Consider the following 136,272-nt stretch of genomic DNA (forward strand, 5'->3'; position numbering starts at 1 on the left):
TTTCAGCTTCTTTTGGGTAACTCACTTAAAATCATCTTAGCATTCATCTGTGCCCCATAAAGTAACGAGTAGGAAGTGTAATGAGTTAAGAAGAAATAATTAGCCACATCTTAGGTTTTGGCTGGATTTCAGCATAGTTATCAGTTAAGCTGTCTGACTAGATGTTCCACTTGTCTTTCATCAAAGTTTGTCTAATGAAGACTTACACACCCAATCGATGGAAACAAAAACAAAGACATCAAAAACTATTATCTGCATACCACACTGTTGTTGTTGCATGGCATTTGAGACTGCCCCCCTCACTAAGAACCCTATAAAATACCCTGCTGTGTCTTGCAGGATCACACCTCGGAGACATTCCTTCTGTGCTCACCATCAGCCTCGCATCACGACAACCTCCTGTCACCATGGCAGCCTCTTTGACCCAGCAGAGCAGCTACAGCGTTAAGCAGAGAACCTACAGTTCCAGCAGCCTGGGCGGATGGAAGCAGAATAGCACGTCCTCTGTTGGCTACACACCCAGTGTGCATGGCGGAGCTGGAGGTTATGGGACCCGCATCTCAAGATCCAACTCTGTCTTCTCTTTAGGGTCCGTGGGCTCATATGGAGAGACTTCTGTAGTCGGAGATGGGAAGGCAACCATGCAGGACCTCAACGACCGCCTGGCTGATTACTTGGCAAAAGTAGGTTTTACTGATGAGCGCTAGTTGCAAGAATTACTCCCCCCCTTTATTTACTTTTAACAATTTGCATTTGTAATCACTAGTTAATAAATAATAAGATTAATTTCCATATAGTAAAATAACAGTTTCTAACAGTACATATTGACCTAACCCTAACCCCCTTTATTCTATTATCTTATCCTATTCTATTGCTTTTTTCCCCTTAATGTTTTACTGCTCTTAAACTTGTACTTTCTGTTTTAAACTTGTACTTGACCAAAAAAAAAAAAAAAAAAAAAATCCCACATGTGGGACTAATTAAGGTTTCTCTTATCTTATTGAATTTTTTCATGCAGCACTTATAATGGGGTGTCTTTATATTGTTGTAGTGAGTAAAGGATCAACATACTCACATACAATAATGAACACACACACAAAAAAAAACCAAACCCCAAAACAAACTAACAAAAAAAAAACATATGAAATTTTACCAAATGGAAAAATGTAGAACAGTTGCTTTCAGACAAATAATGATAGCCTGCTTGTATGAACCAGTATTTCCTCGTGATGTGCAGGTGCGTTCTCTGGAGGCCAAAAATAGGCAGCTGGAACTGAACATCGCTGAGTTCTGTCAACAAAAGTCAACTGTTGTTACCAAGAACTACGGTGGCTATTTTTCCACCATCAGTGACCTGAGAGCCGAGGTACCTCTCACACTTTACATAACACAACACACTGAAAAGCAAACCATTTTACAATGCACACACACGAAACCTCGAACATTGCCAAACACCCGAAGTAAACATCTATGCAGGCGACTGAAACATCTTTCCATTGTTTTACTATCACAAAAATTATTGACACCAATTAATGCTGAAGTGTGGATTTGAAGGGTTAGAACCCGTTGTACGCTATGTGACTGATAGATGGCATCCAAAGAAAGCTGAACTGCTGCGGAATGCAAAATAATTTGCTCAATATCAATAAATGAAGAGTATAGCCTATACGCGGTCAGAATTTCAGACAGTTTATTCATTTTCTCCAATTAGATTGCAAGAAGATTTGCAGAGAACCAGGCCATCCACGTGCAGCTTGACAATGCTCAATTGGCAGCGGAAGACTTTAAAATGAAGTAGGTTTACATTCCTTTGTTGCTCCGTGGTATTTCTTTCTACCCCATATTACTTTATACCAAATATGAAAAGAAATCCCACTACATTTGGGAGTTTTTGTTTTATTATTTATTTTTTTCTTTTGAGACCATACAATCGTTACCCCCATCAAAATCGTGAAAATAATGGCATCTGAAAGGGCTGCTTTTCTTCTGTAGATATGACATGGAGATGAACTTGCATTTGACCGTGGAGGCTGACGTATCCCGTCTCCGAGCAGTCCGCGACAGCTTGACTCTTGGCATCAGTGACTTGGAGCTAAGCATAGAGGATCTGAAAGCAGAGCTGGCGCAAATGAAGGCGAATCACAAGGAGGTAAAAGGCGTATAATAGAAAAACAAACCTATTAAACACTGCTAAAGAGATTGCGTGAGTCAATGCTTTCCATGGTGCAGTGTCGCCATCTGCTGGTGGTGGAAGCGCTTACACTTCTGGATGGATTGGAGATTTAAACACTTTTTTTTGTTGTTGTGTTTTTTGTTTGTTTGTTTTGCATGTTGCAGGAGATGAGCCAGTTGAGCATCCAATGCAGTGGCTCTGTAAATGTAGAGGTGGACAGTGCACACTCTACAGATTTGACAAAGGTCCTGGAGGAAATGAGGGAGCAGTATGAAACTGTGGTGAGCAAGAACAAGCTGGAAGTCGAGAAATGGTTCCAGTCGAAGGTGAGGTTCCTAAAATGTTCAAAACGACTCCGGTAGATCCTTAAAAAAAAAAAAAAAGTTCAAATTTTCTTATTGAATTTTGAATGCTTTCTTTTAAAAAGGTGGAAATTCTCCAGAAGGAAATCATTGTTTCCCAAACAGATGTGAAAACGTTTCACAAAGAGTTGTCCACTCTGAAGAAGACCTACCAAAGTTTGATGATAAGCCGGCAAAGCGCACACACAGAGGTATGGAATAACAACCCAAAAGTACTGGATATGAAGGTTTTGTAACTGAAGCCAAATGCACATCGCAGTGTTAGGTCTAATAATCTCAGCTTGCTGAAGCTAAGAAGTAGCAGACCCGCTCTTTTTTTCTCATATTGTACCTATCTCTGGTATCTTGGTGACACAGCTGCAAGCAGAGGAGGCAGGAAAGAGAAACAAGGAGAGGAGAGACAACAAACAAACATTGCCTTGGAGGCTCATTTAAAAAATATAATCAGTATTCAACACTACGACATAACATAACTGCCGTATTTTATGAACTCACATGTGATCATGACCTTTCAATATTTTTTAACTAAAATCATTGTGACATTTTGCAATGTGGCAAGAAACTCAAGACGGTTGAAGTGAGAGAAGGAAAACAGGATAAAGACATGCTGTGGAAGAGAGACAGAGATTAATAACAAGTGTGGTTCAGCACAGAGAGGTCTATTAACACATAGTGACTGAGCAAGCAAATGAAAAAAAAAAATAGAATCCTAGAATATAAAATGCATCATCTGAAACAATAACAGAACACTAATCACCCCTTAAATGTTTAAGGAATTAAGAGTTATCTGCTATTTTAATTCCCCCTGTTTATAACAGTCATGAAAAACCATATTCATGAACTTATGAATTTCAAAATAATGTTGGTGGTGTATTTCTGCTCAAAAGCTGAGTTAAATGAGAAAATAGCCAAAAAGTATGTTGCAAAAAATCAAACAAACACATGAAAAAAACATTAATAAAACAAATAAAGGACAAATATACATATAGCTTCCCTACATTTGATTGGGAAATGCTTCATACTGGTTGACATCAGCAGATGTCGAGCCTGGTTAAAATTACTTTTGCTATTTGAAGCACATTAGGTTCGTAATGTTTTAATTGTTAGCGCAAGGGGAATGATTAAAAAATTAAATCAGTTTTTTCCAAACATATCAGGACATATATTAATTTGCTGTAACAGAGAGGAAATGATTCTTCCCACTGACTGTACTCACATGGAGCTGTTGTAACCTCTCTGTCCTGCAGATTACATGCCTACAGGAAAATTTGGAGGAAGTGAAAAGTCGCTATAGTCTTCAGCTTCAACAACTGCAGGTCACCATCTCCACCCTGGAGACTGAGCTGCAGGAGCTGAAGGCCTCTCTTCTGCGGGTGCAAACAGAATATAATGAGCTACTGGACATCAAGATGAGGCTGGAAATGGAGATTGCTGAATATAGGAGGCTGCTAGAAGGAGAGCACTATGAAAAAAAGGAGTAAGAAATTAAAAATGTATCTGTTTTTAATCGATTATCAATTAAAGCAAACAAAAATGTTTTTAAAAAAATGTTTACGCTCTTCTTAGGGTGGTGGTCATCAGCAAGGTCGTAGAAGTGGAAGGTAAGAATCTCCATCACTCACTGAACCAGAACTTCAGATCTTGTCGCAGTAAAACTGAAATAAGCTCTTTACACTATAGTGATGCGATGCATTGTCTTTGCAGAGCGTAAACCCCACATTGAAAAACGAGTGAAGACAATCATCGAGGAAATTGTTGATGGACAGGTGGTCGCCTCCTCTGAGGCCACCCAAGTGGAAACAGTTCAGTAACCTGTGCTCCCCTCACCCGAGCTTCTAAGTTGTTAAAGTTGTGGAGCAGGGAAATTATTTTACTGCTATTGTTAAATAATCATCATTATTACCATTGCATTAATAATATAATCTGCAGTATGATCATTGCTTTAACAATGTAACAGATAGCTTTAAGATGGCCTTAAGATGTTTATGATGATGTTAATTTTGTATTTCAGATGCAGTTATAACTATTGTGTACACAATGCATATCTGTGCTTATTTGAGTTGATGTTCAGGTTCTTTAAAGGTCTTAAGCTTCACTGACGTGACTGTTCAGGTGATACATGCTGAGGGAAAACTAGAACATAGAAGGAATTGCAATACATGCTTACAAAACACTTATATCAGGTCATTTTATATTAAGGTTTTAGTAGAGGTTCTTGGTTAAAACATTTATTTAGTAGAGGACATATACATAGTCTCCGTTAGGTTGTAACACATAAGGATGAGCCTCTGTTCTGGTAAAAGGTCAGAAGTGCAACAGGTGAATTGAGAAAGAGCATTTGAGGACGAGACACAGACAGTTAGTAGGTGAAGAGGTGACACAAAGAGCATGTGAGGTCAACACACACACACATGAGTTAGATTTATTTAGAGGAGAGATTAGTCATGTCTCGGTGAAAGAGGAACCGTCCTTGTTGTCTCGGCAAGAAAGAGGAACAATTCACTTTAAGACAAGAACGGAAAGTACCAGCCATGAAAATAGAAGATGATCTTCTGGGTTAAAAGTCATTGTGGTGTTGATCTGATCTATGTATAAAATGTATCTGTGACGCATGAAGGGGCGTCAGTAAATCAAACCCTGATGCTATAAAATATCTGTTCATGCTTTGATTAAGTTGAAGATCAATTGCTGTCTGCATACAGAGTTGTCTTCCCACACGTGTGTATTCATTAAAAATCATCGTTTGACCAAGAGCTTCTGGACCAAGGGTGGTTTGTACTCTCCCTCCTCAATTTTGAACCTTAACAAAAAGATATCCTTTGGGGAAAATTAGTGAGGGTTGAAGGAGGAGAACAGGTTTGATTTCTTTTGATTTCTAGAAGTAGTGGTTATAATGTAGGCTTACACAGACAGATATTACACAGAAACACACATGACAGTATTGATTCCAGGCAAAAGGCCTCAAATTCATTTAGCTTTTAACTGAACTTAAAGAAGGACCAAAGAGGAAGGAAAGCATATATTTTGGTTATGTCTGATAAACTAGAATTAGAAGGTATTGTTACATTAAAAGGAGCAAAATGAAATAAAGAGGCTATGTTAAAAACAGGTTATAACATAGGAAATGTGAGGGTTAAAATGAAGTTAGTGTTAACACACAGGAGTTGTTTTTAGGCAGCATTTAGCTATGTTGAAATGTATGCAGGAGTAATTGCTTATATGCTTAAACTTAATTGATTAAAGTGGTTGTTTTCTTTTGGATCTTTTAGTAGAATAGGCGCTTACGATGATTTTCTTGTTAAAAAGGTGACTTAAGATTAGAGTAGAGGAACTTGCAGCAGCGACAATTTGTGCACAGGATGTTGATGATCAGATAAGGGAAAAATAGAGCGAGCAACCGGACGTGAAACCAGCGCTTAAAGAATTTTAAAGTGATGAGGAACGTTGAAGAATATATATAAATACAAGTCAATAAGTTAAGAGCATAATTAGGATCATGCTTTTGATTAAAGAGTCCCAGATAGGATAAGTTAGGGAGGTGCAGGAAAAGGTGTTTTGTTTCCTTTGCAGAAGATCTCGACGATCGCGAGAGAGGGACCGAGAAAACCTAAGCTTACACATGGAGTGTTCTCGAAGGGGAGCTGGTGTCTATGACTGGACCAATTGGATGACATGAGGTTGTCTGATTTGCTGAGCGAGGACACAATGTATTGCGACCTCTGGTGTTCCAGAGGTCGAGAGAGGGAGTGTGGAGCAGGGAAATTATTTTACTGCTATTGTTAAATAATCATCATTATTACCATTGCATTAATAATATAATCTGCAGTATGATCATTGCTTTAACAATGTAACAGATAGCTTTAAGATGGCCTTAAGATGTTTATGATGATGTTAATTTTGTATTTCAGATGCAGTTATAACTATTGTGTACACAATGCATATCTGTGCTTATTTGAGTTGATGTTCAGGTTCTTTAAAGGTCTTAAGCTTCACTGACGTGACTGTTCAGGTGATACATGCTGAGGGAAAACTAGAACATAGAAGGAATTGCAATACATGCTTACAAAACACTTATATATCAGGTCATTTTATATTAAGGTTTTAGTAGAGGTTCTTGGTTAAAACATTTATTTAGTAGAGGACATATACATAGTCTCCGTTAGGTTGTAACACATAAAGATGAGCCTCTGTTCTGGTAAAAGGTCAGAAGTGCAACAGGTGACTTGAGAAAGAGCATTTGAGGACGAGACACAGACAGTTAGTAGGTGAAGAGGTGACACAAAGAGCATGTGAGGTCAACACACACACACACATGAGTTAGATTTATTTAGAGGAGAGATTAGTCATGTCTCGGTGAAAGAGGAACCGTCCTTGTTGTCTCAGCAAGAAAGAGGAACAATTCACTTTAAGACAAGAACGGAAAGTACCAGCCATGAAAATAGAAGATGATCTTCTGGGTTAAAAGTCATTGTGGTGTTGATCTGATCTATGTATAAAATGTATCTGTGACGCATGAAGGGGCGTCAGTAAATCAAACCCTGATGCTATAAAATATCTGTTCATGCTTTGATTAAGTTGAAGATCAATTGCTGTCTGCATACAGAGTTGTCTTCCCACACGTGTGTATTCATTAAAAATCATCGTTTGACCAAGAGCTTCTGGACCAAGGGTGGTTTGTACTCTCCCTCCTCAATTTTGAACCTTAACAAAGTGCACGCTAGTTTCTTCTGGGGAGTTCTCTTTGTTTTCATCTCATTATAAATCGAAACATTGCAAAATGCAGAAAATGCTCATCTTTACACAGTGCACGAGCCTTTGGATAAGTATGAAACCAAACTATGAATAAAAGGCTGAAAAAAATAATGATGATTGACTGATTGATTGTATTTCATTCCAATATATACCGCAAATGAAAAAAAATATCACTATCATTATTTTTTATTCTGAGTTATAAATGTGTTTTCACATCCAGAAGAGGAGTATATTTTGAATACTGACCTTGCTTTGGGATCATTTAATCACAGAGCTAACAGAATCAACTTAAAATATAAAGCCACTGTCTCCTGTACTTTTCTCGTTTGACTACTGAGGTAAAAATCACAAGAGTATGTGAAAACAAATGATGTATTTAGCTTGTAATTTCATATTTAACCACCAGGTGTCGCCTTTGGTTTTCTTTTTAAAAGTGGTCCTGGCCCAACTTCAGTGGATTGATTGTATAAGCTTATTTTGCTAAAGTGGAAACAGATTGTTGCTACACAAGAGACTTCTAGAAGCATGATCAGTTTCCCTTACAGAACAATAGACAAAGATCTGCAAAGAGCATAAAAATGAAGGCGCATTACAGATGCTATTTCCGAACTGTTGGAAAAATGGGTGACACTGGATCACAGGCATGGAAACACACAAAAGAAAGGAAAGAAATAAAATATCACAGAATACCTGTGTTATGCAAGCTTGTGCTCTAAGTATGAGTGAAGATGATGTTTGATTCATCACAGGCATCTTTATTTGGGTGGAGCTGAATCAAGTGGAGGCTTGAGATCTACAAAAAGCTTCTCAGTGCTTTGATGAGTTAATCTGCTGGTTAAAATGACTCAACCCAAAACTGCCTTCTTTTCGGTGCTTTTGTATTCCAGTACTTTGCCACACTGATCAATCCTAAGTGCTATTAAACGTAATTATCGCCCTTAATTGTAAAAGTGAACCTTGCTGTTTCAGCTGTTTTCTACACAAAGAAATATCAAGTTAAGGCGAAGCAGTCATTCATACAACTCATCATCTAAAACTAAACCTGAGCATAAGTAGTTCATACAAAATTGTACAATTGTTGGACCGTATGCAACTTAGGTTCCTAATTTATGTGCATAAGGTCATGTTTTAAAGTGAAATTCAAATGTTACATTTACCTCAGGGGTTCAAACTTATGCATAATTTCAAAAGCAAAATGCAGTCACATATGGTGGGCAGATTCTCAGTGCACGTGTGTTTTTCTGTTGCACTCAGTCTGTGTATGTTTGATAAAAAGAAACAGAAATTGTGTATTTTACTTGCTTGCCTGCATTACAGAGGGAATATTAGTACGGCATAGCATAGATATTGTGGGGTTTGACTGTGTGCACATGGTCTCTTTATCTATATCCCCAAATTTTTTAATGGTAAAAAAAAGCAAATCTGTCTCAGTGAACATTGTTATGCTGTCTCTGCTGTAAATTTCCAGACCTATTGAATGAGATGTTCCTTGCTATAGAGGGTGTGACCAGTCATTGCAGGGCACTGGAAGAGGCAACAGAGACCAGTTTGGGCCTGAATCATAATAACTCAAAACATTCTCAGAAAAAAGTACCTTATTGCACCTTTAGACATATCACAGCGTGGGCTGGTACTGTCTGTGGTACTGTCATTTTAACCTTGACATTGTCTATTTTGTACCTTTGTGGTTTGTACGTTACAAATGTTTCCTGCTCATATACAAGCCACATATATGCAGTGATAAAAAAGCATACAGCATGACTCATTAGCTTGTAGAAGCCTCTTTAGCAGCAGTAACTTGAAGTCACCTGTAACTTTATCTGTTTTTTAGATCTTTGTGGAGGAATTTTGGCACACTCATTTGTACATTGTTGGTTCAGTTCTTTGAAGTTTGTGGGTGTTCATTTCATGCACAGCTCTCAAGAGCCTGCCACACTATTTCAATCAAGTTGGGGTTTGGATTTTGGGCCATTGCAACTCCTTGACTCTTTTCTTTTTCAGTCATTCTGTTGTAGATTTGCAAGTGTGCTTGGGATCATTGTCTTTTTGCATGACACAATTTAGGCCAAGCTTTAGATGTTAGTATCACATTCAATTCTAGAATACTTTGGTATATGGTCGACTTAGTGACTGCAAGGTGCCAAGATCCTGTGAGTGGAAAACAATCCTGCATCATTACCCCTCCTTGACCATGCTGACAGTTTCTATGAAGTGCTTGTGCTGATATGCTGTGTTTGGTTTGCCTAAAACTGTTCTGTGCATTCTGAAAAAACATCTCTTTTTTGGTCTTACCTCTTCACAAGACATTGTTCCAGAAGTCTCGTGGTTTGTTCAATTGCAACTTTGCAAACCTAAGCATTGGAGCCATATTATTCTTTCTCCTGAAAACCCTTTCAAACAAGCCACATTAGTTTAGTGTATTGAATTGTTATGATCTTAACATGCTGAGGCCTGAAGAGGTTTTCAGACTTTAGGCTGTATTTGCTGTCCACTCCTGGAAAGATTGTGACTTTGTGCTAAAATACACCTGAATGCACCTGAAAATGAACCACAAAAATGTATACACGACTGGTCGCAATAGTTATATTTGTGTAGACTATACCTGTAGAGAATGAAATGGACTTTCGCTGTACCTGTAAATCTGAGAGTGCACACATGGAGAAAGGCAGATGAGCAAAAAAACCCCCAAATGATTCTGTAATGAATCATCAGAACTCTCGCTTTCTTGCCTAAAGGGGGGAGATATTGTTTTATACTGGCTCATATGTAACATACTCACACCCAGGAAAAAGCTCTCTAAGCTATTTGATCATGTCACAGCACATTTTAAACATGGTGTTCCTGTTCTCACCCCAAGCTGCATTTATTTCTGTCAATGAGGCACTTTATACTCAGGCTTGAACACGCCTTTGACATTCCAAGAAACTGGATACGTGACACTGTAAATCTGTCACAAGAGTTATGGACACGGTTTTTGGCAAAAGTCCAGTAAGTTTAACTGCAAGTACATTTCTCCTTCACGCTATATACAATAGTCTTCCACAATGGCATAAATGTAGTGAATATTGTTTTTAGTCTTATCTTCTTAAGATCTGATTATGGCTTTAAGTGATTGGCATCAGCACTGGTTCTCAGGAATATCTCAATTACAACCATTCATACTTCATTCATAATTTCATACTTCACACAACAGCTCACCTTGCCCTACACATACAATTACGCTAATCAACAGAACTGATGTAAAACCACAGCACGGTTTTTACTGTCAAAGAAAACAAGTGTGCAAATTGTTTCGCAATCAACAAGAGCGTAGTAGGCCCACACCCGAAGGCAACCGGTGACTTTTTAACAAGCGAACATTTGACACTTTTTAAAATATATATTTAGTACAAGACCTTGAACAAGACCTTTGTGAAAATTCATTTTTTATTTTGATTCCCCCCCCCCCCCCCCCCCCCCCATTCAACATATTTACAAATGCAATTCCAAAAAAGTTGGGACCCTGTGTAGAATGTAAATAGACACAGAATGACAAGATTTAGAAAATCTCCTAAACCTATATTTTACTCACAATAGAACACAGAAGGGCAATGTTTTTCACTATGTAGCATCGGCTGTCTTCTTTTAACAGCAGTCCATGAACACCTGGCAACTGAGGAGAGCAGTTGTTGGAGTTTTGAGACAGGATTGTTGTCCCATTCTTGTTTGATATAGCTGCCCAAAGTCCTGGCTCTTCTGTGTTGTGCTTTTTGTTTCATGATGCACCTGATGTTTTGAATTGGTGAAAGGATTGGAATGAATGTGGTTTAGCTTACTATACTAAAACACATACTTTACCAAAATATGAAAAATCTTTGCCTGAAAAAGATATCAGCATTGGTGGTGCCTTTCCAGAGGCAAGCTCGCAGTTTCATGGCAACTAATCCTCCCCAGTGCAGAGATGCAGTCTTTCAAACTAAGCATTGATGACAAGCTGGACGGACCCTTTCTGCTTCAGTCCAGAGAATGGAGTGTTAATATTGTCCAAACAGAATGTCAACTTTCCATTTGTCTGACCATGGAACAGTTTTTCACTTTGCCTCAGTCCATTTTAGAATGAGCTTTGGTGGTTCAGAGAAGACAGTGGCTTTTCTGGATCATGCTCATATATTGCTTCTTTGTGGCACGATCCAGCTTTAACCTGTATTTGTGGCTGGCACAGCGAATTGACAGGATCATGCCTGCTTTTAACGCAGCACCACCTGAGGGTGATCGCAAGCATCTAAGTACTGATTTTCAGTTCCCTGTGCACAGAGATTTCTCCAGATTGTCTTTTTGATGATATTATGTGCTTTAGATGAAGAAATATTCAGTCTTAAGTTATACGTTGAGTTACATTAAATGTTTTTTTTTTTCAGGAGATTGGTGAACCTACACTGATCTGTACCTTTGAAAAACGCCTCTCTAAGATCCTCTTTTTAAACCTAATCATGTTACTAAACTGTCGCCAGTTAACCTAATTAGTTGTATTTTCCTCTACCTGTTTCTTTTTAATTCCACTTACTTTTCCAGCCTTTTCCTGCCCCCATCACAACTTTTTAGAGAAGTGTTGCAGCAGTCCAATTCAAAATGGACTCATATTTTCCTTAAAATAATACATTTCCTCAGTTTAAATGTATGACTTGAATTCTATGTTCTATTGTGAATAAAATAAGTGTTTGTGCTACTTTTCTATACATTTGGATTTGCATCAATAGATCATCTTTTATGAAAAAGGGAAGTGCACTCTTGGGTGTAGAAGTTAGTGGTTATATTGGAGAATTAAAATCTTGGCTAATTGCTAACATAATGCTGACGGCAGGGGTGGCAAGTTTTAAAACACCTCCAAACTAACCAAACTAACTCTAATACTTCTTCATGCAATGTTTCATTCTAGCACAAGTAAGTAAAAATATTTAAGTGAATGCACTTTGTCATGTTGTGTAGCTTTCCATTGATTTCGTGATCTACAGATCAGTGAGTATGAGATTCCTGTCTGTGCAGGTTTTGCCTAATGCCTAAGGAAACATGAGCTGTTCATCATTTTGACAGGATTCTTGACAGCAGCCAATTAGCCACATTATTAAAATGTTCATACCTAGAAGTTAATAAATGTTCCTTTGTACTCTCACAGTAACAAATTTATTTTCATTCAAGTAATTTATTTATTTTTAAATCAATTGTGCTGGTAGTAATATAGTAACTCAGCGTTACTGAATCACTTTCATGACACTGACGCTTGTTGCTAAAAATGTTCTGTCATTTACGACACATTATTATTTCTTTAACATTTGTTTTTCTGACCAATCTTTTTGCATGTTATACACTCTAAAATGTTAATCAGCAGAAAATCCAAAAATATATATTTAGCAAATGACATGAAGGGATGAACTTCATCTAAGTGATTCAAGTGCACTATTTGTTATGCTCTGTGCACATAAATTATCCTCTGTTATGAATAACCAGTCAGCATCTCAGATATAATTTACAGCTGTTTAGCACATGCAAGAGACAGCTTTGCAACTTGCAAATGATTAGCAGCATCTGGTTTTGCTAAGTAGTAATTGCTAAATCTACTGTGTATGTGCAAGTTCTGCAGCAGTCATTTCTGTGAGGCAAAGGGAAACTTTTTACTGGCTAGAAACAAAATAAAAGCATTGTTAGAATCATTTTCTACATTAAAAATGAAAAAAAGAAGAAAAGAATATAAAGACACTATAGAGTAAAGAGAAAAGGTAAATGCTTTGCAATTTTTCAAATAGATAGGTAAATGGTAGGTAAATGGTAAATCTAACATTTGCACCAGACTGATGTGGAACTGTTGAGCAAAATCCCCCAGGGTATTGTAAATGACTTAAAATTGGTGTGGAGAGATGGAAAGAAGCAAACAAGCAAGAGCTTGTTCAGGCATGATGCACACGTCAAAGTACAATGCCAAGAAAAGTCAATAACAAGCAAGCACATTTCTGGTGAGCTTTCCAGCAGTGCAGTGCCAAATCTTGAATAAGGCTAAGTCTTCTTTGACATCTATAATACTCTGCTAGGCAAACCTGCAGGCTATTGCAGGGCAAAATGAACAAACACATAAAAGATGATATTTTAAGGTAACATTGAGGGAAAAAAAGATGTGTGAGAATAAGTGTGCTGCTGGCTGAGAGTCAAGTAAAAAAAACAACTTGTGTTTGCAGTGCTTATTACCTTGGGAACAAAACAGGTGTGGCTTGCCTGGTTTGGCTCTTTTTTTCAAAAATTATGCTACAAAATTAATGAGGTCCCATCACCTGACAGAACAGTTTTAACTGTATAACTAACTTGAGGCACATGTTGATGGGTGTGGCTGTTTTACAATTTACACAACGTTCTGCAATAATAAAGATACTGGTGTCCTTATGCACAATAATATCGAACAACGGAATACAGAATAATATTGAATGAAATAATGACAATATTCAGCATGAATTGAAGCCAGTTGTAAAATTTGGATACCTTACAAATGCAGTAAATACTTAATCCTACTTTCTCCTTTTTATGATTGCACAAAATGCATATCTGTGTGAACACTTGGGCTGAACACCCATTTTAGGTAATGCTCCTCCCTTTGTGCCTGCATGACACCACCCACACTGAAGGCAGCAGCAGCTTTTTGCAGCATAAAAAGGGTCCAGCAGCAGAGCTGTGCATCTCAGCCATCTCCGTCTGTTCAAGGCAGTCAGACCACCTGAGCAACCTTCACAATGCTGTCTTTGTCAACATCCAATAGCAGTTATTCTGGGCGCTTTGGAGGTTCAGGCATAGGTGGAGGTGGAGGCAGTGTCCAAAGGATGTATGCTAGAAGCGTGCACGGTGGTGCAGGTGGACACGGAGCAAGAATTTCGGTTTCTGGTGGTGGTGGTGGTTTTGGTTTTTCCAGTGGAGGTGGTGGTGGAGGTTTTGGTAGCGGTGCAGCCTTTGGCGGCGGTTCAGGCTTTGGTGGTGGTGCAGCCTTTGGTGGTGGTGCAGGTTTTGGCGGCGGGGATATCAATGTTGGTGCCAATGAAAAGGCCACCATGCAGAACCTGAATGACCGCCTGGCCTCCTACTTGGAGAAAGTGCGCAAGCTTGAGAAGGCCAACGGTGAACTTGAGCTCAAGATCAGGCAGTTCTTGGAAAATAAGACCTCCCCTTCAGCCCGTGACTACTCAGCTTATGAGGCCACTATTGCTGACCTGCGAGATAAGGTATGTCACATGAGTAGTGAATCTGAATGCTACACCACGTTTTAATTTATTATGAAATGCATGAACTTTAAGAAGTTGCTTTCAAAATATAAGTCAGAATCAGTTGTTTTTAATGTTTGCACAAATATAAAGACATGTAGTAGTTATTTAAAAAATGGTATTTCATCATCACACAGATCCGGGATGCCATTTCTGTCAATGGAGGCATCTTTCTGGCCTGTGAGAATGCAAAACTGGCAGCAGATGACTTCAGAACCAAGTAAGGGATAGTAGTGGTTAAATGCTGTTGAACCTTGTGAATTTTTAATTTACACTAAACAAACACAGAACTGTTGAGATGAAATATCTCATCACTTGTGGCCTTGCAGGTATGAGAACGAGCTTTCTATGCGTACATCAGTAGAGGCAGATATTGCTGAGCTGAAGAGACTATTGGATCAGCTGACACTATGCAGATCTGACCTGGAGATGCAGATAGAAGGCCTCAAGGAGGAGCTCATTTTCCTTAAGAAAAACCACGAGGAGGTCAGTAGAAAACAGTGAACAGTCATTCAAGCAAATTAAAAATGGAACAAATTTATTCAACTGTACAATACAACCAACTCAATTAAAATACTGAACCATTTGTCCACCAGGAAATGGCAGCAATGAGAACCCAGATGAGTGGTCAGATCAATGTGGAGGTGGATGCAGCACCACAACAAGACCTGAACAGTGTTTTGGCTGAGATCCGTGACCAATATGAATCTATAACTGCCAAAAAAAAGAAAGAACTTCAAGCTTGGTTTGATCAAAAGGTAAGACTGAAGAAGATCTGATTTTCAATGCATAGATTGTTGTTCGAAGTTATTTAGTGATATATGAACTTTGCATTGAGTCTCATATCTGTTGCAGTCAGATGAGCTGAGCAAAGAGATGACTGCGAACACAGAAATTCTGCAAACATCCAAAACAGAAATCACTAACCTCCGTCGCACATTGCAAGGCCTGGAGATTGAATTACAGTCACAGTTAAGCATGGTAAATAAAATCATTTGGCTTTATTCGAACTCATTCACTAATCCCAGCTTCAGATTTTTGACAGATTTTCTTTACCCCTTCCTTTCTTCAATAGAAAGCAGGTTTGGAAAACTCTCTGGCTGAAACAGAGGCACGGTATTCTATGAAGCTTCAAGGCCTCCAGATGCAAGTGACAGGCATGGAGGAACAGTTGATGCAGCTCCGTGCTGATATTGATCGCCAGAGCCAAGAATACAAGATGCTCCTCGACATCAAAACTCGCCTGGAAATGGAGATTGCAGAGTATAGGAGGCTGTTGGATGGAGAGGGCAGGTAAGAAAAATGAAGAATTCAGCCCTTTCACCATAAGCTAGTTCTGCAAATTTAAATCTTAAACTGATTTTAACACCAACTCTGTACTTTTCACAGCATCCAAAGCTCTGGATCTTCCAGCATCACCAATAAAAAAGTGGTCGTGATCACTGAGGAAGTAAGCGATGGCAAGGTGGTGTCCTCAAGTACCCACACCACCCGTACCTAAACTGTCTCAAACAGCAAACACAGCACAACTTCTGGAGTACACAAATTCCACATCTAAGTCGCTACTACATCCTTCAAATACTAACGTGATGCAATAAAAGGCTCTCAGTTTGCTGACTTGAATTTTGTCTTATTTGTGTTTACTTAATTTCAAATGTCATGATAGTGACAGTTCCACAGTTTTTCATCAACCAAGAAGGTATTTTTAAAAGGTATATTTATATTTCATAAGGTATTTCATGACATTGGTGAATACTAAGATAATATTAGTATTTTGACAATACAAACTTGGCTGAGAATTAAATTAAACATAACAGCAAATATAAAGTTGCAGCCTGAGGCCATCTTGCTAGATAGAAAAGCTAAAAGTAATGATTACTCAGGACTGTGCCTCTTTTCAAAATTTCCATTATGACACATGAGCCTAAGATGTTTTATAGTCTTTAGAAAGAGAGCAATAAAGTAAAACATTTCTGAACCTGTTGAGTACACGATGACACAAAAACATTTAAAAACACGTTACAGTCAGCATTTAGACTTTATTTCATATTTGGAATAGAATAGAATAGAATAGAACAGAATAGAATAATCCTTTAATTGTCCCACAGGGGGAAATTTGGGTGTTACAACAGCCAGAAAGACACATATACAAACAAACAGTACACAAGACAGAACAGAAACATACACATTTTTTACATATTTGCATGAAGGACAATGGTTACCAAAAACTGAGTACCATACTGTTATTAAATTAAATAAAATTAAATACAGATAAGAGGCAATCCCTGGTTATAGTGTGAATCGGTTTATAAAATAGTGCAAGATACAGCGCTGATGTAAACATCTATGATTGTTGGGAGCAGTTCTGATTGTACTGTCTGACAGCTGCAGGGAGGAAGGACCTGCAGAAACGCTCCTTCATGCATCTAGGATGCAGCAGTCTGTCACTGAAGGAGCTCTGCAGTTCAGCAACATCTACATGCATGGGGTGGGAGACTCTGTCCATTAGAGATGTTATTTTGGCCAGAGTCCTTCTGTCTCCCACCACCTGCACAGGGTCCAGGGTGCATCCCAGAACAGAGCTGGCCTTCCTAATGAGTTTATCCAACCTCTTCCTCTCAGCTGCAGATAAACTGCTGCTCCAACATACAACACTGTAAAATATGACAGATGCCACCACAGAGTCATAGAAGCGCTCCCTGTACTCCAAATGACCTCAGCCGCCTCAGCAGGTAGAGTCTGCAATGACCCTTCCTGTAAAGAGCATCGGTGTTGTGGCTCCAGTCTAGCTTATTATTCAGGTGAGCACCCACTATCTCTATAAGAGTCCACTATCTCAATGTCCACTCCCTGGATGTTCACCGGTGTCAGTGTGGTGGGTCTGCATCTCCAGAAATCCACTACCAACTCCTTGGTTTTCCCAGCGTTGATCAGCAGGTGGTTCTGCTGACACCAGTCCACAAAGTCCAGAGTCCACTGTCTGTACTCTGAGTCGTCCTCACCTGTGATGAGGGAAAACGTGTGTATGACATCAAGAATCAACAAGTTTTTGTTCATTAAAATTAATGGCTCTTCCCACCCCTAACATATGTGATGTGAGCAAAATGTTCACCATGTGGATTCTGATAGACTTCTCCGTCTCATTACACGTGATTAAAGCTGCATCAACCAACATTTTGCCACTAGGGGGCAGGGAATGTGTGCATCAACACTAGAAGACATTTGTCTAGGTTTTAGAAAGATCATTAAAAATGTAAGGATACTGATAAGCTAAGTGATGTTTTTCTTTTAAATGTGTCTTTAATATAGCAACCTCTGGGGTAAATGTTTTTGGTTCTGAACAGAAGTTGTCCACTGAGACAAAATGCCCAAAAAACCTAACTTAGTATATCCACAGGTAGGTGAACTCTAAAGAGACACAGTTGTTAAAGCGTGTAAGCAAACAATGTCTGTGCAATCAGAAGAAACAACATTATTATTATCATTGAATCTCTTTACTATAAACTGATCATTATGTCACTCCATCATTAACCCTCTCAAGGCAGGCGTTGCCGATTTGCAACAGTTAAAAACTAACAACCTGATTACCCCACATACATATTTTATGAGTTTTTTTTACTCAGAAGTACCACTGCAGGACTTGGTTGTGCATTAGCAACAAAAAGTTTAATTTGAGCCTGAGAGGGTTAACCCACTCTTTCCTGGCACTCCCTGTACCTACACCAGGCAGAAACTATTATTATACTCTGCAATTTTACTTCTAAGTTTATAAGAAGTAAAAAAAGCCTTGAGGCGACTTTTGTTGTGATTTGGCGCTATATAAATAAAATTGAATTGAAATTGAATTGAATTAATCAAGCTTTGTAGAGATGGGGTTGAGAATTTGTTTAGTACCTGCTCTAAACTAATTTTAACAGCTTGTTATTTTTTTCCTTGTACTTGTCTTCAGGAGAGATAAATTTATTTTTTGTCAGAAGAAGTGTCTCATATGTATAAAGGTTGTTTAGTTTGAGCTTACAGTTTTTTGGTACTCACTGAATTTGATTAACCAGGGGTTTAAGGAACAAGAAAAGACTTTACATTACATAAAACCCTATTTTGTCCACATTTATGATAAAATATGTTGGTAGTCAACATAGACTGAATGTAAAAAGACACTGATTTGTGAACCCCTGTTTTAAAGCCTAAATGTCTGTCTCTCTCACTGCATTTTTCACTCCTGACAGCTGGGATGGGTTCCAGTCCCATTACCCCACAACCCTGAATTGGAGAAGTGGTTGAGAAAATTGATGGAATTTCATTAAAATACTTCAACAGGCACCAACACAACATACATGACTTTGAGTGACTCAAATTTGCCGAGGCAAAGCTTAACAGACTGCTAACAGCTACAGCCACGTCAAAGTTTCCCAGCTGTCAGTCATAACCTCAAAGCCTGTCTGCTTAAATTAAAGCATTATTACAATTTAAAAGGGTGGCTTCTTAATAAAACCAACCCCTTTAAATTGTTACGAAAGGAGATTGGCTACAGAAAAGGGGCTTAAATTCACCTTAAAGCTGCAAAATTGACAGTTATTTCTGGTTTTTCATGTCATACATATGTTAAATAAAACCACACTGACTAATGCCACATGCACATCTACTATAAAGTGACAAAAGAGATGAAAACCTACATAATAATTTTACATTTATGTAGACGCCACACATGAAACTTTAATTCAACTGCATGATCTTTATTTTTTGATCATTCATCCCATATTCCACGAGCTTCTATCTATTCATCCCTAAATTGACCCAGATTATCAACAGTCTCGTTGGTCTGCACCACCCTTCCATCCACAATTTTCTCCACCACTGTGATGACCTTTTTGACCACTAAAGAAAAGAAGAGAAAAAACAAACATGATAAATTCTCAAGACATTTCTTAAAACTGTATCTAATGTAAATTTATGATATAATTTGGACAATTAAAAAAAAATGATACGAATGATACAAAAAAAACCTTTCTTGCCTTTTTTTGAGCTGCAATAAGTGCTGGTGCGGATGGGGGGTGGGAGAGAAATCATTAGTCTGAATCATTCATATCATAAACAATTTCAACAAAATCAACAAACGTAGATTTTTCCCCCTCTGTCTCTAATGTTCTCTCCCCTGACTCATGATTTTCTCATCATATTTTCTCATTTTTCTCCACTGCCTCTTTCTCTTCACTAGGTCTTACCTGTCATCCTCCCCATCCAGCAGCCTCCTGTACTCTGCAATCTCCATCTCCAGCCTGGTCTTGAGATCCAGCAACATGTCATATTTGTGCTTGTTGTCGGTGATACTGCTGTGGATCTGGGAAAGCTGATCCTCCAGGCTTTTGACCATATTCTGAAGGTTTGTTAGCTTCATGGCATAGCGTCCCTGGGTCTCTGCCAGAGTTCCCTCTAGAGATGTTTTCTGTTTGAGTTTCAGAAGAAAATTGTTCAGTGAATAGGCAGTCAGCAATTGTGTGACATACTGCAAACATTCCCGTCATACTTAATGGACAGATAAAATGACATCAGTTCCAGTGACATTAAACTGATGTGTGTTACCATGGTCAAATGGCCCTGCAGTTCAATCTCCAGTCTCTGGAGAGTGTTCCTCAGCTCTGTAATCTCTCTTCGTGTTGTGACCAGAACCTCAGTTTGTGTTTGCACTTCCTGCTCCACTTCTGCAATCTGAGCAGAAACACAACATCATAATATGTTTCACTCCAGTTGAAAGATCACTTCATGGAAATAATAATAATAATAATAATAACTTCACTTCTCACCTTGTTTTGATACCACAATTCGAGCTCTTTGCTGTTCTTTGCAATCACACCCTCGTAGTGCTGCCTGATCTCTGCTATAGCCTCGTTAAGGTCTCGAGAGGGAGAAGCGTCCACGGATACATTAACCTGGCCACCCATCTGAGTCCTCAGTAGAACCACATCCTGCAGAGGTCAAAGGGCAATAAAATTTCACAAAATATTTCACAAAAAAATCACAAATCCTCAAAATAATCTACCTGTTGTTATGATAGTCATGCGTGTTTTTGGCTCTTTAATCTGCATGTGTGTTCATGTGTGTGTGGTGGGTGCGGGTGTTGAACAAACAGAAGCAATGAGGTAATGGAGAAAGAGAAGAATACATGGAAGTGTGCAGAGAGAAGAGGGGCAGCAAAGGGAAAAGGAGAAGGTGGCAGAGCTGTTTATAAAAGCATGAACCTAACACTGCATTTCCTCTGTATTATCAGGGGTAAAACATGGGTCATGTGTGAATTATGAACAGCCAGCCACAAAAGCTTGCAATGAAAAACAGATGTGATCTCATAAGGTTGCCCTCTCAGTAAACTCGCCTCTTCGTGGTTTTTCTTGAGGCTAATGACGTCTTCCTTCAGGGTTTCATACTGATTCTCCAGATCCAGCCTCAATAGGTTAAGATCATCCGTTAGCTTCCTCAGACCAGCAATGTCTGCTTCCACTGCCAGTCTCATGGCCAGCTCGCTTTCATACCTGAGTGAATTTCACACAAAATGGCAGATGGACAAGTCAGCAGGTTATCACAATCAGAAGCTGTGAGTCAGACATGTGTACATGTGAATGTAGAAGGGTTATAAACATACAGAGGGCACACTCACTTCACTTTAAAATCATCAGCAGCCAGTTTTGCATTGTCAATGTCCAGGATGGTCTTGGCATTGAGCATGGAGGCAATACAAATCTATGAGTGGGCAAAAACACATGGAAACAGTCAGAAAACAATCAAGCTCTTACTTCAGGTAACAACATTTGAGTTCCTCTCTACACCTGTGCTGCTTCTCTGTGTAATTAACATTGTAATATTCAGGACTTAACTTAACTTATGGGTCAGTATCTAAATCTTTGACAATGATGAATGAGCTCATCTAACTGAAAAGTTAGATACCAAAAGATACCTCTTCTGTTACACTTACAATGAACATTGACAAGCAGGAATTGCTCAGGCAGACTCTTATCTGTATCTTTTCTCTTACCTTTTCCTTCAGATCCTCGATGGTGGCGAAGTAACCCGAGTAGTCACGGGAGACCACGTTTCTGCTCTGGTACCACTCCCGGATCAGGTTCTCCAGGTGCTCATTCTCCTTCTCCAGCTTGCGCACCTTATCCAGGTATGACGCCAGACGGTCATTCAGGTTCTGCATGGTGGCCTTCTCATTGGCCCCAACATGGAGGTCGAGACCATCAGCAAGATTCAAGCTTGGTGTTCCACAGCTCATCTGGGATGAAGAGATACGGACTCCACGACCTCCTGCTCCACCATATACACTCATGGTGTTCTGCTTGAAGCTTCTTGTCCTCATAGACATGTTGAAGGGTCTTGATGTGAACCAAGTAGGATAACTGGAGTTGATCTGCAGCTGAGTGCCTAACTTTGGCATTGTGGTTATATAGTTGCCAAAGTGGGATGGGCCTTGCATACGCTGAAAGGTAAGAATGCAGTTGACAGCTCAACCCCCCCACCCCTCTATGCAATCTCTCCATCACCATGGGTGTGGTGACCAGTGGGCAGGGGTTCATTCACCTCTTTTCAGGTCAAACTTGTGATTCCACATTTTGTTGCAACTCAGTGAAAGCACAGTGATAAGTTGAAAATTCCTTTTTCTAGATAATCCTTTCATCAGTTTGTTTTTTGCCCCCCCCCTTTTGTTTGCTTAGATGTTGGTATGAGAAAAACATACATTTCAAAATCCAAATCTGAATACTTTGTTTATCCTAGGGTGGAATTGCATTACACTGAAGTGTGGATATGAAATAAGAATGATATAAACTGCAGTTTGTTAAAATGTTAAATGTCTTGTTAAGTACTCCAGAGTTACAGAGAATGTATAAAACAGTGAAAGTTTAGGTTCTTTTAATCCTAAGAGACTGCAGTGTGTAGCTATCCTGTAAAATAGTCACTCACCCTACTTACTCATAGCAGTGACAAAAATAACACATACCAGCGATAATTTCACCTGTGTGGTACTCTATGTCAGCTGACGTTATTTTTGCCACATAAGCTTCTAGGCAATAGACAAAAGACTGTATTAATTAAAACTTACACAATGTAACTGTAACACAATAAATGAATGGATGTGTTTATATTTTAAGTGATCACACAGACAAGAGCATGCAGCACTTGTCTGTACAAGAAACTCCAAATTTCAGAACAGGAGAAAATACAAAGGGAAGGAAAATCTAGCACAGGGCTGATCCCGCGAGCCACCAGCAGTTCTGTGTTAATTAGCAATTTTAAATCTTGTTTGCTAATTTTTTTTTTAAATAAAAATGACTATTAAAATGTAATATATCTTAGGGTAGGCAAATACACAGCCAGAAGCTCAATTAAGTGATCATGCTAAGCTAAGAGGTTGAACATGGTAAACATTACACCTGCCAAACATTATCTTGTCACCACTGCCATTGTGAGTATGTTAATTTGCTGATGGGGCATCAAGTAAGATCCACAGAGCGAGACACTAAAACACAAACATGTCCTAAGTGGAATGTCTCTGGCATTTTAGAGAAAGTATACCTAATAGAAATTTATGTTTAATTAGCGCTTATAGCTGATTGTCTTATAAAAGTATTAGCAATCTTTTGGGCCCACAACAAGTAGGATACTGATAAATGTAATATGTTTCACTAATTGCATAAACAACTTGCAAAAGTAAGATGTTAACCTATCGAGAATGCGCCAGCTGGTTTTACTGGTTTGTAGTTATCAGGCCATACTCATGAGAGAAAACAATCACCTTGTACCCCCTCCCCCCACCAACCTATCATCATTCAGTCACATAGCCTGGCTGCCTCTCTGCCATCATTTGAGCTCTTCAGCTTCCTCATTCAGCAGTCACACCGATAAGCTGGGAGAGGCCAGAAAAAGGAATGAGTGATGGTTGATTTGCATCTAAGGAATGACAGTCAGTCTCAGTCTGTTTTGCAAGAGAGAAAGTAGCATTAGAAGCACAGAAACTACAAACTATATTTTTTAATAAATAATATTATTATTGATGAGGTGATTCCTGTTTTAAACACTTGACTTAGTAGTCCAATTTTAGACTGTGTTGTTTGTGTGTGTGTTATATCTCCGTTTAGCATCATCAACAAGTGTGACGACCTTTAAAAAAAGCTAATCTTGTTAGTATGCTGGTCTGGAGTATTCAGTTATGTGGTAACAAAATGCTTCAATCTTTCCTTGAGTGAAACTCGCATAAAATTCACCCAAAGCCCTGATTGTGCAAAGCTCAGAGAAACGGTAAAAAAACCCTGAGCTGCATGTCAGACTCTACATCCTCTTCTTTCTGAAAAGAGTAAAGTATTCTACAGTCAAATGTGAAGCTAACTGTCCAAAAGCTAAAGTTTTGCACAAGCTGGGTCATGCAGCAAGACAATAATCCCAAGCATACATGCAAATCTACAACAGAATGGCTGAAAAAGAAAAGAATCAAGGGGTTGCAATGTTCCAGTTGAAATACAGTCCCCATCTGGACTGAAATGCTGTAGTCAGACTGACAGAGCTGTGCATAAACGATTACGCATAGACCATATGAATTGAAGCAATCTCTAAAGAAGAGCGGGTCTAAGTTCCTCCACAACAGTGTGAAAGACTGATAAGGTCATACAAATACCAGCTGTTTTATTGTTATTCCTGTTTAAGGTGGTTCAACAAGCTATTAAATCATAGGGTGTATTCAGTTTTTCACATGATGTCATCAAGACTTTGAAAACATTTCACATGACTGAGCTCATGTTGATTGACAGCATAATCCTTTCAAAAACTTTTCCTCAGGTCACTGTTGAAAGATCTTTTAGTTCAGTTTAACATGAGAATAATGTCGCACTTCCCGCCAATGCCTTGTGGTGTTACTACAGGTTCACTGATTTGTATATCTGATTGCATATCAAGGCACACTTGCATGCTTTTTAAAAAGTTGAAAAACTTCTTTTTTGAAAATAAGAGTTCATAGATGGTAACAGCAGCTGTTCAACGAGGGTAAATGTAATTGATTTATGGAAGAGTGAATTCCAATGTCACAGCATTATCAGTTTAAATCCCACTGATCCCAAATCTGAGATAGCAATGGATCTAAATGATTATATCGTATGGTTAAATGATCATCCAGTGTTTAAAGGGGTGGGCAAGAGAAGAATTTACAAGATTCAACTTTAGACCAATCCTGACCAAGCATGGGCTCACCACCTTCCATCAGCTCTCCACACCCACTTAATTTTGCTGTTTCAACAAGAAGACCAGGCAGACAGAGCAAAAGGAACCCACATTTTGACTTGCAATAAAGATCCAGAGCTCCACTGTGCACCTTTTTTCTTTTTACTCTTCAGCTTCTTTTAGTCATTAAATCAGAAACATTCTGCAGCTGTCATTACATGTTGGATACTCTGTGCATACTTGCGAATGAGCGTGTGCTGAATAGTTACACACTTTGTATGTGACTCTGTGCGTCTCAGGGAAGAGCAAGACTGTGTGCCTGTTTTGTGACGTGATATTCATGTTTTAACTGCAAGATTATCTATTATTAAACTAATAATGTTACAGCATCAATTTCCTTTTATCATTGATTGTATTTATCTATCAGATGCCTCAATAAGAGAGGAAGATGATGACGAACTGTCTTTTGGAAAATTAAGTTTAGCATACCTGCTGCTCTCACTTTACACAACTTTCATGACCCCTTTGGGTGTGGCAGGGTGAGTCACTGAAAACATGCTTAATAATCTACACAGTGAGCAGTTCTGTGTGTGATACAAAAGTGATACCTTTGGATATCGCTAGATGGTGCACTTCTACTGAGAATCTCACCTGTATGCAGGGTGTGGCCCTGTGAGAGTACATTAGCCCAACAAGACCTTATCTGACCTTCTCCTTGTGTCTCTGTGTCTAATCTTTTTATGTTCTATTAGTTTCTTTATATATTAGATGTTTTTAGAATAGACAACAGACCAAGCATGTAAGCAGATGGAAGTTAAATTGTACTTTTCTTTCCTTCATTTTCTGCAGAGGGTAGCTTTAGGTGCACTAAATTAGCTGCACCTACCAAACTCTGAGGTAATTAAGTAGAATCCAGAAAGTGCTTGTAGTACTTTGAGAAGAGAAGAAGCTCCCCTTTAAAACATTGAACAGTGGCTTCACTGCTGGAATGAACCATGGTGGGTCAACACACTTCAGTTTGCTCAAACTACTGTTGATGAATGGACATGAGTGAGTCTATGCACAGCTGATGATTTACTGCATGATGAGAGAGGGAATATAAACCGAGCACACAAAATCCACCATATAGATATACACACAGGTTGGTACACTCACACTTTGAATTTTCAGTCAATAAATTAGCCCAGGACCTTTGTCAGAAATATTGCTGATGGTGTGGTACAGACCTGATAGTTAAAGTGTATCTGATAATGTCTGTGGAAGGGTGTGGTACATTTAGAGACTTTAAGGACTGTGTTGCTCCATACAGACTGTGATTCATACTTTCTCTGCAATGAGCTCCACTCCCTACTGTTTGTGCATTGTATATCTGTAACCAAGACGGAGTTGCATTCATAGCTAGACATTGAGGATGTTTTATTTATTTCTTTATTTGTTCATATAACTTGGTAGCTCCCTAATAGATGATAGATCCAGACAAACATGCAATGACACTGTTCTCATTAATTACTGAGTTAATATTGACACACTCTGGTGCAGTAAGGCTGCACAGTATATCCTGCACAAATACCTTGAATTATTAAATTTGTATTCCCTGAAAACAACTGCACACCAGATGCTGAAACTAATAAGAATTACTTAATTACAGCTTTACTTTTGTTTTCAACCATGTCTTTTGTCCCATTGCTTTAGTTGTATTGCCAGCATCAGCATGGTAACATGACAATAATGAGCCTATCACAGACACTGTTTATTGTATTTTTCTGTGTTTACTGAGCAACCTCGACCTGAACAATGTTCCATTGATTAAGTGCCAAAAATCGCACTTCCTATCGTGGCCACTTGAGGTTAATTTAGAATGCCAACATGTGCTGAAATGCTCGAATTATGGCTTTCTGTCTGGCCAGTGCACTAATATCCTGTTGGCAAGCGAAACTGGAGTATTTGCATTCATGCAGGTCCAAATAGTACTTTTAATAGATGCACCGATACAGATTTCCGCATTTTGCCAACAAAGTTAGCTGAATCATCTAACACTTTCCTCTCTTCTGTTAAACTAAACTGCATCTTTACACACCAACGGGTGACATAACTGTGATCTATTAACCTTCCATGCATATCTTTACCTGTTAGTGTAGATGCTAGTTATCACAAATCACAAGGTGCAGCTGAATTTGATTAGTTTTGCTCTTAAATCAAAATACTGGACAAGTGAACATTTTGTTAAAACAGTGCTAAATGATTTCAGCAGTTCACATGACCTGGCCAGTTTGAAGAAGTCCCCGTGTCTGACACATGCATGTGTAAGTCCATCACTTGAGAGAATACAAGAGGATACACCATAATTCTGTTGTTAACGTTGCAGTTTGTCTACAGCGTGTTGTAAAAACCAACTCCGATGAATAAAATGCTTTGCAGGTATCAAATACAAGAGATGTGTTAAAAAACGAGTGTGATGAGATACATTTGATCTGGTGTAATCTACAAATAAAAAGGCAATAATTAAACTTTATTTGGTTCATGTGTGCAATAGATTTCAAGAGGCAATAAAAAAGAATAAAATGGCACTGATATGATATAATGTGCCAATTATTAATAAAGAAAGTAGCCTGGTTGTGAAAGACATGGGAACACCAGCCAACTGTCATTCTCATTGTACAACGAAACTGACGGCAAGGACACTTTGCTCGGTTATGTTCAGATAAAGGAATCCAAACCATCCAGAACACTGCAGAATACAATAGATAAGGTTCAGGTATACACAGTGACGCATGCACACTGCCATCCTTGTAGTTGCTATGCTACAAACAGTCTTCCAAATAGTGGAGTATTTTGATGTTTTGAGTCTATGGTAACTTTGAGGAGAACAGTGGGCTTCCTCTCATGTTCTTAGGTTGTGACTCTTTTTGTTTTAACATTGAATAGAAACCATCTCATTAGTCCTTACAGCTGAGAAAAGGAAACTGAACACAATGAATGGAGCACTTTATTGTTCCCCCTGTTACTGTTAGCTGCAAGTTTGCTTCACTATGCAGTCATTATTTGTGGTTTATTTTAGATGTAAGGACTTAAAACATGGGTAATGAATTTTAGTCTAAGAGCCACATACAGCTCAAATTGAGTTAATCTTGATCGGACTATTATTTTAAAAATAAGCATTTAAAAAAAAGTGCAATTTCATATCAGTCAGTCTACATTATTAAAACGAAATGCAACTGTGGGACCTCAATGAAAGACTGTAACATAGCCAGAAAACAGATTTTCATTCAGACGAATAAAATGAAGTTCAAGACTGCAGGTAGTAGAGTGCATTGTTGTTTCATGAACTTTTATCATGATATACACAGAAGAAAGAAAAGCAATACTGTGATAGAAAAATAGTCACAAAAGCTGTCAAGCAAGTCATGAAACAGAGTGTTATCTGAACAGGCTGCAGGTTGTAAACAGTCTTTATCAGATGATCTTATCTTCATGTTGACTTCTTGGCAAGTAAGCAGTAAGCCAATTTGCCTGAGGGTTTTGAAGTAGGTGGAGGTGGAGTAATATTTTTACTGGATGAGATAGTAAATTACTCAGTATGAATAAAAGCATCATAAAGGACACGGTCAGACACCTTAGGATTGCCACAAAGGTAGAAGGGGCGGCTAACAGGATTTAAATGATTTAGCTTTATCTATTAGGCCACTGATGGAGGACTCTGGAGGATGTCTGCTGAGAAGGTGATTGGCTGCAGACTCCCATCTTTGCAGGACCTGTACACCTCCAGGACATTGCGGCGTGCAGCTCGGATCTCAGCTGACCCTTCTCACCCTGGACACAGTCTGTTTGACCTGCTCCCCTCAGGCAGGAGGCTCCGGTCCATTCGCACCAGAACCTCTCGCCACAAGAACAGTTTCTTCCCCTCTGCTGTTGGACACATGAACAATAACCATATGACTGTTCCCACCACTAACACATGACCCTACGCTGTGTTCACTGCATCATTCCATGTTTGGCACTGATCACCACCTGCACTCATGTATATATCTTTCAACGTAGCACTCTTAATTCTTATTCTCATGTATATATCTCATGTATATCTCATGCACATATGTAGCACTTTTAATTCTTATCCCTACTTTTATTTTTTTCCATGTCTATTTAAGTGCTATTTATGACACTATGTTTGCACTGAAGCACCGCAGCAATTTCCTAATGTTGTAAACCTGCTCAACATTTGGCAATAAACCCCATTCTGATTCTGATTCTGATTCTGATGTTTTAGTAAACATTGAGCATAGACTTTGTTCTCAATCATCATCAGCTTGATAACAAAAAGCTCATCAATTTGAGTTTGAAGCTCAGGTCTGAAGACATTGTCGTCACATGCATCACATCACCATAGTGAATACATTGTAACTGAAGGTTGCATTGATATTTAAATAAAAATGGACATTAAGAAGAAAGGTGTCTGTGTGAGTCGCCTGTCATGGAGATTATAACCTGCTGTGAATACATGAGTCATAATTTGGTTTTAGTGAAAACACCCAGCTTGATTGACCAACCCAAGTCAGACATGAGGTCAACCACTCTGTTTTAACACGTTTCTAAAGTGTACTCATCTGTTTTGGTAATGAATCTGCCCGTACCTGCATATTTCTCAGCACCTGTGCCAGGTTTGATTCATGCTTTATCGGTTACAATGCCAGGAAGTCTCAGTTTAAAAATCTTTTTTCCAAGTGTTGTTTAGACAGCATGTTGTGTATAAGATCAGAGCTCATGAGAAACCTAGCACCAACTCCCCCAGGGTTTGGTGCATTTTTTCCCCTTTGAGCTTCCAGTGGGAGTTTTTTTACATACTCACTGTGAGGATATTAGTTTAGAGGAATTATCTTTCATTCACTGTTTTCATAATATGAGTGCTGGCACGCCCGCTGAGACGCTACATATTAAAGGTGATTAAGGGTTATACAAATAGACTAGACATGTCTTTATCTCCACTCAAGTCAAGGGAAAACTGTAACTCACAGACACTTAAAGACCGTAAAAGGCTATAATAAACACCTAGTCTTTAACACTTAACAAAAACAAACTTATTTCAGCTACACAAAGGCTTATTTTTCTTAAATGGTGTTTTGGAAAAACAAAGTAGAACTGATAAGGAGATGAACTGATCTGCAGGATTAAATCTTAGCTGTTTTTAAAAGAATATGAAATACTGATTGCTTCATCAACCTGATGACGCAGAAGCATTCTGTTACTCATAAATACACATTGTTTCGTTGTTGTAATGACCCTCAGGGCTTTATTCAGACCTTCACAAGACAGTGACAGAGAGAACACTAACTTTAGTGTAACCACACCTTTGAATGTTAAGTTTGTCTAAATGTCTGTGCCTGACCCCACCCTTTGCATACAGGCTCTTAAAAAATAATCTATTTCCTTTAAAAGGACAAAAAAACCATCATACATGAGGAATGCTTTAACCTAAGTGCAAAAATGATTTGGAGATGGGGGCAAAGCGGACATTTTAAAATGTATGTTTTTATTGTTTATCCTTTTGGGATACGCACAGACATGCACAGTTGGGATCTTGGGCGTGCCGACCAGGCCTTTAACTCAGACGTGAAGCATACACATTAAGATGCTGTCAAACTGATGGAAACAAGTGCATATTTGGAAGGTGCTTTATGCTTTAGGTTTTGCAGGACACATACTTTCTAAAAAGACCATTGCGGTTTCTTACACATGTGCACTTTAAATATAAATATGCACTCTAAGCAGAAAGCTACTGCTAGCTGCTTGACTTTGACCATGCAAAGTTACTGCTGGTTGCCTAGCAGCTTTCCTGCACTCTGGCCCACAATTATATCTTTATAAATGTCATAAGTAGAATTTATAGTAAGATGCACGTTTCACTCCAATGCGCCTAATAAATTGTGCAATACTGATTCATTTCAAGATTTTAAGTAAGAGGGACTGATAGCTCTGTGGCTAGTTCTGGTCATGTGACCCGTGTCTTGCAGGCATTAACAACCCATCGAGATTTTTTTGCATCATATTTTGGGCATAGGCATGAAAGTGGCATTGCCGCGCTCGTCAAATAACATGACAAAAGTAAAAAAAGTAAATTAAAGCAAAGGTGAGTTCTAGTTTGAAGGTTAAAATGAGTATTAAGAGCTTCTAATGGTACAGATGTAGTCTAGACAAAAATCTGTATCTGTAATTTTTTAAGTAGCTTGTGTAACCCAGCTAAATATAGAGTGGCCAGATTCTGCCCCTTAAACAAAGTACAAAAGAAGCATGATTTACTTTTCCCTCTGACTGTAAACTGATCCCCCTGTGCCTCTTTCGTCTCCCCCAGCTGACACCAGATGCTAGAGCACAGAAACTGGCCAGAGCCCAACACTGAGATAACGACAACGCACACATGTGTGCACACTGAACCACCCACACATTCATGTGCTAACACATAAGTTGCTTGCACAATTTGTTGGGGCTCTGTGTCATCGCTCAAGAACTGTGACACAGTCCAAAACCAACAAAAAGAGCGGACACACACACGCAAACACACACGTACGCACGCACGCACGCACGCACGCACGCACACACGCGCGTGCACACGCACACAGGATACAAGACTGAGGGGGGATGTTGTGTGTGATAATAGTGAACAATGGGTGCTGATGTATTCTCTTGACTGAAAAGACAGAAAACAATGTTAGTTAGTGGGTCAAGGCTGGTTTAATGCATTCAGCACCCAGTAACACATTTATTTATTACACATTCTTTTTATCTAACTGAGAGCCATCACAGTGACAAATTAACATGTTACTGAAAAACATTGGTCATAAATTAAATTAAATAGTCCACAATCATTTATTATTCTTTTTTGCCTTTAGAAAATAGCTGTTTAAAAACTTTACCTGTTCGGTATAGACAAATGCATGGCGTTACAGCAAAGTCTTTTGCAAACAGAAGATTAATCAAATTGTTCATCTGTAAAAAGCACTGTAAGGTTAAAGGCTGTGAGATTAAATGCTTCATTTGGACTAACTCTACTACAGCTTGATTTTATCATCATGTGGATTTTAAAGTGAAAGAGACTCATGGAAACTTTTGTTTTTGCAAAGTGCTCATATGAATGTTGACCTATGGTGGAACATTCATACGAGCACTTTGCAAAAACATCAAATCTGGAGCCTTTCCATTTACAGTGAGATACCAAATGGGTGGTGTGATCATGACTATACCGGCAGGTATTTATAAAAGCATACACAAAAAGTATTAATACAAAAACGCACAAAGATATGCACACATACATACGGTACTAACAGTCCTCACACACACACACACGCACACACGCACGCACGCACGCACGCACGCACGCACGCACGCACGCGCACACACACACACACACACACATTCCATAAGAGTTCCCTCACAGGGGTGTGCAGAAACCAAACCCTGGTCCTTAACAGAAAACAAATGTCGCTTTAAAGCTGTAACAGAAAACTCCCTGCCCAGTTCTCCACCTTGCCCCTCCCATTCAGGCCCGCCCCACACCAGCAGCACTATATCAACAGCCTGCCTCTCTCTATCAAACCCCAGAGTCCTGCCGCAGTCTACAGCTGTGTAACGGTTCTTTCTTTTTAGCGTCCTCTCTTGACCAGCAGACAGCCATCATGTCTATCATCAGACAAACCCGCACTTTCACATCAAGTGCTGCTCCCCAGAAGGCCCATAGTGTGTCTGGGTTCAGCCTCAGATCAACACCTCGCATCTCTGCTTCCAGTGCACGTTTTGTGTCCTCATCAGGAGGCATGGGGATGGGTGGCGGCATGGGGATGGGTGGCGGCCTGGGCATGGGTGGCGGTGGCTTTGACCTGTCAAGCGCCCTGGACCAGGGAACAGTGCGCCTGAACGAGAAGGCCACCATGCAGAACCTGAATGATCGTCTGGCCTCCTACCTGGAGAAGGTCCGCTCTCTGGAGGCAGCCAATGCCAAGCTGGAGAAACAGATCAGAGAGTACTATGAGAAGAAGGGACCAGCAGCTGAGAAGGACTACAGCAAGTACTGGGACATCATCAACGGCCTGAAGGACAAGGTATGTGTGTACCAGCTTAACTGCTTAAATACCAGAAAATTCAAATATCTGTTGTGCTGTAAATGGTTAACAAGGAAGCATTTCAAAAATCAACATACATGATAGGCATAATGACAGACTGCATAATCTATTGTGCTACTGAATACTTGGTGTTTTAGTGGACAGTTAACAAATATGTATTAATTCCAAAATCTCAAATTAAGCAAGGAAAACTGACACATTTTGAGTGACACTGTGCGTGATCATTTAGTATAGCTGCAACACTTCAGACGGTGTTGCAGCACAGAGGAACTGCATGTTAACAGTTAACATAAGTATGCAAAGCTAGCAACAGATCAAAATCAAAACCAGCCTAAGCTAACTAATGTATAGTGATGTAACCAAAACTAACTCACAATGTTGTTCTTCTCTTAAGATCCATGCCGCCACAATGGAAAATGCCAACATCCTGCTCCAGATTGATAACTCCAAACTGGCTGCTGATGACTTCAAGACCAAGTAAGCAAGAACTGTTATAATTTTGTGGACTGACTGTCCTTGTAAGATTAAACACAATGGCTTAAAGTAGCTGTTGTCTCATATCAGTGTTCTCTACTTTTAAAAAATGATTAGATTCGAGCATGAGCTGATGATGCGCCAATCAGTTGAGGCTGACATTGCCAACCTCCGCCGCCTGCTCGACCAGACCACCCTGACAAAGGCTGACCTGGAGATGCAGATCGAAGGCCTGCAAGATGAGCTGGCCTACCTGAAGAAAAATCATGCAGAGGTGATTTATAGATATCTTGAATTTACAAGCCATCAGTTATATACACACTGCTAGATGAATCATCTATTCTATAGAGCTGAATAAACTGAAACAATCAAACAGATCTAAATCCCTCTTTTTTCTCTGTTTGTTCAGGAGCTGGCAGCACTGCGTTCTCAGCTTACAGGCAATGTCAACGTAGAGGTAGATGCCGCACCTCAGCAAGACCTGAACAAAGTTCTGGAGGAGATCCGTGCACAGTATGAAGCAATTACCGATAAACATCGTCGCGATCAGGAATCCTGGTTTAATGACAAGGTAAAAAGATTTTCACATAAACAAAGTCATTATATCCCACACATTGCAAATGACTAGGTTTAGGCCTGCAGCAGTCTATCCTGTAATTAAATACAATCTCTGAAGCCAAGATGAGTAACTACTATCATCTAACTTTGTCTTTATTTCCTGCTTTAGTCGGCAACCCTGACAAAAGAGATAACCATCCACACAGAGACAATCCAGACGTCCAAGACAGAGATCAGTGACCTACGGCGCACACTGCAGGGCTTGGAGATTGAGCTGCAGTCTCAGCTTAGTATGGTAAGAAAAACATGAAACCCCAAACCATCTATTCACATCTCACTGATATTGCCTTATATGATCAAAATCCCCACATTGCTGTCTTGTGTAAAAGAAATGAAGAAAGGGACGATGACAGAGGGTGTGGAGCAGAGGGGAGGGCAGGAAAGGAAGGGTTTTTTTGCAAGAATGAAGAATGAGAGAGAGCGAGTGAGCGAGATAAGAATGATTGGAGCAGTGAAGGAAGGAGGGAGGGCCTCATGGTCAGGAAAACATTTCACAGACATCTGTCCAGATTCTGGGAGACATAAAAGAGTTTAAAGAAAGCTGAAGGAATGCTGAACTGGATGGCTCAGAAGCTGTACTCCCACAGATTATCTGTGCTCAGCTGGAGTTAGTCACTGAACACTCCCTGCAACAAACACACTCAGGGAGAAAAAGACACATGCACTTAAATGCATTTGCCTTTTATACTTTCATAAAGAGAGATAAAACAGTATAGAAAAACATATATACCTAAGAACAAATATACCTAACACACTGAATTGTTTGCACGTACAGATAACATGATTTAGGCATCACCACTTGTGTGCCCTAATTCTGCTTTTCCTCCCACTTTAACAGAAAGGGGCTTTGGAGAACACGTTAGCAGAGACAGAGGCTCGATACAGCGCCATGCTCGCCGGCTTCCAGAACCAAATCAACATGCTTGAAGCAGAGCTAGCCAACGTTCGTGCCAGCATTGAGCAACAGGGCCAGGACTACAAGATGCTTCTGGATATCAAGTCAAGGCTGGAGCAGGAAATTGCAACCTACAGGAGCCTGTTGGAATCAGAAGAGTCCAGATAGACACAGGTGAATGTGCTTTTGAGACTCCTTACGTGAAAATGCACTCATTTCTTGCACTGTACTTCTTTTCTCACTGTTAGACCAATTAGTACAGGTAAGTAATGTCTTATTTAACAAATACCACGAAGACTTGATGGGTTCCTGTAATAAAAGCTAGAAGCACAGCATAAAAATTTTTTTCTTCTTTTAACAGGGGGCTGAAGTACCACAGTCACAACCACCACTGTGTGCACTTCCAGCTAGGAGCTCCAGCTGGCAGGACAAGCTGTTCTTAGACACACGCACACTCACACACACACACATACTCCCACAAATAAAAGATTTTAAATGAGAGGAAACTGTACTGAAAAATGTTGGAAAAAAAAACTGTTTAAGAGTTCACGATCCAAGTTTGCAAATCAGAAGACGAAATTCCTGATGTACTGTGTGTGTTTGTGTGTGTGGTGTCTCTGAAAAATAAATCTGCCAGTGAATATAAGAGTTGTGTTGTTTTTGTCACTTTACTGATCTTTCAGAACATACTCAGGGTATACATTTTCCCCCCTCCATAACATTGCTCTGTTTATGCAGTTGCAATGGCAACCGATAACTTCTGGGAGGTGGGATATGGGCTTGTGGAAATCTGTGTTACGTAACAGCACTGCTTTCAGGAAAGGGTGAACAATGGTTAACAGCTCAGTGTGGAAAGCACTGGGACTTAGAGGAGAAGCCGGGCAGAAATCTATGGCAAACTTGATGTTAGAAAAATTCAAACATGACAAGAAACTCAAATGAAGCAAATGATCCCAAGTCTTACTCAGAGAAAGACACACCCAGATGGTTGACTAATCCTTGCCCCATGTGGGTTTTCAAAAGTTTTTATATGAAGTCTGTGTAACTACTGTCACCTGGAAACAAGAACACACACCGGCCAGGACAGAAACACAGAGTGGAAATACAAACAGCCTTTAACTGAACAAAGAGAGTCATTGTGCAAACACTGTGCTATCAGTACTGAACTCTGCCCCCTTTTATGAAGTCTGAGGGAAGCCAAATGACCAGTGTGGGCTGTCATGATGAAAAACTGTTAAGGGTGGGGTTGCTGCTAGCTTATTGTATGTTTCGTGTGAAAGAAAGAAAGAGAGACAAGATTTCTGCCTATTTGTGTGTGTGTGTTAAGTCACAGCCTCTCAAATTAGAGCGAATTCTCAAGTGATGGTGTAATGCTTGTTGGCAAGAAGAGAAGTGGATTAAATTGCAACTTCTACCCCTCTCTAAGGAGATTCTCTCACCCATATTTGGACCCATTTTTGTTGCACATCAGAGTCTGTCCACACTGGTATAAAGATAAAAATTCACAGCAGAGGTCATAAAAACACGTTGAACCAACTCCAGACTATTTTACTCAGATTATTGCTAACCCGCTGGACCCATCTTTAGAAAACTCTGGAAAGCAACTGACTGACAATTTGTAATGTATGTTTTTTTCAGTGATTAAAATGTGCTATGATGTTTTTCTTTTTTCATCAAGCAACTTTTATATTTGTAGTGCATTATCAAAAATCTGTGTCATAGGGTCCAGCAGCAGTTCTGAAGAGTCTCAGACTTAGACAATAGAAAGTTTCCTAACATGCACATGTTCTAATAATAATCCAAAGGGTCTAATCTCATACCATTACATTACAAATGTTACCTTAGGGCAGGTCAGCCTTTGCATCTATTACTGCTTAAAATGACTGCTTTCAAGCACATCAGCAGTAGCTGATGTGCTTGAAAACGTTTGTGAAGATTGAAATGCATTAAAAAGATTAATCTGGGTCTGAAATTTGAAGCCCCCACTTAAGTGCTTTGAACCTGCATTTTTTCTATTGACTGGAAAAAGGGGAACTCCTCTGGTTGCAAAATAAAGTCACTGGAGTTTGTGAAATAATGACCCTATTGCTCATTTGATCTTTAAACTCTGTAAAAACTTTCCTGAAGGATTTATGGTCTCTATTGATTCTTCACTGCTTATCCAGTTCAAGACTGATGGAGCCTATCCCAGCAGTCCCAGAGGTGGAGTAGAGCACCAGTCTATCCCCAGTCCAGGGCAGGTAGACAATCATTTGCACTTACAGCCAATTTAGAATCACAAATTAACCTAACAGACATGTTTTTGGACTATGGGAGAAAGGTCAAGTGTCCAGAACTAACCTATGCAGGCAGAGGGACAACATGCAGATTAATAAAGACAAGCCCCAATTGGCTGGTGGATTCCAGCCCAGGATCCTTTTGCTGTGAGGCAACTGTTCTAACCATTGCACCACTGTGCTGTCGTTTCCGTATAAACTTTCCTGAAGAGTTTAGGATCTCAATCACTATCTAATGCAGCATGGTACACTTTTGTAAATTATGAAACTAGTAACAGTAAAACATGAGGCACTGTATGCTTTAGCGTGTGGCTATACAAGTTGCTCAATGTCAGTTCAAGGCTACAAAATGTGGCTAGACCCATCCTTTATACTGCTCAAAAATCAGGTCTCAATGGGGAAAAAAAACACCATGCTGGATGTGTATACGGACATGGACTGGGTAAGAGGATGATTCACATCATTTGATGTACATGAAAATTATCAATCTACAGAGGGCTGAATTCAAAGACACCAAGAAAATCAAAGTGAAAAAATGAAGCAGCGGGCTAGTCAATTTTGCCAGAATTTCATTGTAGCAACAATTGTACACAGTAGTTTGTATGGCCCCCATGTGCTTATATGCATGCCTGACAATGTCGGTGCTCCTATTGAGACGACGGATGTTGACCTTGGAAATCTCCTGCTTGCATACTCTCGCCACATGAGGTTGGGCCTTGTTGTGTCAATGGATCCAAGGATTTTATCCAGATCCCTAATGGCAGTCGGGGGGCTGTTGTCTAGCCCGTCGAGCTCTGATCCACTGACCCATCATCAAACCAGCTAACTATGATGTAAGCAGCTGAGCATTCTCCACAACTTCTCCTGACCTGTTAATGCAGCATGTGCTCAGGGATGTACCTGCCAATTCTGGTAACAGACCAAACAATGGTCTCTAACTGCAGGTCATTTTGTATGGTTGTGGCAGTGCTTCTTAGTCTTGAAACTGTGCTGGGTGACACAGCAAACCTTTACTGTGTTTTCTTTGAAAGTAAAATCTCAGCCCACATAAATATATCAACAGCAGTGATCACAAAATGGTGTATAACTGAACACAGTAGTGCGATTTTTAACCAGGTCTTCCCATTAACACCTGACCTGTCCAGAGGGTCAGTCAATGAGCTCGTCAATAGCTTCAATGCTAACATGTTAAATGAAATGGACACTATTGCTCCCATTAAGGTGAAGGTTATCTCTGGAAGGAAAAAGTCTCCATGGAGAAACTCCACACTAGTGAAAAATGAAAAAAAAAGAGTGTAGGAAAGCTGAGCGCAGATGGAGAAAAACAAAACTCCAGGTTCATTATGACATCTATAAAGAGAAACTTCACAATTATAATTTACAACTGAGGAGTGCAAGAAGGTCCTACTTCTCTGACATCATCACTAAAAACAGCCATAATGCTCAGGTCTTATTTTCTACAGTTGACAGGCTAACAAACCCTCGTGTGTCAGTGGCAGCTGAACTTCATTCGACCATGGCCTGCAATGACTTTGCCAAATTCTTCACAGAAAAAATCCAAAAGATTAGACAAGCAATTGGTACATCAACAGCAGATCCAGAATATGTACTGTGTCCACCGAAAAACTGCTTAAACACCATGAAACAGTTTCACCCGATTAACAGCAAATACCTGGAGGACATCATAGGTCAGCTGAACTCCTCCTGCTGTTTAGATGTCCTGCCAACACGTTTTTTCAAAAAGGTCTCAAAGACTTTGGAGTCAGACCTGTTACAGATCGTCAACTTTTCTTTAATGTCAGGTGTGTTTCCAGAATCACTAAAAACTGCTGTAATAAAACCTATACTGAAAAAGGACAATCTTGACAAGACACAAATGAACAACTACAGGCCGATCTCAAATCTCCCATTTTTAAGTAAGATCATTGAAAAAGCAGTTTCTCAACAGCTCAGTTACTTCTTAAAACAGAATAACTGCTATGATGCCTTCCAGTCAGGTTTTAGACAGAACCACAGCACTGAAACCGCTCTGACCAAAGTGTTCAATGACATATGTCTGAATACAGACAGTGGAAAAATGTCAGTCTTAGTTTTACTGGATCTCAGTGCAGCATTTGATACAGTTGACCACAACATATTACTCAAACGACTGGAGAACTGGACAGGTCTTTCAGGAACTGTACTAAACTGGTTCAAAACATACTTAGAAAACAGGAAATACTTTGTATCAATGGGTAACTTCGCATCTGAGCAGACAAGTATCACATGTGGAGTTCCCCAAGGTTCCATCTTGGGACCCTTTCTGTTTAACATTTACATGCTCCCACTGGCACAGATTATAAAGAACAACAAAATAAACTATCATAGCTATGCAGATGACACACAAATATATATCACAATGTCACCAGGAGATCAAGGCCCTGTACAGGCTCTTGGTAAATGCATTGAGGAAATTAATGACTGGTTGTGCCACAATTTTCTCCAGCTAAACAAAAACAAAACTGAGGTAATAGTCTTTGGTGCCAAAGAAAAACGATTACAGGTCACCAGAGAACTTCAATCTATACACCTAAAAACCACAAACCAGGCGAGAAATTTGGGTGTAGTGATGGATGCAGACCTAAACTGGAAAAACACATTAAGACAATAACAAAATCATCTTACTATCACCTCAAGAATATTTCAAGGATAAAAGATCTGATGTCTCAACAGGACCTGGAAAAACTAGTCCATGCATTCATCTTTAGTAGGCTTGATTACTGTAACAGCATCTTTACAGGTCTACCTAAAAAATCAGTCAGACAACTACAGCTCATTCAGAACTCTGCTGCTCGAGTCCTCACTAAGACCAAAAAAGTGGACCACATCAGTCCAGCTCTGAGGTCCTTACACTGGCTGCCTGTCTGTCAGAGGATCGACTTTAAAGTTCTGATGCTGGTCTATAAAGCTCTGAATGGTTTAGGACCAAAATACATCAGTGACCTCCTGACCCAGTATGAACCTTCCAGATCCCTCAGGTCATCTGGATCCGGTCTTTTATCAGTTCCCAGAGTCAGAACCAGACACGGAGAAGCTGCATTCAGCTTTTATGCTCCTTATATCTGGAACAAACTCCCAGAAAGCCTCAGATCAGCTGAAACACTCAGTTTATTTAAATCCAGTTTGAAGACTCACCTATTCTCAGCTGCATTTGAATAAAGCACCAAATCCACACTTTTAAGCTTAAATTTCAAAACTTACATTTAACTACTGATTTTATCTACTGTTCTGATTTTATCTGTTTTGATTTTATATACTGTTTTGTTTGTTTGTTTGTTAATTAGTTAGTTAGTTTGTTTGCTTGTTTTAATCAATTTTAAATCATGCTTTTTATTTGTTTTTGTTTCTAATGTCTCTGTAAAGCACTTTGAATCACCTTGTTGTTGAATTGTGCTATACAAATAAACTTGCCTTGCCTTTTGGAAATGGCATGTATGGATGTACCATCCTAGAGGCTGTAGGCTGAATTGCAAAAATTTTAATCACCCTCAGTCTATATAAGTTTCCTCCATTATCTGGGACAAGTGGGCCATGACATTGACCGAAATCTTTACAACCAATTACTTTATAACAGAGGACCAAACATTATATATTATCACTGCAATTTTATGAATGATTTATAAACCACTGACTTTCCCACATAACTGGAAGAGGAAGTGTTTAAGCAATTTGGTTTAATTTGTAGAGGAGCCTCACCTTATAATGAATGTTACAACAAATAGCTGTCATGTCATGTGCAGCATGAACAGGTTAATAACTGTCTGCACGTGGCTGCATAAAGGAACCCCATAAAAAGCGCTGCCAAGTTGCAAACAGGATTTCTGTATTTCCCACTGTTGTGGCTGCTTGCCATTCAAGGCTAGCCTGGGGCTTGTAGAGTGAAAGAGGAAGACACTTGGCATATAACAGAAATTCTGCTCAATCAAACTAATAATGAACTGATTGTTAAAGTCAGCATTGGCTGAATACTTTAGTGGATTTGGTCTTTGTGTAAAAGAAACCTTTCCACATCATACAGTGGTTTCATCCCCTGCAATAGTATCACTAATCTCTGGCTGTGTTCACCACTTGTTTTAACAACTTATCTGGTATAATATTTAACTTAGACAGAAAATGACATCCCAGCTTTTAGGTGGTGCTGAGTGCCAGGCTAAGCTAATTTCGCCATCCGCTGAATCACAGACTATAAAGATGAACATTCAAGTTAATTCAAGGGAAAAGTGAAGACATCTGGAAGCATCTTAAACCCTTATGTTTTCTACTTGCTACAAGGGAAATATTATTGTGGTTTTAAAAAGAAGTCCATGCTGGTCCCTATTAGGATAAAAAAACAAAAATAGGAGCATAAAGAAAGTTGTTTACTGCAGGCCTACTTCATGAGTAACACATCAAAGTATGAGCATGAAGTGTCTCTTGGCTTCATAGTCAGATGTGCCCCATCCAGGCGGTAACCTACCCTTCATCATACATTAGCTAGAAGGTAGAACAGCGTTATCACGATTAGTGTCTTAATCCATACAAGAAAACTTCACACAATACCTTGCATGTAACATTTAACATAAACTGCAACAGTAACCTTTAGTTGTAGTCATACTTTTTTTTTAATAACAGCTTATCTATTGGCACAGTTTTGAATTTCCACAGTCAACAGCAATTCATCACACTGGACAAAACACTTTGCTTTCTTCCTGACTGGGCAGGCTAGCAGTTTCCAGTCTTTGTGCTTAGCTAAGTTAGCTGGCTGGTAGCAGGCATTTAGCACAGACGTAGTACAGAAGCTTTACTGCACCTTTCAAAACTACTTCTTGACCCAATTGATAACAAGATTATACTAAGAAAGCAGAGTTTATTCAACACTTCACTAGGCCTGCTGTATATCAATGTGGAATTTAACTAAAGTACATTAACCTTTCCTATCAGAAAAATGTTTAGTTAAGTATTAAAGATGTCTGAAACAGCCTGATGTACTAATTGGCAGCACTGTTAATGGTTCAGGGTCAAAAAGTCCATTAAGGGGCTGGTGAAAGCCGGAACATTCTTCACTCGGATGGCGGACTCTATTCTGGAGCATTGTACAGTTTGCCATACAAGCTGAGAGGAATGCCTAACCTCTTTGCTAAAGGTCTCAAACACTTCATGGCATCAGACCTTACTGTGAAAGTTTTCAAACTGGGTTGGAGTTGCAGCAGGGCGCAGAAACAGTTGAGAGATAGAGTGGAACAAGGCCAAACAAATTCAAGGGGCTTTCAAGCCCTGCCAAGCATGAGCTGCATGTTATTTTTCAAGCCTCTGTAAGTGTTTTGATCATCCTGTGCAAGCAGAGTATTCGCTTTCAGCACATTCTCACCACTGAACACCTTTCAGGGACACATATCCTTCCGACTTAACTGAATGGTGGCTGTTTAACAGGTAGAGCTGGTTTGATAAGCCACAGCGTGAAGACCAGTATGCATCTATTTAGGCAAGGCTGTGCTTACAATAATGTTTACTACTATGAAAGAGGGAGCTTATCCCAAAGAATAGCTTTGATCCTGTAGCATTTTTCTCCAATGACTGTAAAACTGATTTTTCAAACCACATCCATTTTTAAAAGTTTCCCATAAGCTGGGTGGATGTGTAGAGGAACACATCCTAGCATGCAATAGGTGGAGAAACAAAAGACATGTCTTGTGTACTGAAAAGAACACAATTAAAATACCATTTAACAAACACAAAACTCGGAATAACTACCGGATGAAAAAGACAAAAACCACTTGATCAAAACTACTCTGAGGCAGACTGAAGCATATTTTCCCTACTGGCTGTAAACACATAGTCTGACTATGATTTTCCAGCTCCTGCAAGGCCCACAAATTAACTTCAACAAAAGAGCATTCACTACACCAGCTATATAAAAAACTTTATATACTGTATGTAATACTGCACAAGCAATGTTAGGAAGGGAGAAAACTCAGCAAGTTACCAAGTAAATAAAATCAAATACGTAAATACACATTACACCATGAGCGTATATCCGCAGAATAGTAAGCACATAGCTTATCAGTAAGACAGGAGATTTGGGGCAAAGACTTATCATATAACTTGGCCTTCTATTACAAAGATTAATGTTACACTGCCACCAGGTGCTTGTTACCGCCACACTTTGGTAAGTAAGAAGTTGCTTCTTTACTGAGAGACTTGCTCTCATGCACCTAACTTAAACTTTATAACAGTAATACAGTGAGCATGGCATAGTCACATCTACATTGTGTTGCTGAAATGAATATCCATCAAAGTTCAGGAGACAAGCTCTAACTTGACTTACTTGAAGATGCTTTGTGTTGGTTTAGATTCATTGTGCTGCTATACAGAGCTCTATTGTTAAATAAAAGCCTCTAGCTCAAGTGAAGGGCTACAATGCGTTGGCATTACTAGCAGTGCACAGAGAACAAGTTACTGAAATAATGTAACCACAGTCCAGCGAACCTCTTCCACTCTGCTCTACAAGAGGAGGAGTGACTCACAGCAGAAAAACGCCTTTGGTTCACAGCCCACAGGGACTCTCGGTCCGCACTATGGTGCAGTGTAGTTTGGGTCTTAAATCCCATTTTTTTTAAGTCGCTGTGAAATACTTCTGTCCAGCTAAAACTTTCCACTGTCTCAACACTGTCATCTAGAGGACAGCAGCAACATACTCTTTTAGAGAGCTGTGCTGTGCTAAATGTCAGATACTCTCAATGTTGGGAATTAGAATAGCAACCAGAGGCTACATGTCTCTACCAAGCAGTAAAATTCGAGTTAACTCGTGTGTAGGTAGGTAGTATCATGACTTCAAATGTAAAATATGGTAAATTCCTTCTATCCTATTCCCAATTTCAGGTTCTGGATAATGTTACGAAAGATGTTTTTGCAGAGCAATGTGATGTCAAGCTGTGATACATGACCTTTTGGATATAATTAGTTCATCCAATTAGATATTTGTGGGATATTTTGTCATGGTTTTGAAATATTGAATTATGGTTATTAAAAATTAGAATCAAGACACAGTGACCATGAGTTCAAGTGACTCGTGGTCATAGCAACTCATGAGAAAACTGATTGTGCCAAGTTTGAATATTCAATAAGTATTGCTTCAGTAAGAAGATGGAAGTGTACATTACTGGTTCTGAATTATAACCACCTCACGTGGGGATGTTCTTGGTTTGCAAAGTACCCACCGTCTATTTTTCATTCCATCTTGATGATAAAAATGTGTATTTCACAGCGACAATGTTCTCTTCCCGTGTGACTCTTCCGCTTGAAGGGGTGGCTCTGGGTGTGGTTCAGTTGGTCTCAGGAATAGTTTGCATGTAATCAGTAACCCCACCCAAGTGTGAAAAACCAACGCTTTTTGAACAACTGCCTCCATGAAAACAATTCATAAATGTAACCTGTGTCCTAAAATTGTAAGGACTAAGTAACAAAAACACATCAAATCAGGAACTTCAGTTTAGTTCATGATTTTATGAACTTTGGGCCTGAATGCTTGTCCCAGGATCGAGAAGCACAATAGGAATGCAGACTAGTGGATTTGTGAAGAGGGAGTCTCGTGCTTCATCTATGTACAAGGCCAAAGTGCTTTGTGTGAGTCTGCTAACAAGAATGCATCCAGGGTACATGTTGTGAAGATTATTAAGTTCACTGTGTTTATTTTTAGGGCCACAGCAGAACTAGATCGAATGTTAGACAAATGAGAGAAATAAAAGTGGGTGTGTCCCTGCAACAATTACATTTCACCAATTTGAGACATAAAAAAAAAACTTTGACATCTGTTTTACAGAACACACGTAAAAGGAAATTATTTATTATCACTTTAATTTTATAGGGGAACCACCAAGTACTTTAAAAGAAGGTTATACAGCGCTGTACATCTGGGAGCAGTGTCAACTGACCTCATAGTCATACCCTTCTCCCTTTAAATACTATTCATTTAAATGTTCTATAATCTTATAATGATACAGTGATACAATAAAAGCTTGTTTAACTGGTCCTGCAGCTTTTCTGATATGTCGATGTTGATGATGGGACTGTTGTTTTCTTGTCATTTTTTCCAAAAAAGGAAAATAAAAGTTATGATCAAAAACCATACGACAGGCAGAAACTGCCAGGCTGTAATCCTGTATGACTCCCAATTCACTCACACAATAGAGAGAAAGAGAGACAGAAAAGGGAGAAGGAGAGAAAAAAAAAAGAGATACAATTTTCATGTTCTGAAGGCTGGTCTGTGATCGAAATGGGCATCAGTTCATAGTGAGGTACGGAGAAGCACATCCTGCAACCTCGACTTTTACTCTGCCCAACCACCGACCTGCATGAAGGCTCACTTCCATAGCTGTGTGCTCAGAGTCTGGCCAGAACCAGTGGGAGCCCACCCGCCCATAGCTGACGGAGGTTGACCAAAGGCCATCTGACCACCCGCGCCATTCAGAGTCAGCCCTGACATCTGCTGGTTCACCTGGGGATGTTACAGAGGTTAGTGTGAGTAACACTAGAGCAGGATCACCTACATCTGACTTATTACCACACCTTGCCTGGATTAGAAATAATCACTGAAGATTAACTGGGACAACATTATACTACTACCCATCCACCCGCTAGTAGTTCATTACTGAAGTTCTGACTGTGTCCCAATTCCACCCTGCGTGCTAACTGTAATAAAACTCTAAATAATGTAATGTTTTATGCTAATAATAGATTAGTCTTTACAGCTGTGAGCAGCTCCTACAATTTCTGCATACACTGCATTATGGGAAATAATTGTGTACAGACAGCATGCAATTTTTATAGCATGTGTACAGATTGCTTTAAGTTCATCTTCAATTTGAGTGTCCACACTTACAATTAAACTACTTACAGTATATATTAGGGATTTAGTGCATAGTTACAAATCTGCTGCATGCTTGTGCTGCCATCTAGTGAATACTGGATGCTCCATCTCTACAAAGTGTACAGTAGAGGGCTTCACAATGGACTATTGTGCAATGCACCAACTCTTCTGGGTGTGGTCACATTTGAGAAAAAAAAGTCTCCTGTGACTGTGACATACTTGAAACCAGTAGCACAAGTCTTAACATGAGGTCTCTTGTTAAATAACCTCACACAATGCTGCAGTACAGCGAAGCTATTTCCTTACCTGACCCATGTTCCACTGAGCCTGCTGGCCAGGCTGGATGGCATACATGCCCTGAGCAGGCATCATGCCTGTAGGCATTGCACCACCCTGTGGTCCCATCATTCTGGGGGCCATTCCCATCATACCGGTGGCTTGCGCGTTCCCCATGAAGCCATTAGGCATCGTCATCCCAACCATCATTCCTGGACTGGGCCCCATCATGGGTGCACCGCTCTGAGCCATCATGGCACCCATGACAGTAGTGGGTGGCATGGCTGTACCCATACCAGGGAAGGCCTGGTAACCAGCTGCTGCCTGGACAGGAAACTGCATCTGAGAGGGGCCCATGAACATGCCAGCTGAGAGGAGGCAAGAACATAAAAAAAACAAGTTAGTTTTTGAGGTATGGGTCTGTTTTGAAAAATTGCTTGTGTGTTTTAAGGAGTCTGTTAGTTAAGCAGGAAAATAAGTCAGCAAAGCTCTGTGAGACTGAGCTGCAAAATACAGGTATCTCCTTGTTCCTTGTGGATCATGTGATGTCACCACATTTGCATTACTTTAACAAGCAAAGTATTAGTCAAGGGCAGTGGTTCCCAAAGTGTGGGCTGTGGCCCTCTGGTGTGTTGCTAAGGTACTGCAGGGAAAAGGAGGCAGTTTACAAAAAAATAAGAACCAGTTTATTTTCAATTCAGTGGATCAATGACCTTAAAATACTGCATTGCATTTAAATAACAAATAAGAATCCAGGGTTTCTGCATCTTCTAGCTCATCAATGGCAGGGAAAGAATTGCATCTATTAGGTGACAAAACGAAAGCTGTCAATGTAGACTAATTAATCCAATAAAAACTAAAAGGACTCATAGGTCAAAAAGAGTTGTGGTTAAAGTTTTAAGCATGACTGTTTCTACATAAAATAGATTTTTCTTCGTAACAGGGTTGAATTTACAATATGGCACTGGTGTTATTTCAGTTTGTGTGTAAATCCTTACCAGTGGGGGGCTGCTGGGACATGCTGTTAGTCCCATACAGAGACAAGATGGAGTCCTTGGACAGGGGCTTCTTGGCTGCGTCATCAGCTTTAGTGGTGCTACTGCTCTCACTAAACAGGTCGAGGTCTCCCTGTAATGACCCTGAGTTGGCTACTCCTCCTGACACTCCAGGTGCTGGAGCTTGTGTCGGAGTGCTTGCCGAGTTATTGGAGCTCACCTGGAGGCAGGAAAGAGATTGAGATGTTTAGAAGATTTAAAGTCCGATGACAAAAAAAGCACCCATTTTTGTGACAAATCTATGGCTCACACGGTTTTATTGTGTGCTGTACAAATGCAACTAAACAAAATTTACAAATTAGCAGACAACTACCATTAACAAACAGCAGTAGATCCTTCAATAACAGTACTGTTTGGGCGGTCTTGTTGGGGGGCCTCTTTTAGCTATGTATAAATGTAGATCATAAATACAAAATGGGCCTATCCTGCATGATTACTCTGATTCAGCTGTGATCTATTAGTGAGATGTTAGTAGCCGACACCCCCTGAAGGCTTTATCTCTATAATATAGGTAACAAAAGAGAATTATTGATTAAATTGACCAAGTATTAATATATTTAAATTTTATACCTAACTGATAAATTCTTTGATTAATCAAAATTAATGAATGCAGTGATAATAAAAGTAAACACTGCATTAAGCCCCATTTCAATGTTAAGTCAAGAGTGCCTGATTTACTGCATTCATATTCTGAAGTGTGTTTCTGCCTCTCTTTCATTTAAACTCACTGTCTCTCAGCACTGGTGATACTGTCATGCGGGCTATTGACGCTGATGGTTATCATTTGCCTTTTTATTTTTTACTGCACATTTAATTTCAATTTTACAACCAGGCAACAGTGACTGTTAAGCCCTGCTGAGCAATAATCGGAATTTGGATTTAAATCTGAACTGGGAAATGCTTTCTCAATTTTACCTGAGAAAACTGAGCTGTGGATGTGGATGAGGGCAGGGGATTGGAGACCATGGGGCCGAATATATCCAGGTCATTATTCTGGCTTGTGCTTGTGCTACCGTTGTTAGCTGATGCAGCTGCTGCTGCGTCTGTGACAGAAAGAAGGAAAAATTTGTTTTACAGGTGGAACTTAAAAAAAATACATCAGGAAATAATAGTTCCCACTACCCACTGACCATTTCCTGATTGTGGTCTGCATTAATTAAAAGATCTTTATTTAAAGTTCAGGAATATAATCCTTATAGAACAGGCTAATTGACATAGAAAGGGTGTTAAAAGTGAACAGAACTGCTTTCATAAAATGTTTTCTTTTCTTTTTTAAATATTCAACTGTAAAAACCTCCCACAGCTACAAAGCTGCCCACGCAGTGAGAACAACAGCTAGCGCAATAAAAAATTAATCAGCTTAGCCCATTTAGCTCACTAGCCACAGAAGAAAAATAACAGTAAACATGATATCCAAATAATGCAAGCAACCCTTAAGCCAGTCAAAAACACAACAGCATCTTCTTTTAACTGTAAATAAAGGAAGCCTCTTTAATAAAATGAATTATTCCTATGAACCAAAAACCGATCATAGCTATAATGCTGAAAAAAATAAAGTACAGAAATTTAAAAGCAAGAACTAATGTGAAGATATCACAATTTGATGACAAAGGCGCACACTGTTCAAACAAAACAGCTGAACATTAAGACAGAAAAATATACATAACTTCCATTTCCATTCACATCAGAGTTCCTCTTGGCTCAGAACGAGCTTTTGGGGAGTGACTATTTATGCAAACAGAGCTTGTCCTCATACTGTAAAGGAAACATGTTTGTGTTTATGCATTCTCCTTTATTTCTGACCATTTGAGAAATCAAAGTTGTCAAAAATGCATTAATAAATGAAAAAAAATTCTACAAAAGAAAAAAAAAAGTGCCTTAGTTAATAACGCTTTGGAAGAAGTTGCTAAAATCTATCCATGCCAGAAAACCTTGCATGTACTAAAAGACCTACTTTAAGTGATCTAGCAATCAAGCCAAAAGAAAACCTATACTTGGTGCAAGGATGGCAGAGATATCTATGTTGTGCAATCCAGTGTTGCCCCTTCTTCTTTCTTTCCTGCTACACTTACTTAATACTGATCCAACAAAAGTTATACTCTAGATAAACATCAGGATTTAAAGTAGAAACAAGAAGTTACATGTCTACTGCAGCAGCTGAAGCACTTCCTCTTTTCAACTCAAAAACCTTGCAGTGGTTTTTTAAATTGAAAGCAACAGAAATAATATCACAGCCACAAGTAACAGCAGCGTGTTGAAAAGACGTCAGCGCAATGTTGATACAGACAGCGGAGAAGACCAAATGGTGTTGCTATCTATCATTTACAAGTGAGATGGTTTAGTTGCTGTGTTACAGATATGCTGATAGTTGACGCAACCAAACCCTTTAAATATGGTACTTTCTCTCTCCTCCATTGTTTGGTAAACACATGCAGAGCCACATGTTTGAAACGAGAAGATAGCACAGCTAAGGGTGGAGACAATCTTTAACGCTGAACCAAAAAGTAAACAATCTCAGGTAACACCACAGCATCAAGATGCAGAGCTGAGCAAAGTGTAGAGGTAATCACCATCACATAAACAGTGATTTTACAGTGTAAATTACAGTGTATTTTGATTGCTAGATGTCATGTACTACATCCAGATATCACCTTGGAAACTTATCTATACTTAAAAATAAAAACAAACTCAGACATATTAATTATCCTAATTCTGTACACAATATATTAGTCAGAACTTTCCCACAGCACATTCTACTCTCACTAAATCCCCCAATAAGGATGTCCTCTGGCGGTGGTGCTAAACTTGAATCATTTTCACACTCACCAAGGCCTAGTAGGTTCACAGAGGGTTCTGCAGTCTTAGCAGGGCTGATTTTGGGAACTGGCTTGGACTCTTCACTCTTTAAAAAAAATGAAAGGGTTGTAAAATTCAAAAGCAGAACAAACTTAGTGTGGATAAGAAAACAATGCTAAAGGGCATATTGAGACAGGTTTATTATTACTGGAATACATGCGAGACTTACCTTGGTGTAAGATGACACCTTGCTTCCTCTGTCGGGCTCCCTTTCTTTCTTACCATCTTTTGGCTGATAAAAAAAGAATAAAAGAAAGAAGAATGAGTGAGTACAAAACATTATGAAGATCTAGATCAGAATCGGAATACTTTATTATTAACTAAGGAAATTATGTGGGTTACATTTGCTCCAAGAACAGACTAAACTTAGAAAATAGTACAATAAATGAATAATTTCATGAAATGTTTAGTTGATACATACACTGGTGCCATTGGTCACATTCTTGCTGTAGTATTTCTTCTTCTCATATTTATCCCTGATGAAGAATTCCACTGCTCTGAGGTCAGGGTTAAGAGAAAAATGTAACTCCAAGAAAAGGGAAAAAACGGTTAAACATATGCTGCATGGCACTTTTTTGTTACATTTGTGGATTTACTCTAAGCGAAGGATACTGGTCTGTTTGAGGTCTTCTAAAGCTATCTGGAAGGTTGGCCTCATAAAGCCGCCTGGCCTTGGTATTACCCATGTCCTGTATACTCTGAAGAGAAGACAAAGATGTAAACAAAATGGATAATGTTAGGATACAGTGTTTCATTGGGGCAATCAATTGACTAAACACATGATAAGTTCGCTCATAACAAATATGGCACAACAGATAAAAATGGGTGTACAATACCTTATGTGGCACTTTTCAGATATGAGAAAATAGCCCCCAGGTGATAAGCCAACTTATGCAGTTTGACTGAATAGTTTATATTGTTAAGGTTAAAAATACTGCAATCAGTTTTGGTTTTAGTCATTGACTGAGGTTTGACACCAATATTTCTTCAATATTCCTGGCAATTAAGTATTTAACAACACAAGCCTGGATATTTTGAAGCTGTCATTAAAATGTCAACTAGTTGTTAGTATGACAGCAAGTTCACTTGTACAGTAATTTGCAGTTTAAAAAGTGGTTATTAAAGTAAATTCTAAATGACATAAATGAAGGGTATTGATAGTCCTGATGACAGTGCATAATGAAAATTAAAGCTTGACCCACATTATGGACAAGAAATTATGTCTTTAGCCACTGAACAGAATTTCCTGTTTTTGTGTCTGGCCAAGTTTCCTGAAGTGCAAATGAAAAATCAGCAATATTGTAACAGCTCTGAACCATCAAGGAAGGTTACATTTAGTGGAGAACACATATGCCCAATCAAAAAAAACATTTCACAGTTTCTAACCATATTTATGCTTACTGTACATAAAAAAGGATTAGAGAGCCAATAGCGGAATACTTGGCAAAGACATTTAAATGTCACATTTAAAAAAGGAGAAATGCATTCAGTTCTTGTGTTCATTTACATTTTCTGCTTTATTTATTTTCAGTGTAGAGAAGTTATGGTACACCTTTAAGCTGTTTTGCATTTTTTGTATTCATGTTGTGCCAGTAAGCAAATCAGTCCAGAGGGACTTAGACCCAGAGTCCCTTGACCTCTCAGCCCCCAGGGCTACTGCCCGGTAGGTCAGTTCAGCAATGCACACAGGAAAAGTGGAAAAACAAGAAATCAGTACCTGGATTTGTTCTGTTGTCCATTGGTCCAGGTTGACTGATTTCACTCTGGATATGTGCACTCCCAGGTTCCTGTGGATGCCAGCACATCGGATGCAGATAAATACCCCCAGATTCCAGGATGCCCATCTTGGACCTGTTAATGACAGTTAAACCCAGTTTGGGAGGTGAAGATACAAAAACGCCGGAAGAAACACTCAAACATTCTAGTCTTTGTTGTGACTTGAAACGTAGGATGCAAGTTCTACATTCTTTGTCAATGATCTAATTTAAAAAAAAGTTGGCTGAAGTTTCTTAGAAAGACCTGACACAGTTTGTTTACCGCTTGCAAATCCCGGTAACTAAGCATACGGCGACGAGGGAGAAGCCCTGTGGGGAGCTTATGTAGCTTTAGAGAAGTTAGCATGCTGGTTAACCACTTAGTTTAGCTTAAAGGGAAGAATGTCAGGTGACTAGCTTGGGCCAGTTAGCTAAGCTAAGCTAAGAAGCGCGGATGTTATACTGTTAGTTACCGTTACTGTTTGATTCTGAGTGAAACTGCTAACTTTGTACAGTTAAACAATAAAATCGCCGACAAAACGAACACCACACCTTTCGCCTCGCAGTCGGCGCAGTACTTGTTGTCTTCCTCTCTCAGCATTTTGGACAGGATGGCCTGGTGCTGTTCGTTGAGTTTTTGGGCCTTCTCTCTCTCCGAGCGTGTCGCCATGCTGTCGGCTTTGATCGGGCAATCTTAATTAAAAGAATTCTAATTTATTCAGTGGTCAATCGAGAAAAGTTTCCGATAAAATAGCATAATCAGAGGTATGATCGCCTCCGACTGGGATATGAAAACACCCGGAACCGGAATCGCTTCTCCGCCCACAGGTATTCTATAGCTGACGCGGCGGCCTCACTGGATTGGATGGGAGGCGTGACGTTGAATGACGCAAAACATTTCTGACGAAATAATTTTAACATTTCCGCCAAGAAACTGGAAGCTTAGCCTTAAAAGCAAGGCCCTAAACAAATCTCTGCAATTAAAGAAAATAAACACAAAAAACCGTCTAAGTATTTTAAGTACTTGGTAGCTGAAACCATCGATCATTGCATATACAGGGAGTGCAGAATTATTAGGCAAGTTGTATTTTTGAGGAATAATTTTATTATTGAACAACAACCATGTTCCCAATGAACCCAAAGAACTCATTAATATCAAAGCTGAATGTTTTTGGAAGTAGTTTTTAGTTTGTTTTTAGTTTTAGCTATTTTAGGGGGATATCTGTGTGTGCAGGTGACTATTACTGTGCATACTTATTAGGCAACTTAACAAAAAACAAATATATACCCATTTCAATTATTTATTTTTACCAGTGAAACCAATATAACATCTCCACATTCACAAATATACATTTCTGACATTCAAAAACAAAACAAAAACAAATCAGCGACCAATATAGCCACCTTTCTTTGCAAGGACACTCAAAAGCCTGCCATCCATGGATTCTGTCAGTGTTTTGATCTGTTCACCATCAACATTGCGTGCAGCAGCAACCACAGCCTCCCAGACACTGTTCAGAGAGGTGTACTGTTTTCCCTCCTTGTAAATCTCACATTTGATGATGGACCACAGGTTTTCAATGGAGTTCAGATCAGGTGAACAAGGTGGCCATGTCATTAGTTTTTCTTCTTTTATACCCTTTCTTGCCAGCCACGCTGTGGAGTACTTGGACGTGTGTGATGGAGCATTGTCCTGCATGAAAATCATGTTTTTCTTGAAGGATGCAGACTTCTTACTGTACCACTGCTTGAAGAAGGTGTCTTCCAGAAACTGGCAGTAGGACTGGGAGTTGAGCTTGACTCCATCCTCAACCCGAAAAGGCCCCACAAGCTCATCTTTGATGATACCAGCCCAAACCAGTACTCCACCTCCACCTTGCTGGCGTCTGAGTCGGACTGGAGCTCTCTGCCCTTTACCAAATCAGCCACGGGCCCATCCATCTGGCCCATCAAGACTCACTCTCATTTCATCAGTCCATAAAACCTTAGAAAAACCAGTCTTGAGATATTTCTTGGCCCAGTCTTGACGTTTCAGCTTGTGTGTCTTGTTCAGTGGTGGTCGTCTTTCAGCCTTTCTTACCTTGGCCATGTCTCTGAGTATTGCACACCTTGTGCTTTTGGGCACTCCAGTGATGTTGCAGCTCTGAAATATGGCCAAACTGGTGGCAAGTGGCATCTTGGCAGCTGCACGCTTGACTTTTCTCAGTTCATGGGCAGTTATTTTGCGCCTTGGTTTTTCCACACGCTTCTTGCAACCCTGTTGACTATTTTGAATGAAACGCTTGATTGTTTGATGATCACGCTTCAGAAGCTTTGCAATTTTGAGACTGCTGCATCCCTCTGCAAGATATCTCACTATTTTTGACTTTTCTGAGCCTGTCAAGTCCTTATTTGACCCATTTTGCCAAAGGAAAGGAAGTTGCCTAATAATTATGCACACCTGATATAGGGTGTTGATGTCATTAGACCACACCCCTTCTCATTACAGAGTTGCACATCACCTAATATGCTTAACTGGTAGTAGGCTTTCGAGCCTATACAGCTTGGAGTAAGACAACATGCATGAAGAGGATGATGTGGACAAAATACTCATTTGCCTAATAATTCTGCACTCCCTGTATTGTGTGGAATATCTGCACGATTTCACTTTGTCAATTCGTATTTTATTTTCTGTACATTGTTTGTAAGTACAAACATAGTTTTAAACATGATTAAATGATCACCTCACTAAAACATTTACATTATGCTAGTTGTTTTCGTACAACAGTATGAAGATACCCAGAGATAATTTCTTCGGAACAATAATTACATAGCAACACCACATCTAAAGTTTCCAAATTTATTAAACATGGACAAGAAAATGTATAAACACAAACAAAATACACACACACACACACACACACACACACACACACCATTACTGAACATATTTTCCTAATTTTCAAACATAATAGAAAACAGTTAAATGAAACCAAAATTAAGATTAATTTAAATTTATGCTGATAAATATGAATTCTCATGAAAAACAGACATACACATGGGATTTCTAGAAACACATACTTTGGATAAAACACTCATACATTTGAATAACATTTGAATATGTAAAAATGGAACTAGAAAAATAGGTGCGCTTACAAGACATTTTAACTAAACAGTATTTAAGAAGTCTAAATAGACAACCATAAAAAAGTATCTACATAGAAATGTTACACATGCATTTAGTAAATTCAGGAACACCCTAGCATCACTGTTTCTCCACCATGGACTTCCTACTAGCTTACAAAAACATGCATAATGGTTTCCCTGCACAAGCAGACTCAGTTTCAGCACAGTGCTTTAGATTTTTAATGCACCAGTGCTTCAGAAAAAGGTTTCCAAGCGGAGCTTAAAGTTATTCTCATGGTGTCTCACTGCAATTCCATAACGGAGCAGCATTTCTACATACGGTGGCCAGAATGTGTCATCTATCGCCACATAGGGGTCGTGTGGTGTGTTCAGAGCCTTGTTCATGAGAATCTGCAGGTTTATAAAAAGGGAGATGAAGACCAGGCTGAAGCATATTTGCAGTAAAGGTACAAGTTTAAACAGTTTTATAAGTTTAGAGTTTTATTTTGCCTTTACTTCCTTTACTTATTGAAGGAATAGGTGATGGCCACTAACAAAAATATAGGATATTTACATGATTATCAAGAACAGAAACATTCAATCACAGAACAAGTTAAAAAAAAAAAAAAAAAAAATCATAAAAGCTGCCCTCAGGTCTAAAGGTTAAGTTGATATCATGCCTTTTGGTACACATCAGCTTTTGCTGCCATGGGTGATCATTACTGTGAATCGATTAATCACTACACTCTCGCTTTTATAGCACTTACGTCAGCCTTTTTGTCCTTTTACTTTGATAAACAAAAGCAACATGACACACCCACACAGTCCACATGCGTCAGACCTGCTGCTTTCTTTGCACTTGTGTGGTTAAAATAGGGCCTTAAACAGCATCTCTATAGAAAATGTAACATTAACAATGGGTTTTTATAATTTCCAGTTCCACCACAGCCAACAAACGTAGGGCTAATTTATATGTGACTTGTCGACATAAGAAATATGCAGCTGTTAATAATTAAACACATATTTATTCTATAATAGGTCAAATATCTGTTGGTGGAGTGCCAGCTCTTTCCTAGAGGTTGATAACTGGGGGGGTTTATCAGAGATAATTAAATTATCTTCAGCAAAATCTATTATTTATCTCAATATCTAGGATACTTTTCAGTCACATACAAAAGTGTCAGTGGCTGATGTGAAAAAAAGGAAACACTATGTGTGAAGCTATCTTCAAAACAGAAGTATTTCAAATATTGGGATGAAAATTTAGGGTTTTTTTCCTGATCAATGTTTTACTACTCCATTCCCTAATGTAATTCACCCCACCTTGAACTCATCTTCCACTCCTACCGCACACCTCACCAAGGTCTGGCTGTTATCGTACATGTCTGGCACCAGCCTCACATGACTTCCTCATGCTGTACCACACTTCCTCTCTTGGCACCCTATCATACCCTGTTTGTAGATATACAAACACACAGTACAACTCCTTTCGACCTTCAATATTTCTCCATTAATACTATAAAAGCAAACATTGACTCTGTAGTGCTATGTCTGGGCAAGGAGCCATGCTGCTGCTCACCAATCATCTCCTCTCTTCTCAACCTAGTTTCGAAAACACTTTCCCATATCTTCAAGGTATGCCTCATCAACTTTATCCCTCTATAATTGCTACAGAGATGCACATCACCCTTGTACTTGAAAATCTGTACTTCATTCCTCAGGGATCCTCTTACTCTTCAGGATTGTGTTTTCTCATTTTCTTCATTCATGAGCTCCTTCAGGCGCTCACCACACTCTCTTCACTTGTTAGCACATTTCCATTTCTGTGATAACGTCTTACATATCACATCACATGCTTCATACAAGTCATTTTCACCTTTCTTAGTGTCCAGCCTCACATATAACTCAAGCCTTGTACTTTGCCACTTCTCTCATTGCTAACCTCCCAGCACTCATCCATTTTCTTCATCTCCCAGACTATCCCACTTTTTCTTTGCTAACCTCTGCATTTGAACAGATTTTTTTTACTTCCTCCTTCCAAAACCAAGTGTCCTTGTCCTTTTTCTTCTGTCCAGAGGATACCCTTTGGGCAGTTTCCCCCAGAACATTAGCTCTACTTTGCCAGCCATCTGGCAACACTTCCGTACCACTGACAGCCTGCCTCAACCTCTTCCTGCACTCTCCACAACATTCTTCCTTCTTCAACTTCCCTTCACTCGCTTCCTCTTCTTCATGCCCAAAGTCATCATACAGACTACCATCCAATGCTGCCAAGCTACATTCTCTCCTGACACCAACACAGGGGGCCTCTATGCGGTCCATCTTTCCTTTCACATTTCTCTCCTCAATATCAAACCTCATCACCTGTTTCATTCACCTACCTGTCCAAAGCCAAATACTGAGATTTTTTTTGATTACATAAAAAAAACTCGAGTTAAACAGTTCGTTTTTTTTGTATGAAAAAACTCACCTCCAGAATTTCATTGAGTGAAATCAAGTTTTCATGAATCTCATGAGGAACGTTCTGAAAATTAAGATAAAAGACTGTAAGGTGCAATGAATTCATAATAAGGCACTTTTCACATGCAAAGCCATAATCTACACCTTCTTCTTCTTGTTTGTACTGGAATCCTCCTGAGGGAGAGGAACGTGCTTCTCCAGGATGTACGCCAAGCTCTCCATCAGCCTTTCCTGGTAGACCTTCATTTTCTGTATTTTTTCCTTGATGTCCTGCAGTATCCTGAAGAATGCATGCACATGCATCAACAAGTTTATAGATTTATTTTTCTACTTTTAAGATTAGGCTTAAAACTTTCCTTTTTGCTAAAGCATATAGTTAGGGCTGGATCAGGTGATCCTGAATGCTCTCTTAGTTATGCTGCAATAGACGTAGGATGCTGGGAGATTCCCATGATGCATTGAGCATTTCCTTTTCAGTCACCTTTCTCACTCACTATGTGTTAATAGACCTCTCTGCAATGAATCATACTTGTTATTAACCTCTGGCTCTCTTCCACAGCATGCCTTTTTTTCCTGTTTTCCTTCTCTCACCCCAACCGGTTGCAGCAGATGGCCCCGCCCCTCCCCGAGCCTGGTTCTGCCGGAGGTTTCTTCCTGTTAAAAGGGAGTTTTTCCTTCTCACTGTCGCCAAAGTGCTTGCTCATAGGGGGTCATACGATTGTTGGGTTTTTTTCTGTATGTATTAGTGTAGGGTCTACCTTATAATATAAAGCACTTTGAGGCGACTGCTGTTGTGATTTGGCGCTGTATAAATAAAATTTAATTCAACTGAATTAATTTATATTACCCTTGAAGCATTTCTGTTTTCTGCTCTATTCTGTGTAAATAAACACCTGATCCCTTTTGGTTTAGTGTGACGCTGCCATCCTACTCACGTATGTTCTGACAACTTCTCCTTTTCAATTTGAAGTCGTTCACTGTGACCACTGGCAGCAGCCAGCACCTGTTTCTTCTCCTCCAGCCATTTTAGCTCACTAACAACAAACACACAAGCATCACATTTTCACAACTATACACAAAGTATAGCAAAGGGAAAGTCTCTGGATGGTCTCCTTCATCCAATCCTGAAAGGCATCCATAAAACCAGAAGAAGGACAGTAAATAATGTAATATGTACAGTGTAACAAAAGGGTTACATACAGTTCCTTAGTCTCTTTCAGTTTGTCTCTTTTGGCTTCAAAACAGGAAGCAACCATCTCAAGTTCAGAGCACAGCTTGTGCATCTATGGAAAAAGTAAAGATTGCATAAAGTGAGTGATGCATGTAAATGAGCAAAAGCAATAGTTCACTGTTTAACTTAACCACACCTCTTCTTTTCCTGCTTCGAGCAAAATCTCAGAATTTTCTGCCAGCACTGCATGAAAAATAAAAAAGGTCAATTGTATTAAAAGATAAAGTACACAACATTTATGATTTATATCTTTTTTTTTTTTTTTTTAGAAACCTGAAATCACCAGTTGACCAGAACTGATAACTTACATTGTGGTTCCACTGTCGACCACTGCTTCAGCTCAGCTTCTGTTGCAATCAGTCTTTTTACTGACTATAGAAGGAAAAACAGTCACGAGGAATAGAAATTACAATGATGAGCCACAGTGAAGCTGTCTGACATCAAAACAAACAAACACAAAACTCACTTTATCAGCAGCTACTCTTGGTTGCTCCCTGATTTACAATGAGTCGGCACAGCAGGAAGCTCTACAAATATTTAATCTGGCAGGTTTTTACACCGGATGCCCATCCTGACGCAACTCCAAAGAGATGTGCATCTCCTCCTGGGATCAAGCATGGGATTTTTTGCTTGTTAAGCAAATGTGTAAACTACTACACTATGGAGCCAAGGGTGCATTTGACCAGGCATGAAATGCTATGTTATTGCCAGCTGGAGTCTCTAACCTCACCATTTAAAGCACACTCAGCTGTTCCTTTTAGTGTTGCCACTGCTGATGCTCACAATGTTTACATTTTTTTACTGCTTGAATAGCACTAATGAGCTGTTTATGACTATACAAACTATTAAAAACTAATTGCTCTTTTTGTAACGTATCTTGCCTCTGTAAACACCTTTCACATACAACATGTTTATGATTAATGCTAATTTTGAGCATCAACGGAAACCAAAAGTGCCATCTTGGCCTCTTCATTAAGTCATTTTATGCAAAATTCATATGTCCTGTAACCATGATACATGTAAAAGATGTTAATATTAATGATGCAAAGATTGTGAAATTCTGGGCTGGTAGCTGCTTGAAATTTGCAGTATGGCTGATGATTAATCCAATGTTTTGTTGGCATTTTCTATTATTTAGTTTTTGTTGTTCATTTTCTTGTTTGTGTTGGGAAAATAAAGAAACCTCTTTGAATGATCGCGTACAAAGACAAATTTGATGCTGTAATGTAATGGCTGCAATTGATTAAGATATTTTATTTGCTGATAGGCCAAAGGAACCCACTGACGTAACCATCATCCAATTAATCAGCACACACGTAAAGAAATGCCAGAGGTGTAACAATTTTGAAACTCAGACCAAAACCGCAACAAAAGAGAGTTTGCAATACTTTATCACAGTTCCAATTTACAATACCAACTACGAGCCAAAAGCTCCTAATTGTTCCTAATACACGGACATCAGGCTATTAGGAGAATCAGAAGCTACTGGAGCCTAAATAAAGTAGGCAAGAGTATTACTATGGAGATTAGCATGGTTTATCTGGTGAAAATTGTAATGTTTATGCATCATTCAGGTAACAAACTGGAATTACTCACATATCGGGTCTGTGATGGAGTATATACTTTTTTTTTTCTTACAGTTATTTTCTACCACATTAAAAAAAAACTGACAAATGTTAAAAACCATGTTAAAAAAGATATGAATTTTCTCAGATATTTAAAATTAAGGATTTCCACATTTTTTCTGTAACATTAACCTCCTAGGACCTGGCGTCCACATATGTGGACATCACATTTTCGGTTGTCTAGACCACAATTCTAAATTTTGCTCTACAAGGGCCTGATGTCCACTTACGAGGACATTATATTGCCACCGTCCTATTGAAATTTAATTTGAACGTCCTCATATGTGGATATCAGGTCCTTGCAGAGAAAATCAGGTAAAAAGATAATTCTTTGTTTTTACATTCATCAGGTCCCAATCAGCCCAAATAGCAAAGAGAAAGAGGTTGGATCTTAGGAGGTTAAAGCAGCGAAAGCAATGAACAAGTGAACATTTGGAAACAATCATCTCACCTGTTCTTGAGGATTCTCACAAAAATCTGGCTCACACAGTATAATCTCATTCTGAAGCTGTAAGACAAACACAGTTTATCATTTTACCCATTTATCACAAAGTGTGTGACAAGGGGCTAGAGATAAAGTATCTACACATTTTAAAAACATATTTACATATGTGATGTGGTCAGATTTTGGTTGGTTCTAGTTTACTAGCCTAGTCAACTATTTTGATTCTCAGAAGAAATGTGGTTCAAGAAAAGTTGCAGATCTCTGAATGCATCGACACTGAAACCTAATGATGATTACCTGAAAGAACCAAATCTAAGATAAAAAAAAAATAACAGGTAAGAGTGTTAACAGCTAAACAACAGAGCATAGGCCTATCATATAAGACTATGGAAAAAATATTTAGTTTCTATTCATAGTAGTTTTCTAATTATACAAGAAAGTGGAAAAATGTACTGAATTATAATGTAGTAACTCTGAACAAATTTTGCCAAAACTTTAACTTGCATATCTTGATGCATGCTCAGTCAACCAGTTAAGAAAATGTAGTTTTTAGCAGAACTGTTTCATCACTAATCCAAGTGACTTCTTCAAGAACAGAATCAACTTTTTGAATCTTATGTAGAAACATTTGTGTGAAAATAAAAGTGGGAAAAAATCATATCAACTTCAGTAATATATTTCTCACATTGTACCACCTCTTGGTCACCCCACTTGTTGCAGTGGCTCCATACTATCCCAATCCCCCCAAAACAATATGTATGGTAAGACAAAAAGTTTTTGGACACACTGGATTCACATGTACCTTTTCCAGCTGCGCAAATTGCTCCTCACAAATGTCCAGCAGCTCAGATTGGGCGGCCTCTGACAGCTGCGCTGCTGCCCGGCCGTCTGCCTGAACACGTAAACAACAAAGACGCATATTCGTGTACGTTTTAATCTAAAGAAAAACTGGAGCGGTGCAAGTAGGTACAATTTCTTCTAGAGCTTGTTAGCTACAGGCTAAGGTGAAAAGTTGAATGTACGTAAACACACGTTAGCAAGGCATGTAAACATTATATAATATCGTGCGTTATATTAAGCACGTGTAAATGACGAGAGTTTTTTTTAGACGACGATCAGTCTTACCATGTTTAACAACAGTTCCCTACTTCACGGACCACAACACTAGACGCTACTCGCTTTTCAAAATACCGCCAACTTTGATGACGTATCATCCGCGACAGAGAGGATGTTGGTGAGCGCCATTGTTGCGCTAAAATGCGCAAGCTTGTTAAAACGTTTGTAAACGAGTTTTTGCATAGTTTTAGATCCCACCAGGTATCCGTCTTCCCACATGAAAGCAAGGGTAAGTACTGAAACATCTTTACAGAGCCATGAACACCGAGGGGCTGTTTTTCCCTCTTTAATAGAAAAAAATACATAAAAAGTCTAAACCCTACAGACTATCAACCAAAGCAAAAATAAATTATATGGTAAAATTAGTTAAAAAACAAAGTATTGAATAATGACGAATTCAAATAAATTAAAAAAAAAAGGTTAATTATTGATTAAACGTGTCCCAAAGGAGGGCCACATATTTTAGAGGGAAAACATTTAGATAGACGCTTATTTATTGCTTACTTATTTTATTACCGTAACTCCTTCTCAGTGACAACATCAAATTGCCACTGGGACGCTGACACGATTATGTATGATCAACTCAGAAAAAACAGATTAGACCGTTAGATACAATGGGCTGTTTAAGTGTTGATTGTCTCAGAACTCTTGCCACAGGAGTTGATGTTTAGCATTTGTTCATAATGAGTATATAGCGATTGCTAAGATGGGCAATGGCAGTACCTGATGTTGAATATGGTTCATAAAACTGCACGGTAACAGGCCTGACACGTGAAATTTTACTATATATATATATATATATATATATATATATATATATATATATATATATATATATATAGTAAATATATATACATACATACATACATACATAATCATTTATAATCTCAGTTCTAATGTCAGATAAAATGCTGACATATTGAAAAACAAACTAAATGTTTATGAAAAAGCATTTTTAGTTACTCTAACTGCCGAACTTACCTATATATGTTAGAACAGTTGTGTTTATCAGATATTCTAATGGTTCCTCTTAATAAATGTGTTTATATTATTAATGTATTTAATACTATTTTAATATTTTCATTTATTTCATATATAGTAAATATATTTTTCATTATTCTAAATGTGTTTATATATGTGATGTGTGTTCACATGTGCTCGATTATGTTCTTATGTGCATACAAACACTAACTAACATGTACACGTGAAAATAGTCATATACACATGAGATCACAGACACTGAAAAGAGAGAGGCTGAAAAAGAAATGGTGATAAAGAAGTTGAAAAATGCCGTGGTAAAGTAGCGTGAAACTAGTCATTACAGCATAGTAACAAGAAAACAACAGAAAGCATGTCTGGTTGTGAAAGGCCAAGAAATACAGTCTGTGTGTAGTGAGAGGATGAGGATGAGGTGATTGTTACATTTTTGATGAAACCAAAGGTTTAATGTTATTCACATGCAATGTTGAATTATTGCACGTGGTCTAAAATACCCAAGTTCACACTACATAAAATATCCAGTATTATACAATTTAAATATGACAGTTAGCACTTTTCATAGGTTCATATCTTGACTTTCACTTAAGCACCGCTTGACCTGCCCAATTAGTACGAATACCATTCATTAACCCACAACCATACTTGTTATACTTGAGTGCTACACTTGTGGATTTTCACTTTATGTATGCATTTGAAAGAATGACTTATACCTGAGGTATTTCTATTTTGAAAATATTAAAAGATCAACACTCATTCTTTCAACACGCAAGGCACGTGTAGTATTAATATCATTCATTATTCCAAGAGCATGTCAGGGTAGAAACTCATTAGATGGATTTTTACAAGGTGAAGATGTAGTAAGACTGCAGGAAATGAGGATGATTTCATGCAAGTGTACGAAGTAAAACAAGAAATCTGTTATTATCCTCAATATGGCATCATTAGCTCTTTAGTAAGTCTGATAAGAGATATTCACTGAAAGAAAGGCTTAGAGAAATGAGAAAGAGTCAATAAGATGTAGGAATCAAGTTATTAAATTCATACTCATCTAATCAAGAAATTACTATTTTTATGTTATTAGTTATTTATTTTATTTTTAAAAAAACAACACAATTTTCTTAAGGACGATGGAGGTTACATACTCAATATCTGCTTCCTTTTAAATCTTGCTTTATGTCTTTTTACATACTGTTTACCATTACGATTACATTCCACCTCTAATTTTATGTTTTCATTACCAGTCTTGTACGAACTGTTCCACCAGCCTGATATTGATCGTTCAAATAAAGCAATCTAAAAATATGTATCATATTTGATAATTCAGTTGCAGCTTTATAATATACAACCACTCTCATACACACACTCTTTCATACACACACAGACACATTACACACAGCATGGCTGGTTTGCTGCTCAGTGAAGTGCAGGTCACTATCCCGTTGACACCAGCAGGTGTCTCTGTTTGTCTCAGAAGCTAAGCTGGAGCTGGCTGCAGCTTGTAGCTTGTCATCAGCTACACTTTTTTTTAAAGGATGGCTTAAATTGGCATGTAACGGTATGGATAGTAAGTTTGTTTGTTTTGCTTTTGTTTTCCTTTTTGTTCACCCAAATGTATTTTGACCTCATATGATTAAATGATGAGATATTTAGAATTGGATGAGCTTCCAGATGACTTTAGTGAAAATGCACTTTATTCACTTTTTTTCCCCCCACTTGTAGTTTTTCATGCTTTGTTCTGTGCACCACACAGAAATCATCAATACATGTGCTAAATAACTCCCACCTGAGGCCACAGATCTAACATTTTCTTCACTTTATCCTTCATCTTTCCTTCAGGGACATATATTCATGTGCTGCTAATGGATTTTATGATTTTTTTTAATGTGTAGAGGAGTTTCTTTACAGCATTGTTTCTGCTTAAAAAATCCGTTCTAAATAGTATAAGTAGATGCTGTTGGAACATAATCTATATTAATTTTAGACTTCAACCACCACCATCGCTAGTTGAAGAAAAGCTCCAAAGTAAACACTTCATGAATCATTGAATTTAATAACTCCTACATTTTTTTCAGGTAAAGCGGTCTACATGGTTTATAATTTATCTACCTGCAGACTTCTGATTACCTTTTAGATGAGTCACAGCACTTAACTATAATTGCAAAACATTTTTGAAACTATCCTTTCTCCTCCATAAATCATTCACCTGTGATCTGAAACAGCCTTCTGAAAACCCAGCCTTGTGGCAATATGTAAAAATCTTTATTATTCTAATTTTATTCTAATTTTAAGAATCCAAAATATATAAAATGCAGTACTTGATGCAACACTTTTCTTCTCTGCCACCCACTTCTCCCATTCTTGTTTATTTATAAAGCACAGCAGCACAAAGGTTTTGCTTTTTTTTCCACTTTGAGTTAATGTATCTGTATATTTGTTGCAAAACTCTGGATTAGCAATTTAGTCCAAATAAGCCGACTGACTCTTTCTATCTGATTATAGTACAGTGGACAAACAGCAGAAGCTAAGTCAGACCAAATATAGTTGATGTTTTCTTGCTACATCCCCGATTTCACACAGCCTTGATTATTTGAATGATCAACTAGAATTTGATTAATATGCAAATTTCTGAACAAACCGTTCCATTTGAGCCTTCAGCGCAGCCTAATTAATCAACAGTTAAAGGAAATTAATACATACATCAATTCTGTCAGGAACATGCTTAGTTCAATCGCCCGTAAAATTGAAGTTTGAAGTATTAACTGGCTCCACAGGAAGGCTATGATTAAAACTCTACATTTTGGCTCTATTTAGATATATAGAGTCATTTAATTCGAGCCAAATATCAGGTCATTTACAGATCTCCTTTTTAATACTTATTCATCATCATCAACAACAACAACAACAACAACAACAACAACAATAATAATAATAATAATAATAATAATAATAATAATAATAATAATGCATTCAAGGATTATTTGAAGCCTATGGATTCAAATAATTAATTTAAATAATCAAACAATAGATTAAAAAACCTTTTTCTTCTAAGTTTGTGTCATATTTTTAAATGAGAACAAGGTCGTAAACATTAAACAATTTAATTTCAGTGCTCTCTTTGCTGTCACCTGACTATTGCCTCAAATATGAGTGTACACTTTGCCCCTGACACTGTTTTCCACAAGGTGCAAATAATAAAGGAGAGAGTATAAAAAGGGGAGGGGAAGAGATGAAAAGAGAGAGGGCTGTACTATTGTTTCAGTAGGGACTCATGCATCAAACTTCAATTTTCCGGACGATTGAAGTAGTGATTTTTTCTATCTTGAAGTGAAATACTGAAATACACTTAAGACCTCCAGATTAATTACCACGAAGTGGTCCCTCAGACTGTAGTATTACTTATCACCGGGCCCGCCTGACAACCCCTCATAAAATAAGCAAGTGAAATCCATAAACTTACCTGCCTTAACACTCTCTCCCTTCATAAATATGCTTGATTCAGAATAGGCTCCAGAGCACGCACATAGGCACCCGCCACCCCCCCACCACACACACACATACACATACACATACACACACAAAATAAATTAAAGACTGACATGTTCATATTTGCAGATCAATTTTCAGAATAATTGAACTGAATTGATTTTTTTCTTTCTTCAATTGAAGTGTTATCTAGAATTTAAACCTTGATAAATACTATGTACACCACCTTACCACCTTATTTTGCATGTATAAAGTGCACATAATCATTTTATAAATAATTTATAAAACAATATAATGCAGTTGTAATAATATTCTGTGAATTTTACAGTACAATATTTGCCAGCAATTAAAATTTCTTCTTTTGTGCATATTCTGTGTTATGATCAGCGTGTTTATTAGGCTGCAAGTTAATATCAGTTTATATATCAGCTTCCAGTTAGTCCACTTGAGCTGTTATACTAATAAACACATGTATTTGCTCCCTGTTATAAACCGTACTATTTATAAATGCAGTATAAGGGCATTAAAGCAAATTTTAGGCTAATGATTTTTTTAAAGACTCTAATTTATCTACAGAGAATTTACAAAAGCTTTGGTCACATTAACATCTCCCAGGCCTATAAACTTATTTAGCTTATTTAGGTTGACTTGGTTAAAATAAAAGTAAAATATAAAAAAGCAACTTCTATAAAACATTAACAAGAAGACAGCTCTACTTATCGTTTCTGTTAACAAAGAGGGTTAAATGGGAGTTTGCCTTTTGAGCTTCTCTTCTGGACACTCTTTCTTTCTCACATCACCATGTTTTCAGCTTCATTAAACTCCTTAAAGACAAAAGAAATAAAAAGGCAGACCAAGAAAAAAGAGATGAGAAGAAAACAAACAAAGGACTCCCTAACCAGACTTTGGCATAAATGTCACAGCCCAAACTCTTTATGGCTCCCTACTTAACATTAAAAACACTTCCAACAAAAATCCATTTCTTGTTTAGAAAACGTTCTTGGACAGAAGTCAAACATATTATTCCAAAGCTAAAAAGCGCAGAAAGACAAGCGGCTCTCAAAAAAGGGGCAGTTTCATTGTAATTCATTGACTTGTTCAAAACGCCAAGCAAAGAAAGGGGCTAGACATTAATAGCCGCAGATGCCCTCATGAAGGGAGAGTCTATGTAGGCATTATGGCCTTTGTTCGCACCCAGTTAAACTGTTTAAAAGGAGGGTTAACTCAATCCATCAAATTGTCTGAAATTGTGAGGAAATTTCAAAAACCATATGGCTTCCAAACGTTTGCGTCCTTTTTGTGCGGTGGGACACACTTGTCTCAGTATTGCTGCCTGCGGGGGACCGGCCCTGCTCCTTTGTGGCTCGTCCCATCAGGGAACGCTGCTCATTTGTCCCCACTTTTCATGCTTTACGCTCAAAATTACGGCCCAGTCCCGCAGAACAAAAAAGGTCTATAAAGGCCCGGGGAAACTGGCCCAAAACTTTGTGTTTTTGTGGCTTCCTCGTCTTTTTTTCTCCGGCACCAGATTTGTGTTTCTCACATAAATTTTTGCCACGAATGGAGAAACACGTCTAAGGGTCAAGAAGCCACGATACGCATTTAGGATGTGAAAGGGGATGTGAGATTCCGGGCCACAAAATGTTTAGAGCATCTTAGTAGAAAAGGACACAAAGGAACAAAATAGTAACTCTAAATAGGCCGCTGTTGACGAGCTTACACGCCCAGATTTGGCAAGGGGAGCCGTTTCTAAAATCATTTTTCTTCCCTCAATAAATAAATTAAAAGGGGCTATTATATCCACAACAAAAACCTAAACAATATTTCAAGAACTGCAACATAAAAGAATTATTCAGAAAAGCCATTTTATTCCCATAGTAGCCTATATACATTACAGTCTGTGCATTGGTTTTCAAATAATGTCCTGATTTCAGAAAGGCACTTACAGGTGTACAAAACATAACAAATTTATAACTGTAAATCTATTGTATCCAAACAATAAATCTAAAAAGTAGCTTGTCAAAATCACCGCAATATCAACCGCTGTTTCTCGCCATCGCTCGAGCATTTCCACAAAACACGTTGTAACTGTGAGTGTCCGAGTTTTGCCTTTCCGACCGTCATCATCATCTTCATCATGCACTGCAGCATCGGGACGCAGAATATGAACTGAAGCCAGGGGTTACAGTCAAATGATAATGATAATGTAGAGGAGAAGAGCCGGCAGTGACAAAGTGACTGAATCGCGATTTGGCTCGCAGAAAATACAAAAGCAATTAAATTAAAAAAGTAAAAATAAATAGATAATGATCACAAATCAAATCATGCATTTACATGCAAAAAAACTGGAGCACTTCACTGTGATGTGTGGGGCTATCGGGAAAAGCAATAAAACAATGTGTGTGTGTGTGTGTGTGTGTGTGTGTGTGTGTGTGTGTGTGTGTGTGTGTGTGTGTGTGTGTTGGTTTATACTGTAAAAAAATAAGTTACTCATGTCATTTCAGACCATATTGCTTTGATCGAAAGAAGTAACAGTTTGCTAATGAATACATTGTAAAATATCACTGCATAATTCTTGTTCTGTGTTCATGCTTCACTATGAATAGTATCTGTGCCAATATAAAAGTCATTACATTTTGGTACATGTTCCGAGATATGGTATACAATATAAGCAGTAAGTTACAAGTCCTCCGCGGGATTATTTTATCGTCTTTTTGTGTTTCTTGACCTTCAAGCTCCTGGATGCGCCATCAGTCATCCACATCAATCTCCACGTCCTCGTCCTCTGAGCACTCTTTACTAGTTGTGTGGTCTGAGAATGGAGACAGCGGCGACGTCCTCAGTTTCTGAGAGAGCTCGTGCTCCTGCTGGCCTCCCCGCGCGGGGGACTCGGCTCGCGGGTGGCCCAGCGTGCCATTGGCGCATTTCTCCAGGTCCGCCAGTTTGGCGAGCTTGTCCAGTGGGACCTGGCCGACGGCCTTGGCCGACTCCACGTCGGCCTTCATCTCCTCCAGATCCCGTTTTAGCTTGGCCCTCCGGTTCTGAAACCACGTGATCACCTGCGCGTTTGTCAGGCCCAGCTGCTGAGCGATCTGGTCCCGGTCGGCTGGGGACAGGTACTTTTGATACAGGAAGCGCTTTTCCAGTTCATAGATTTGGTGATTGGTGAAAGCCGTCCGAGACTTCCGACGCTTCTTCGGGGTGGTTCGCTGGCCGAACAGAGTCATCCCATCCCGGCCTGTGAGGGAGAGGAGAGGCTGAGTGAAAATCATTGATAGATACAGGTGCAGGGCGTTTTCTGCACTGCTGCAGTATGCGCGTAAAAGTACCCATAACGCAGACATAACAACGAAAATGATGCTGTCTTTGAAACAGAAATGCCTCTCAGTCCTTGTGGGAATAGGTAGACAGTTACAACAATATTACACAGACACCACTGGGAAATACTGAACATCAGACAATTGGTCTTCCTCTTTACACGAGGCCATAAAATTAAAGAAAGGGCTCTGGTGATAAGAGCGGCCCAGGAAAAAATAACGCACCTTTTTTAGATATATATGTGAAAAGGAAAATATGCGCACTTAAATTGGAAAAGAGTGTCTCGAGCAATTGAATAAACACGTTTGAGCGAATTTTTGTTGTTTAAAAATCTAGTTCCAGGCGTATTAGTCAAAACGTGTTTGTCGTGCTTTTTTTCATCTTGTAGATTTACCTTCGGCAGCCTGCAAAACGCTGACTTCCAGCCCCTTGAAAGTCTTGCTGGCCAGCTCCTCCAGCGCGCAGAGCGGGGAGGTTTGGGTGAGGAGTCCCCGGTTGGACAGAGGGATGCTGGAGGGACGATGTTTCTCAGAAGACGAAATTAGATGAGCTGTGCCGCAAATTGTATAACTTCGTTTCACAGATGGTTTGTTCAGGATGTCCTCAATGCTGAATGGGGTCAGCGGCTTGTTGGAGTTTGCAGGAGGCGGCAAGTGGTCCAGCGGACTTCGCCTCCTGTTTTCCACTGCATCACATTTGGCGACTTCTTTGGATGTCATCATTGGTTGTACGCAGAGTTTATAGGACTTGGTTGAAGTATTAAGCAGTTACAAACGAGCGAACGTATCGAGGGTAAAAAAGTCACATAACAGTTTGGAGGTAGAAAAAAAAAAACAAAGATAAGGAGGGGAGATTGAGGGAAAGAAAATCTTATTCCAAAATGGGATGCGTTCAAAGTGTCGATCCTCGCGAGCAGCAAGTCCGCAGGAGTGAGATGCCTCCCTGAAAATGGCGAGGTCCAAAGAGTTGACGATTACTAACAAGTTATCATTGATTGGTGGGTAATCAATTATCTCCAGTGGCACTTTCGCCCTCTTCCCTTTCACTCTTTGACTATGTTGCAGTCCAGTGCAGGGCTTTTTGCAACTGGGGGTGTCCCATTAATTAGGACGCATGGCTGGAAGGAGGAGGAGCCGGGCGGAATTATAATGCTTTGTGCTCTTATCATCTTTGGTCTAATTTAGTCGTGTGGTGAGATACCAGAATAGGTATATGGGATAAATAAGGGGAAGCTCAGAGAGAGGGAGAGGAAGAAAAAGGAAGAAGGGTTGAGAGACATCAGAATCTTTAGCCAATTTTAACGCTTTAAAAGTTAAGTTCAGCAGCAGGTTTGTTTAAAGTATTTGGACTATTTGGATGGTTAAAAAACAACAAAAAAAACAAGTCGACTCAGTTACAGATTCCGCAGCTTTAGTCAGAAGAATACGTTCCTCCCAAAGCGTGGATGATCCTTTGTTTTGTAAAGGTAATGTAGAGCTGGGCTATATATCAGCTCTGATGATACCTCCTCTGGGGCGAGATAGAAGGAGCAGCATGCATCCCTCTCAGCAACGCCAAATCCGGGCCATAACTCAGGCGAAAAGGCTCCTTTTATATCTTCCGAGAAATATTTCATTTCCTCTCAAATCTCCTCGCATCCTCCAGGTTTGACAGAATGGGTTTATTTTGGCACTGGACACAGATCGACGGCAGGGTATTTTGCATAGTGCGGCAAAGTGTTTGTTTTAATTTAGAATTAAACTTCAGATTTTAAAGATGTGGTTTTAAAAGGTAAAAAAAATAGTTTTTTGTTTCACAATAGTCTGTTTAACTTCTCCTTTAGTCCTTTAAATGAACAAAGTTGAGTTAATTACAAATACATTGCGGATAGGGGAATTTTAAGTCTATTAGTTCTGTCGCTATTAATTGCGTATCATGTTTATTATAATAAAGAGTATTTATTTACTTTAACAGCAAACGAAGATGCAGTAAATCAGTATCGTGGTGATTATAGATTTCGGTGATGGAAGTGCCTGTAAATTATGATCATATCTAGAATTATGACAGTCGTGGTGCAGAAAGAAAATTAGTACAAGATTGTTGTTTTTTATATTTGGATTTTTATTTTCAGCTGTTTTATTAAATTCTTAGGTGACTGTATTTTCAAAAATTACCTTATTTTTCTATTTAGGCAGCTTGTATTGCCAATAACGGTATATTCAGGTTATCATTTATATCATTTATATATGGCGGTGAAGACAAAAATGTAAACCACGATGAGCAGAAGGAAAAAGAAAAAGAAATTGGATGTGAAATATATTTTTTAAATGAGCCTGCTCCCTTCCTCATCTATTATATTTATATTAAAATAAAATATTTGTTCTTAACAAATTGTGCATTTAAGATTTATTAATTTTTTAAAGATTAAGAGATTAAAAAACAAAAAACAAAAAACAATGTTAGTTTGCAAAAGACTTTCAATGATGTGACCAGTTTAACTTCACCAGATTGTAAAAAGAAAAAGAAAAGAAATAAAAATCAGGCAGACAGTTTATATTTGCTGCTGGTGGGGGGTAAGATCTAATTTCAGAGGTCACTGTTCTTTAGATCCTTGTTGAAATTTAAGGAGCTATTTTTGAACACATTTTCTTCCAGTTTCTTTTATTTAAACGTAAATATTATAGAGAGACCAATAGATAAAAAACAAACAAACAATAAAACATTGGCAGCCTAAAAATAATATGTACATGAACTTAAATGCTTTTAAACCAGAGTTTGATTGATGTATGTAATATGAAGGGACATTAGCCATTGCTAACAAACAGACAATGTTGCAATAACCCAGCCAAAAAGAATTAACATTAGATAGTTTTATTATTACTAAAAATATGATTATATATATAATTAAGGAAAATATATAGTCACCTTATTTTTTCCACTTTACCTCACATGTGTGTCTTTCTATCCAGCTAAGCTGTGGTGGATCATGGTGTTGGTTCAGTGCTATGCCCTCCTGTTTATTAAAGACAGATATTTGCAGTGGTGTGTCATCATTGCAGTGTCTTGCTTGCCAAGGTCAATGACATGTCCTGCCTCTCGGCTCTCCTTTAGCCGGAGAACTTAATCTCTTAAGTTACTAGACTGTGCAGTGGACATTTCTTGGCAGTACAAACTGCATCAGTGACTGTCCTAAAAATTACTCTATCCACACTTTATGTTCTTATTAGCCAAAGCTTAATGTTGGCTTTATAATTTTGATTAGATTGGAATAAATGGTTATTGAATTTATATCTGTAATAAACACTGAAAACATTGGTTTACTGTAATCCAGCAGTATTAGTTTAATGCACTCTGAATATCTTCATCTACTGCTCCTTGACATGTATGAATGCATGAATACAATAGCTCTGTTACTTCCCAACCAGGTGTTGATTTAGGCCATCCACACTGCGGTCTGTTAGCTTAAAGTGCCACCCTGCAATATGTGTTAGTGACCTCATGCAGGAGGAGACACAGTGCTCACTGCAGGCTTAGGCTGCGATTAGACAGCTGCAGGGGAAACTGTCCACATTGTAGCCATTTTGTGAGACCCCAAAGACGAGTGTCATGTCTCCCTCGTCTCCCAAAGGCCTGCCAGTTATCTCACATGACACCAGATATAGATACATAGAGAGAGGGAGAGATAACCTGGCTCAAATGTGTCTCTCTGTTTAAAGCATGTACTGTATAAATCACACGTCATTACCAGAGGTCACTCGCTGAGGTACCCTATTGGATGGTTTCATCGCCAGGGCCAGTCTGGTTGGAGGAGAGTGGATTTATCTGGCAGCTGGATCTCTAGAGAGGCAGCCATATTTTATGTGACTAGAGATGTAATAACAGGCCTCTGACAAATCCCCAATGGCCCGGCTTTTCCTGCCTCACAGTGCAGTGCCAGTGCTGCTGGAACAGCAACAGTGGATCTTAAGCAGCACCATTATCACTATGATACTGCACCATGTCACTCAGCAGACTGTTGAGTTTCACATGAATTCTATTTAAGGGTAAGGTCTCCCGAATCACCAGTGATATTTAGCTAATCTAGCGTTCAAGTGTCAAGATTTTCCGATATTTAACACATAAATCTATTGCAGTGTGCAAAATAAAAAACAGCAGCAACAAAAAAACAAACAATACAGTAGTGGCACATGGATGGGCAAAGTGCAACAAGACATACTTCAGAGTGTGATAATAACACATATTTTAAAAAAAAATCTGAATAAAAACTAAACGTACGAAGCAGTAAAAAGCCTGAATACTCAGCTAAGTGCACGTTTGGTGCGAAAAGCTCAGATGGCCTAATAACACCAGTTACAATGGATAACCTTAACAAATCAGATAAGAGTTTTATATGTTTGTGTAACATAAAATTCCAAAATTCATCATTATTGCTATCAGTGACATCTCTGAAGTAAACTTCTTATGTACAAAAACAAAGGGTCAGGTACTGTCATTGAAAAAATATGTTGTTGTTAAAAACTAAATAAATTTAAGCTTTGAGTACTACTTTGAGTTGGTTCACAATAATTTAAAATTGTGCATTCAAAATGTTAATTATGGAAATATTGTGTATGACATGTAAAACATAATTTTGTGATTAAAATTCGTTGGACATTAAAAGGGGCAAAATAATAAGTTTTTTCTGAAATATTTCATTTGCTATTTAATAATATTTTGTCCATAAATGCTAATGTGTCTGTCTAATAAATATGAAAAAATACAAATGATTTATCTCTGGAAAGTAGAAAAAGTGCAAATTTCAGCAAATGCCCTCAAACTTATGCCAGTAATATAAAGTTACTTTTCTCTACTGGTCAATATTCCAATTTTTTTTTAAAAATGGGTCAACGGTCCCTTTAAAAATGATAGATTATCAACACACAACCTGCACAAATAAATAAAAAGGAACATAAAATGGGGACAGACACAACAGTCAATAAATTACAAGTCATGGCATTATCCCCGAGGCACGAAAAGAAAAAACAGGTGCACAGTCGCCCAAGAAATATAAGAAGCACAAAAGTTACCCCATGTGGGGTGCATAATGCTGAGTTATTTCCTTCTTCTCTTCTAGAAGAAACCTTCTTAGGGGTCTCTGGCTGTAGTAATACCGAATATTAGCTGGTGTCGGGTGTGCCAGGATTCTTTGTTTACTTACGATGACAATAACAACTGTACCTGGGGCCATAAGATCTGTTTATTGTGTCCTACCTGGTGGAACAGTTGCTCATCTCACACTGCTCTGCCAGCCAGTTACAGAATGGCTGCATGCTCCTGATCGTGCTGGTGTGGTTTGGGGCCTGTACACTTGTTGTTGGCGCAGCCTGAACATAAGCATTTCCTCATTTACAGAAGGCACAATCTGAAACTGCACATATGCGACCATCAGAAACCGTCCATGCCATGCCAGTTTTGACCATTAAACCTCACTGAAAACATGTCTCACCTCATTTTTATTCTTCCTTTCACAATCTGTTCCTTTTTATTTCAAGACAGCTAGTTTTATACTTTTACAGCAAACGCTTTCACACGCTTATTTCCCTTTGCTCCCAGATTCTCGGGCGGCTGATGAATCCCTCCGCTCCACTATGGATGCCATAGACCGGCAGCAGATAGTGCTTCATTTGAATGTTCCTTCTTTCTCATCTACACTTCACCATAAAACACAGTAAGCAGTGATGCTGAAGGATTGTGTTATTTGGAATGGGCAGGGTGGAAAAGATTATTCAAAGCCTTTGGTAATAAAAACTGCCAGAGGAGAACTGGGGAGAATTATGACAACAATCCTGTAGTTTTTGTTTGTGGAGGCTGTTTTTTTTCCCTTTTTATACTTATTTGATGCAAAGACTTGCAAAGGAGGATAAAGAGACCTTGAGGTGGAAAACAACCGAAAATCCAATTTGTCACATACACAAGTGTAAATACCAGCTGCATTTCTGTTGATTACTCATATATAACATTGTAAATCAAACTGGATTTTTATGACTTGTTACTTACTGTTTGTTGCTGGCTGCAATCACCTGCTTCACATTTTCTAACCTGTGATCCTTCATCATCAGTGTTATCTGATCACCTCAAGCTTTAACCATTGACGAGAGGTTTATAAATGATGCATAAACACCGGAGCTTATATAATGCAAACACGTATTTATAATATGAGAAGATCACAGGGCTACTCTCATTACATAAAGTGGGTTTGTGTTGTGTTAATTCAATGCCCGCAGGGGCTTTTTCAAGATGGCCGCACGAGACCAAATGCTGACAGGTCAGCTGTTCTTTCCGAGAGGAGGAATGTCTTTCGTTCTCCTCCTCATTCCCTATTCCTCTTTCACTCCATCCATTGTCAATTATTTTCTTCACTTTTCTCTTCTCTTTCACCGTTCTCTCTGTGAAGTCTCCCTCTCAACACACACATACATATACACACAAACACTGTCTTTGAGTGATGGCCTCTGTCTTTCAATTAGCCTGCAATGGCCCTCTTACAAGGCTGGCGTCTGGCGATTTAGGCCTGCAGCAGATGCTGCTGTGGATTGGCCGTTCATCTGCAGCCTGCAGACTGTATTGAATAGTCATTAGGGTGGAGCTGACTATTCATGACAGAAGAAGTGGCTTTGTGTGGGAGGGAATGCTGCTACATAAGGTTATCTTTATTCTCTTGTTCTCTGTGGAGTTTTTACCATGTTTAAAAAAAGGGGGGCTACTGATTAGCAGGATTAACAGATAACGAGCAAGTGACTCAGTCTGACACTTATCTCTAGTGTGGTTTCTTTTTTTGCGGCTTGTTATATAACTCTGTTCAGAAGAAAAATCAGCAAAAGAAAGGAAAAGAAGAAAAACAGCCACACATAACCCCCTGTTGGGTAGTAGAGCCACGAGCCAGTCTGTTGGATTTGTGCATGATTTGTCGACTCTCAGTGGGTCTGTTCATGAAGCACCTGGCAACCCTGCACAGAGGAATATGGTGGCTGCCATGACCATACACCAACACACACACAACCATATGCCCCCTTTGTCATTCCAATGAGCTCGGACAACATTCACTTTCGCCTCCTTTCAGCTAACACTATCAATACAAACCCCATGTGGAGGGGCCCAGGTCAAGAGGGAGTCTCACTACAAAGTGGCTGCTGACACACACAGAGGCACAAGCAGACACACACACCCGTGCACACACATGCATGTAAACATACACACACCCTGGTGCCTCCCTCTGCTCCTCCTCCCTCTCTTCTCCTGAACCCCCGTAGGCTGCACTGAGGAAATGTGAATTAGCTTCATCAATGCAGAGGTTAACATTGCGCAAAGATGATGTTGACCTCTTGTTGTATTCTTGGTGATGTCTTTCTTAGGGCCAAATGCTTATGAATAAAAATGGCGAGGGGAGAGGTTGCCAAAGGGATTTGTCTGATTAATGCCAAAGGAGAACCCCTCGGGGAAAGCCTGGTTAAGCCCAACACCACTGAATCCCCCCCTGCAGTATTATCAATCATAGAGTGGCTCACACGGCGCTGTTATTGTTTTTGCCATAATTGTGTCAGAACAGCTTTCATTTGTCTCTAATGAAAAGTGCCTGCATTTGTCATGCTAATGTGGTGACAGCAGAAATATTACGCGTAGCAACCTATAGCACTTTGCCAAACATGTACATTAAAATGTGAAACATATGTGTTGCCAGGTTGTGCATGTGCAGTAGAACAATTTAACGTAATTTAAATGTATAATTACAAAGTGCCAATTTACCCAAATAATAATAATTAAAAAAAAATCTTCCCACTGATAGTTAATGGTTTCTAGGTGTCAGTAAGACGAACAATAAATCTGTCAGTTTCAGGAAGTGCTTCTTTGGTTGAGTTCCAGTAAAAATTCTTTTGAATATCCAGAAAAATTAGTCAACTGTTTTTACTGGAAATTTAAAAAATATAATTCTGAATAATTCTCGCACCACTTTCCTTTTAAATTTAAGAGAATTTTCTCACATATATAGCGAAACTTGGACATGTGAAACAACTTTTATGGCACAATTTCCTACTACTACTAATAATAAATGATTAATCATTAAAGGTTAAAAGTGTATACGTTTCTTAGTATGTATGACAGCTTTATTAAATAATTGCTATGACAGATCCCTCAGAATCAGCACTAATTATATGACCTATTTAAAAAGGCTTTGATGGGCTCTTTTATAATGCGTTATCAGAATCAGAATCAGAATCAGAATACTTTATTGATCCCTGGGGGAAATTATTTTAATGGTAATAACCATCAGTAAGAACATAAACAACAGAAAATCTGAGGCAGCAAAGGTGAGGTAGGTTCTCAACCTTTAACCCCAATATAATTGAAAAACAAGTCTGCATTTGTAGGCTACACAATTGAAAATGGTTTGTTTTAATGTAACACACACAACAATAACAACAAAAATATCAAGTTCAAGGCCAAGAGCTTGTTTCATCACCAGAAATCTCTTTTTGTGTCTTTCTGTGCATGTGATTGCACGTGCAGGTGCTCGTCTTCATCTCCAAGTCTTTTTGTGTGCAAACAAATTAAAGACTGCACACTCCCACGCAGACTCACACATTATATGCTCCACAGGGCCTAGGCTTGTGTTTATGACTTTATTAAAAGCGTCTTGTTTCATATCATGCTCTCCCAGCAAAGAACCATATACCCAATATATCACACTGTTATTGTAGGTAATTAAGTCCAAAACTTGGTGTTATACGGCGCCTGTTGTGCATAAGCAAAATTGACCATTTTAATTGCGAAGGAAATATTTGCTTGCATTTTATCTAGCGTGAATGATAGTATTACTCTTCCTAATACTGAAAGAGGGGGAGGGCCCAAAGAAGATAGTACAGGCATTTATTATACTAACAGTCCCCTTTTAAAAAATGAATGGTAATGAGACACAACAGCTATTTACTTTGCTTTAATGCTGTGGCAAGTAACAAGCGCGACCCCCCTCTTTCCTTGCAAATGCCCCTGCTACTGCCCAGAGCTTTTTTAAATCCTTGGACTTGTTACACTGCAAAATACAATATTGCATTAAAAATTTAAGCGATAGAAGTTGAACCCTAATCCACCTTGTGCTGATTATCCTGCCAATCAACACAGGACGCATCAGTGGATTTGGGATCTGCTGTTGCTGCCTATCGGGCTCCTTTAATAATTTTTCATCCAAATGGAGGGAAAATACCACAACATGCTCAACTATCTATCATCACTTTTAATCTAATGCTCATTCTCTGCCTCTGTTTTTGTGTCTTCGCTCTCATCTCAGTATTGTTCACAGCGAGCCCAATAACCTGCGTCTCTTTCTCCCGAACAGATGAGTATAGCCCGAAGGAGTAGGACTGCCATTCATCCAAATCTGTGCCTGTTCCTGCCGTTTAAACCCGAGCAGGCTCAACTAATGCCCCTGCCTCACATCTCCGCCACGCTGCTGCTTTATAGGCTTTGTTTGAAGCAGCTCCTTTATTTCCTCCTCTATCCATCTTCTTCATATTTTCACCTCATAATTCTCTCCCCCATCTCTCCTCACCTTGATCTCTTTGCTCCTGTCCTCTCACCATCTACTTCTACTTCCCTTTCTCTTGTGTTTTCATTTACCTCTTTTACCTTTCACATTCCTCCTTAGCAATTGCTTTCTCCATAGTTTTTTTTCTCCTCCTGTAAAAAAAAAAAAGCGGCGGTGGTGGGAACAGGGTGGGGGCTTAGATGAGAAGTCGGTGGCGTTGAGCCGAGGAGGACACACTCCACTTAGATAAATATCCCCATCGCTCTGAGCAGAGCCAGGGAGATTTATTCATCCGCCGAGCTGGCAGAAAATTGACTTGTTTCATGGGGGCAGGCTAGTGACGCATCGCCATGAGAGGCAAAGAGACAGGATGGAGGGAGGGGAAGGAGAGATGAAGAATGATAAAGAGACGAGGCACATGGAGAGGGAGAGAAAGAAAGGAGGGAAAGAAAAGAGGGGTAAAAGGGGAGAAAGACGAAAGCGATTTAGGGAGATGGGAGGGAGAAAAGGCGATAAAGAGAGATGAGAGAGAGCGATGTCCCTCCCCTTGTACCAAAGGATAAAGCCAGTGGGGTGGTGAAACAGTGATGAGGGAATGGTACAGCTGACATTTATATAAGAGGATATTGATGAAGCAGAGACAATAGCAGACTCAATTCACTCCTCCTCTTCCTCTTTTGCCTCCTTTATCTTGTTTACTACTTTTCACTCTTCCTCTGCTTGTCTTTTCTCCTCTGTCTCCTTCAGCTCTCTCTCTGACAAAGTGCTGTTATTGGGCACTACATCCTCATTGAGGAAGAAGGGCCACAACCTTGGGTGACTTAAGACTACAGCCACCAATGAATCACACTGATAATCTCTTATTTTCTGCCTCCCACCTCCACATACAAACTGCAGCCAGCATGCTGCAGAAAAACTACAGTGATCCTGTGCTTCATATCGTGTCCATGCTAACACAGCAAATAGAGAGGAGACGAATGCTGCCTCCCCTTGGCTTTTCTGAGGAGGTGTAGGGAATGGAGGTGTGTGTGTGTGTGTGTGTGTGCAGGGTGGGGGTGTATTTGTATGTGCTTACTTTGTATGTGTGTTTGTGTGTGTCTGTAAGTGCGTATGTGTTCTGGGAGTGATGGGGCGTGGAGGATTTCTGCTTGTATCAGCACCTGGGCTGCACTGAGAGAGAGGTATACAGGGGAGAAAGATGGGGGAACTGGGAGTCTGAGCGTGTGAGTGTGTATGTGTGTATGGGAAAGAGAGAGGTGGGGGTAGCTAACAGGGAGTGGAGCAGAGTATAATTTAGTCGCACCGAAGCTCAAGGCTCATGTCAACCTTGGATAGGGACCCAGGATGATAATTTGAATTGGGAATTAAGTCACCAATCAATGGTTATACTTATGCTGAATCAGTGGTTTATTAAGAGGAGAGAACTCAATCATCTGATTGTGTGTGTGAGTGTGTGTGTGCATGTGTGCAGGTACATCTACATTCGAGAATTAGCACACTCCATTTCTGTGTGATGTTTTGTGCAAGTGGATGTAGATTGTTTGCTGGTATTTGACATGTATTTACTCACATGTGGTCCTCAAACTAGACAGCCGTATATGGTTTTCTTTGCTCAAAAGACGTTTTGTGATCACAGGTAAACAAGAAATGGTTATATTAGCTTAGTGATAGAGTGCATCCTATAGACAGAAGGGCATAACCACCGGGACTTCATTCTTTGACTTAGGACTTCAGTGTTAGTATTTTTCCTATGCCCATGTTGATTTTTTTTGGAGCTAGACATGGACATATTTGGATGAAAGGGTGAAGTGCTAAGTTAGCAAGCCATCTAGCTTGTTAGCAAGCTCCATTCATAAACTGTAGGAGTGCAAATACACAAATCTGCTCATTAGTGCCAGTAACAGTGTATTAAAATTGAATTTTACTCAACAAAACTTGAGAACAAAGGACTAGATGGTACCACACATATGCAATGACATTAATCAGATAATCCATTAAAAATGCTCCAAAAGGCACCAGCAGCACAAACACAGTGAAGAGGTCCAATTTAATAACAATTTAATAACTTGAGGTGGTACATGAGACCTGGCAGTCTCCAATTGGCTCAACCTGCTTCTGTTGAGACACTTAACCAAAATAGTCACATCCCTAACTCCAGTATCCAAGTGGATGAGTTAAAAAATTCAGTCAAATGAAACGGTCCATAGAGACCAAAAGCATTCATTGTACCAGGCTGTAAATGCTTTCTCATACTATAAAGTTGGGCATTTTCACACTGGAGTCAATGGGGATTGAGCACCTTTTGGAACCAGTCTAAAGTGGCACCAAGAGGAACTGCTGCATTTGTTTTTTCCATGTTAGATCATTTTTCAGCTCTATAGTCTGCCCTTTGGTGTATCCACCTCATTTGTGGAAAAAAGTTAAATACATTTATTTTGGCTTTTTTTCCTGACACAAAACATGTCACTAGTGGATGTCTCAGGCGCTGGTTCATCAGGGAACCCACATGTATAGTAGATATGTTAGTCAACAGTATCTTTGATTCCCCCTCATACTTCAATAATGTTGCTTCAAAGTTGAGATTGACACTGGTACACTCTAGTTGAGAGCTGCTGAATTTATATTTTATGGTAATATATATATATATATATATTCTAAAATGTACATGCTTTTAGGACTATGACAGTCTTGACTTTATTGACTTTCTTTCATGGTAAGAAGGATAATCAACAAATGTCAAAACCATTGCTACAGCATTAACTGCATATTCTCAGTTTCTATGCTTACTTTATCTAAGTGGTTACATAAACCCTCTGTTAACTTTTATAACTGCACACAAGGAACATTAGTAAAGGCCAAAAGCTTTACCTACTATAAACTGAAGTTTCACATTTTAGTATAGTTGCAGTGTTGGCAAAATGGGAAACCTCCCACTGGGAGCGTTCACATCTTACTTTAAATGTGAAGCCATAAATACTCTAAATCACATGAGTACAGTGGGTATCTGGTAGAAATCAAACTAGATTAATACAAGCTAATAACATTTTAATTGATTTTACTCAGCTGTAACTGAAATTTTGCCAAGAGTTTGCTGACACGTTCAAAACCTTTTTGCCAAAAGGGAGAAATCAAAGACTCATCCAAGACTTGAAACCGGCATGAATGGTTTTTCCCACTCCGCTGCTTGTTATTAGTTTGCCATGATGTGAACATAACATTAGAGATAATTCTAAGAATGAGAATTGAGCACACTGTTTGTGAGGAGAAACACAGTTCAAGGAGGTTCTGTGTTAAATCAGTTTATTTTTCCACTTTGTTTGCAATCATGAATTTTGTGAATCCAGGCTCACTGCAGCTACTGTTCATCAAGTAGAACCAAACTTATTAGAGCTATCCTTCATGTCCGCAGATTTAAGCGTTTCATCATCCAAACATAGGTTTGACAGACTTTGCGTCAGATGCATTAAAAGTCATTGAGGGTTGATACCTAGCTGTACTAAACTCCAATCTTAATAAAACATGGCACAATTGGAAAACACCCTGGAACAAACAACTTGTGCACTCGCTAGTTTCAAATGACCCGAGGTTTTCTTCAGGGACTGTAACTTGTGTGTAATTTCGTCATGTGAGGGTTTTCATACCTCTAGAGTCTGAGTAAAATGTGAGTGGCAGACGTGTTGGAGGGGTACCGTGACCTTCTCTCTCTGGACTGTAACTCAATCAGAGCTCAAGGCGTGACACCGTAACCCCGTGTGGCAGGAAACGACCTGGCCGCACCACTCTGCTAATGCCTTCACTAATGGGCGTGACCGCACCGTGCTCATATCCCTCCGGAAAACAAAGCCCTCCACTGCCAGTTCCTTACGAATGAGAGATAAGCCTGTTTTTTGTGATTCGCTCCAAAATGTGTGTCCAGGATGACAAGTTCACAGGTTACCAGCTCTCAGGTTACAGATTCATTAAGGGAATTAATGATGCTTCAGTGGCAGTTGGATTAAGGGAGTATCTGCTTTCCTTCTAGGCATGCTCTCGAAAAAGCCCTTTGGAAACAATGTGTATTAACCACGATTATTTTAAATGGCCTGTAAACTGACAATGGCCACTTTAAAGAACATGAAACTGGGTGCTGATTTTTTCTCAGGCTATAAGGTGGCATTAGGTTAGGTTAGTAACACTTGTAGATGTTTAGATAAGGGAAACTAACTAATCTGATTATGTGGAGTTCATTGCTGACTAAATGGTGGAGGCTGGCTGTGTTTCATCAGCTGCTGCGAGGAACCGCACAGCTTGTGTTGCTGTGCTTACAAACACCTGCATACCCACTGGTGTGGCCATTTGGGAGTATGAGTGTGTGTTGCAGTAGTTATTGCAAGAGTATCTCGTACCTCTTTCTGCTCTCCGTCTGCTGCTGTTGGGTTGGGACTGTTTTATATTTTCAACTTTAAATGAACGTCCGTTGTTATGGAACTTTTGAACTGCCCGGTTGTGAAAACATCCTTCACCCGTGAACAGTGAATTTTCACATTAAAAAAAAAATCTTTTTATTTGGTCTTTAAATTAATCAGCAAAGACCACAAGAAGAAGTGACCACTTTTGTGCTTCCATCATTTTTCACAGCTCCAAGTATATTACCTATAGCAATAACTAAGTATTTGAAAAAACACTACATTATTTAATAAAACAGGTGGGTACTGGATTTCTTTTTATTAATTTTCAAAACACAGCAAATTGAATGTTACTTTACACAAAACAGCAGATTCATGAAACAGTCCTAACACCTAACAGGTGACGTTAAATCGTTTCAGACAGCAATTTGTTGCATTATCTTTAACCACTGTATGTGTGTTGATCAACCTCCAAAGCTAAAGATACACATTTGTTATTTTAAGCTTAGTTTAAAAAAAAAAAAAAAAAAAGATCTTTTGAATAATCTGAATCAGCTCAAAAATGTCTGACAGCATTTTAAAGTTTGAACTCTGATACAATAATAAATTAGGGCATTGCCAGTAAGAGCTTGCAGCCAATCTGCATGTGTCACATGTTGGATCTGTGACTTTAGACATTATAGAAAGTTTAACTATGGAAAAATGAACATGATACAACAGCTACACGTGGCCTTACACTAAATAAGGCCATGTGTAGCACAAACTGAGGCATCAAGTACCTCTTTCAGTGCTTCCATCCAGTGCTCTGCATTTCCAAATCTCCTTCCAGTGCATATTTCAGAGACTCTGTTGCTCGATATTGGGATATCTTTTATCTTTTAACACATTACTTGCTCCAAAATATAAAGTGCATTTGTTCAGGAACTATTCACAGCTGCAGATTAATATGCATCTTCAGCTTTACAGTAAATTCATGGCAGCAGAACTGTTGGGCTGACTCAAACTACAGTGTGGCTGTTTATTGGATTGTTAATTTATGGGAGCATGTTGCCATGCTCACGTAGCTATTTTCTTTAGCAAAAGTATAGTTCTATGGTATGTTATGACAAATAAGATATAAGATCAGGTTTTAGTAACATGCTTTAGATTAAACATATTATTAGGATTACGTTGATGTTATTCTTTGGCATTTGTTAACAATTAGAAAAAAGCTAAATATCACAATTTTGAAGATTAATAGCTTACTAAAGTCAAACCCAAAATTATTTTTGGTAAAAGCTTCTCCAAAAACCAGCAGTTTGTGGAGATATATTCGGATATTTCTGGAACGTATCCAGAAAAAAAATCTTTGTAATAAATTTGTTAACTATTAATAAAGCAGGGAGAAACAGCCATAACCATGAAGCTGGTTCTATGAAACCACTTACACTACATAAGGATTTTAGTTCACTAAATGATGAGTGAATAAATGACAAAAACAGAGTGATCAAAGAGGTTATTATCAACAAGCAGTTACCAGCCAATCAACAGAATCTCCAATTGCATGTTTTACAACAGCACCTCTATTCTACTAATGTGGGAGTTGCATGTAAAAATAGATAACCAGGCCTTTATGTTCATCCATGTGGTGGAACAGGTGCAGCTTTTCAAATGAGTGCAGCATGTTATAAGTGCTTCTCCTTCTGACTCCGAAATTGTGAGAGGGGACCAGGTTGTTCCTGTGAGATCAACAGTCTTGACCCAGCTCATAAACTCTAAAGTGCTGTGGATTAAAAAAAATGGCAGACATCCACGTTTGGAAGTGATGGAGAAGTCTGGCGTGCTATGTGCCGCCATGTGCGATTGGCCTACGTGTGCTATTTCAGTCTGTTGTCAGTTTTTGGTGCATGCACATGCAAAGTTTTGACTCAGATTACATGCAGCAGAACAGAGAAAATCCACACAAAGAAATACGAAGTTGTGCAGGCATGCACACATGTCAGCACACGTGAACTCCACAGTGATTTGCTCCCTGATACTCATGTTTATTATCAGGGCTGGTGTTGGAGAAAGGGTTTAGTTGTAGGGCAGAGGTCGCGGCAGTGGGATTTGATGGCTAAGGCAGAGATCGGGTCGCTTGTGAGAGAGCACGGCCTCGCAGAGGTGCAAAAACAAAGAGAATCCCAAATCGAAACCCTGGACAAACACAGAGGAATAACCAGGAACGACATCACAGAGAAATGACAAAGTGTATGTTCCGTCTGTCCGTAAAGAAAAATCCTGAAATACAACAAACTAAGAACTAAGACAAAACAGAAAAGAACTGCATCTAGCATGAGGAAAAAAAAGTAAAAATATTAACATTATTTACTGCCCTTATTTTCATATCCGGGCTCCCTCCCGGATTTGCATGTGTTTGAGTTCTCCATTTGTCTTTGCTCGCAAACACAATTTAATATTAGAATAAATTACAAATGGAAGACTGATGCCTGGCTTAGATTTTTCTTGCGGGAAGTTCAGACTCCACCAACATTAATGTCCCTTGCCACCGTTGGAGGCATAAATCTCTTTTTCCCTCTTTTTGCCTTGAATCATATAGGGATATTGAATTACTCCCCTGCTCCGCACACATAGAGGCATTGTGCATTACATTGACTGATAAGCTGTCACCAGCAGTTTAACTTAGAGACATTCAAAGAGTAATACACCAGTTGAGGATAAACTAACCCCAGTCCCCTTAGAGTAAGCTATGGTGCTGTCACTGTGAAAAATACGACGGGGGCATTTCATATAACATGCAGCATCTGGCATCTGAAAATAGAAGAAAATACCTCTGAACAATGCTTGGTTTATGGCTGTTTTCATACTGGGAGACAGTTTTACCCTTGAACATAAGAGAAAGCTTGGAGAACCACAGTGCTATAACACGCTGATATATAAGCTTTACTGATTCTTGAGGTTATATCGAATCAAAAATCTTAACAATATAAAACAGTGGCTCTGCTATGCACTGTGATTACTGTGTTCTTTCGAACATCATCACAACTGGTTGTATTCTGAGCTTTTTTGTGCAAGTGTCTTTCTCTCTCGTTCATTCTTTTTTTTTTTTTACCTCTTTACCATATTTATGAGAGCAGCTAAAGGGCCTTTTCTTGCTACAATCTGGGAACAACCATTAACGCTTGGAGTTGGACCAATGAGAGTGAACCATCTCGTAGCAAGTCGTAGTTGGCATTAGAGTGGGCCGATCCATCACGACAGGTTTGGCGGCAGTGAAGCTCACTGTATGCCCCGACGCTTCAGGGTGGTCTGTCCAATTCAACATCTGCATGAGACACTCCGGCAGAGCAGCTGTGTAGGGGGGGCGCGGAGGGGGCTGCTCCTGTGTCTGTGTTTGTGTGCCATGCTTGTATTGGTGGCCTGTAAATGGATACAAACTAAAGACAATATTACAACATTAATAAAGCATTGCTTGTATTACGACAGGAGGAAGGGAGGTGCGCTTAGTGTAGAGGAACACAGTGTTGTGTTTTTCTCTAATATGTTGCGATTTATGATATTGGAAATCAATAACTACATATGAGCAAAGGCTGACTGACTGTAAGGGCCGTTTGATGATATTTCATGGTTTCTGGACAGACATGGCTATGAATACAGAGATCGCCTCAGAGAGGTGTCTCATTTTGTACGACTGAGAGGAAAAATGAAAACATGTTTCAAGACATGCAATTAAGTCAGCTGGAGGCATGTGACTCTTTCAAAGCACAAAACAAAAGTGAAACAGAGTCACCAGCAGTGATATGTAATGTGCACAGAAAGCTTACCTTTGAATCATTGCTCCGAAAGATTAATTCATTGTCTTTAAACCCAAGACTCAGCGTGACAAAGAAACGTTTAAAGGTATGGCCGTAAAAATGTGATATGGCAAAGCACTGCCACTGACTGAGAGGCTGAAGGAGGACATAAACAAGACGGATGCCCGTCCCTTTTAATATAACATAAAGACTGAGCTGGAGAAAATAAAACACCTCATTGTAATGAAATGCATTTACTGCAGCACAGGCTTGAAATCAGGCAGAAGTGAGCACAAATGTCAAAAGAGCTCTCCTGTTGAGCAGAGCGGCAGAATTAAGAGGCCTGATATCTAATCCATTTCTTGTGAAACCGGCGGTGTAGGGGACATCAAAGAGAGTTAAAGGGGATTCAGTGAGAGCAGTTGGAGTGGCAAGACGGTGAAATATGGCACATTTGGTTTCTTCTATCCCCCGGCACTGGGCCTTTAGAATAATTAGAGCCTAATTCTGTCTAATTAACGGACTCAATTACTCCTGAAGAAAGCTCATCAAAAAGATGGCGGGAAAGCAGAGAAGAAAATGGTAGCGTTTTTTCTTTAATTAATGAACTGAGTTGAATAACGGCCATGGAATTAAACATTTCCCCCAATGTGTATGAATTGCAAATTGGAGCATAGTTTCTTTTCCTTTTTTTTTCAAGACTGGAGCCCAGGGGCTAACGCTGCTGTCAAGTAGCTCTCTAAAAAGTCAAAGCGCCGATGCAGCACTAACAAATTACTTAAGATTACCATCTTTAGCACATGTGGCGGTCCTAACGAATAGCGATGAATTAATATGCCGTCTGTGTTCCAGCTCTCCCATTGGCTATGAGTTTCACTGATCCTAAAAGAGCCAATAAACCAGGCACCAGCGTGAACTTTATGGAACACTTTTCTTCCTGTACAATTGGTTGTCTGTCGATTGCATATTTCACATCTTTGAGACGTTGATATAAGTCTTGTTAAATTACTCAGCTGAGATGGAGCGGTGCATACACGAGTGTTTTCAGGGGTTGAAAACTTTTTATGTGCTATCAGGGCTGAGAATGTGTGTGTGTGTGTGCATGCATGTGTGCACAAAGTGCTGTGCTGTGCTCAGCAGCTTTAAAGGCCCAAGGGTCGGCTAAGCTAACTCACTGCCTCAGCACTCTTTAGCTCAGTTCTTCAACACATTCGCTGAGGCACTTGGAAACAAACTTAAAGGCCCAATATTATCACCCATATGTAGACAAGGAGTGCAACACAACAGCATAGGAGACATTTGTTGGTATCCTCAGTGTAACTGGTGTTTTTTGCAGACAGATCTTTTCCTGTACCATTATTAGGTAATAATTTTACCTAATGTAGTACTTCAGCCAGGGATTTTTTTTTGGTCTTTTTTCCATTTCAAGTTTATCTATATTAAAGGTTCAAGCCTGTTGTAAGTTATTTATCCAGTCACACTGGCTCACCTGTAATGCCTCCTATTTCAAGCTTCAAAATGAAAAGTAAAGCTGTATGATCGCACCGATTTTAAATCTGACCTCTGAATTTCGCAAAGATACAGCACTGCATTTACATCCTTGAACAACAATTAGATTCTTAGCTGTTGTTCCAAGTTCATAATCTGCATGGGAAGAAATTGAACTCCTCAAAATGCGTATTAGTCTTGCGTGTAGTCTTGGCCATAAAACGGTCCCAAAGCACAAACGTTTTTCTCTTTCGTGCTTGAGATATATTTCTGTGTAATTTGCTTTTAAATTGGAGAAGCGTTTATGGAAGGAAAAAGCTTGAAACTTGAGTTAATAAATATAAGATGTTGTCAGTAAATTTAGACTCCTTGTAGAACACAGATGAAAATCATCAAGTGATTGTAGCCTTACAATTTCACATGCATTTTATTTAGCTACTTTATGTCTATTTTATCTTTGGATGAAGACCACAGAGTAAAAGATCGTGACATCCATTGCTGATATCACATATTAACTACATATATGTATAGCGAGAGAGAATTACAGATAATAACAATAAATGTCCTGATAACCATGGATGGATGTCATGATGTATTTATTTAAATAAGAAATCAAAAATGCCACAATATCAAAATATCATTCTTATCTTAACAGCAAATATGTTTCATTTGCTTAATGAACATAAAAGTTATAGATGAGTATTTTTTCCACAGTTTGCTGTCATTGTGATTTTTTAAAACTGTGATAATCATGAAGTGGAACTGGAATTTCTAGCTGCGCATAAAGTACAAATTCTATTTTAATATTATTATTAATAATATTGTTGTTGTTTTTAATCAATAAAGGTTAAATGTGCATATTATGTCTAATTAGTATTGTCGTTAATGTTCATGTTGTCAATCAAAGTAATTTTTTGTTTACAGTTTGCTCCTTTTTATAAAACATGTTGGTTGTTCAGACAAAATAAGCACTCTTGGTACATTAGCTGGGGATCTGGAGAGTTGCAGTTTTCCTTTCCCAGTAATTTTCAGTAATTCCAAAAACCTACAAGTTATTTAATAACGATAATAATCCTTAATTTCTGTGCAGTTTTTCGTTTTCATCTACTTCACTGAGTGGTTCATCCCCAAAAGATAATTACATAACACAGTTAGATTACTTTAAGGCTGATTCGTTGTTATATTTGGCTCTGTTTAGAGCCCTGGGTGTTGCCTTGAGTCGCAGCCGTTCTGATTTACAGTTTGTTGCCTATATGCCATGAAAGAAAGTTTAAAAAAAGATACAGAAAAACACACTAAACATGAAGAAAACTGTGAAACTTCTGAGAGGCATTTTCAGGAGGTTTCTTCATTTGGTGTTAGATGTGCCATGACATGCCTTGTTTACATTTGGAATTGGGAAAAAGGACTTTCAGATCATCCAATTAAAGTTGTACCCCTCCAGAGACCCAATGCCCTTCCTCTCCTCAGCTTATTGGGTAGCACCCACTGAGAAAAAGCATTTGACTGCATTAACAGTAAATGAGGCCAACTTCATTTGTTCATTAAAGCGCCATTCTGAAGATGATAAAATTGATAATAGTCAGCAGCATGTATTTCCAAATTTGCACTCTTAATTTGACATTCTTCATATTTTCTGAGATTGGTGGCGGTAATTGAATACATTTATAAAAACAAAAACAGATATTGTTACGGTTCGACTAGCAATATAAAAAAAGATGTATGATAGCCTGCTATTTCAGCACTGTCTCCAATGATCATCGTTTAGGAGCACCTACTGTGTTTTTAATATCCTGTAAATCTAATTAAGAAGCAATACTGTGGTTTTGGGGTTGTGTGCAAACAAGTATTGGCCCTCAACACCGGCGTGGATGTAGAAATTCAAATTAGAAATGCACTAAAACAAACAAATCTGAACCCAGATAATTGTTTGTGTGAAGGCGTTAAAATCAATAACAAGGATGTTTATTAGTTGAATGGCTTTGTTTGAATTGTGGGGCTCATATCTCTCAACTCCCTGTGTTATTTTAAAGCTGCTGAAGAAGAGTTAGCAGGTAGACTGCTGGAGTTTGAGTATTTCTCAACCTTAAAACACATTTAAATCCCAATGAAAAAAAAAAGAAAAGAAAACAATACAGATGGCTGAGGCTTCCCATCTGTTAAAGAAATGGTGCAATCTCAATCCTGAGGGTTGTTTCACTTTTAGACTGAATAGCATGTGGCACGGCATAAACAGTATCCTAGCTTATAAAAGGCTTCACTGGTTTTACCATTTGTAATTAGCAAAAAATAGACACCAGTAATTCGCCCTCTCGTAATAGCCTACAAGAAGTCATCAGTTCATCGCATTAGTTTGTAAAGTTCAAAGATAATTCTGGACGGTGGAGAGAGAGAGAGCAATACATAGCTCTGACTGATAATGAGGCTCCAGCTAAGCGTGCGTTTGTGAGTGAGGAAATGTTGATGGAGATGAAATGTCATGACAAAACCCTGTTTGTTGGAAAAAGTACAAGAAGTTTTTCTTTTTCACTTCGCTTCTTCGTTCTGTGCGCCGCAAAAGCAGGGGCTCACATAAACGAGCTCGCAGATGCACACACACACACACACACAAAGGGGCAGGTTCCACTGGGGGGCATCCATCTTATGGTAAGCACAGCTGAACCATTAACCTCATTAGTATAATGGTCACACATGAGTGGTATGCAGCCTCCATGCTTCATGATGGCAAATTGATGCTGATACACTCCTAATGTTGCTTTGATAAATATAGGCAGGAACAGGGAGCTCACACAAAACTGGTATACATCATTGTTAATGAAAAGAAGCAACTGTAGTCGTTAAAGTTTTCCTGGCTGTAGGTCTGCTTTTGCGGATGCAAAGCACGGTGAGGCGACAAAGAGCGGCGTCCTGAGCTGCTGAGAAGATCAAAGTGTTCTTTTGTCGTGTATTCACTGAGTGTTTGACCTGCCTCTATGATTGAAGCATTTGCTTGACATTCATGCAATACTTTTATACGCTTACCCAAGTTTTCAACGCCAACAAAAATGCACCGGCACACAGAGTGACCTGTAAATGCTTTCCTCTCATAGAGATTCTTTGCAGCATTCGTAGCCTTTTGCATCCAATCTCACTTCAACATATTGAGTCAGGTAAAGAGCTCTGGAAAGACAGTGAGTGTGTCCACGCCACAGTGCGCAGGCCGTCTGCCATGACGGAGAGCGCGTGGCTCAGGCTGCGTCCCAGGGTCCTGCAGGCACCCTGTTAAAAATGTCACTGCAGGGAACGAAATGGCCGCCCCGGGGCATCACGACCCCCTTTTTTCCATGGAGAAAGAACACAAATTGCATTCTGGCAGTCACGATGGCTCTCCAAATGTTAGATTTCAGTATCATTTCCTCGGCACAGTGGCCTCAGAGAAAATAAATAAAGAATATGTTTATAAATATAAATACATTCAGAGGCGGCAAAATGTGTCCGATAGGGCAGTAAATGATAACGCAGTAGGGAGCCATGTGGAATGTGTGTTTATCCCTTTGGAAGGCAATGACCTCTATCCCTCCTGACATTTCCCCACCGCCCATCCCCAGTCAACACCAATAGTGTTAGAGAGCATGTGTGTGTATGTGTCTTACCACTTTACAAGAAGCTAACACAACATGCCCCCGAGAGGTACCCTTTTCAGCCCGAGCCATAAAAACCACCAGCTTCAGCAGCCTTTGGAATCATTCAGGATGAAACATCGGCAGTTCGGTATTAAGTGTTTTTGATAAATCACTTTTATGAGAAATGCTTGGAAAACAAACCGGGGATAAACTGCAGTGGGCAACGGCGAGTGAATTGAAGGAGAAAAATGTTTCCACCACATTTGGATAGACATGTTCATCAGTCTTGTTTACTAACATATGGCACAGGGATGAAAAAGAGCTGCTCCTCCAATGAAAAGTGTAGCTTAAAGATGCTAAAGCACCCTGCATCTTAAAAGAATTGAGAGCAGACAAATAAGAAAAAAACACAACAACACTGAAACAACAATGTGAGTTGATAATTTGAGAGCGAGGCGAAGAATAGGTACAGGAAATTGTTGCACCATTCCTCCTATTTGGCCCTTTGCCAAGGCTCCAGTTTGGGTTGGATCCCTGAAGCATTAGCATCACACATTCAAGCTGTTCCAACAGCCTGAGCGCTAACGGGCTAATGGGCTAATGGCTAATGGAAAGGCTGCATCATGGGCGTGGGCTCTGTCACGCCAAACCTCCACAATAACAGAGACACACGACAAAATGGTAGCAAAAAACACGTTATCATTAATGAATCCCTGGGAATACCAGAGTTAGTCGTATAAACCTGTTTCGCTAACATCTGCCCGGCCAGTTTTAATTATGTAAGAAAAAATCAAAACAGCACTGAAATGTGGTTCATTTGATTCATTTACTTGCTTAAATCTGCAATTTAACTAATTATTTTCTTTCATTAGCTGGGGAAAAAAACCCTGCAAAAACACATCCATCTCACTTGTGCTAAAAAGTTTGAATAATAAAGTTAATAGGTCATGTAGTCAAGACACTGGTAAGATAAGAAGCACTGATTCTTAATTGAAAAACTTTTTTTATCCTTCAAACTTGGCTTTTGGCTTTGCAGCAATTGCAGTCCTGCTTTGGTATTCACGCTGTCATTTTGTTGAGGTAATCTGGAAAAACTTCACCCCATGCTTCCCGAAGCGCCATCCACAGGTTGGACTTGTTTGATGAGAACTTCTTACATACCATATGGTCAAGCTGTTACAACAACAGCTCAAATGGGTTGACTGCCACTTCAGACAGAATACCAGCTGACTGCTTCTTCTCGAAATAGTTCGTGCATAGATTGGGGCTGTGCTTTGGGTCATTGTCCTGTTGCAGGAAGTAATTGGCTCTACTCACGCAGCACCCACAGGGTACGGGTTGGTGCTAAGAAATGGAGTGATAGCCTCACTTGTTCCATTTTGTTCTCAGCAAATTTCTCACTTCACTACCAAAGCAATGTTTGAATGCTCTCTCTCAGTATATTTTAATTTGTTCGGTGACCCACAAATGTCCCTTTCCCCACGTAAACACCACCTTTCTCCGCATTGTTTTTTGTCCGTTTTTCAATATCTGTGTTCTTTTGCTTTTTGGCCAGTTTCACATGTATTCTGCCTAAAACACCATTGTCCAGGAGGCTTCTCTTTACTGATGACACAAGTTGGACTATTTTGTGATACCAATTAAAGAAGCTGCCAAAGTAGGAGCAATGATGTGTCCTTTTACTTTAACTAGAGATTCCGATGTGCACTTGTTCACAGTAGTTCATAAACTAATATAAAATGTTGAGGATTTGAAAACTGGAATAGCTTTCATTTCGAGAATATTCAGATAAGCTGCTGAAGAAAGATTTACTTTACCCATTTTGAAACCCACATAGCCGAACACGCGCCCAACACTTAGCTAGCCAAATTTATATCTTCTTTGCCAGATCAGCAGTAATCAGCTGCGCCAATATATTTGGAAAATGTTTATTTCTAATCATCATTTAGCCTTTTAACATCATAAACTTCAATCACGGCACACAGAGTGTACAATCGTTGCTGAAGATGTAGATACTCCACTGAAAAAAAAATTCATGCAGTCCTGTAATTCACTGCCATTTACAACTTTATATAAAGATAGAAGCGTCTTTGATTTTATTTCTGAGATAAAAACATTTTGTATCTGTGACTGTACAAAGATGATAGCAGCTTATGTTTTGCTTATTCTGCATGATTACAAAAGGCTTTTTTAAATGCAAATATTCACAACTTTTATACCAGTCACAAAAAATTACAACTTTTTAAAGTTAGTTTAGAACAAGTCTGCAGACTGTTTCCGTGCTTATGTATTTATTTATATTTTTAATTGCAGGTTAAATCACATAGATCACAGGCGTGTAATTTGTTATTTAATTTTTTGCAAATACAAGTCAGCATAACAGAAACACTTTTTTGTAATCTCTAAGGTTGATTGAGACTCTCAAATGATTGAGATGAAGAAAGTTTGCTCGTTTTCATGCTTTCTACATACATGCAACCATTGTAATACACCAAATTACAAAAACTTTAATTTTATGTGGACTTCAGCAGCTGATGAGTAAGACAGGATTATTACAGACACTTCCTAAGTCCCTTCACACATTCATCTTATCATTTATTCACTGCTTCACTTGTTCAGTGGCTCCATGAGTTCCTCTGCAGTAACTGTGTGGACTGGTTAAGTTGTCAGAAGTGTAAACTACTGCTATCTAGTGGTGTGAGGATCCATTACACTGCAGGCGCCAGTAGGTTCTTTTGCAGATGACCAGAGTTACCTGCACTAGTGTTATTTAAACAAAATATACTGCTTATTTTCTTAATCTGTGAAAGTTGTAGCTGGAAGTTACAAGTTCCAGGGACTTTTTTTCAAACAGTGCAGACATATTTTTCTCAAACATGAAATTCTTTGAAAGAAATATGCCCTGAGAGGTCCAGGAGGTTAAATATTTATATATCCCCTAATCTGTTTCTTATGTGGGTGTGGCCCATCAGGTTCACAAGCATCATATTGCCAGAGATTTCAATTCTGCTTAACTTTCTTTGATGTGTGTTCTCACTGTGGTTTCTGGCAAGAACCTGATTGACAAACTGGTTTTCAGGCTTGCATGAATGAAGATGTTTCTTGTCAAGATGTTGAATTGCACACCTAAGATTTGACTTCACTGAACACTTGGGATAAATATTAGATTGAAATGTTGCATGTGCTGTCCACTACCATCATCAAAACAGCAAATCGACAGCGTCTTGTGGAGGAAAGCTTGTTTTAACCCGTGCTTTACAGAATCACTTTAAGTGGCACTTCTCCTGCAAATTGAATTACATACTGGTTAGTTTCCACCTATCTTCTTACATTTATAATATATCACACAAATATTCACCATTTTCACCATCTCTGATAACCTCACATACAACCACCAACACACCCCCACCCGCTGTGACATCTCCATTGTCCCCCACCCTTCCTGCACCCCCCTGCTCTCTAACTGAAGTGTGGCGGGAATGAGTGATGAGCCAGTGTTTGGGTTAACGACAGAGACGGGGTGTTAAACCTGAAGTGTTTAATTAACCTCACAATGGGCCTGCCTGTCAGCCCGTGCCCATTCCCTCTTGATGGAGACTTCAGCTCACACGCACACGCAATCACACACATATGCAAACACACGATCAGAAGCAAGCGTGCACACTCATACAAATTCACATGAATGCACTTAGGCACACCGGTCTGTCGACACACACTTAATGGCAGGTGCACACACACACATACACACACAGCCATAAGCACACACACCAATCTGGAAGGGGAGAGGATGAGGGGAGGGGAGTAAAGTGATAATACTCCGCCACAAACGCAAGATTGCTTTTTTTTTTCTCCCTCTCCTTCTCTAAAGTCCATTTTCTGGGTCACTGCATTGCATTCATTACTGTCTTTGAAGACATTGGGCTGAGAAGGAATAATGCTTCTCTTTCACTCGCACTGAGAGAGAGTAGAGAGTTGTGAGCACTGGAGTTGGGGCCAGAGGCCTGGGAGGGAGGAGAGGAGGGTGGGGACACGGTAATATGTGACATCTTTATCTGGTTTTAATTTCAGTCATAAATATTGAATGCTTTATTTGCTCATCTGCAGCTGCCTCCACTCAGTCAGGGTTTGTGTCTCTTGTCTTCTTTTCTTTTTTTTCCTGCTCTGCCGGCACACTCCATGCTTCTTATGTTGTAGCTCAGGGCTAAAGCAATAGGATTAGGTAACGATTTTTCCATTTTCAAATGAACTTCAAAATGGACTTTAGCCGATTGAAACACTAAAAACCCAGCCCGCAGATCCCCTCTAGACTGAATGAATATGAATAAAGCATGATTTAAAATACTCTTCTCTCACATCTACATTAACAGACAGGGAGGAGAGAGGCTATCGGCCGCTCTCCGAGAGGGTGACACTGACATAGCGAGCTTTATGGGAATCATTTCATCCCCTGGGTGAATCAATAGGTGCCATATGACAGTGACTCACCCATCAAGTGGTGCGGCGACTGGGGGTGATGCTGGAAATTTGCTTAAAGCCTACACCAATTAACTTCAACATGACAGATTCAGGCAGCCAATGAGTGAGCGCTTTGCATTCTGCCGCCTGCCTGACTCTGTGGGTACAGAAGGGAAACCTCAGCTGTTAGACGGATGGTGTGCTGCTTTTTGTGTGTCTGTGTGTATTTTCCTGCATGCGCACAACCCTTTCGTGTGCATGCTAAAGCGAGGTGTGTACGTGTAGCAGAGGGGGTGGTGGCAGTGGTAAATCTGCTGTGATTCAGGCCCTGCTCTCGCTCCTTAATGATGATGTCAATCTGTGAAAATGCACGCACACATTGGAGCTGTCAGGGCCTCATCAATCAGAGAGAGGTTTGTCAAAGGAGCCCAGGCCCAGATTAACGAGGCGGGGACAATGATGGCGCCACATTTGCATAGAAAATTACCCTCATCTTTAGGAAAGTGATAGTGCCAAGGAACAGAGGCTGACAATGGGGATGTTAGCAGGCGTTGTTGCAGCGGTTACTGAGGAAAGAAAGCACCTTGAACTCTGTTTCTGTATTTAATGTGACAGTAGAAGCATAATTAGAGCATTTATTGTAATAGATATTTCATGACATTTGCTGCTAAATAGAAACAACAAAAATCTTCTTATATTTAAGCTCTGATAAATGGATTTAATACCTTGTAAAAGCAAAGAAACTGAAGTGTTTTGCACTTTTAACTGCTGACTACATAATAAAACCTCCCCACAGAGGTACAGCAGAAGCACAGTGTATCCACCCCCCCCACCCCCCCCACCCCCCTTTCTGTCCATTTGCTTTCTTGCCCAAATGAGACAGTGATGAATAAAGTGGGTTTAGCGCCATTTTTATGAACTCCTTCAAGAATATACAGAGTCCGTCTTTACCCGCAGCTCAAGCAAGTGCTCCTCCCTCCCGGCTCACCCCATTGTCAGGCAGAGGAGACAATGGTTAAAGCTACATATTAACTCGGCCTGTTGTTCAGAGCCATTCGCTTCTACTGCCATCTGGCTGAATTGGCTCTTCTCCCTCTGACAGACAGGACAGTAAGGGTCAGGTCACCTGCAGGGACAGGCCAGAGTACATTAAGGCATAATGGTCGAGCTCCAGTGTGTGTATTCATGTGTGCTTGTGTGTGTGTGTGTGTGTGTGAAAGTGGGAATCAAAAGGAGAATTGTTTTGTTGGCCATGTAGCGAGAGTGTGGGGTGTGGGAACTGGGATTCAAAGAAAGTTTGTGAGAATGTCACTGTGTGAATATTTGTGTCGGGTGTACAAGTGCACACATTCACAACTGCACCTGTGTAAGAAAAGAAAGTGACTGGCTACAGTTTGTGTCATTGTGTTTGTCCTTTAACCACCACAAGAGAAAGTGTGTGTGTGTGGTGGCAGGGGGCCTTCCTCACTGAGCGAGAGCTGGACAGTTAAGGTGTCACCACCATGATGGAGAGGGTCCTCCTTCACAGGAGGCCAGCAGCTGCCAGGTTTTCAGCAGCTTGTACCGGGGACTCCACATAAGTTAGTGGTCAGAGGTTTGGGTGATGTGTGTAGAAAAGGCTGAAAACCACAAGAATTACAGCAGAGGTCGGAGGTGGAGGTCCGAGTGTGGAAGGTCACAAGGTGCACTTTCTCTTTTCTTTGCTTCTCTTCGCTCTCTCGGATACATACGACACACACTCATTGTGCTAATGTGAAAGAATCCTGCTTCACCGTTTCCGTGCTAATGCATTTTTATGTATTATTTAAGGTTCTGTTAACTCAAACTATACTGAAATATATGTCTTACTTCCTCTTATGCCTGTAAATAACTTGGAAACTTTTGCAGGCATTTTAAAAATTCTGACTTCAAAATATTTTTGTTAGGTGGTTAGCTCAGATAGGCTGTTCACCGTCAACAGACTTGGCATATGGGTATTGTTTATGAAAACGAGATATCTCGAAAGCTTGAAAGAGACCTCTTTTTTTTTAAATCTGAGATTCAGAGACTTAAGATAAATTTTTCTGTTAATGAGATATTCTGGAAATCTATGTTTTCACTGTTATACAATAGTGTTAAAAAGAAAAATGATCTTGCTTTTCATGCATATTGCTACTGGGCTATTAAATATACTCAAAAATCTTGGCAGTAACGGGTAAGTTTAAATTAATACTATGTCGAGGAAACTGTTAAGCACCTCTTATTTTAGATGTCATTTTAGACTTAGCCGCTTTATCTTAAATGTATGTTTTATGAGTGCAATTAATGTAATTCTGAGCTCATGTACATTTGTACTTATCATACTGTGATAGAAAATTACCTTGACAAGTGTAAAAAAATTCATTCGACTTACATTTTTTGGGAGCTTTAATAACTCACTCTTTATAAAATCAGAAAACGAATGTCAAAGATTTAATTCGCCCTGGACGGACGATAACATATATATATATATATATACTTAAAATGCTTTCCAGTTACTATTATTTTTATTATTTGATCATTATGACATGAAAAGCAGAAAATGTCAAATGGAGAAAATATAGAAATATGCTTAAAATTGAAAATCACCTAAACAATGAGTTCAGTACTTTGTCTCTAATATCAGGAACTATTGATACAGACTTCTATTTTTTTTCTTTTGATCTAACTGTGGTGAGATGAGTGTTACAAATGTGCAAGCTTTAAACTGTAGGATCAAAACTCCCCCAAAGTTGATGTAAAGTCCCAACAGCAGCATTAAACAAGATCCTCACAGTTTCAAATACAGGTAAAATTAAGTTGTTTTCAAACATAACATTTTTAATATAAAAAGCTATATTTTACATGTTTAAATCCTGTCTGGCAATTTCAAGACTGACCTTTAAATCTACTTAGAGAAAAGAATCTCCACAAACTGTATTTAAGGCCAGTAAATAAATAAACAGCCTCATTAATCACCCCTAGATCAGAGTAGACACTTTAACACCCTGACAGTCGACTTGGCATAGCCCTTATTACACTGTCATGGACCAATAAACACCCGTGCCAGCACCACTCCACCAATCAAACATCTGGCATCTGCAGGTCGTTAGAGACGACGACGAATCAGATACCTTACTCACGCGGAGGAGGGGGAGTCGGCTCCGTGCCCGGACCCTTCTAATCTCACCAATGGGAATGCAGCACTCCTTGTAATCCAATTAAAGGAGCGTAAGCGGTTTGTTAGACACTGTGTGTTAATGTAAGCAGTATCCAATATACTCTGGGCTGATAACAGCATGGCTGGGGATACACTTTGGTCCATGCAACACAGGAGTCGTATACAGCTGGAGGGGCTGCTCTGGTAATATCATGATCAGCAGATTTCTCTGGTATTTGCTTTGGCCTTTTGGAGTCTCATTTGTACCATCTCAAATCAGGCTTGTGAATATAGCAGAGGGGGGAGAAGGCCTAAAGCACTCAAAATGATGATACTGCTGATCTTCGGTTGTTCAACTTCAAGCCTGATGAGAAAGACAGAAGCTGTTTAATGAGATGAAGAATGAGAAAGGTCATGCATAAGGTCATCATATAGTGTACACTTTATCTTTAAACAGAAATACTGTAGATTTTTAGTATTTTTCTGAAATTAAGATTTTTCTGAAAGCTCCTAGATTGTGCACTCTCATTGTTATTCAGTACCATTCACTCTGTAAATGTATAGTCCTGCATCTCAACTGCGTGTTCTGAGCAGCATTTAATAACTGTAGATTTGTACAATTTGCAGTCATTGCAGATGTAGAGACGAGTGTTTTCCTCACACTGGCACCTCCCATTTCCCCTGATCCGGCAGCTGCACGTGAACACGCTGCGTTTGACATGGAGGAACTTAATCATATCTTCTTTTTTTCCCTCTTTCCCAGATGCACTGAATTGAACTTAATTAGATGCTACATCACCTCAGCGAGGTGCTGCATGGCAAATCTTATTAAGAAAAAGCAGTATGCTTCTCCAACGCTCGCTGATTCCTTTACATCTTGGCGTCTGTGGGAGAAAACCGCACTGAGGCGTATTCTCCAGCCTCTGTAACTAATGATGGCGTTGCCCAGATCTGACAGTGAGCTGTGTCTGTATATTGTGCTTAATATCATAATAATAATGAGAGCAAATTAGAACAATCAATTTCCATGGCTAGTTGTTGATTGGAGGAGGAGGTGGAAGTGACAGTAGGCAATCCATCATCCTCGGCCAGTCACATTAAGGAGAGCGCTGTGGAGCAGGTGGGCTGGGCTGGAGGCCAGCCACAGCCAATGGGAACGGTCGGGAGGGGAGGAGGGAGATTCATTACACCCAAATAAAGTGATAATGTAGCTGTGAAGGGGGTAAAACACAAAACAGAGGAGAAAAGAGGCTAGAGGAAGGATGACAGGGCTTCGCTTAAACTTATAACTGCTTTATTTGGGCTGCAAAGCGTGTGCTTGTGTGTGTATATTATAGTTTGTCTATCTAAATACCAGTGTGTTTGTGTGTTCTTTAGCTAGAAATACTTATATTTCCAGAAGAAAAATCCATCCAACACAGAGTACACAGACTATAGTTTCTTTTTTCATAAAGATAATCACTCCATAATGAACTGGAGCTCACACCCCACAAGGGGTCACTAAAATCTCACTTCCGCTCTCATCTCTTAAAATTTCATCAACACATTAAAGCAGTTATATCACAGAGTCATGTGCCATTTGCCAGTGCAGTGTACTGACCTTTCCACGAACACAAGGAGGCTTAATAGCTGTGATAACAATCGTGAAAATAATTATCATGACACGACTGATGACAGTCACTCTGCTTTATGGTTTTTAGATTTATAATCTGTGCCTCCTGACCTCACTCACACTCACACTTCATTTCACTAACTCAGTTTCATCACACACCCCACAACCCACAGCCATCAGTCAACAGTTAATGTCCCAGACTCCTCTTGGAGTTACTCGACCACTGCCAGAACTCTTCAATTTTAAAAATCTGAAAAAGCATTAAGTGCATTAAGTACATTTCCACCTTTTATCAGCTGGTGTAGGAGTCTTTTTCTCTAATCCTATTTCTGCTAAACGATGGCATGGGGCGAGTATATTAGATTTCATCAGCAGCCATCAATCATGGCCACACTTAACACGATCAGCTTCTCAGTTTATTCAGAGCGAACAATGGGGGACAGGCACGTCCCGCCTGCAACAGAGTAAATGAGGAATTTAAATACTGCACAAGAGACTACGGAGGCTCAGAGGGGGCTGACTGATTAAAGGCCACAATATCTGCTTTTCTAGGCAGATGATCTGTCAACTGGATGCAAGAGGAGGTTTATTGAAATAATGGGCTGCTAATGTGAGGTTATTCCGAGCTTCCTGCAACACACACAAACACATACAAACACACACACTGAGCATCCTCATTGTGACAACATGGCTGTGCACGTTCACACGAAACTCACTCACAACCACACACAGAGGCTCACACAGGCACATGCACATGCTGCATTTCCCTGCACAGCATCCCTACTGTCTGCTATTGATGGGTAATTTATCAAATGACATCTTATTCACTGCTGGGAGGAAATTAAATCATGTAGTTCCACATCCTGATTATGATCATGAAATGTCCCTGTTGTAAATTATGTAAGGGAGATGTTAATTTCTTTTCACTGCTTTTTATTTGTCAGCATCTGAGTCTCTATCTGGTTTTTCTCCTAATCATTGTGTTAATGAGCAGACACAATCAGATGGTGAGAATCGCAATAAATTGAGAAAAAAATGTCTTTGCGATATGATGCTGTGGTTTCACTTTTGATGGAAGATAAATGAATTATTCCACTTGTTCTTATCCTAAGCAGAAAAATGACCAGCATAAACCTCCGAGTCACATGAGCCTAAACAACGTAAAGAGATGAACACGTGAACTCTGATCAGAGTCTCACATTTTGTCCGTGTTCCTCAATGTGCACTCTTGACCTTGATCCAAGAAGCCCAGTGAGCAACAAATGAGAACAGGCCTGATATTCATCAAGACCCATCAAGAGACACAGACCTCAGTCTCCAAATTTACTTATAATAAAAGCAAAGATTTGTTCATCGTTTACTGTAATCAAGTGTTGCTCTTTATAACACAAACACAACAGACCAACTAACGTTGCTCTATAATAGGTGTTTTGATGCATTTAGGACTTCATTTTGATGAATTACTACAGGCCAGAGGCTCTTGTAAGTTAACTTAGATTCAAAGAAATAAAAACACTGCAGCTGTGACTTTCCTTACTCTGTAGCTCCTTTGCTGCAGTCACCTGACCAGGATCACCAGCAAACATTTAAAGCTACACTAATCAATATTTTTAATTAACTATTAGGTCAGCTAATTACCTTTTACATGGCAGGGTTTGCCATGACTGATTACAACAAACTTTCTAAACTTATTTGCACTATTCATAAGTGTCCAAAAAATCAAACTGAATCTAATTATTTTGTGAATTAAATCAAATGTTTGCTTTTATAGACCCTCAATTGTTTTTGCAATAGTTTTTTCTGTTCTCATGATGAAAAAAGGTATTACAAATTTATTTAATTATCTATTAATTTTGTGGAACTGGAGGCGAACAAGAGCTGGTAAGTGACACTTGAAACGTGACTGGAAAAGGGAGGAGCTCTGCTACAGATTGGTGACCTGTACCAGGTGTCCATGGCCTCTCCCCTCTCTCAGCTGGGATAGGTTCCAGCCCCCTGTGACCTTGGATTGAATTAGTGGAAAAGGATGGATGGATGGATGAGAAAAGACAAGAGCTCAGACACTTGCGTTTGTGTTCTAATCCCACAAATGTTTTACACATGGCATAATTAAAAGTCAAACTGTACAAAAAGACCAAAAAAAGCTACAATTATGCTTCACAGTCATTATTAATTTGGTGTATACAAATGTATATGTATATGTGCGAACATGTATGCCAAATATCAAGTTTGTGTTGCGTAGTAAGCTTGTAAGTCTTATCGAGTGTTTTTTAGTGTCAGCACACACCTTTTCCTCATAATATTTCATTTCATTACACATTTGTTCTTTTCTTTTTTTATGGTGTCAGCCCAGTGAGTTATGTCCCTGTTCCCAGCCTAATTGATTTTATACACAAAAACAGCATGATGCCGCATAAATTTCACAGCGCTAGAAGTCATATGACACAAGTCATTTGACCTGCATGATGGTCTCAACTTGGCTCGTTGGTTTAAAGTTAGGAGCATATGTTTAAAGGGTCATTGGTTGTGTACTGGAGGAATCTATATAGGGAATATACTATATCATACCAGGAAATATCAGCAGGGAGAAATCTGATGGAGGTAGCAAAAGGGTGTAAAGGAGGTGAAGTCGCCATCACCCCCTCCCCATGAAAAAATAAAATAAAATCTTGTGTCACTTTGTGTAGTCCATTGCTGACTAAATTCTCCACTTCAACTCACATATCCCTGTATTATTATTATTTCATTTAAACTTCTCACAGTGCATAATATACTTCATGTGATTTATCTGTGTTTTACATATTTTGTGTTTGATTTCTTCTTGTCTTCTCAGCTTTTAGTTTCTAAACACAATTAAACTGTTCTGTGCTTACAACAAACTTAAAAATGTCATTTCATTAAGTAGTCTCCAGGAGTAGCTCTCCAACTTCTTGAAGGACATCCAAAGCTGCACTTTGGATGTTGGCTGCCCTTTTTTCTGTTCTTTATCAAGATGATCCCACACTGCTTCAATAATGTTGCAGTAACGTTGTGTGTCCTTCTACACAGGTATGTTTTTACTAAATTAGAACTAGAAAATGTGTTTTAAAAATGAGAGGTGGCTCAAGGCTTTTGCATTTTTGCAAGGAACTCCATTATCTCATCTTGAAATAACCATAGACCAGGGGTCTCCGATTACTGGTCTCAAGGGCCAGTGTCCTGCAGGTTTTAGATCTCACGCTGCGTCAACACAGCTGAATCAAATGATTAGTTCACTACCAGGCCTCTGGAGAAATTCAAGACATGTTGAGGAGGTAATTTAGCCATTTAAATCTGCTCCGTTGGATCAAGGACACATCTAAAACCTGCAGGACACCGGCCCTTGAGGCCTGGAGTTGGACACCCCTGTTATAGACATTTCAAGAATCATATGTAAAGCAGATGGTACTGTGACTAAAGGCGATTAAAAGGCAACCAAACAGGTCTTCATCCATGACAGTCAGGTGAAGATCTGATGCCGAGCATATCACTTTGGTGAACATTAACTGACATTGTTTATTTGCATTTTGTGTAGAGGACAAAACTGTGAGCAGATGAAAAAAATGATGTCTACACCTGGAAATGTAGGTTTTGTGCTTGTCGTTTCTGAGTAGAATAATTATTTTTATAGAACATTTCAAATTAAAAGCCAAAAGGGAAGCAAAAAATGCAAGTCTTACTCCAAGTACTTTAATTAATCAGTAAAGGTAAGAGAAAAATCCAAACTTAATCTTAAATTCTTTTCAAACTATTTCCATTAAAGGAGGTTACAGAAAGCAACATTTATTGTTACCATAAAGCAATAAAACATAACATAGTTAAACTTCTAATGTCAGCTTTGAAAGCATCTTACTTAACCAGAAGTGAAAAACTGCACTTATAGATTTCTGTAAAATCGTGCAGCTACCATTTGACTAGCAAGTGCTTTAGGCTTCAATGACTGGATTTTTAAAAATCACTTGTAATTAGCTGGAAAAGGGAGGAGCTCTGCTACACTCATGTGAGTGTTGGGGAGATGAAACTTACAAGATAAACGAATTTAAACAGGAAAAAATGCAAAGTTCAGTGCAACTTTGAAATTAAGTCAAGGTTAGATTTATACAACAGACCTCCAGGTGTATAAGGAAAAATAAAATCTTAAAACTGTAAATCAATTTCTTCCATCAAATTCCACGAAATTTAAGGTTTTTAAGGTAGGTTTTGTGTAATCATGTTAACTGACAAATTATTAAATAAAATTTTTTTTTTTTTAAAGTAAATTACTCTAATCACTCTGGGGTGTAGGATGACACTCGTGATCTTTGCTGGGGAAAGGGAAACGATAAAAGTTGTGGGATGGGCCTGCTTTGCAGGCGGTTTAACGACTGTGGAAATTCCGCCCATCAACACGACACGCCTCCTCTCCGGTACACGATCACGGCTCAAACTCTACAAATGGGGATGCGGTGAAAAGAGTTTTGAAAAGTTTTGCAGATGACGAAGAAACTCACACAAGGGGAATAATCGTTTATGACTTAAATGGCGGAAGAACTGTTACAGGGAAACAATGAAAAACTCACCTCGGTAAGTGTAAGCATTTTTAAAAATTTCGATCTAATTCCTGGGTGGTATGGTCGTTTCCAGTGATCGCTTTTTATTAGTCACATGATTTTGGAATTATGTCGCGAATGCCTCCTAATCTCATTGTACAACGTTGGTTCAAGGTCATGGTTCATATAAGATGCTTACTGGGTTCCTTGGAAAACTCATCATGACACACTGAACTCGTACAATAGCACCAGTCACCACGTCATATGACATTCCAAGCATCGTTCAATTTACCACAAATCAGGTTAAAAAAAAAGACTAAAGGAGACTTTAAAAGCAAAAGTAGCCTGTGTGTGTTTTTAAACGGCAAATGAGAAGTTACTCGTGTCTCATTTTAAAGTGGTGTGACATGTGAGCAGCTCCACATGAGATATTTAATCAGAATAAATTGTTGTTGAGTGGGGTGCAATGTCTCCTGTGAACTATATTTAAAAGGAGTGACAATGGCTCAGAGGAGCTGTTGACTACCTTTAGTCATAACAGACTTATGAGTCTTATCTGTTATCACTGATTGTTGTTGTACAGCTTTAAATTCTAAATAAAGTCAGGTACCTTTGATCATGGTGACTTTTTAAAACTAAACATCATTTAGCTGATTTTTCAATATACATTGACTAAACTGTAACATTTAGTCAGCTGCTTTAACATATTCATTTAGGGTAATTGTTTATGCTTCCAGTTTGTTTAGTTATGGTGAAATCTATTGGATCAGGGGTGTCAAACATAAGGTCAGGGGGCCAGAATTGGTCAAGCAAAGACTCCACTCTGACACTGAATGTGACAACGCCTGTAAGTTTTTGACTTTTAATTGTGTTTAAATAGGTTTTACAGCTTAGATAAAAATGGCCATTGAGGCAAAGTTGTTGTGATTTGGTGCTGTATAAATAAAATTGAATTGAATTGAATGAATAGTTAAACTGCTTTACACTGAAAGAAAGGGGAGTTTCACTGGCCTGGTCCACTTCACATCAAAGTGGACTGTTTGTGTCCCACAATGTCAAATGAGTTAGACATCCCTGAGACAGTAAACTCTGTTTGCAGCTTGGTTTTCCCCTCATGTGTTGCTTTGTGTTTTCCACAGCATCTTACAAAGCCTCTGCTGGCAGTGGCTTTCCTGGCCTCATTTGGCAGCTCTATGCTCTATGGCTATAACTTGGCCGTTGTCAACTCTCCTGCAAAGGTATTTTCATCGTCGTCTACATAATAAGACTCCTAGTTTTGTGATTTCATTTGCGTGCATGCTTTTCGTGAGAACTCAAATGTTCCCTTTATCGTTAAACACTGTATGAAATTTGATTCTCAATGGTTAAATAACCCATTTGAACATAACACTCCAACTGAACAAATAAATTGTCATGTGGTCATGTGGGCTTATGTAGCTACCTCACCATGTCATTGATACGCTGTAGCTCTTAATCCATTATGTTCCTTGGATGTTGAATTTGCCGCGGTGCTCAGCCCCACAGAAGCATGTGAGCAGGTTCAGGGTATTGTCTCATGTTCGTATCTCAGGACTTAGGATCAGCTAAACCTTTCATCTCCAACTTTCATTTGCATTGTTTTTCTAGAGCTTGGTATCTGTTGTTGAAACTTTATAAATATGTTTTATAGTCGTGGATTAAAGTAACAAAAATTTTATAAAAACCCTGCATCAGTTCCAGGTCAGGAATCAGCCAGCCAGGGTGTTTTCTTAATGCTATTGTTTTTAAATATCCACAATGAAACTGTAATTGGTTTAGAGGGAGGCTTAGACATGTTGAAATGCTTGCAGATGCACTGTCTACATTAAGCTGGGCATACACTGTGCGATTTTTTTCAGTCGCATTATTCAGCTCCTGCTCAAACTCTACGATTGATTCGCAGGGGTTAGAAGTTCGTGGGTCACGATGCAGGGTCTCACACTATACGGCCCGATGCTCTGATGCGACTTGAGTGCTCACACTGTGCGTCCATAACATGAAGCTTATAAGCTTAAACACAAAATCTGTCTCTCCCTCTCTGTCTTTAACAGACACTGACACACACACCACCACCATCAACTTTGCTAAATTGCTAATGAAAAACATTGACCAGGCGGCTATGGAACGCCAGGACTGCCATAATGAATTAATTAAATACACCATTAAATAATTAATTAAATGTGGCAATAATTAATTAAAATTGGAATTAATTAATTAAATAAATAGTTATGATATATGTAATTAATTAATTATTGACACATTTAATTAATTATTTATGTATTTCACGTTTTAATTAATTATTGACACATTTAATTAATTAATTATTGACATATTTAATTAATTATTTATGTATTTCACATTTTAATTAATTATTGACACATTTAATTAATTATTGACACATTTAATTAATTATTTAATGATATATTTATTTATTTCATTTTGGCAGTCCTGACGCCTGGCTCTCATCATGAAATAATTTTATCTGTCAGCTTCACCCATCAAACTCAGGGGGCGGGGTTAACGCTGATCGAGTCAAAACCATTGCTTTGGCCTGGTGGCCATTGTTTCTAGCACACAACAACCGCATGTGGAAGCTAACAGAACTGAGCTTTGAAAAACCCTGTTTGTGTGTTACCAAATACAGTTTTAATATTTTTTTAGCCGAGAATGTAGTGGTTTAATCTTCATGTGTCTGGTCGGTTTGTCAAGATACAGCCTCTTTGCAAAAGTGTTTCGATGATTTCGGAGATGTCGTCCCAGTCTCACGGCAAAGCGTGGGATAGACCCGCTCGCCTCGCAAGCAATCCCACCGACAAAGCGCAGGCCCCGGTACACAGCTGTAGTAACCCCCGCTGACTTCTTTTACTGAGGTTATATTTATCGGTGTTTTATTTCCTGATGTTCTTATGTGTCCTACGTGTTTCAGTCGCCAATTCTGAATTATAACTAACATTAAAAACATGTTTAAGGAGGAGAGAGAGCAAATAAATCTGTTTAACATCTGATCTTTGGGTTTTTGTTCAGTAATCAGCGTGACCTGTGTATAAACACATAAAAGAGATAACGTTGGTGTTTCCGTCATGTAGTAACTGCTGGCTTTAACTGTACAAAGGTTGTTCGACACTATGAAACACATACAGACTTCATGATGTTCGGCTAATATTTTTATTGTGAATATTAATCATGCTGACCTCGCTCTGTACACCACGCAGCGAGGTCAGCATATCCACGATATCCTCAGCTCCATGAGTTAACACAAAGTTTCCCAGCTGACTATCTAACTGCCAACTATTCCAGAGACGTGAAAATATACAGCATAAAGAAAAGTGTAAGAGACTCAGCAGCAGATTAGAATAACAGTTTGTGGCGTGAATAAGACACGGCGGGACCACGGAGCAACGTTCAGAGTCATCTTTATTTACATCTCACCACACCACAACACCCCCAAACCCCTCAGTCCCCGTGTTTTTAACTAGGCGGGCGTGATTAAGGATGCCGTGCAGGTGCGTCCGCCCTCCCTGCACGGCACCGCAGACCACGCCCCACCACATACCCCCATCGCCCGATTGAGGCCGGGGAGCCATCCGGCCGAACCTACTCCCCCACCGCCAGTGGGAGAGGGAATCAGCCCGGACAGCTGGCACCCCCAGGCCCCGGCCAAGCGACGGGGAGGTGCGAGTTCAGGCGGCCGCCCGCGAATCCAGCGGCGCAGGCAAAGCTGGTTCGGAAGTCGGACACGTGACAGGTGCACCCGGCGCGGCCGGCACAAGCGTGAGCCCCAGCTCACAGGTGGCTGGGCAGAGGTGTGGCGTGTACAGGCCTCTGGTGGTGGTGAGGCCGTTCTGGCGAGCACGGCGATCTCAAGCGTGGCGCCCGCCTCGCTCGCCAGTTCCACTCGAGCAAGCTCCCCTGGCACTGGGACCTCCAGCTCCTTGCGCGGCCCCTCCGTCACCGCTGTCGCTCCCTGCTGGAGCAGCCCATAGCGCGACTCCTCCGTCACTACTGCTCCCTCCGCCGCCACTCCCGGCTCGAGCAGCCCCTCGTGCAGCTCCTCTTTCTCCAACCGGCGCAGACCCTCGCGCACCTCGTCTGCCGCCTCCGGTTGGAGCGGCTCATCCACCACTCCCGGCAGGAGCAGCCCTTCACCTGGCTGTTCCCCCTCCTCCGGCAGGCGCAGATCCCCGCGCGCCTCGTCTGCCACCTCCGGCTGCTGAGGTGCCTCACGCGGCTCCTCCACCGCTTCACTGTCCTCGGGACACACCTGTGGGGGTGGCGCCCAGAGCAGCGCCGCCAGCTCCCCAATCCTTTCCAGGTGCCGCTCGGACTGGTCCTGCAGCTCTTCCTGCTGGCGACGCACCTCCGCCGCCTGCTCCCGCTGGGCGGCCGCCATTTCGGCCACCCTCTGGGCCAGCTCCTCCATTCCCTGGCTCCGATATGGACCCGCCGTGCTGCCTCCTGGGTTTCGGCACCAATGTGGCGTGACTAAGACACGGCGGGACCACGGAGCAACGTTCAGAGTCATCTTTATTTACATCTCACCACACCACAACACCCCCAAACCCTTCAGTCCCCGTGTTTTTAACTAGGCGGGCGTGATTAAGGATGCCGTGCAGGTGCGTCCGCCCTCCCTGCACGGCACCGCAGACCACGCCCCACCACACAGTTATACATTTTAATAAATCACCAAATGAATCCAAGAAACGAGCAAACCTGTTCCGACAATTTGAATTTGTATTCCCTCAGCTGCAGACTCGCTGCTGTTTAAATGTTTGAAAAGGAAGATTAGATATAAACAAAGTCAAACATAGACTCAGTCTGCCTTCACATTTGATATGAGGCCAGCACGTATAGTGGCCTCAGCAGGCTATTACTGAAATACACGTGCTATATCATAAACTATGATATAAACAGGGAGGTCCTATTAACATGTTTAGTTTTAAAGGACACCTTCCTGCCTTTAGTCTCATTCATGAGCAGTATTCGTTTTCTTCTAACATCCAGAAGTCTGCACAATGTGTTTCATAGTTTGTAACAAGCCTTTGACAGGTAAACATAACATGACCGAAAAAAAAAAAAAAAAAAAAGAGAGAGAGAGAGAGAGAGAGAGAGAGAGAGAGAGAGTGTGTGTTGACATAAGAAGAGAAAATGCTCTCAATTATGGAGACAGGAAAATGGTTCATTTATGTTTGATGTGTGTTTATTCCTCCCTAAATATCGTCGGTGAAGTTCGCCATGCACGTCAGATTTTCCTGCGCATTTTTATACCTCTGCCAACAGAGAGAGAAAAAAAATCACATTCTAACAGACAGCTGGTGCTTAGAATACAGTTGAATAACTATTAAAAAACAGATGATATTTAGATGATAGTTCAGTCTAACACATGTGCCAGTGGTTCATTAAACGTCTGTGAAACTATGCAGTTATGAAACGTAACTTTAACCTCAGCCAAACCGATTTGCTCAGTTGTAAATAAAACAGCGAAGTAAACGTGACCCGACAGACAGAACCTGAGTGAATGAAGTCCAGCGTTTAACCACTGAGAGCTAAAACTCAGCTGAGGTTTGAAAGCTGTGTGCTGGTGATTGGACATCAGCCGCTGATAAAGCTGGCTCGCCTATAAAGTGCTCTGTAAGGAAACAAGCTCCAGCAGCTCTGCGCTCGGGGAAAATACTATATTTACTTATCTTGTGCAGTTAAACTGTGACTATCACCAGGTAACTAGGCGTGTTTCTTGAATTAGCAGCAGGTGTTAAACAGCTGACAGATGAGGAGGAGGATGCATGCAGGTAAACTGAGGGTCTGCTGAGCTGATCGCTGGTTTCGTGAGAAAAATGTCAGCTCGTTCTTTATGTTACAGAAGCACAGAGACACAAGACCAGGCGGAAAGAGACGATCGTTCGGTGAAAATGAGAATCTGCGAATGCAACATGTGGAACACGGAGAGTGGAATATGTAAACAAACCGGTTAATGTACCCCCTCGGTGCGCTCTGCATGCTAACTGTTAGCAGAGCTAGTGAAATCTCTGAAAACATCTGAGCACTTTTGCAAACATGTTCTATGTTGACAACCTGACCAGACATACCGACATTCGCGGCTAAAACACTGTTAAAAGTGTAGCTGGTGACAGAAAAACGGCCTGTGATTTGATCTGCATTCTGGGATAACTGGCTGCCCCAAGTCTACACAAGCAATCGATTATCTAGGATCGACCTGTTTTGACTTACTTTGCACGGCAACCAATCAAATGTTAGAGAAGCTGCATGGGCAGCGTTAACCCCGCCCCCTGAGTTTGATGGGTGAGGCTGACAGATAAAATTATTTCATGACGAGAGCCAGGCGTCAGGACTGCCAAAATGAAATAAATAAATATATCATTAAATAATTAATTAAATGTGTCAATAATTAATTAAATGTGTCAATAATTAATTAAAATGTGAAATACATAAATAATTAATTAAATGTGTCAATAATTAATTAATTAAATGTGTCAATAATTAATTAAAATGTGAAATACATAAATAATTAATTAAATGTGTCAATAATTAATTAATTACATGTGTCATAACTATTTATTTAATTAATTAATTCCAATTTTAATTAATTATTGACACATTTAATTAATTATTTAATGGTGTATTTAATTAATTCATTATGGCAGTCCTGGCGTTCCATAGGCGGCTGCAGTTGAGCAGCAATGTCCATCCAACTCTTTTCACGGTTGGTGCGCTCGTGATAATATTGTGAGGCCACATCGAAATGCTCGGATGAGCTTGCCAAATTTCTTCAAGTTGTGCCTCCATCGCTTGTGTCCAGATCACTGCCGTGCTGCTCCGTCTTTCTACTTCCAATTCTGTTTGCGCATGCGCAGTGTGAGAGGCTGAGTTGACACCCTCACGAGGGCCGAAAGGATTTCAGACAGGTTTGATTTTCTTGCGACCATACGATTGATGATCGGGAGCTGGTCATGAGGTGTTAATCGCTTCTTGTTACCTCATGTATACTACACGATGCACGACACACGATTAAGGCGAAACTCGGGCCGATCCCCAAAACAGTCGCACGACTGAAAAATCGGACAGTGTATGCCCGGCTTTAGAAGCTTGACATGAGTTTCATTTTTATAAAAATAGATTCACGAGATGATTAGCTTAGCTACTGGTCACGGGAGGATGGAATGAAGTCACAAGTCATCTCTCTAATGCTCTAAAACGCACACATTAATGTAATAACTATTTCCTGGCACGGCTAATTTCAAAAGACATGGAGCCAATTTAGTTGCTTCTGCTTGTGTCCTTTGGCTAAGCTAGCAATTTAGCTAGCGTAAGCCGACTCCCGACTGATATGGAAGTGAGATGTGAGAATAAAGTCAATCTTTTTCTTGAGAAAAACAGAAAAATACTGGGTATTTCCCCAAATCCTGAATGCTCTGCACAGAAGTAGGGACAGCTGGAGCAGTTCAGTTCATTTTGTTTGGGTCAGTTTCTTAGTGTCAAGTGATCTAAAATTCTGTTATCTGTTAATGTTAAAATTAATGAATTTTAACATTAAAAGTTTTAACACTTCCTCAGAGCATTGGATCATCTGGCTTTGTACTTCCAAGATTTTGTTGTTGTGTTAACACAGACCTGAACACTCCAGACATATGACAACATTCAGAAAGTAATATTTTAGTAAGCAAGGTAATATGGAGGAGTTCTATTCTATTCTATCCAGCTCTTTTAAGGAGGAGCAGGTCAGCAGTTGAAACCTTTCTGACATCATATGACACTTTCTGTTGTTTCAATAATTTTCATTACTTTGTATAAGAAATCAATACAGAAACAAAGCAAAGGAGCAAATATAAATTTCCCTTCCTGTTGGTTATGGACACTTACTATGTTGTTACTGTCGTATGCTTCTTTATGAGATCTGTAGACTTTCACTGAGGCCTTTTTATGTGCGATAACATAGCACATAGTACAGGGAGAATTTTTGAATTGTGTCCTCTCCAGAGGTGTGGACTCGAGTCACATGACTTGGACTCGAGTCAGACTCGAGTCATTAATTTTATGACTTTAGACTTGACTTGAAAAAATGTTGTAAGACTTGTGACTTGACTTGGACTTTTACACCAATGACTTGGGACTTGAATTGGACTTGAACCGGTTTACTTGAAAAGACTTGATATTTTACCCCAAATATAAAATTTAACATGCATATTATATAGAGATTGAAAATGTGACGTCATTCACGGGTAGAACCGCAAAGGATTCTGGGAACTCGTGGCAAGCGGTACTAGCGCACGCAGGCTTTCAATTAAAATCAGTCACACAGCGATAAAAAGAAACACAAAAATGTCAAGAAGCTGTTGTATTATTAACTGCAATAGCCGGTCGCATGACAGCCACGGGAAGCCGACGGGTAAAGAGATCGGTTGTTATCGGATTACGTCGTTGAAGAGAAATTGTTCGAGCCATGTTTCCGAAGTGACAAAGACGCGACGGGTGGCCTGGATTGCAGCCATTCAAAGATCAAATATAACGTCCCAGAACACTCCAGCTCACAGGTTAGTCTGCTCCAAGCATTTACACAAAGGTCAGTCTGCTGTTGTAGTTAACATAATTGGTGATATAGGTTACAAGCAAGTCTGGCGCTGAACAGAAATTGTCGCGCTATGCTCCTTTATTTATTGTGCATAAATAGTAAATTGTCCTGACACAATATTGCGTTTCGCTTCTGTTATTATGGTACACTGACAAAAACATATACTTTTATTCACAGGATAAAACAGGTTTTTTGTATCACTAATTGCCCAGTACGATTACAGCATACAGTATTATTGTCACTGCTACATTTCTGTGATGGGTACCAGAAATTATTTCCACTACTAATTAATTACCGTTGAGCTCAAAGGTCCTATTAATAAACGGTTAAGGAATGTGTATTTATGACAACAATTTGTGAGACTGGTAAACTTATGATACGTACGATGGTCTTTCGTTCTACACGGTGCATTTCAAGGTCCTGCACCCATCCGTCGGTAAACTGTACCTGGGCTTGTTGCAGTGACCGGAAGTTACTAAACTTCATGAGTGTGTGCACTCACTCCAAGAAGCGTATAATTATAAATATGCATATAAATATGCTAAGATGAGATAGCTGACTTCATCTAACTAGCAAATGTTTTCAAGGCTACGTTGGTGATGCAGTTTTTTTTTTTTAAATGATATTTAAAAAAAAAAAATCATTTATTTATATATGATATTTTTGTCATGCGATTTCAAAGCCGGTCCTACAAGCGCATCCAAGAATAACATGCAGCTTATCTCAGAACTGTCGGTGAAAATTATTCTTGGAGCTAGGTTTAATTGAGCTGCATTTTAAAGAGGTGCAATTTCACAATTTGTGTATATTTTCTAAGTTCACTATTTTGTCATGTGTTGAGAAAAACACAGATTAAAAAATTACATGGTCTAATATTTACATTTAGCATAACTGCAACATGCTTTTTTTCGTTTTTTTTTTAAAGACTCGAAAGGACTTGAAATTCAAAGTTTCAGACTTGTGACTTGACTCGGACTTTTACACCAGTGACTTGAGACTCGACTCTGACTTGCCTGACATTACTTGAGACTTGACTTGAGACTTGAGGATAAAGACTTGAGACTTGCAAAACAATGACTTGGTCCCACCTCTGGTCCTCTCCTGCACCTTTTCTGTATTCTTTTGAATTCATATTAATGTATATATTTAATTCATATTTTTCTTAAAATTTTAATGCAATGGATCATCCTGGACACTTTATTGAGTGAAAGGCATCACCGTCAGATTCATCAAGCATGCAGTCGATGAGTCCTTTTCAGCTTTGAATTTGACTTGACTTAAATTATTGAAGTTACAACATCAAATTTTCATTTATCAGGTCTTTTGGGGATATATTGTGACGTATCATTTATGTTTCATTTTTTGTGTCATGTCTGTAGTGTTACAGTTACGGATGCTCACATTAAACATGTTCAAGGTTTCAAAAAGTTTGATCGGTGTAATTGATAATAACTTAGTATTTGCACTATTCACAAATCCAGGCTTCTGACTGCTCTATTTCAGGCTGTTTTTGCAACTCTTGGCTCTCGTTTATGTTGGTAAGATTGGATGCATTTATTATAGTCGTCTCATGGCTTTAGATGTGAGCACAGAAGCTCCACACTCCTCTTCAAACTTTCGGTTTGCAAGGAGCAGTCGGTCAGAAGAAAGTTGCTTTAAAAGGAAGAGGAGCTGGTTTCAGAGAGCTGGTTTCAGAGAGCACATGGCTGCACGAAGCTCAGTGTAAGAAAAAAAACAACAATATTTTGAACTCTGGCTCCTATAAAACTGCTGTGCTAGAATAATAAATAAAAGGCTAAATAAATAAGATATCTAAAAAAGGTAACATTATCTTTTGATTGCACACAATCTTTTTACACTGGGTTTGATTTATTTGGGGTGTTTTTTGCTTAGAAAATGAATTTACCTTGTTTTCCACCAGTACATCAAAGACTTCTACAATGAGACATTATTAGAAAGTCATGGCTTGACTCCGGATGGGCATCTTCTTACCGTCTTGTACTCTCTTACTGTGTCAATCTTTGCCATTGGTGGAATGACCGGAGCACTGCTGGTGGGCAGACTAGTTACCAAATATGGAAGGTCAGTGTGACCATGTTTATGAATTTTGAGTGCATGTTTATAAATTGCTATTAACCTGTGACAGACTCAAACTTAGAGAGCTGAGCAACGAGAATCACTGCGTCCAAACAGGAAAGGGACTCTGGTGAGATCCACTGCACTTGTTTTTATGGGCGGAGCTCTGATGGGCTTTAGCAGATGGTGCAGAATTCCTGAGATGGTCATCATTGGGCGTTTCATCACAGGAGTACATTCAGGTAGACATGCCTACTGTTCCTGGTTGACTAAAATTTATTCCAATGTCAATAATCTCCTCTTAATATTTATTACTGTTATTATTACTGTCACATATTTGTCTGTAATTAGCAGCACTTTGTGTTGTTGGTGAAAAATAGCTGTATATACATTTCCTATAATCTATAAACAGCTGAGTCATTTATGCTTTAAATTGCCTTTTCAGTTCATATTTGGTGTTTTGTTCATTTTTGCACCAGCACAGTCAGACTGTATTAATTGCACTTTCTTCGTTTCTACAGGGATTTCTCTCAGTGTGGTGCCGATGTACCTCGGTGAGATCGCTCCTAAGAATTTGCGAGGCTTCCTGGGCCTTGTTCCCAGCATTCACATTTGTCTTGGAGTTTTCATCGCTCAGGTCCTGGGGCTCTCGGAGATACTGGGAAAGGTTCTTATACTGTGATGTTTGACTGGCTTTCATAGTTCTAATATGTAATAAAAATAACATTTTGAATTGATGCATGCATGCAGAGACTCTGTGATCTACAATTGAGCAGATGCACAAAGCGTTGCAAACAATATACTTTCAGACAGAAAAAGCTTCAAGACACCCTATGTTTACTTATGGAATAGCTAAATATACAGTGGGGCAAAAAAGTATTTAGTCAGCCACCGATTGTGCAAGTTCCCCCACCTAAAATGATGACAGAGGTCAGTAATTTGCACCAGAGGTACACTTCAACTGTGAGAGACAGAATGTGAAAAAAAAATCCATGAATCCACATGGTAGGATTTGTAAAGAATTTATTCGTAAATCAGGGTGGAAAATAAGTATTTGGTCAATAACAAAAATACAACTCAATACTTTGTAACATAACCTTTGTTGGCAATAACAGAGGTCAAACGTTTACTATAGGTCTTTACCAGGTTTGCACACACAGTAGCTGGTATTTTGGCCCATTCCTCCATGCAGATCTTCTCGAGAGCAGTGATGTTTTGGGGCTGTCGCCGAGCAACACGGACTTTCAACTCCCGCCACAGATTTTCTATGGGGTTGAGGTCTGGAGACTGGCTAGGCCACTCCAGGACTTTCAAATGCTTCTTACGGAGCCACTCCTTTGTTGCCCGGGCGGTGTGTTTTGGATCATTGTCATGTTGGAAGACCCAGCCTCGTTTCATCTTCAAAGTTCTCACTGATGGAAGGAGGTTTTGCCTCAAAATCTCACGATACATGGCCCCATTCATTCTGTCCTTAACACGGATCAGTCGTCCTGTCCCCTTGGCAGAAAAACAGCCCCATAGCATGATGTTTCCACCCCCATGCTTCACAGTAGGTATGGTGTTCTTGGGATGCAACTCAGTATTCTTCTTCCTCCAAACACGACGAGTTGAGTTTATACCAAAAAGTTCTACTTTGGTTTCATCTGACCACATGACATTCTCCCAATCCTCTGCTGTATCATCCATGTGCTCTCTGGCAAACTTCAGACGGGCCTGGACATGCACTGGCTTCAGCAGCGGAACACGTCTGGCACTGCGGGATTTGATTCCCTGCCGTTGTAGTGTGTTACTGATGGTGACCTTTGTTACTTTGGTCCCAGCTCTCTGCAGGTCATTCACCAGGTCCCCCCGTGTGGTTCTGGGATCTTTGCTCACCGTTCTCATGATCATTTTGACCCCACGGGATGAGATCTTGCGTGGAGCCCCAGATCGAGGGAGATTATCAGTGGTCTTGTATGTCTTCCATTTTCTGATGATTGCTCCCACAGTTGATTTTTTCACACCAAGCTGCTTGCTTATTGTAGATTCACTCTTCCCAGTCTGGTGCAGGTCTACAATACTTTTCCTGGTGTCCTTCGAAAGCTCTTTGGTCTTGGCCATGGCGGAGTTTGGAGTCTGACTGTTTGAGGCTGTGGACAGGTGTCTTTTATACAGATGATGAGTTCAAACAGGTGCCATTCATACAGGTAACGAGTGGGGGACAGAAAAGCTTCTTACAGAAGACGTTACAGGTCTGTGAGAGCCAGAGATTTTCCTTGTTTGAGGTGACCAAATACTTATTTTCCACCCTGATTTACGAATAAATTCTTTACAAATCCTACCATGTGAATTCATGGATTTTTTTTTCACATTCTGTCTCTCACAGTTGAAGTGTACCTCTGGTGCAAATTACTGACCTCTGTCATCATTTTAAGTGGGGGAACTTGCACAATCGGTGGCTGACTAAATACTTTTTTGCCCCACTGTAGGTATAAAGACAAAGATGGTAAAGATGGAATGAATAGTTTTAGATGATGATATTATTATTTTTTTAAATCAAGGTTTAGGTGAGGTCTTTGGTTTTTATTGGGGTTGTTTTTTCCCCACACAGGAAGAGCACTGGCCTCTGCTTTTGTCTCTTGTGGCGGTTCCTACCATGGTCCAGCTGATACTGTTGCCATGGTTTCCAGAGAGTCCACGATATCTGCTAATAGAGAGAGGAGATGTGCATGCCACCATTGCAGGTTAAAAAGTGCATTTCTTGCTTTCCTTTTCTGAATAACCTAACCCCTAACCCCTATTACAAAGGAAGATCAAGACGCCTAGAACAGATTCTCAAACTTTACATAATCCTTTCACTGTGATACTTGAAGGATGAATTAAAACTGGTTTAATAAAAAAGACTCCTGTTTCACTCCGTTCTGTAGCCCTAAAGTGGTTCCGTACTAAAGGAAACATTCAGGCTGAGGTTGAAGAGATGCAGGAGGAGCAACGCTCTTTGTCCTCCATGCAGACCCTCTCTGTCTGCAGCCTCCTCATGGACAGCTGTGTCCGCTGGCAGGTCCTCACTGTTGCAGTGGTCAACATCGGCATGCAGCTGTCTGGGATTGATGCCGTGAGTAGGAGAACTATTGTGTTGTTTTTTTCATCTTTTGTTTATATGTGTGTGTATTGTCACATTTTGAATGTGCAACAACTGTGCAGTTATTATATGAGAGGGAGATCTTATAGTGCGAGAGTTCCCAGCTGGGCTCCTCCCGTCCATCCATACATCACAGTCTCACACCCACTGAATGACTAAGCAGGGGGCGATGTGACCATGCCTCATTATCTCCTGGTGCTCTCCCTCAGCGTTACCTCACATAACAAGGTCCACCCATCCGAACACAAAGTCAAACACATCTTTGTACTCATTGCTTCATATGGATGGAGGCTCCAGGCATGCAGGCTCATATGCTAGTGCCATTTCGCAGCAGGGGTGCACCCCACTGAGTCTCTCAGTCCCAGCTGTTCCAGCCAGGAACACTGGAAGGCTTCAAACCTCCAGAAGAAGTAGTGTCTCCAAATCTGAGACACGAAAAGTAAAACTAAGCAATTCAAGAGAGTTTGAAAAGTAAATGTGCATGTTTTTTCTTAAAATATTGGATACTTATAATCATATTCATACAGACTGAGTTTGTGCACAACCAGATATTATTCAACATGTTACAACATGGTGCTTTTACAGTATTTGTGGTGCTGATTTTGTAGAGTTATTACAGCCAGCTGGGGAGCCACTCAACCTAGGAAAAATGATGAAAGAGCTATTTCTTCTGCAAGTACTACTGTAGCTGTACTGTCATTCACATCATAAAGTGGCAGCCCCGCTATTATTTTGTTGCTGCTCTTGCTTTGTTTTCGTTCTTCCACTTCTACACGAAGCAAGAGAATACGACAAAGCATCGACTACATATTCATAATCATAAACAAGTGAAATCATGGATAAATCGTGAAGAAGGAAAAGAAGGGACAAATAAATGCATAACTAAATTCATAAAGTTAATTTTCAGGTAACAAAATATTTTCCAGATGAATGTAATGAATGATTTCCAGTGTCTTTGTACTGGTTGTAGTGGATAATTCAGCACGAGCAAAATCAGTTCCAAATAAGAATGCTGTAATAAAACGGATAATGAGGATTACGCTCTTTGGTTGTTTTTTCTTAAGGTAGAGTAAGTTGAGACATGTGCTGAGGCTACCTGCATCTGTTTAGGATCAACATACTCCACTAAAAAGTGAACTAGGTTTTATCCACTTTTTGTAATGTGGAAGTGTAAGGCACTAAGACATTTGACACAAATGTGCTCAATGAACGGTTTCCTGAACTAGGTTGTATAAAGTAGAAGTTGCCATTAAACTATTATGTTATCAGCATCTGTCTTCTCAAGGACAGTTTCTCAAGACAGATGCTTGTTTTGGTAATACTGAAGTAGTATAGTTGGCATTGTAGCTTTGAGTAAGCCCAGAGATTAAGTCATTTTAAGACTGTGATTTTCTCCTACTTAACTTTTCCTACTTTAACTGTACATACCTCATTGTGTAAATCTAGGTTAGGTTTACACACTGAGGCATGTCAGATTAGATGAGCTAAATAATCCAAGAACACTTTTGAAATCCTGTGATTAGATGAGGCTACTTCTGTTAAACAAACAGTTTGGCCTGAAAAAGCTGAAAAAAGCTCCAGAGTGAAATGAGCCATGGCTACTTTGTTTAGCACTCTGACATCACTGCAGTGTTACTGGCTTGCACTTTAGTGCTCATGTGCGTAAAACAAAATATATGAATCAACTCATATAACACAATTCTTATATTAGAGGAGATTTTAGCTCAGTAAGGAGGCGTTTTAGCCTAGCAGCTTATATTCATCTTCATCAAATCTTATCCCAGTTGTCTAAGTTTCTGGAATTGTTTGTGCTTGTGCAGGCCTTCTGCTTTGCTCGTCTATTTGCATACTTCAAGCCTCCAATGGTGATGAAATGTTATATGTATGGTTACTAAATCAACAAGACAGCATTTAACTGCACTGATCACGATCTTGTCCGCACATCATCAATGATGGATGTTGTATCAGCAAAGTGTGATTAATGAGAATGCGCAAATTAATTTCAAGGGGAGTACTTGTCAGGAGTCCATACTGATGAAAAGCTGTATCTCAAATGCATGAGTGATGGTCGGCCTTGTGATAATGATCACTATGATGAATCGTGTGCATTACCAGATAAGCAGAGTGACTTTTTGGCTCCTTAAGGAAACAAGGCAAACTTTGATTTTTGCTGTATCAATAGTCCAAAGGATTCAACATATCAATAAACCTTGTGTCAATTTCAGATCTGGTTCTATACAAATGACATTTTTAGGAATGCAGGAATCGCAGACCCTTATATTCAGTACACAACAGTGGGAACTGGGGCCATTGAGGTCATCTCAGGGATGCTGGGGGTGAGTAGACACACACACATTAAGATGAAATGAATGTATTTCTATTATACAAGGATTTTTTATATTTTGGACTTGTAACGTTGGAACACAGATGTGATAATGTGCTGCTGTTTTCCTGGTCTGAGATCTGTTTGACTAGTGTTAAAGCAAAAATATACAACAGAATTAAGTATATTGGGAACTTGACATAAAAAATTGCATTTTTTGTTTTGTTATGGATTTAATGGCTGCTAAACTGAAAATAGAATTAGCAGATTAATTAACCATGAAGCACTTGGGGTTGCAATAAATCTTTGCCTTGTATGACTGATGGTAACTTCAGTCTTGATCCACAAGAAAAAGAGAAACTGGGAAAAACAAATGCCTTCCCTTCTGATAAACATGTAACTTCTTACCTAAAATACCTAAAAGAAATAATGACTTTGGTTATTTTGGTTATGACATGTAGTCATGCACAGTCTGTTTTGTTTAACTTGACTGTTTCAGTTTGTGTTTTCTGTTGTCTTGGTCATGCTTGCATAAAATCTGATTAGGGGAAGGTGAGCTGAAACCTAATGAAGGTCATTTATTCTGTAGCGTGCACAGGGCCATGTTATACTCTATTGAAAATAGATATAGATATAGATATATATATAGGCAAACGAAAGATTTGTATAATTGCAACTAACTTTTTGAAAATCTATTTTTATGGGTTAGTCACATGTAGTCCTGCTTATTTGTCCGTTATTTAGTGTTTCACTATTGAGCGTCTGGGCAGAAGACCACTGATGATTGGTGGTTTCCTTTTTATGGGACTGTGCTGTGCCGGAATCACTGTGTCTGTCCTCTTCCAGGTACATGTCATCTGATATCCTGCTGGTTTAGGAATATTTTGCATGACATTTTAGTACATTACATGGAGCTTAGGACATAACCAAATTTACATAATTTACATAAATTATTGTATGTCTTCAGATGCAAAAGCCTCTAAGTGACACCCTCTGTGAAAAATGAGAAAATTATATCAGGTGAAAGCTTCACTTCAAAGCCATGCTAAGCCTCTTTCCAAACATGGTTTGCTAGCAGAAACCTCTAAATGCCACTAAAAGCTACCATGTCCACAGGAACACCAGTCAAAACACACTTATCTGTAAGATTGTTTTCAGTTGCATGTTTAGCAACTATTTCCTATGTCTCATCCAAAGAGGTGGACTGCACAAAGGATGATGCACAAATGCAAAGCAGGTTTCGCTGCAAAAGACTATCAAATTTGTTAAAAAGCATTTCATTCAGTGACCATTTCACTGCTGTTAAAGTAAACTCACTGAAGCTGAACATAGGACACTGACGAAATATTTAAAACAAAATAAAATGTTAGATAGGCTTAGAGATTTTTCCATCTGAAGTCATCATATAAATGAATAATATTAAAAAAAAACTGTGTGTGACTATCTGCAACTCATGACTTGTGTTTGACCAATCACAGCCGCAGTTGTCCTACATGCGCTACATCAGTGTGGGCTGTGTTATTGGGATTATTGCTGGCTTCTGCATAGGTCCAGGTAAAAAAAAAACAAAAAAACAATCTTGTATCTGTATCTGGCATGAAAACTTTCCAACACTTTCAAAGCTACATGTGATTGCATTAGCTAGAAGTAATCCTGTGTATGAGGAAACACTGCACCCTGCTGGAAACTTGCACAATAGCAGGCATTAAAGCTTGAAAACATCAGCACCCCATCCTCCACACTCCTCCTCTGGCTGTGAGGAGATATTGTATTTCATTAGTCTTGTAAATTAGGAAATCCTAACTGCCACACTGCTTCCATTCTCACAGCCATTTGTACACTGGATGAGATGAGTGAAGTGAATTAAGAGGCAATAGTTTACAACGATGAGAGCCACGTCGAGCGAACCTGCGAGGATGATGGATTAGAACAAATCTGGTTTACATAACGTCATTCGTCAAACAGGCAAAATCTATACCTCAGCAAACAAGGATTTCTCTTGCTGCAATTAGACTTCTAATGGCTCATTGTTCATAAGCTAGCTGTGATGAATATGGTTTCCTTCAAATGAAACCTTGCTTGCACATTGATGCCCTCCCATATATACCGCAGATGTTGACAAATTATGGTGTAGTTATTGGTTTGACAATATTAAACTTTTCTCTCTGCAGTTATCATGCACAGAATAATGAGGACATTATTCGGAAAGCTAATCATTAGAGCTTATACTAATGCATATTTCTCCTTCATAGCCTTCACTTCTAACAATGAAGAATCACATGTTTAAAGTTAAGGCACATCTTAAACTAATGAATTGCATGAGCTAAGCTATTCTGTGTCTTGTGGTTCAGAAGTGGAGTTTTGCCGTCTTGACAAACACCTTCCTCTCTTGTCAGTCTATGATTAGTGAGTAATAATGAACACATAATGAAGTACATGTAGAAAAAGGAGTGTAATATAATAGCACTTGGGCTTGTGAAATGTTTATCATTAATCATCTTCTGTTAATTTTGAGTAACTGCCAAGGAAGAGTCCTGAGTGGGAGTATTGATAAAGTAATTGATGAACTAAGATGCCGATGTTAATTTCACATCACCCAATAGATTCATATAGCCATACTAAGTAATTAAATGTGATTTGTGTTATAACAGGATGCTTAGTTAGATTAAACTGTCTTCATGTGGTGTTGTTGGGAATATTTTTGGAATAAGAAAAATATGTTTTTGTGTATTCTTTACAGCGGGTGTGCCTTTCCTGATCACTGCGGAGCTGTTTAAGCAGTCTCATCGACCGGCTGCGTACACCGTAGCTGGTTGCCTCAACTGGATGTCCAACTTCACCATTGGTTTTGTCTTTCCCTTCTTAGAGGTTAGCACTGACTTGTATCCCACAGAGCTAAATTCAAATGTACACAAAAGCCATCTAAATATACTGTCCAGTTTATAGTGAAAAAACCTGTAAAAAGGCTTTATTTCTATTTTTTATTTTTTTTGTACATGTGTAGTCTTGACATTTGATGCACATCTACTGTGTGTATACGACTGGCTGTGCACTTTTGTCTGAACAGAAGTGACTCCACAAATACCAATAAAATTGCCAATTAAAAGTCCCGACCTTGCTGTCTGTCATTGTCCTTGGCTTCGTTCCAAGTGAACAGCTACAAAGTAAAGAGGACAATTAATTGTTAAGTTGACAGTGTCCGAGGCAGTCAGTAATTAGTCTGGCCATAGATCTTAAAATATGAGATTGCACGTTCCTTAATCTTTCTGTTTTTATTCCACATGAAGCAAAATAACTTCATTGCTCTCAGAAAGTGTTTTAGGTCTTCAGGCTAGCAGGTACCGTCTTCCTCTAGTCTCTGGGATAAGCTAGGCTAAACACCCTGTCCTGTGTTTTTTCTGTTTTATAGCCTACCTTAGAGTTTATACCAAAACATTTCCCCTGCTGCAAAACATCACCGATTTGGTACTGATCTTACTGTCTTTTCCAGCAAAAATAATGGCAATAAGGGCAATAAAAGAGCCCCTGGCTAGTTTGGAAACCTAGTAGATCATTTACAGCTTTAAAAAAAAAAGGGAAGTACTTGCCTTAAAAATTTGCTATGTTAATGCTAATGCTATTAATGCTAACGTTAACCTTTAAGCCAACAAAACCAATAATCTACCTTTCATGTTTTGTGTCTTTAACTGTGCATTTGTATTTTTTTGTGTCCTTCCACCCCAGATTGCTACAGGTCCTTTCTGTTACCTGATCTTCTGTGTGGTCTGCTTGGGAGTGGCTGTCTATACCTTCTTCATCATTCCAGAGACCAAGAACAAAACTTTCTTGGAGATCAGCCAGATGTTTGCCACCAAGAATGAGATCTGTGAAGAAGAGCTGTATCCAAATAGTGAACTAAAAATGGCTCTGATGAACGGCTATGGAACCCTCGACTTCCATAACAAAAAATAGGAATTCAGCCAGTTGAATAGGAGCTCAACCAACACTGTCAGTGATACAGACAAGGAACTGTCAGATCAGCTGCTTCGTGCAAATTGTCACTGCATACAGTTATGGTCAGAAGTTTACATACTCTTCATGGGCATGAATGTCATGGTAATTTTGGACTTTTAATGACTCCTTTGAATTGTTCTTTTTTTAAGGTTGGAATGATTGTATGGCAAACATTTTTAATGCTTTTAGAAAATATGAACTGGGGACACAGTTGTGAATTCATGTTGTATTTTCTCAAATCCACTCAAAATTAAAAGTATGCATACAGACTCAAAAATATACATATATCCCCACTAATATTTGATTAAACGTCCTTTAGTGGGTTGGACCTTTTGTAGATGCCTTTGGTAACCAGAATTATGCTTCTGTCATAACTCGTACTGGACATTTGATCTTTCTTCTTGACAGAACTGGTAGATTTAATTTAAACTGGTTTCTTGATGTGGTAATAGCTTTTAACCATAGTCTATGGAGGAGGTGGGGGCTTTGGGAAGGCCATTCCAGAATCTTAATGTTAGCGTCCTGTATCCATTCCAAAATCAGTTTTAATGTGTGTTTGGGATCATTGTCCTGTTGAAACATCCAACTGTATCAAAGTTTTAACTGAAGAATTTGACAGTAGTTCTTCATTATCCCATCCACTTTGTGCAAGGTACCAGTACTACTGACAGCAAAACAGCTTCTGAGCATGATGCTACCACCACCACACTTAAAGTTGGTGAAGTGTTCTTAGACTTTGAAAGCCTCACCTTTTCTCCTCCAAGCACACCTCTTTTGGCCAAATTGCTCAGTCTTTGTCTAATCTAGCCATAAAACTTTTCTCCAGAAGGCATTTGGCTTGTCCGTGTAGGCAGCTACATATTTTAGTCGAGCTTGAAGGTGTCAGTTTTGGATCATCCCCAAATTCCTTTGACTTTGTTCTGAATATCGGTCAATCCAGTGAATGCTGTCAAACAAATCCTTTTTATACTGGCGAAGAGAAACTCCTAGCTGTAGTCGATCATGATCACTAACAAGAAGTTATCAGACCTTGGCCTTGTCAAGTTCAGAGATCACAGCACAAACACATCCTCTTCCAAATACACATGCATGCAAACTTTATATAGAGTAATTAGTTAGTATACCGCTGAAGAATCTTGTATAGTAGCTGCACAAGATTGCTCAGTCAATTTTTAATGCTTTATCATTTACAAGACACAAAAATACATCTGACCCTGGATTTCTTTTGTCTGTTTGTTCTTTGTGTTTTGCCTATAATAACAAGCAAACATACAAAACATTAATATGAAAAAATTCCATTCATAAACTCAGAAGTGCATTTCTACTTTAACATCAAGCCCTAAGCAGCACCTCTGAGTTAGCACAATACTTTGACTTCTTTTGGGGGCTATATTTGCTTCACATTCATTGAGCTGATGTGATGCTGGAAAAGGACTCCCACACTTAGAAAATTAAAATCAAGAGAAATATTGTGTGGCATCATTGCGTCTCACCAAAACTACCATAAAGCTAACACAACAACACTTGCAATTACAGCACGAACAAAAATGAATTATGAAAATAATACACAAATAAAACGGAGATTTTCAAACTGCAACCAAAATCATTCCCAACAGTGACATAATGGAAAAACGTTGCAAAAGGAGCTATTCACACCAAAGGGCAACAACAGAACTCAAACTTTGGCCTGAAAGGCAGGCAAATGCTGCCCAGTAAGTTAAAGCTTTAATAAAGGCAGGATTATTCTGATTCTTATTATTGGTTAATAAATCATTCATTATCTCTAGAATTTAGTGGTTTACAGATCTGCCTGACAAGTAAAGACACCCTAGTTTTATCCCGTGAGAAGACAAAAATCCCTTTGAGACTGCATCAGGAGAGGCCTCCGGTGCAACAATCTGCCAAATCAAAAAAATGCATAGCTTTCCACTTTGGCGACCACGTGTTAATAAAGTCGCAGCTGAAAGGAGCTTTATTAGCAAATAAATCATTCAACAGTAAGGTTCACAGTTCATTCTTGGGTTTGTAATAGCAGTTTAGAAAACATTGTCACCACAAGGTCTATTTAGTTGCAGATCTAATTTCATCAAATAACATCATTTTTTATCAACAGGGAGACTGTCGTACACAGCAGGCATCTAACTGCTCAATATGGGCAACAAGTGCTCAGAAAAAAACATACTACAGTACTGCATGCACTAAGGAAGATTTTTATAACTGAAGGGCAAATAAACAGACCTTACTTACTTTACAAGTGTTTCACAGATATAAGCTATTAAAAAAAATGTTAATAGCTGTCAAATTTGGCTGGTGTTTCTCCTGCAGATGGTATGTAGTTATTAAAATGAATGTTTTGGTAATGCTAGCAAGTTTAGTTAGCAACGTGCATTCACAGGCTCTATGGGTAAATTACAGATAGTTGTTAATTAAGGATAATTGTTAAATACTATAATTTTACTCAATAAAATTTGGAGTACAGACTAGAGTAAAATTACCTGCAAAGCAAGAGCTCTAAGACAGCGGTCTCCAACCTTTTTTGCGCCATGGACCGGTTTATGCCTGACAATATTTTCATGGACTGGCCTTTAAGGTGTCGCGGATAAATACAACAAAATAAAACTAGTACCGGTACCGAAAAAAAGAAGATTTATTCATAACACACGTGAAAAGACCCAGGAAAACCGAGATAACGATAAAAACGATAACAAAATAACGCTGAAAACCGATAAAAACCCTGAAAACCATACATTTCACACCTGAGCCTCAACTCTCACGGCCCGGTACCGGTCCGAGGCCCGGGGGTTGGGGACCGCTGCTCTAAGAGGTCTGAAACCACAAACATAACAAGGAGGTCCAGTTTGATGACTCGAATTAGATCATATGTCTGCAGACAGCTACCAGCTATTGCTGTTTTTTCTCAATGGGGAAATTAATAAGCAAGAACAAATATTTTATTTTGTTCGTTTTACTCTAATACTGCATGTGCTAACACAGGTGTCTGTGGTGACTGACTCTCTTTTGGAGTCAACCTCAGATTTAGTTATTAAAATAAAAAGTGATCTCTGGCTAATGACACAGAGGCAGCATGTATTAGTCAAAATGTTGTTATGACATTGTAAATCAAACAAAGTGTTTTATTATCTACCTCTGGTTCCGTCATTCTGCGCAAAGTGTGTCAGTTAAAATGTTACTAAAGTGTTACTAAGTTATGACCGTCTACTTTAGTCGTTCATCTCAAACTGTGTGATCATAGCGTGAAGAAGCTTTGGTAAAATGTTGCTCAGATGTACTTCTCAGTGTGTTAGTGCCATCACTGACTATTTTTCTCTGCGAGGGTCGAACATTTGCCATACCATATGACGTGCTATGGCATATTTGGGAATCATACAGTATGGTGAGAGATGGGGAGCACTGCTTTTCTTTCGCTCATCTCTTCCCTCTGCCTTGAGGCTGGCTGATCCATCTGTCAGGCCCTGCAACCCCCAGCTGAGGCAGAATGGATACACAATGTCAAATGCCTGTTTTGATATCACAGATGAGAGAAGAGGGGTGGACCGTGCCAATGTTGGAAACATCATCATATCACTGTAGGATTGGTAGAATACTCACAGCACTTTAAAACACGTCTTCTTTACTCACAAAAGCGGAAGGAAAAGTGAGGCAAACTGTGATGGAAGGTCAGGCTTTGGCGTTGTTGATTTGCTGCTGAATGGACAGAAGCGTTTCGGTCTTGCAGAGAGGCACAAGTAGGGGCAGCATGGCTGTTCATATGTAATGTCACTTTCAAACAAAGGGCTCCTTGTCACCGAGACTACAGTATATTTCTGTGGATAATGCCAAAGCATTGTGCACATGTGAAAACACACACTTACACGCAGGCTCGCTCCGCCTCGGGCTGGCAGAAGCTATAAATCAAACAAATAGCATCACAGCCTGGCGAAGAAAGCATTCCAACAGATAAAATGCTCTCCTACACAACAAAGCCACGCTCACTGCGTAATTAATTGCAACAAATTACCTCTTCCTCTCCCTGTCGGCCCCCACCTCGCTTTTTTACGGCACTGACAAGAGCGCACGCTCCTGCGCACGTGTGTGTGCAGATGTGTATGCGCACGCAGCGCACAATCTACTGCGCGCTATGGCACCGGTACGTAGACTCGCACACAAGCGCACACACGTACACACTCGGCCTGCACCCTTCATAAGTGCTTTAATGTGGCTTATTGCAGTGTGCGGTCCCCTTAGCCGTGGAAATATTCGCTTGACGGATGTGCTTTGTCGCCGGCGCTCCCCGGCGGAGGGCGGCTGTCAGGGAGGAGATGATAACATTAACAGGGAGGCAAGGCGATGACAAATGCCTGTTATCAGCGAACGAGGCCGGTGACAAATCGAACGGCAGCGCCCAAGCAGCCCCGGCGCGGCGTAATAAAAAAGAAGATGGATGGCACACCCAGGCAGGGCCCGCGTTAATGCGATTTCCACTGCTCTCCCTGACTCCCAATTAAGGCTGGGGGTGGTGGTGGTGGTAGAGCGCGGGAGAGAGGAGACAGAGACTGTGCGCCTCGTGAGTGTGAGGAAGGAGGGAAGCTAAAGATGGGAGGAGGGAAGACTGCAATGGAGATGAGAAGAAGTTAAAAAAAAACAGTGGGGATGGGTAGAACTGACAGGAAGGAGAAATTCTGCAGACATATAAAGAGGATAGCTGTCACTAAGGATGGGGTGAGGGACAGGAACAAAGTGGAAGAATAACAACACAACATGCAGCATTAATTGCCTGCAGACCCCATCTGCTCCCTCTCATCTTCTTCTCCTCGATTTTATTCACATCTCAATCAGGGCCGTGTCTCACAGGTACAGCGTTGTTTTGTGTCTTTGCAGCCAGGTGGAACATCATTAGAGTTTTTCTAACAGCGACAGTAATGAACATAACCCGACACAGCATTAGAATAAAAAATAACTGGATAGATCCTCCTATCAGGGGCACCGCATGCTCCCGTGGTTTCCTGTTGGCCCAGGATTCAAGGGCTGCACCCTAAATCAGTGCTTATAAAAACAGAACTGACAGACAGCCCATGGCGTATAAGCAGACAGAGCTATACAGATGAGCTACGACTCTGTCCAGGATGACTGTTCCAACTCATCCTGTCCAAGGACCCAGATGTTATCTCTTTACTAAAAGGATCAGCTCAGGATATTGAGAAATTGCTTCAGGATAAGGGGGCATCTGTGCCCGAATACCCAAGGGCTGCTGTTTTGTCACTCTGACAGTGTTTTATAAAAGGCTGAGGAAGCTCAGAAGGCTGCAGAAACAAGCCTCATATATCTCCCGCTATTACACCCAGGCTAGAAAGAGAGGGCTGAAATGACAATGAAATATAGCCTTGGCTCAAAGGGAGAAAAAGAACAGGGTCTAAAGAGGGACAGCTGAGTCTCCCCAGGAGCCTGAAAGGGGCTGTGCTCCAAATCAGAGACAGATGCACAGCAGTCAGACACCAACCCTGTGCTATACTGCAAGTGCACAGAGGTGAAAAGGAGGTTGTGGTTCAGAGAGGGAGGTCCTCAGAGAGAGCAGCCTCTCGGTGCCTTTGCTGATATTAGTCTGAAAGAACAAGGAAGGAAATTAGAGCCCTGCAGGAGGAAGAGAGAGGGAGAGGTGTGCTGGGGAGCTAAAAGTCCAAACTCGGCAAGGACCCTTGCATCATTAAGTTGTCAAGTGGATGGGAGGCCCCGAAATATGACTTGGAGTTATTGCTGGGGCCGGGCCTGATGATATAAGAATTACAGTACATGGATCATGGCCGGATCGATAGGTAGACAAAGTCATTATAGAGGGGCTAGAGTTCAATGCCTCCCTGGGGCTGCAAGCTGGGACATATTTATCACTATGGCAATGTGTAGCACACACAACACACAGGTGGGTAGCTGTGTAGTTATATTTTGCTTGTTGCTCTTATTTCCAAGGCTATCTGTTCCAGCTGTATTGATTGTTTAAGTTTTATGTGGGTGCAGGCATCTCTGCATGAGTTTCTCGACCTGGTATCTGTCTACGTTTGTCAACCTATTTTCTTCCTGTGAGGAGTACCGACGCATGTGTGTTTACAGGTAAGCTAGATATCTTGGTGCTTGCACATCACTCAGCGGTGAGCATTTGTCCTTCCTCGCTCTCTGTCTTTGGATAGGGAGCACGGGCAGGCCAGCATCGATCCTCGCTTTGCCGAGAGAAATTAGGCATGAAATTAAAGCTCCCATCAAAGGCCAGAGCTGGCATTGTCACCTGATCTAGCACTATTTATACTCCCAGGAGATTTTGATGATGTCTCTATCACACTGATGATAACAGGACAGAGAGTAGAGAGAGAGAGAGAGAAAGAAAGAGAGGTGGAGCCACAGATAGAGAGTTTCTCCCCTCCATCCACGGTGCCACTGACCCACCATCATTTATACTGCCAGTGCTCAAGTGCAAGGTTAGCACCAACCTGAGCCTCCATAAATCACTGCTCTGCTGGACGGAGAGAGGCCGGGGTCAACGCCTTTCAGAGCCAACCTCTGCAGATGACAGAGTATTTATAGATCAGGAAGGAGAAAGGCAGGGAGGAAAGAAGAGGCAGGATGTGTGTCTAAGTGGCATGTGAGGAAGTGTGTGCACACAAATTCAGATGTGATAGTAATTATACATCTGATATGAGTAAACTCTTGCTGTTCTCTTGAGAACAGAGCCATGTAGTCATTGTGTGCACAGCCGACATGGAGTTGTGACAAACGCAGGAGACTGTAGGGGGAGCCCATTAACCACAAATCAGACCCCATGTTTTGACTTTTCAGCTTTCTTTATAAAAGCACATACTTCAACTTTAATTAAATAAAAACATAAAGTTTTTATGCCATCTACCATAAAAGACCAAAATTTGGGGGTAAAGAGCCTACATACAAGTCACTGACACATAGATGACTCTATCTGTAATACACAATTTTAAAGTCACATATTTCCCAGTCAGACTCTGCTGAGCGGAGTCCCCGCCAAGTGCAGTGTTTTGACAACGGTACAGCAGGTCCAGCATGGTGCTCTAATGACCAGTGGCCAAAGGTTGTCCTGGCTAAACACTGGTTATGGTCAGCCACAAGATGACTGGGTGTCCCAGTGTCGAACTCATTTCTGCTGCTGCAGGGTTTCATGCACGGCGTCCATCTCTCCAGCAAAAATAAACCTTGGCACAATGCCAGATTTTGAAGAAAGAAAAACGTTTTTCAGCATCAACCAATCCTGTCGCTGCCCTGATGATTTAAGTGTTTACTTTTAATTCTGGAAACTACTGAATCCCTGAAAACCCATAATACAAAATTCAAATGTTGTGTGTGTGCGCGTGTGAACAGTCGTAGTCTGAAGGTCAAAGCAAAGCGCATGTGATTGGTTCAACTCCAAACGGGCTGGAAAATTTGCAAAGACGTGCATGAGTAACTTTGCCTTTGGCTGGCATCTGCTGCTTTTCAGTCATTAACAATATGATGCTGCGTTTGTGCATACAAGTGGACAGCAAGCACACAACATTTTCAAACCATGAACTGAGCCTGTATATGATGTCTTTGATGTTCGGGTTTCACCTCCATGGTGTGACAAATAGTAATTAAAGCAATTAAAGTTGTCTCCTGATACAAAATTAATAATTTCCATCTAAATTTCTGTTTGATAAACTTCGGTCCTAGTAACCGTACGGGGTTTGGGTTAGGTAAATGTTGGTACCTGAATTATTGAGTTGATTAGTTGACAAACATAACATTTAGCAACAATAATTTTATTAATTAAAAAAGCTTGATATATTTAGTTTTACCTTGTTTTGTTTTGCTTTTGCCTTTCTTTTTTCTTTTTTGTGGCGCAAATGTATACAAGTACTGAGGGGAAGTGCAGGTGAAGAGGAAAATTTTGAATCAATAAAGTTTCAAGCACGGGGTAGGGATTAATAAATATATGCATACTTCTTCCTATCACACATTCATATGTACGTGTACATGTATATGCAGGTATCCGTATATATGTGTGTTATTGGTGTGTTTGCTTTATATGTCTGAAATAAAAGGTTATCATCATCATCAATAAAGTTGAAGTTTTACTGTTTCTTTTGTATATTAAAATTTTAGCATTTACTTTTAACGATGTTTTGGACTAGTTACCTTAGCAACATATCTTCCTTAATGAATTAGGAGACTCAAGAAGCCCATAGTGTCCTATTTTAGAAGTCAAACTAGCGGTCAGAATAAGCTTTTAAAAATAGCAGTTGTTTTCTTTCTAGTGTTCCACCACTTTCCCTGGATAAAGTTACATTTTCTAGATGTTGTAATCTTATATGTCAGAAACAGGACTCGTGTCAGTTGTATAGTTTGGATGATAAGGTAATTTCACTGAGAAAACTCATGTGGCGAGGATAAGCGGTAAGTTCATCTGTGGCAGGTTTTCTGTGCATTAGCTTTGTTATTGTACTGAATTGACTTTCACAATCACGAGACATCCCTCTACCCCCTCCCACCCATCTCCCGTTACAGTCTCCCCACCAGAGCAGCCCCTCCTCGGGACATGAAGGTCAGCGTGGCAGATAGGAGGGGTGTTTGATCGATAAGCACCACCCTCCCCTCGGCTCACTGACAGCTCCTGTCAAGTATCCAGCAGGACTCCTATCAAATGGATCAACCCTTAAACCCCAACCCACCACCAAGACCTCCCCAGTCCTCACTTTAAAAGAGAACTGTCACTAACTGCAACTGTCACATACCAGTCAGGTGTTTTCAACGCACTGATAATGTGCCAGGGAATGTCACCAGGGCTGAAAGTGTTTGTGTGTCGGAAGGAGAGCTGTTGAAAGTTTGCTGGTATTGTGTGAGATGTGTGTTTGCCCTCTGTGACCCAGCTTGCTCCTTATCATTTCAGATATCGGATTCAGCTGCAAGCCTTGATTGATTTTACAGTCAACCAAATCACAATGGAATAAAATAATAACATGACTTATGAGGCTGGAAAACTATACTCCCTCCCCCCTTTTTTAAAGGACTGGAAGAGATCTGGTGCTTACTGTGTGTCACCAAAGGAGAGGCGCTCCTCAGTGACCCACATCACAGATGTTAGTGGTGGAAGAGACCTTTGTGTGAAGTCTGAGAAAACTGTGTTTGTGTGTCCTACACCCACCATAAGGCCTGCATTCTTAGGTGCTTAACACATTGACGACTATGTCCTTAAACTGCGATGCAGTAAAGCGGGCTGTAGGTTCACAGTGTATGTGTGTTTGTGTGTCTTAGAGGTGGGGGTTGGGGGGGTTTAGGGTGACAAGGAGATAGTGTCGCTGATTGACACGTGAAGAGCAACTAAAAAAAATGCTCCCCTTTGGAATGCAACAATCTCCCAGCGTTCCATGTTGCTCTGTGTCCAACAGTGAATTGTTAAAAGCATTCCTGGCAGTTAAGGAGAGGGTGAAAAGAGTGTGAAAGGCGATGTTCTCGTGCTAAAAGAGGAGTTTGTTTACTCCTAAAGTGGATGAACCTTATCCTATCAGGCCTGCAACATAATAACATACAAAAGATAATGACAGAGAACAAGAAAGTGACACATTTCGTAAAGATTTTCCATTTTCTTTCAGAGCGTCTTTGTGATCTTGCTGTGTCACTGACATTTCAAAGCAGCTAAACCCTTAGGAGATACATTTAAAAGCAGCTTGGTGGTCTCCTAGTTCCTACCATCACAAACAGTCCCCCCTCCCACCCCCCAAATCATCCTTAACCCACCCACTGAGCCTGACAAGGTGGTGGTCGCACTATGAGGAGAGATCCTTCTGGAGCAACAGGTTAAACCGACCACACGACGGGGGCAAAAGGCCCCTG

The 136,272-nt window shown here is 39.7% G+C and overlaps 8 protein-coding genes across 9 annotated transcripts; 4 read left to right on the forward strand and 4 right to left on the reverse strand.

The window, feature by feature from the left end:
* Positions 1-348: 348 nt before the first annotated feature.
* On the forward strand, positions 349-7,399 carry LOC146708305 (keratin, type I cytoskeletal 19-like). 2 transcript variants are annotated; one of them, XM_085460132.1, is made up of 10 exons: positions 349-683; positions 1,238-1,366; positions 1,712-1,794; positions 1,993-2,149; positions 2,338-2,499; positions 2,601-2,726; positions 3,783-4,012; positions 4,102-4,136; positions 4,240-4,380; positions 7,243-7,399. In XM_085460132.1, the coding sequence occupies exons 1-9, from the start codon at positions 408-410 to the stop codon at positions 4,344-4,346; spliced, it is 1,305 nt and encodes a 434-aa protein (XP_085316258.1). In that variant the 5' UTR covers positions 349-407; the 3' UTR covers positions 4,347-4,380; positions 7,243-7,399. The 2 variants fall into 2 exon arrangements, with proteins under 2 accessions (XP_085316258.1, XP_085316257.1); XM_085460131.1 differs by lacking the exon at positions 7,243-7,399 and having other exon boundaries at positions 4,240-5,288.
* A 6,560-nt stretch (positions 7,400-13,959) lies between these two features.
* On the forward strand, positions 13,960-16,184 carry LOC146708306 (keratin, type I cytoskeletal 50 kDa-like). Its single transcript, XM_085460128.1, has 7 exons — positions 13,960-14,522; positions 14,699-14,781; positions 14,891-15,047; positions 15,158-15,319; positions 15,417-15,542; positions 15,637-15,854; positions 15,951-16,184. The coding sequence occupies exons 1-7, from the start codon at positions 14,040-14,042 to the stop codon at positions 16,060-16,062; spliced, it is 1,341 nt and encodes a 446-aa protein (XP_085316254.1). The 5' UTR covers positions 13,960-14,039; the 3' UTR covers positions 16,063-16,184.
* A 3,089-nt stretch (positions 16,185-19,273) lies between these two features.
* Positions 19,274-22,219, reverse strand: krt98 (keratin 98). The gene is made up of 8 exons (XM_085460130.1): positions 21,586-22,219; positions 21,211-21,293; positions 20,929-21,085; positions 20,363-20,524; positions 20,142-20,267; positions 19,784-20,004; positions 19,574-19,596; positions 19,274-19,436 (listed from the first exon to the last, which is right to left on the reverse strand). Exons 1-8 carry the CDS (start codon positions 22,027-22,029, stop codon positions 19,336-19,338), a joined length of 1,317 nt encoding a protein of 438 aa, XP_085316256.1. The 5' UTR covers positions 22,030-22,219; the 3' UTR covers positions 19,274-19,335.
* A 10,116-nt stretch (positions 22,220-32,335) lies between these two features.
* LOC146708308 (keratin, type I cytoskeletal 19-like) lies at positions 32,336-35,502 on the forward strand. The gene is made up of 7 exons (XM_085460144.1): positions 32,336-32,848; positions 33,264-33,346; positions 33,461-33,617; positions 33,753-33,914; positions 34,071-34,196; positions 34,800-35,030; positions 35,218-35,502. Exons 1-6 carry the CDS (start codon positions 32,426-32,428, stop codon positions 35,022-35,024), a joined length of 1,176 nt encoding a protein of 391 aa, XP_085316270.1. The 5' UTR covers positions 32,336-32,425; the 3' UTR covers positions 35,025-35,030; positions 35,218-35,502.
* A 9,470-nt stretch (positions 35,503-44,972) lies between these two features.
* On the reverse strand, positions 44,973-52,828 carry LOC146708309 (stromal membrane-associated protein 1-like). The gene is made up of 10 exons (XM_085460140.1): positions 52,510-52,828; positions 51,921-52,054; positions 50,816-50,901; positions 50,625-50,700; positions 50,373-50,435; positions 50,174-50,249; positions 48,263-48,390; positions 47,291-47,507; positions 46,323-46,660; positions 44,973-45,644 (listed from the first exon to the last, which is right to left on the reverse strand). The coding sequence occupies exons 1-10, from the start codon at positions 52,625-52,627 to the stop codon at positions 45,510-45,512; spliced, it is 1,371 nt and encodes a 456-aa protein (XP_085316266.1). The 5' UTR covers positions 52,628-52,828; the 3' UTR covers positions 44,973-45,509.
* Positions 52,829-54,782: 1,954 nt separating this feature from the next.
* cenpk (centromere protein K) lies at positions 54,783-62,033 on the reverse strand. The gene is made up of 10 exons (XM_085460147.1): positions 61,949-62,033; positions 61,626-61,715; positions 60,830-60,886; positions 59,062-59,125; positions 58,890-58,936; positions 58,723-58,805; positions 58,458-58,556; positions 57,667-57,802; positions 57,533-57,586; positions 54,783-55,473 (listed from the first exon to the last, which is right to left on the reverse strand). Exons 1-10 carry the CDS (start codon positions 61,949-61,951, stop codon positions 55,318-55,320), a joined length of 789 nt encoding a protein of 262 aa, XP_085316273.1. The 5' UTR covers positions 61,952-62,033; the 3' UTR covers positions 54,783-55,317.
* A 6,236-nt stretch (positions 62,034-68,269) lies between these two features.
* lbx1b (ladybird homeobox 1b) lies at positions 68,270-70,774 on the reverse strand. The gene is made up of 2 exons (XM_085460146.1): positions 70,134-70,774; positions 68,270-69,659 (listed from the first exon to the last, which is right to left on the reverse strand). The coding sequence occupies exons 1-2, from the start codon at positions 70,459-70,461 to the stop codon at positions 69,172-69,174; spliced, it is 816 nt and encodes a 271-aa protein (XP_085316272.1). The 5' UTR covers positions 70,462-70,774; the 3' UTR covers positions 68,270-69,171.
* A 35,511-nt stretch (positions 70,775-106,285) lies between these two features.
* On the forward strand, positions 106,286-126,621 carry slc2a15b (solute carrier family 2 member 15b). Its single transcript, XM_085460799.1, has 12 exons — positions 106,286-106,330; positions 107,436-107,534; positions 116,820-116,980; positions 117,092-117,216; positions 117,496-117,641; positions 119,565-119,697; positions 119,881-120,068; positions 122,321-122,431; positions 123,163-123,264; positions 123,897-123,972; positions 125,159-125,286; positions 126,142-126,621. Exons 1-12 carry the CDS (start codon positions 106,286-106,288, stop codon positions 126,367-126,369), a joined length of 1,542 nt encoding a protein of 513 aa, XP_085316925.1. The 3' UTR covers positions 126,370-126,621.
* The last annotated feature ends 9,651 nt before the right edge of the window (positions 126,622-136,272 follow it).

Source organism: Copadichromis virginalis, linkage group LG6 (assembly GCF_057382275.1).
Source record: "Copadichromis virginalis isolate Kocher_CV1m ecotype Utaka linkage group LG6, C_Virginalis_male_GT1.1, whole genome shotgun sequence".
Taxonomy (NCBI): Eukaryota; Metazoa; Chordata; class Actinopteri; order Cichliformes; family Cichlidae; genus Copadichromis; species Copadichromis virginalis.

Coding starts and splice junctions, on each gene's coding strand:
- LOC146708305 (XM_085460132.1), top strand. CDS start 408: ATGGCAGCCTCTTTGACCCAGCAGAGCAGCTACAGCGTTAAGCAGAGA. Junction 684..1,237: donor TGGCTGATTACTTGGCAAAA/GTAGGTTTTACT, acceptor CGTGATGTGCAG/GTGCGTTCTCTGGAGGCCAA. Junction 2,500..2,600: donor AGAAATGGTTCCAGTCGAAG/GTGAGGTTCCTA, acceptor TCTTTTAAAAAG/GTGGAAATTCTCCAGAAGGA.
- LOC146708306 (XM_085460128.1), top strand. CDS start 14,040: ATGCTGTCTTTGTCAACATCCAATAGCAGTTATTCTGGGCGCTTTGGA. Junction 14,523..14,698: donor TTGCTGACCTGCGAGATAAG/GTATGTCACATG, acceptor ATCATCACACAG/ATCCGGGATGCCATTTCTGT. Junction 15,320..15,416: donor AAGCTTGGTTTGATCAAAAG/GTAAGACTGAAG, acceptor TATCTGTTGCAG/TCAGATGAGCTGAGCAAAGA.
- krt98 (XM_085460130.1), bottom strand. CDS start 22,029: ATGCAAGGCCCATCCCACTTTGGCAACTATATAACCACAATGCCAAAG. Junction 20,525..20,928: donor TCAAGAAAAACCACGAAGAG/GCGAGTTTACTG, acceptor TGACCTCTGCAG/GATGTGGTTCTACTGAGGAC. Junction 20,268..20,362: donor AATTGTGGTATCAAAACAAG/GTGAGAAGTGAA, acceptor GTTTCTGCTCAG/ATTGCAGAAGTGGAGCAGGA.
- LOC146708308 (XM_085460144.1), top strand. CDS start 32,426: ATGTCTATCATCAGACAAACCCGCACTTTCACATCAAGTGCTGCTCCC. Junction 33,618..33,752: donor TGAAGAAAAATCATGCAGAG/GTGATTTATAGA, acceptor CTGTTTGTTCAG/GAGCTGGCAGCACTGCGTTC. Junction 34,197..34,799: donor TGCAGTCTCAGCTTAGTATG/GTAAGAAAAACA, acceptor CCACTTTAACAG/AAAGGGGCTTTGGAGAACAC.
- LOC146708309 (XM_085460140.1), bottom strand. CDS start 52,627: ATGGCGACACGCTCGGAGAGAGAGAAGGCCCAAAAACTCAACGAACAG. Junction 50,436..50,624: donor ATGTGACCAATGGCACCAGT/GTATGTATCAAC, acceptor TTTTTTTATCAG/CCAAAAGATGGTAAGAAAGA. Junction 48,391..50,173: donor TGTGAACCTACTAGGCCTTG/GTGAGTGTGAAA, acceptor TTTCTGTCACAG/ACGCAGCAGCAGCTGCATCA.
- cenpk (XM_085460147.1), bottom strand. Junction 58,806..58,889: donor TCGAAGCAGGAAAAGAAGAG/GTGTGGTTAAGT, acceptor CTTTTTCCATAG/ATGCACAAGCTGTGCTCTGA. Junction 57,587..57,666: donor GTACAAACAAGAAGAAGAAG/GTGTAGATTATG, acceptor CTTAATTTTCAG/AACGTTCCTCATGAGATTCA.
- lbx1b (XM_085460146.1), bottom strand. CDS start 70,461: ATGATGACATCCAAAGAAGTCGCCAAATGTGATGCAGTGGAAAACAGG. Junction 69,660..70,133: donor CGTTTTGCAGGCTGCCGAAG/GTAAATCTACAA, acceptor TCTCCCTCACAG/GCCGGGATGGGATGACTCTG.
- slc2a15b (XM_085460799.1), top strand. CDS start 106,286: ATGGCGGAAGAACTGTTACAGGGAAACAATGAAAAACTCACCTCG. Junction 117,217..117,495: donor CATCACAGGAGTACATTCAG/GTAGACATGCCT, acceptor TCGTTTCTACAG/GGATTTCTCTCAGTGTGGTG. Junction 125,287..126,141: donor TTGTCTTTCCCTTCTTAGAG/GTTAGCACTGAC, acceptor CTTCCACCCCAG/ATTGCTACAGGTCCTTTCTG.